Consider the following 143,427-nt stretch of genomic DNA (forward strand, 5'->3'; position numbering starts at 1 on the left):
CCCAAGATGGATCTTGGCAGAGGTGCTTCCCTGTGCTCAGGTCTGTCATCATGCCCAGGAGGGTGCTGCCCGGCCTTCCAGGGCAGGTGACCACCTGCAGCCCTGTTCTCATTCATCTGGGTGCTGTCTCCAAGAATCCGGAGAACTGCACACCTTTAGGGCCTTTTCAGCTCCTTACAAAGTCTCCAAGACTTGGCCTTTGCTGCTCAAAGCCTGCATTAAAGGCATGTTCATTTTCAAATGCTTTTGGGGTCTCCGAAGTGCCTCAGGAAAACATGAAGTGGGTCTTGTAGGACTGGGGCTACCGTGTAACCTTGGGAGGAGGGAAAAGTTAAGGGTACGTTTAAGTGTATGCTTGTTCCGGTGAAGTTGCTAACCTTAGGGATCCCAGTGTTGGAGGAGGAGGAAGTGAGTATTCCTTACAAATGTCTGAAACAATTTTCTTCACTCTGCTTTCTTTCCTGGTGCTGCATCTTTGATTGACTGATTGCTTGAGACAGAATCTCGCTCAGTGGCCCAGGCCAGAGTGCTGTGGCATCAGCCTAGCTCACAGCAACGTCAAACTCCTGGGCTCAAGTGATCCTCCTGCCTCAGCCTCCCGAGTAGCTGGGACTACAGGCATGCGCCACCATGCCCGGCTAATTTATTCAGTTTTTAGTAGAGACGGGGTCTCACTGTTGCTCAGGCTGGTCTCAAACTCCTGGCTTCAAGTGATCCTTCCACCTCAGCCTCCCAGAGTGCCAGGATTACAGGCTTGAACCGCCGCACCCGGCCTGCGCTGCATCTTATATTCCAGCAGGGGCTTCAAAAGCATGGTTTGATAACTAGATAGATTACCACCGTGGACTGTAATTTTGTCACCTCAAGCAGCTTTTACATTAGTGTTTTTTTTTTTTAAATATACATAAGTAAAAGCAATCTAAACATAGGAGAATGTAAAGTGAAAAGTTTATCTTCTGTTCCCCAGCGGCAACTTAATACTAAAGTATCTTTCCAGAAAACATCCATGTGTCTTCAGATCTTCACAAACAGAATCGTTTTACATAGTATTTTATGATTAATTTTACTTAACATACTGATCCGAGGTGCATTTTCATGGTCGCACCATCCATTGTAGGACGGTGCCAAGAGCAGATGGACTTTGCGCTCATACCAGGGGAGTAAGTTTACAGTTGCAGGTAACAGAAAACCCAATTCAAACTGGCCTGAACAATGAAGGGAGGTTTTTGGCTCCTGAAACTGGAAAGTCCAGAGGTGGGATGAGTTTCAGGGTTGGTTTGATCCAAGTGGCTCAGAGATGTCAGTGGGTTCTGGTTTCCTTTTGTCTCTGCCTTCTGGTGTCCCCTTCATCTATGGCAGAGGGAAGGAAGAGGCCACCACGGACAGACCTCAAGCCCCCCTCTGAGGGGGCGGTACGGTGGTGAAGCCATTGAGGGAAGGGTCCCCCGGCCACCCTGCCCTCCGTGCTTGGTCATTCCATTTAAACCATGTGCCTGGGAACCAGCATCCTTCAGGATGGGGGACGGACACCCGGGGTGGTGCCAAGTCCGTCGTGCCTCTGTGGATGGATGTTATAGCCGTGGGTGGTGTTTTGCTCTTACAAGGGCTTATTAAAAACCCCACAGTGTTTTGTTATTGGAATTACCTCTTAGTAAAGTTTCTAAGAAAAACATGTTTATTTTTTTAACTTGAAAAGGAATTTATGTCTTACAGTTATGGAGGCTGAGAAGGATGAGGTCAAGGGGCCACATCTGGGGAGGGCCTTCTTGCTGGTGGGGACTCTGCAGTCCTGCGGTGGCGCAGGGCATCACGTGGTGAGGGGGCTGAGTGTGCCCATCATGTTTATTTTAAAGGAGTTCTCCAGGGAGGGGGGCTCACATTGTAATGGGTGGGTGGTTGGGCTGGAGCGGGCCGGTTGCTGCCAGTCCATTGCTGGTGTGTGTGTGGAGTAATAACACCGCCCTCCCTCATGGGGTTGTTTGAAGGATTAAATGAAGTGGGTAAAGCATTTAACGTAGGTCCACAGTACTTAGTATGCACCCCTAAAATTATTGCTAATGTCATTTTAATGATTGGGGGGATTTTATCTGTAGCTACCAGTCCCCATGGGTGAGCTGCCTGGATTACAGCTCTCAAGCTTTGAGCCACTTTGAAATGAAACGGTCCACTTGCCTGTCCTTTTAGGAGCAAGGCTTCTAGGTCCGCGGGGAGCCTCAGCGGGCATTTGCAGTTTAAGGTGTGTTTGCTTCCAGTGCCATAGGGTGGGGAGGCAGGAGAGGTGTTGCTTCTTGCCTGGAGTGTGGGTCCCGCCAGAAACCAACACAACCAGAGAAGTTCCCCCTGAGCCCCCAGAAACAGCAGAGTGGCTCTCACCTGCCCAGGGGACCCAGGAGGGATAGGCTCCGGGGAGGAGGGGGATTACTGTGAGCCACAATGACCCTGTGGTGAATGTGCTCTGCAAACTGCAGGACGTCAGAGCTGGTGGGCCCCATCTGGTGGCATCCTCCTAAGGAGAAGAGAGGCCCTGGGAATGCTGGCACTTGCCTGAGGCCTCAGACTGAGGACCGGGTGCTCCTCTGCGCCTCCTGCAAGGAAGGGAACCCGGATCGGTGCTGGGGGGATGTGTGTGAGACTAGTGCATGGGCCCCGCTGTGCCTGCCCTGGGTCTGAAAATAGGCACAAACTGCCGAAAGGTCAGGAAAGGCCAGGGTTTTGTTGTGAGGCAGTGGGAGCTGGAGCACCTTGGCTCTGCACCTCATGGCAACACGCCCTGCTCGCAAGGTCCTTTCTCCAGCCTCCGCATCCAGCCGTTTCGGCTGCACTGTGCCTTTGCAAGGGACCCAGGGTCGCCAGCCACGTGTGCAGATGATTCTTTAGGCCCAAGCAGTTACTCAGCTGTCAGCAGGAGGGCCCATTGTGTTTTCTTCCAGTTTTAGATTTACTTTTCTCTGTTTTTTGAAACCCGCGTAGCTGTGGTCCAATAGGGAAAGAATTAGAGTGGCCTCTAAAAGGGACTGAGCTCCTTGTCCCTGAAGGTATGCAAGCCCAGGCTGGACACTTCCTGTTCAGGATGATGGGGTGGGACTGGGGTTGGGTTTTGTGCTGTGTGGACCATGGCAAGTCTTTCCCTCTCTGAGAGGCAGTGAGCCTTCCCATGCCCTCTGTTAAAGATACTTTTTTTTAAAAAGGCATGACTCATAAATATTACATGTGCACATGTCAAAAATTTTATTTAACTCATTAATTGAGAGACCTGGTAAGATTAACAGCCAGTTCAAAGGAGAGATCACAATGAGCCATAAATCTATATGAAGTAAAGGAATGTTGAAAGTGGCTTTTTTCCCAAGAGGACGAGGTCAATTGCATCTCATTCAGGTATATTATATGCACATCTATAGACAAGAATTATTTTGCATTAACTGTACAATTTAGTTGTAAAATAGCTCAAAGGCAATGAAAGTCTGAATCAGATAACTGGAACACTGTGCCTTAATGCATAGCTTTCCAGTGGAGTCACCCAGAATCTTTTTTGCTTATTCCAAATTTCTTTCCACCTCTTGTCTGCCTGGCAGAGCTCGCTTTTAAAATGGGACCCAGGCCAGAATCCAGAGGATCCAATCTCTTACAGAGCAAAGTGAAGCCTGGTGGTTAGGGCATCTTCTGGGTGCCCTAGGGTAAGGGCCAGCCACTGTGGGAGGTGTTCAGGGCCTCTGGCTGTCCTCTCATTAGTGAATGGGTGGCTCAGGCCTTGTCTGCTACCCAAAGAGCCCAAGCGTCCACAAACCTGTGTTAGATCTGTCTCCACATCTGCTCCTGCAGACACCTCAAGTGCTGCCTCCAAAACTTCTCTTCCCCCACCCCCAAATTCCATCCACACCCTAAACTGCCCCTCCCCCTCTTCCCCATCTCAGCTGAGGGTACCACCATCCACCCAGTGGCCAAATCTGGGAATGTCTGTGCCACCTGGGCTCTGAGGATGACATCAGCTCCTCTGTAGGCACCTACTTTAAAAGACATGTCATCTGACCAAGGGATCCTTAAGGCTCCACTCCACGGAATAACCATCACGACAGATTCCAGTGTCATTCTCCCTTCTTTCTTCTCTTCCTGGGACTCCGTTGTTTGCAACGCATGCACTCAGATCTCTCTTCAGGCATAACTGTTTGTGGAAGTGCGTTTACTTCCCTTCTCTGTGGATCTCAAGGCGATTCCTGGGAGCTGTGGGGGTGCGGATGGGAGGACTTTGGTAGTATAAAAGACAATCTGTAACGGATGTTATAAGAAACTGAGGTGTTGGGGTCCCCCAGCCCCTGGCTGGTGAACTCTTTCCTTCCTCCCTGCAACACAATTCTAATAACTGGTAAAGACAAGTGTTTAAAATTTGTGACTGTAGTCTTTTGAGTTTTATCCCATAGCTCTCCTTTCCCCTACTTCGAGCCTGTACCATGAATGGGTGTCAGCCACTGGCCTTGGGGGCAGCGAAATGGGGGCTCTGGGTTCTCAGGGTGAGGAGGGAACTGGGGAGGGCCCACATTCCTCCTTCAGTCCCAGGTATCTGCTACTCAAGTGCAACAGTCAGATGTCTCGTAGAAAACCTGCCCAACACTGCCGGGCTGGCAGGGGAGGGGGGAGAACAAATGCTGTTCTCTCCATTTTACGTAAGAGGAAACAGACTCAGGCTAAGGAACCTGTTGGGTGCCACACAGCTGGGAAGCCGCAGAGGTGGGTTTACAGCCCAGGATTTCCACTCCAAGGTCTACCCTCCCTCCCTCTGATGACACTCTCTTAGGGCACAATCCGTGTGCAAGGATGCGGGGTGTGGGGCAGGCACTGGTGTAGCACAGTGTGACGGCAGCTCTGTGCAAACGACAGAGCCGGGGACCACAGAGCCGGGGACCACGTACTGTTTCCTCCGCAAAATGGGGATAGTAATTCCAGCGCCGCAGCTTCTGCGTCAGGGCCGTGGTTCTCAAGGTGTGGTCCCCAGAGCAGCAGCACCGGGCAAATTAAAAATGCAAATTCCATGCCCCTCCCTCAGGCCTGTGGGACCAGACACTCTGGGAGGAGCCCAGCAATCTGTTTTAACCGCCCCTGGGTGATTACAGGATGAAGTCAGAATAGACTAATCTTCGTAACAAACGCCTCCCACACCCCGGTGGCTTTGAAAAATAAGTGTTTATTTCCTGCTCATGTTACAGTCCCCGTAGGTTGCTGGGAACTGGGGTGGGGCATTCTCTGCTCCACCCAGCCTGTCAGGGCCCAGCCTCCTTTCCTCTCGTGGCTGCCCTTCCTCCAGCTGTTGGAGTCTTCTCCGGTCAGCGGGGGGAGGGGAAGAGGAGGAGGATCTGACGAACTGGGGCTGGCCGGCCAGCACCCTACTGTGCTCACATTCTGTTGGCCAGAACTCAGAAGCCACGTCGAAGTCCAGGGGCCTGGCAAAGGTCTACCTGTGTGCCCAGGAGGAAGAAGAGAGGGCAGGTATTGGAGGACAGCAGTGGTCTGTGCCCCAAGTCCTACGGGTTAGGGAAGTGAACCCTGGAACTGGATTTCTTGACTTCCTAAATCTGCCTTTATGGGCAACTTGGGCCCAGTCTGCGGTGGGTGGGTCTGCCTAGCCCACAGCCTCTGCTCTGCCTTCTCTGCTTCACAGGGCGGCCTGGAGGTGGTGGGCTACTCATGCCAGGAGGGGTGCGGGCTCCACAGGGCCAGAGATATGTGTGTTCTGTGTCCAGACTGGGGGCAGATGGCACGATGATTCCTGCCGGTGTTCCCCAGATCACGGGGAGGTGGGGGCCCTGGGGCAGCTCCAGAGTCGGGCAGCAGCATGGCCCTGGAAGGACTGTCTGGCTGAGGACAAGAGCCTGAGGGGTGGGGCAGGCGGTGGGTAGGAGGGCAGGAGCCCAGGAGGGCCTGGTGAGACCTGAGTTTAAGTCCTGGATCCATCATTAGCCACGTGACCTTATGCCTTGGTTTCCTCAAATATAAACTTGAGATAATAAAATCACCTGCCTCATAATATTTTTCTGAGGATTAAATGGAAACAGAGAGCCCCTGGCACGGTCCCTGCTGCCACACAGTGGGCATATGAGAGGTTAGCTGTTTGCCCCTGGTTGCTCCACCAAGGAAGGCATAGGGGTGGGGTGCAGGGGCTCCCCCAGCCTGGGGGAGTTGGGCTCCCTTGAGTTCTCAGCCACTTTTGGAGGTGGGGACAAAGGCACTGCTGCTCCTTGCTACAGGTCAGGGTAGTCTCGGGCCCGGTGGGTCAGGGCCTGTGGTTTGTGTGGGACGCTGCAGCAGGAGGCACAGCAGGCAGGGCTGATGGCTGTACAGTCTTCAGTGGGTACCGGGAACCCCTGAGGGCCTTGGCCTTGTGAGAGGGGTCCATAGCGTAAGCCCGTTTGCCCTCTGGGGCCCCAGAGTTCCCTCCTGCTCTTTGAGTTGATAAGAATCAGTTCCGGGCTGAGACTTAGTCAATCTCTTACACCTGTGCTGAGTGGCCTCATTCCAGGGCAAGTGGCGTGGAGTAAAGTGTTTTCTAATGAGCAGGGCTTGGGCTCCAGGACAGTTTTATGGGGCAGGGATGCAGCAAGGGTTGGCCATCTGTCTGCGTCCCAGGTGGTGGAAAGGTGGCAGCCGGCTCACTTCCCTCTGCCCTGCAGACCCAGAGCTTCCTACTCCACCCGCTGGGTTGCAGACACAAAGGACTCCCCTCACTAGAAAGTGTTCCATCTGGCCCAGCACAGTGGCTCACGCCTGTAACCCTAGCACTCTGGGAGGCCGAAGCAGGAGGATTGCTTGAGTTAAGGAGTTTGAGACCAGCCTGAGCAAGAGCAAGACCCCATTTCTACTAAAATCAGGAAATATTAGCCGTGAATCATGGCGCGAGCCTGTAGTCCCAGCTACTTGGGAGGCTGGGGCAGGAGGATCCCTTGGGCCCAGGAGTTTGGGGTTGCGGTGTGCTATGATGATGCCATTGCACTCTACGGAGGGCGACAGAGCAGACTCTCTCTCAACAACAACAGCAACAACAAAAAAGGAACTGTCCTACTGGCTTCCCAGGATGAGGCAAAGGAAGTGGAGGTGGGCTCTGCATGTCTCTAGCGGAGCCTACATCCAACAAGAAGGATTCGGGGGCTGGGAGGACTCAGGAAGGGCCCGCAGTGATGTTCTGCCCAGGTTCCTCACCTTGGGCTGTCGCCATCACTGACCCTGCCTGCTAGAGGGCATGTGGTCAGGGCATGAGGGGGAAGCCAGGGCAGGAGGCCTATGGCAGGGCCATCAGTCCACCAGATGCCTCAGATTTACCCATCTGTGCATGACTGCCAGGCCCAAGCCTCCAGCAACCACTCTGCAGAGCCCTGTTCTGGACACTCCCCCATCATCTGCACAGGTTCTGGTCGATTTCACCTGGAAAGTTCCTGCTTCATTTTTATGTTCAATAGACATTTGTCAAGCACTGCTATGTGCCAGGCAGTGTTCTAGGCACTTGGGACATCAATAAACCAACTGGATGAAAGCACTTGCCCTTGGAGTTATCTAGGAGGGAGAGAGACACATACTAAGTAAAATGGCATTTTACAAAGTAAGTGTTAAGGGAAAAAACGGAGCAGGGTGAGGGGGACCAGAAGTGTAAAGGAGTTAAGAGTTTGAGCAAAGACGTAAAGGAGATGATGGTTCTAGGCAGAGGGCACAGCCAGCGTGAGGCCCCTAGGAGGGTGCCTGTCTGGATGTTTGCGGAACAGCAGGCAGCAGGCCCAGGCTGAGGCCTGGAGCCACTGAGGCAGGGGAGAGTGATGGGAGGTGCTGTCTGAGGGCATGGGGTGAACTGCAGGGGCTTGAGCTTTGGCTCTGAGTGAAATGGGTTTTGAGCAGAGGAATGACATGATCTAATTTAAGTTTTAGAATGATTTTAGGTGGAAGCAAAGTACCTGATCAGAGTCTCTGGGATCCCCAGTTCTGGCCTCCTTGGCTCCTGGTGAAAACGCTGTATGGTAATCACCTTCTCCTGGACTGTGGCCAGAGTCGCTGGCCATTCCCCTTGCCTCCTGCTCTCCCAGTCCCCTCTCCACACCTGTGCCCAGCTGTCTCCTAGCAATGCCTCAAAGGATGATTTCTCCATCATGTCTTCTTGGCATAGGGAGGACTAGTTTTGCCTGCAGGTCCCTCTCTGGGGGTGGGTCTCTGCCCTGTAGGCGCTGACCTCCAGAGGTCAGTTTTTTTTGGTTACATTTTAGGACTTTTGAAATACACTTTATTTCAGTGATATGAATTATGTAAGTATGTCTTATTGTATAAAACTGCACAGAATTGTCTAAAGTGGTCTCCCTCTCCATTTCCGAGAAGAAACCAAGAAACAAAGCTTAACAATTAGGTCTGTGGTCTTCCGTGTTTTTTCCTTCGTCTACACAAAAGTAATCAAACATATAGAATTTTAAAAATGGATTACACTGCACAATGTTCCACATGTCGCCTTTTTGTTTTGTCAGCCGTGGCCAATTCCCTCGCCAAAACAGACAGCCGACCTCATTCTTTGTGACAGCACTAGAGTCCCATACTGGGCGACCCCCACCCCCACTGAGCGACATTCAGGTGGTTTCCAGTCACTTGCACAACAGCATTGCGTGCGCGCACCTCCCGGCCCCGGCCCCGGAAGGAAGGAACTGCGTTAGCGTGCAAATTAAACACGCCACATCGGCCAGTGAAAAATAGAATCAAAATAAAACCAGTTGAAGACGGTAGAAAGCCTTGTCTGAATACTCCGGGGCTCCCTTGCCTCGTTTCCAGCCGCAGCCCCTGCTCCTGGGTCCTGCGGCCCCAAGACCCTCCCGCCGCCAGGTCCGGGCCTCCCACGCACAGTCTCCGGGGCCGCGCGGAGCCGAGCGGCGCCCCGTCCGCCCCCAGGGGGCGCCCCAGGCCGGGCCGAGCAGCCCCCGCCCCCACCAGCAGGGCCGAGAGGCACCCCCCACCCCCCGCGCCAGCACAAGCGCGTCGTCCGGAAACCCGATCCAGCCCGCGCCCAGGCTGCCACCCGCGGCTCGGTCACGTCCTCCGGATTCGGTGTCTCTTGGCCTCCTGCCCCACTAACCTCGGACTGCCAGGGAGCACGCTTCCCCAGCTAGACCCCCTTTGTCACACAAAACGAGCGCTCGCGGGGGTCGTTCTCATCCAGCCACCACCCATCCTTCACCTCCAGGGTCCCCGCAACTACGACACCACCACTCTGCCAGAGCAGTGGACCTCACGCCTGGGGCCTGCCGGCCCACCCGCTGCTGCGCCCCGCGTTCTCTCTGCCCTCTGCCCTCTGCCCCTTCTTGTCGTAGGCTCTGGGGGTTCCGGGAAAGACAGAATGAAGCTGTCTGCAGCAGCCCGGACCCCTGCGGGGGCCTTCGTCCCCTGTCTCCTCTCTGGGCTCTGGGATCCCACCCAGCCGGGGAAGATAACTGGGCCGGAGGAGGAGGGGGCTCCCAGGCCCAGGAACTGAGGGGAGCCAGGACTCCGTGTGGGGGAGTCGGTGAAAGGCCCGAGATGGGAGAAGAGAGAAGAGGGCGGTGGGAGGCCAGGGCCACAGCCCCGCAGGGGTCAGGATCGGCTGTGTGGAGGCTCTGAGAAGGTGTGGGTCACGCTGGGACCAGCACTCTACACTCCGTTTAGACCCTGTGGGCTTAAAGCTCCTCTGAACCTGCCTAGTCTTTCTTCCTGCCAGTGTGTGAACCTCGCCAAGGGGACTCACCCCCTCCCATCACTCTAGGGTGCCTGATCCACCCTCTGCGCTCATGGGGAGGGAAAGGGACAGGAAGGTCACCACTCCAACCAAGCCGCAGTGCCAATTGCTACTTGTTCGTTTGTTTTCCCCTGGTCAGGTTACATTTTGAAACCAACAACAGATTCTTAGTTTCCAGTGGATGACAAATTTGAAAATTGGGCAGAGTCCCAGTGTGGCAACTTACAGATTGGGTGGCCATAGGCAAGTCACTTACCTTCTCTGAACCCCAGTATCCTTGTCTGAATAAAAGGGCAGCTGTGAGTAGTTCTGAGCATGTTTAGGGTGAGTTTTCATGCTAAAGATCTCAGCAACGACAGCTCTGACCCACCTTCATGCCCTAAAGAGACGGTGGGTTCCCTCCCAGCAGGAGGCAGTATCCTGCCCTGTCCAGGGTGCTTCCGGTCACGGTCATGGCACAGAGAAGATGCAGTTTCCTCTTCTTTCTTTTTGATCAATTCCAGACACCTGCAACAAACAATGAGATTAACAACAGCCGTTGAAACTGGCCCCTGCAGGGTTTATGCACATGCATAGCTGTAGGACCTCATTGCGGGGAAAGGGGAAGGATGTCAGCTTCCCTCATGTCCTTGAATTCCATCATGAAACCTGCTCCAGCTGTCTCTACCGATTCCGTTTTGTTTTCTTCTTTGGTCAAATACAGATAGGAGAAAAGATCTCTCCTTCCCCAAGGCAGAGTTTTAAAAGCGTCGCCTCAGGATGCCAAGTGTTCTGGAAAAGAAGGTGGGCAGTGAAGGAGCAGGCAGACGGAGGGCTGAGGGGCCCAGCAGCTCCTGGCTGGCTCCTCTGGCCTCTGTTTGAAATTGGCTCAAAAGACATGGAATTAGTAGGCAAAACTGTCTCCTCCTCCTCCTCTTATCTGCAGAGGAGAGATCGGTTCCTGGCTGGCCGGGGCAGTGTCATCGATACAGCTGGTGTCATCGTTACCTTCCACTGACAGATCACTTGACACCTGCCAGCTCGGGCAGGGCTGGGCCTGGCCATTGCCCAGCTGTGCTGGAGGCTTGGGCCATTGTCTCAGGACCCCAGGAGAGGCCAAGACACAGGCGCTGCTGAGATGCACTGCTTGGTGACCCAACAGAAGGACTAGATTGTTCCTGGTGGCTGCTGCCCCTTGCAGGGTCCCAGCTGCCTCTTTGGTTCCTGCTGCCTGGCCTCTTTCACTGTCACGGGCAGAGGAGATGCTGTTGCTGTCTGGGAGCCAGGGCGGACTGACGATGCTGCGTGGAGAAGGGGCACCGGGAGTGGCTTCGGAGTGAGGGGCCGGGGGTGAAGAGCAACCTGGGGCGTCCCACCCGGCCCTGCTCCCCTGGCTGGCTGCCTTCCCCGTGTGTGCGTCCCAGGCGGCATCATGCTGCAGCAGATCCTGCATGACATGTACATTGACCCTGAGCTCCTCGCCGAACTCAATGATGTGCAGAAGCACATTCTCTTCTACAAGATGCGGGAGGAGCAGCTGAGGCGCTGGAGGGAGCGGGAGGCTTGGGAGGCCCTGGCCCAGGAGGAGGGACTCAGGCCCCCAAAGGCCAAGCGAGGTATGTGGCTGGGAGTCACTGAGGGGTTGGCTGCCAGTCCCCCAGGAGGTAGAAACTTAGCAAGACTAGGCAGAGCTCTTCTTCAAGACAGGCACTGGTGTGCTGAGCGCTCGGGGCTGGAAACCCTTGTCCTGTGGGTGTCTAGTCCCATGAGCTTGGGCTTCTGCCTTTTGACTAAGACTTGGGGGCTTCAAGGATGCTGCAGGGGGTATCTGGGGGCCCTGCTGGGATGAGAGAATGAGGACTTGCTTTGTCTTGTTGTGGAAGGCGTGAATTCTGGGAAGATGCCAGTGGGACCTCAGATTGTTCGCAGATGTGGTCGGCAATGGCGTGGTGAGTGAGGGCATATTCGTGACCCTCACTGGTGGTTCTGGGCCGGGTGCAGTGAAGACACACAGCTCACTCTCCCTTGAGTGGGTGGCACAGCAGTTCTCAGCAGGCCCGCACTGTGCACTGTGCCTCTCCCTCCAGATCCTCGTGTGAGAGGATGCTTTGGGTTGTGCCTGGAGCCCCACTGGGCATCGGGAGAGGGTGTCAGGGAACGTCATGCACAACGAGTGACCAGCCGCAGATGGTAGTAGCAACTGCAGACACAGCAAGGGCCCAACCGACATTTACGGTGGTTTATGTGCAAAGTCATGTGCCAGTCAAGCCTGTGGACGGGTACACCTGTGGGTGAAGGAGCGTGTTCAGGAACTCTGAGCTAGAAGCAGGTAGGCTGCTGGGGCTTGGCTCGGTGCAGTCCTGCTGGGGCTGGCAGTTTCTGTGGATGCTGCACACGCTGTGTGCTTTGCAAAGCTCACTTGCCTTCTCTCTCGTTTGCTTCCCACACAACCTTCTTCTTGGCCTCCACACTGTTCCCGGAGTGCAGCTCTGATCTGTTTGGAGTTTTCAGTCCAGGGCAATGTCCTGTTTCAGGGCTGAGCATCCAAGCCCACTGGTGATCTGGCTCTTTTCCAGGCCAGGCTCACTGCTGGCTGGTGCCCACCATGCGCCACAGGCCACACTAACGCCAATCCTGACATGCTTGTTCTTATCTCTAGTCTTTGTGCGTGCATGTCCTATGCCTTTGTCCACCAGAAAAACTCCGTCAGGACTAGCCCTGTGCCCTGGAGTCTTTGGGGGATGCTCCTGGCCTAGTGGAGTCCTTGTTCTTTTGCAGCTGCCTGGCATGTAAGACCTAACCTGCCCTCCTACTTGCCATCCTGTCGTTGTCATTCTTCATCTGCTTCCCTGGTTCTCTCAGTGGACTCAAAGCCTCTGGAGCATCAGACCACACTCCATTCTGCCTTCCTCCCCTGGGCCTGGTGCAGAGCTGGCATGTGGCATTAAATCCTCATTTCAAACAAGACACAGCAGGACCCCAAGGGGGGAGGTGTGGCAAAGCTGTGACTTGGCTGCAGATGGCTGGTGCCTTTCTGGCTGGGCTGCGCTGGCAGCTGCACAGCTATCTGGTAAAGTGACAAGCTGTCTTGCCAGCCCCACCTGGCCTGTGCCCTGGGGCTTCTTCTTGTCTGTATGGTGATTCTTCTGGGAGGAAGACAGATGCCTAAAAATTTAACTGCAAAAATATTTATACGGAGATTTGTCACACATTGACATCTGCATTTTCATATATAAACGATACATTAAACTCATTGTGTTTCTGGTGCAGAAGAATCTTTTCTGGGTAATTAATTTTCTTTTTTTTTTTCTTTTTTTTTTTTTGAGACAGAGTCTCACTTTGTTGCCCAGGCTAGAGTGAGTGCCGTGGCGTCAGCCTAACTCACAGCAACCTCAAACTCCTGGGCTTAAGCGATCCTACTGCCTCAGCCTCCCGAGTGGCTGGGACTACAGACATGCACCACCATGCCCGGCTAATTTTTTCTCTATATATTTTTAGTTGGCCATATAATTTCTTTCTATTTTTAGTAGAGACGGGGTCTCGCTCTTGCTCAGGCTGGTCTCGAACTCTTGACCTCGAGCGATCCACCCGCCTCGGCCTCCCAGAGTGCTAGGATTACAGGCGTGAGCCACCGCGCCCGGCCTAATTTTCTGATTTATATAGAATGGAAAGGAGGGGGAGCAGGCTGGGAGTGTGCACATCCCAGGTCAGCGTCACTGGGATCCCGGCCCTTGGCGTCAGGCCTCCCTTTTGGAACTGTCTGGGCACAAGGCTGGGAGCCCTGGGGGGCTGGCCCTGCTCAGGAGCCCAGAGAACTTTTGCTGGAGGTTCCAGGATGACAGTGCCTGCTCATGTCCTGGGGTCACGATGAGGGGTTGCAACGGCCCTGCACTTTGTCCGTGACCTTGACCTTTACCAGGGGCCTGTCCTGCCCTTTCTACTCCCATATCCCTGTGGAGCGGCAGGGCAAGCCCCTGTGACCCCAGATCAGGTGAGGCAGATGAGGCTCCTTCACCTTCACAAAGTGATGCCATACATCCGGGTCACCCAGCGGCTATATCCTGTGACTTTGACGTGAGTTTGACTGATTTTTTCCACTTATTCACTTCCAAACTCGGGACTCCAGTGAATCGAATGATCTGTGCACACGCTCATCTGTTTGCCCATTCGCTCACTCATTCACTTACCCGTGACTGAGTGCTAACGTGGTGGACTGGTTGGCGTTCGGGTCCTGGAGTCCGTGGGTGGGTGGATCTTGGGGAGCACAGCTCGAGTGCAGGGGTGAGGCTCGGTGCAGAGCTGGGGTGTGGTGGCTCAGGGTAGGAGTACGCGGGACAGGCTCCGTAGCCTGGATCTCTTTTCTTCCTTTCCTTCACAGGCATCCCCCCTTCCCGGCCCCTCCCTGCTGTTTGTCCTGGAGGAAGCATCTGCTGTACCCTGGTTGAGCTGTGCGCCAGCCCCTCGGGATCCCTGAGCATGACTTGGCTCAGTCCTGGTCAGCCTGAAATGACAGTGTGACTCCTCCCATCCTGTGTCTCCCTCCAGTCCCGCTTGTCCCCTTCCTGCCTTTTCTGGGAACGTTTCCCAGCTCCCAGCAGTCCTGACCTCGCCATCCTTAGGGCTCAGGTGACACTCGCCATGGCACTAGGGGCAGGCAGGAAAACGTCTGCAGCCTTCAAGCTGCGCCTGGTGACGGTGGGAGTAAACACTGGTGACATGGGGCATCGTAGTTCACAGGTCCTCGGGGGCTTTACTGATCCTGGAACTCATAGAAAAGAGCTGGGGTGAAAACCCAGAGGCACACTGTGAAAGGGCGGAAGGGGAGAAGGTGGGGTCACCGCTGGGGACACATTGCTCCCCTCAGCATGCAGCATTTCTCTTTCGCTCTCACTTTACACGTCGGTGAGAACCCTCTGATGTTCTACCCTGTTGCGGAGGATGGAGACCGTTAGCCAGGTAGTCTTCTCATTTACCGTCAAGTTCGCTGTTTTATCGCATTTCTGACAAAGTGTGCTGTCCGGTGGGAATTTGGGTTATTATACTGAGACGCTGGGAAGGCATGTTGTAATACTATGGTCCTGCAAGATTTAAGCCAAGCCCCTCCAGCATCACTGTGACCTGTGCACTCCCCGCGCTTTACTCCCCTGGGCCACCACAAGAACTCACAGCCTGGCAGGCCCCTTCTGCACTCAGTTATCCTGGTTTCTGGGGCTGGAGCTGGGTGTGGCTGTGTTCACAGCCCAGGATGATTCCCCGTTTGGACCTGTCGGTTCTGCCCTGATTGACGGTTTCTGCCAGTGTTAACTTGGTTTTTCTGTGGAACCAGGCATTGTGCCGCCCCCAGCCCCCGTCCTGCTCCGCTGTCCATGATCCCAGCCTGAACACCCCGGGAGTTGCTCATTCTCCCTGGGGTTTCTCACCACGTAGCCAGCCCAGCATCAGAACCCCTGTGTCCCCCGTGATGGCTTGCTGGCCTGTCCTCATTCTGGCCGGCGAGGGCACGAAGTCCAGCGGGGCTCCAGCCTCCGTTGCCTACGCTGCCTACGCTCTCCACAGCTGGGCTCGAGAGGAGCACCCACCTCCCACGCCACCTCTGTCACTGCTCTGCCTGTGTGGCTCCCAGCCCCAGCCCTGACCTGGGGCCCGAGGGAGTCACCATCCTCCCTGTATCTCAGCATTAACTCTCTCCTGCTGCCCTAATGGAAGCTGCGTGATGCAGTTCTCACTGGGCATCTGGTTCCTGGGGACCCTCCGGTAACCATGGCAACCTTGCCTGCTGGGCCTGGGCTCTTCTAGCCTCAGTGTGTTCCCTTTCTGGGCACGGCAGTCCTGACCTAGAATGCCAGTCCTGCCTGGAACCCTGCCTGGGCCCTGCACCCGCCTGCAGACGTTCCCAGTGTGGCCCGTTCTGAGTGGTCCCCGCCTCACACTCCCCCTGCAACCCTTCTCCCCATAGCAGCCAAAGACCTCTTGACACAGTGATTAGCTCAGGCCTCCCCCTGCCTCGGTGGCTTCTGTTGCACTCACAACGAAATACGCATGGCTTTTGCTGGTGTTGGCCATCTGTCCACTTCTCCACCCTAATTTCTGCCCCTTTGTGTCGCTCCCCGTGGAATGCTCTCCCCAGATCCTCAGAGGCTGCTCCTCCTCCTCATCCATTTCTCAGTTAACTGTGGGCTCTTCATTGACCCCTCGCTCATCCCAAGCTCCGTCCCAAGCTCTCTCACAACACCCTGCGACATGTCCTGCTAGCACCTACCACATCTGAAAGTATCTTTTTAAAAAAATACACTAAACATAAAATTTACCACTTTAGCCATCTTAAAGTGTGCAATTCAGGGACATTTAGTATTATATGTTCAAAATGTTGTTCAGCCCTCACCACTGTCTAGTCCAGAACAATTTCCTGGCCCCAGAAGGAATCCCCACATCTGTTAACGTCACTCCCTGTCTTCTCCTCCCCGCGGCCCCTGGCGACACTGGTCTGCTTCCTGACTCTATGGGCCTGCCCCTCCCCCTCTGCCCCTCCTGCTGCCCTAATGGAAACACCCCCACCTCCTTCCGTGTCTCTGTTTGCTTGTTTATGGTCTGTCTGCTCCATTAGCCTGAAAGTACCATGAGGCCTGGAGGTCCCTTGTATTGTTTAAGTTTCTATCCTGACCTCTAGAACAAGGCCTAGGGGTAGGGCTGGTGTGTGCCTGGGTGAGTGGCGTCTTAGACCCTCGCATCTGTCCGGTGCCAGAGGGGCTTGATTGAAGAGACAGGTATTAAAGGATTTCCTTTTTGAATGGAAGGCTGTGTGCTGCACAATGGGACCCCTCCCCTAGACCTTGAAATTGATCAGTAAAAGTATAAAAAAAATCACAATATATTTGTGCTTTGAGATTTGTTGTGGGGGCTGATATATTAACACAGTAATATATGTACGAGTAATGAAAATTCTGTCACTTTTTCACTCATAACTCATTCCATCGTCTTTTGTTTTCTTTTCTTTCTTTGGGGACAGAATCTTACTCTGTTGCCTAGGCTGGAGTGCAGTGGCATCATCATAGCTCACTGCAACCTCAAACTCCTGGGCTCAAGTGATCCTCCCGCCTCAGCCTCCTTAGTAGCTGGGACTACGGGTGCACACCACCATGCCCAGATAATTTATTTATTTATTTTTGTTTTTTTATATTTTAATATTAACTTTATAAAGTGATCACTTACATCATGAAATGCACCCATCCTAAGTGTATTTTTTCATAAGTTTAATAAATTTTATACTGTGTATCACCAACAATCAAGATACAGAACATTTCTAGTTCCTTTGTGCCCATTCTCAGGTAATTATTAAATATTATATCATCCTCAACATGCAGCCTCAGAAAACAACTAACCTGTTTTCAATAAGTGTTGATTATAGTTGTATTTTCTAGACTATCATATAAATGGAATCATGAAATATGCACTGTTTGGTGTCTGACCTCTTTCATTCAGCATAATGTTTTTGAGATTCATCCATAGTTATGCTTATCTGTAGTTCCTTTTTTATTACTGAGTAGTATTTTATTGTATCAATACAACACAATTTATGTATGTATTTTCTAGCTTATGAATATTTGGCCTGTTTTCAGTTTCATGCCCAAATAATTTAAAACATTTTTTTTCTAGAGACAGAGTCTCGCAGTGTTGCCCAGGCTGATCTTAAATTCCTGGCGCCTTGGCCTCCCAAAGTGCTGGGATTACAGGCCTGAGCCACTGCTCTCAGCCTCAAACTCATTGTCTTTATCAGGAATGAAACATTATCTACTGAAGATAAGAAACGTAAGCATCCTTTTATATCTTCTCCTTGATTTTGTTGGTGTAATCAAGGATATTAAATCAGATTTTAGACCGATTTTATTTGCATTATTTATTTCATCTTTCAAGATTTATTTTTTATGCTTATCGTAGAAGTTTCACAACCAAATAATGAGAGCAACAATTATTTGGACATTAACTCCACTTTGTACCAGTTTCGTTGCTCCCTGCGTGTTTTTTCCCTCTGGGGGATAAGTGATACATATTTTATTTCTCCTCTGCCGCATTGGACAAGAGATCTGGGCAACCGGGCGGTGTGCGCACCGTTAGGATCCTCAGCGGGTTACGCCCAGTCACTGAGCGTCAAGGGAAATTCGTGCTTGAAGCTGTCTCCTGCCCCGTCCCCATTCTTACTGTCATAATCTGTTCTTGGGGCACCACTGGTTTGGGCATGCTGATTTTCCTCAACTCCCTTCTTCAGTTTTCTATTAGTTCCAACAGGTTTTGGGTGGATTCACTTGGGTTATCTAGGGAGCGAGGCTGCCTGGGACACTGCGGAGCTGGGGGGTGGGGGGGAAACTCCGGGTATCTGGGCCATAGCTCTTTGCAGCTGTTGCTCACGACCTCTTTCCTGGGCACTGGGGACCACACTTCTAGGACAGTGCTGGGAGGGGGAGGAAGGGGTTAGGGAGGCGACTGACAGACTCTGCTCTCCTCCCTGGTTTCTCATAGTGATGATTCCCCACCAATAGTGCCCCATTCCTTTTGTTAAGAAAACGTTTTTCGTGTCACCATGCAAATATTCAAGGGACAATTCTGTGGAAGGAGTGTTTGATTTTTGCAGAGACTGCATGGGATGAGGAGAGAAAAGGAGGTGTCTGGGGGTGAGGGAGGGTGTCCGGAGCCCTGTGGAGGACACTGATTAGTGCCAGGAAGTGAAGAAGTGAAAATTCTCCTGTGCGCGGTGGTTGGCAAGGTGGGCAGAGCGTGGGGCTGAGGGGCTGGCTGAGGCAGCAGGCGACCAGGGAGGGTACTGGTGGCTTCAGAAGGGAGCCCTGAAGTCAGGCAAGAAGAAATGCATCAGAAGTGGATCTGTGGTGACACAGGGCTGTCCACCTGAGCCCAGAGAAGTGCCCTGGCACCTGTCACCTGCAGGCACCTGCAGGTCACCCCCCCTCGAAGCCTTGGGGGGTATCTGGTAGACAAACAGACCCTGCCCACTCTCCCAGACTTTCCACCCAGGAATGCTCCGTTAGCTTATTTCCTGAGGGGTTCCAGGGTGGGAAATAGTGTCATGGATCATTTTTCTACCCTTGGGCTGGGTTGACGCTATTTTCAAAATGCCTACAGCACGGTGGATGGAACCAGCTGGATTTTCATCCTGGTTCCACAGTCACCGAGCCATGGGAATAACAATACTTTCCCAGCAGTTGTTGGGAGGATTCAAGAAGCTTCTTCAAGTGGGAAAGCTTCTGGCGCCATGCAGGCATGTGACAGCCAAGTCACACTCATGTCCTTCCTTTCCTGGTTCTGGTGGCAGATCCCCTGGATGGGTTCGGGTTTCTCCCCGAGTGTCCCCCACCAGCCCTGTGTCTGGGGACCAGCCACACCGCGGCCTGGCCAACCTCAGTTTTCCTGCAGTCTCAGCAACGGGGGATGACTTCGTGGGTGGGGCCTTTCTTGTGCGTGTCAAATCATCGCCTCTTGTGTGGTTTGTAAATTTACTTTTACTTCTTATTGGTAGGATAAATTGGAGGAAATTCAGCCTTCCCAATAAGAGGCCGCTCTTGGCCTTGGCATGCTTTCCTATGGATGAAGTAAAGATGGGGCCTTGTGGTGGGTGTGGGAAGAGCCCACGGGGAACTACTGTGAGCTGCTGACCATGTGTGGCACGGCCTATGGCCCGGGACACCCTGGTTGTGACTGTGTGGCTGGGCATGGGGCCCTCCTGGGCAAAGCAGTGGAACAAAGGCTGGGGACCTTTGAGAGCCCTGGTGGGACTCCGTGTGTGTGTGTGTGTGTGTGTGTGTGTATGTGTGTGTGAGAGAGAGATTGGCATGCGTTCTGCTGGTGGTTTGGGGCGCAGATGGGGAGCTGGGGCCATGCTTTTCTGCTCCACTCACCTGGACCGTGAGACCCGATATGGACCACCATGCAGTAGGTGCTCCATGCAAGTCTGTGGCCTTGGCATTGATGGGGCTTTCCTTTCTGGCTCCCCAGCCTTCTGTTTGCCTCGAAACAGCAGCCAGAAAGGTGGGACAGCTGTGGGGGTGAGTGAGCTCCTCAGAGGTGCAGTCTCACATCACTGAGATGTGTCACTGTCCCCTGCAGCTCAGATCCTTCATCTGTAATGGGCAGGCGGTTACTGACACCGCCCCCCTCCACAGGTGGTTGTGAGGATTGAATGAGCCACTGGGCAAAGTGCCTGAGGTCTGCCCTGCACGCCTGGCACCAGCTGCAGGCTTCCGGTTCCTTCGCACCCTGCTGCCTTCCTGTTTCCTTCCTGCCCTCCCCGAGCCCCGTGCTGTGGTGCTTGGTGAGGCAGCTCTGTCTACAAAGGGCACCAGGGCCCTCTGCTCCCCATCTCCAGCGCCAGCTCTTTCAGAAGCTGCAAAGCCTCAACTTGCCAGGCGGCAGGGAGAGAAGTCAGGGCAGGGGCCACTGTGAGAGGGTGTGGGGTCACCCATAGTGACCGGTGGTGGTAGCACATGGTGCCTGGCGAGCATGGGTGTCCCCAGGGGTGAGGGTGCAGTTTTGTGGCTGTGGAGAAAGATTAACCTCATGTGGGGTTACCCTTAGTTACCAGCTCTGAGCATTCTGTATCCACAAGGAAAGAACAGGTGGCCTTGGGCAGCTGAAGGCCTTTGGTAGGGGCCGCCCAGAGGGGTCCCCAGAGAGGGGGCTTCTGGAAACTAAGGAGGAAGAGTCAGGATGGCAGGCAGAGCAAGGCCCAAGAGCTCTGCATTCTCTGGAAGGAAGGACTCACCCAGGTGGAGCGCCTGTCTGGCCTGTGCTAGCTCTTTAAGGACATCAGCTTATCTGACCCCCTTAGTGACCTGGAAGATGCAAACTTAGTATTTCATAAAATCTAAGGGTGCTTGGTTGAAAGACCCACTATTGTTTCATGTCTTCTAAGGAAGCTGTAAATTAAACTATGACTGTGAGCTGCCCAGGCTTAATCTCTCCCCCTTTATCTCAGGATGCTCCTATCTGCCACCTCCCTGCTTCCCCGTCCTCCGGAGGCCGGCAGGGCGGGTGCTGAGACAGGCCTCCAGCTGGCCATCTCCTGGCTCCCTGTAACCCAACCCCCGGTCTCACTCTGGCTCAGAGCAGCCGGGCTGCAGTAACAGGTGGCAGGGCTGCCTGTCCCTCTGCTATCTCTCGAGTGGCTAGCATTACTGCTTTCCAGGTTTTCCTCACCTAAGGACCAGCAATGCTGCTTCCAGTTTTCCCATTTGGAAATAGATTTTGTATTAGACTTTGGGGTCTAAATCCTGTGGGTTCTTTTTCACACCTATTGACCCCATGTCCTGGTAGAGTCACATAACCCTAGGCTCAGGGGTCATTATTTCTGTCCTATCATTTCACCGATGTGCTTATTTTTTGGCCACCGTGGTTGGGTTCTCACTCTCAAACTCTGTGAGATGCTAAAGATTTAGGGCATCTTGTCCCTGCCCCCAGGACATGTGCAGCCCCTCGTTTTACAGATGAAGCTGTTCGTGTCCCTGAGCTGGTAAAGGAACAGAACTCATGCTCGGCTGCAGAGCTCCTCACTGGCATGTTGATTGTCCTGTGCTGTCTCTGAGCTGGAGGAGTTACAGACAGGGAGCTGGGGCTGGAGGTAGGGCGTTGAGAATTTCCCAATTACAATCACACCAAGTTCCAACACACATGGACACCATGGCCCTGGTGGAAGATTTTCTTGACCTTCTTGGGTTGGTCCTTGTTCATCAGGAAAGGGCCCAGGCTTCACAGGGGGATGTGACCTTGAGCTGGGGAAGACATTTCACAATTACAGGGTTGGAGGGAGTGATGGGAAGGTGGCTCAGTGTGACCAGCCCCACGTCTGCGTTGCTCATATGCAGTAAAGGCAGTACGGAGTACAACATAGAGCAGCCGGTGCTGGTGACAAGGACCTGTGCCTGCCTCGTGCTGGGACTTTGCCTTCTTTATGCCAAAGGCAGTTTGTTTGTTTGTTTTTTTGAGGCAGAGTCCCGCTCTGTCACCCTAGCTAGAGTGCCGTGGTGTCAGCCCAGCTCACAGCAACCTCAAACTCCTGGGCTCAAGCAATCCTCCTGTCTCAGCCTCCCGAGTAGCTGGGACTACAGGCATGCGCCACCATGCCCGGCTAATTTTTTCTATATATATATTTTTTAGTTGTCCAGCTAATTTCTTTCTATTTTTTTAGTAGAGACGGGGTCTCGCTCTTGCTTAGGCTGGTCTCGAACTCCTGAGCTCAAATGATCTGCCCGCCTCGGCCTCCCAGACAGCTAGGATTACAGGCGTGAGCCACCATGCCTGGCCACCAAAGGCAGTTTGTATGATGGTCAAGGTGCCTGGGTTCAGCTTTTGGCTGCCCACTCTCTAACCGTGGCTGTTTTCCATGTTTTTTTTTTTTTTTTTTTTTTGAGACAGAGTCTCACTCTGTTGCCCGGGGTAGAGTGCCGTGGCGTCAGCCTAGCTCACAGCAACCTCAAACTCCTGGGCTCAAGCAATCCTCCTGCCTCAGCCTCCTGAGTAGCTGGGACTACAGCCATGTGCCACCATGCCCGGCTAATTTTTCTATATATATTTTTAGCTGCCCATATAATTTCTTTCTATTTTTAGTAGAGACAGGGTCTCACTCTTGCTCAGGCTGGTCTCGAACTCCTGAGCTCAAACCACCCGCCCGCCTCGGCCTCCCAGAGTGCTAGGATTACAGGCGTGAGCCACCATGCCCGGCCAGTTTTCCACGTATTAATTTGACTTTGGCAAGATACTCCTGCCTCCTTGAACCTCAGTTTCCTCTTCCATAAACTGGAGATGATGATAATAGGACCTGTATCCCAGATTTGTGGGAAGATGAAATGAGATGGTCCCAGTGAAGCCTGGTATGTTGTAGGTACTTGGTAATCATTAGCATAGCACATTCCTCAAGTGCCTAGTGGAGTTCTCTTCTGTTTTTCCAGAAGACTAAAGTGCACAGCTTAGAACAAAAGGCACTTGTGTTAAAAGAACACACTGGCTGTTGGGGCAGCCACCTCCTAGCAGGATTCTCTGAGAGGTGCCCTAGCGTCAGAACTGGTGCTGCCCTTGGGAGCAGTGCTGTGGGTGTGGAGGGCCGGCGAGCACTTTGTCTTGTGGAACGTGGTGTCTCCTGGTTCCTTACTGCTCTGAAGTTCTGATTCAATCTCTTTATGATTAGCTAGCATTGGCATGTGGATCAGTCCTGGTTCTCTAGGGAAACAGCCAATAGGATGTGAGTGTGTATGTTTATATGACTGAATTTATTTTTAAGGAATTGGCTCATGGGATCATGGGGACCGGCAAGTCCAAAATCTGTGGGGCAGTCGAGCAGGCTGGAAACTCAAGCTGGATTTCTATGTTACAGTCTTGAGGCAGAATTTCATCTTGGGAAAACCTGTTTTTTGTTCTTAAGGCTTTTAACTGATTGCATGTGGTCCTTCCACATTATGGAGAGTAATCTGCTTTACTTAAAGTCAATTGATTGTTAAAGTTGATCTACACCATACCTTCTCGGTAAAACCTAGACTAGAGTTTGATCAAACAATTGGGCACCATAGCCTAGCCACATTAACACATAAAATTCATCATTACAGCATGCAATTAATTCCAACTACATGTGGTAAGCACCTACGGTGTGCGGTGTGCATCTACTTTGAGAGATGCCAGGGATCTGCTCAGCAGACTCCTACAACCTGGCTAGGTGGCTAGGCTTTCAGTAGGGATGTCTTTTTGTAGGTTCCAAGAACGGCAAGTCTGGTCTGGAACCAGAAAGCTTCCAGCGTTGTTTCTCTGCTCTTCTGTTCGTACTTCTCTCTGTACACTTTCTCCTGCAGGCCAAACAGCCCCTCCAATCCAACCCAGGTCTGAATCCATGTGGCTTCCCTTTTCCAAGACCCCTTATCATCAAATGAGCCCCACTCCTTTTTGCCTCTCAGTTTAGATTCAGTGGGTGTCTGACTGGCCCAGCTCCAGTGCACATCTGTGAACAAAGAGGCTGGGGTTATGGGGAAGGTGGGACTGCTGCTTTTCATAGTGATGAGCCATCGTAGGCACAGCTAAGGAGGGAAGTTGGATATAGTGGGGAAATTGATACTATCTCTGCTGAGGATGAACCAGCTTGTTCTGGTTGGCCCAGAACTTTCCCCGTTTGAAAACTCAAAGTCCTGCATCTCAGGAACTCCCTCAGTTCCACACAAACTGGGACTGTTGATCACTCTACCTCTGCTATATTAAATACACGCATGTGAAAATTTCAGAAGAAAAAGCAGGTTTAAGGAACAGGAGAGTTGGTGTCATGTAAATGCAGAGGAGGAATCAAAGAGAAGGAAAATCTTCCTGGGCCATTTCTGGAGGCAGTGACCCTGCAACTGGGTTTTGAAAGAAGACTAGGGTCAGCACGGTGGCTCATGCCTGTAATCCTTGCACTCTGGGAGGCCAAAGTAGGAGGATTACTTGAGACCAGGAGTTCGAGACCACCCTGAGCAAGAGCAAGACCTCATCTCTACCAAAAATAGAAAAATTAGCCGGGTGTGGTGGTGTGCACCTGTAGTCCCAGCTACTCAGGAGGTTGAGGGAGGAGAAGCGCTTGAGCCCAGGAGTTTGAGGTTGCTGTGAGCTATGATCATGCCACCACACTCTGGCCAGGGCAACAGAGTGAGAATCTGCCTCAAAAAAAAAAAGAAAAGAAAGAAAGAAAGAAAGAAAGAAAGAAAGATAGAAGGAAGACCAGGTAAGACACTGTGAAGACAATGTGGTTCACATTAATGGCTTGGGCTTCCCAGCATTTTCAAGTGGAAAGTGCCTTTCTATTTGGAGAGAAATCTGAATCTATATACATCTATTACTTTTCTCACTCCTTAACAGCTAGAATGTGTACAAAGCAAGAGTCAAATTTTTTTTTGCATATGAATGTCTACTTTTTTTCAGTAATATTTGTTAAAATAATCCTTTGTTCATTGCATTACCTTGGTGCTATTGCTGAAAAGCTTCTGGACTCTCTATACTGTTTCATTGAGGTATATGTCTACTCTTACACAAATAATGCATTGACTGTAGCTTTATAGTAAATCTTGAAACTGTAGCTTTGTAGTAAATCTTAAAACTAAATTGTGTGAGTCATTCAACTTTGCTGTTTTTCAGCATTGTTTTGGCTAGTCTAGATCATTCCGTTTTCCACATAAGTTTTAGAATAAGCTCATCAATTTCTATAATGTGCTCACTGGGAATTTAAGGTTATATTGAATCTATAGATCAATTTGGGATGAGTTGACACATTAACACTTTTGAGTTTTCCAATCCATGAAAAAGGTATATTGCTCTATTTATTTACGTCTTCAGTTTCTTTTTGCAGATTAAAGCAACACATTTTGCACTAATCTTTGGTGGATTAGAGAACAATCTTCTATAGATTAGAGAATACATTTTGTTAATATCTCTTAGTATTTCATGTTTTTTAATGCTACTGTAAATGGAATTTTAAAATTTAACTTTTAACTGTTTGTTGCTAAAATACAGAAATACAAATTTTTGTGTATTGATCTTATATCTTGTGACCTTGCTAAAATAGGTTATTAGTTTGAGTAGCTATTTTTGTAGATTTTATGAAATCTTTGAGATATTATATGTAAATGATCATGTCATGCAAATATAGACAAATTTATTTTTTTCTTTTCAACTTTTATTTCTTTTTCTTGCCTTATTGCACGGGGTAGTATCTTCAGTCCAATGTTAAATAGACGTGGAAAGAACAGACAACTTTGCATTATTCCCAGTGTTAGGGGGAAGTATTCAATTTTTGATAATTAAGTATGATGTTAACTGTTGGTTTTTAATAGATACATTTTATCAGAGTGAGGAAATTCTCACTTTAGTATTTCTAGTTTGCTGAGAATTTTTACTAGGAATGGATTTGGATTTGTCAAATGTTTTTCTGTAACTACTGAGATGGTCATAATTTTTTTTTTAGTGTGCTGATATGATGAATTATTTAATTAATTTTCAAATGTTGAACCAACTCTGAATTCCTGTGATAAACCACATACGGTCATGATACATTGTCTTTTTTATATATTTCTGAACTCAATTTACTAATAGTTTATTAAGATTTTTAAAAATTTTGTATTTGGGAGAGATATTGATCTATAGTTTTCTTGAAATGTCTTTAGTTTAATGTCAGGGTAATGTTGACCTCAAAAAAGGAGTTGGAATATATTCTTTCTTCTTCCATCTTATGGAAGAGTTTATCTAGAATTGGTATTATTTCTTCATTAAATGTTTGATAGAATTCATCAGTAATGTCTTCTAGGCCCAGGCTTTCATTGTGGGCAGATTTTAAATTACAAATACAAATTCTTTAGCATACATAGAGCTATTCTTGGGTATATTTCTTCTTTAGTGAGCTTGCTTTTTTGCATCTTTCAAATAATTTGTTTATTTTATCTAAGTTATGAAATTATTGGTATAAAGTTGTTCATAAAATTTCCTTATCTGTAGGATCTTTCATGATTGATATTGTTAAGTTGTGTCTTCTCTCTTGTTATCTTGATCAATCTGGTGAGGAAATTTATCAATTTTACTAACGGTTTCAAAAACTAATTTTTTGTTTCTTTTTTTCTGTTGTTTTTATGTTTTCTATTTTATCAATTTCTGCCATTATCTTTATTATTTCTTTCTTTGATTTTTGCATTTAATTTGTTCTTACTTTCTAGTTTCTTACTGTGAAAGCTTAGACCATTGATTTGAAATGTTTCTTCTTTCTGAATATAAATATTTGATGCTATAAACTTCCCTCAGTGCCCTGCTTTAACTACATCATGTGGAATTTTTTGTGTCATATTTATATTTTTCTTCAATTAAAATATTTTCTGATTCACCTAGTGATTTCTTCTTTTATCCATGGGCTATTAGAATTGTGTCATTTAATTTCTGAATATTTGAAGAGTTTTTGTTTCAAATATCTTTCTGTCATTGATTTATAGATTGATTCCATTGTGGTCAGAGAACATAACATGCATGATTTCAAATATTTTATGTTTGCTGAGGTTTTATTTTTTTAATGGCTGAGAATACTATCTATCTTGGTGAATATTTGTTCTGTATGCACTTGAAAAATAAAGTTTTGGCTGTCATATGGAGTGTTCTATGAATGTCCATTAGGTTAAGCTGGTTGATAGTGCTATTTAGATCTTCTATAGCCTAACTAATTTTTTTTCCTACTCATCCTACCAATTACTAGGAGAAACTTTAGAAAAAAGTTTTGTTAAGATATAGTTAACATGCCATACAAGTCATGCATTTAAATTGTACGAGTCAATGGTTTTTAGTATACTCACAGATGTGTGAAACCATCACCAGAATTTTAGAATATTTCATCACCTCAAAAAAGCCCATATACTTTAACCATAACTCCCCAGCTCTACTTTCTCCCCACTTCCACCCCAGCCCTTAGCAACCGATAATCTGCATTATGTCTCTATAGATTTCCTTATACCGGACTTTCACATGAATGGAACCATATAATATGTGGACTTCTGGAACTGGCTTCTTGCACTATGCATAATGTTCTCAAGGTCCATTCATGTTGTAGCATGTATCAGTACTTCATTTCTTTTTATAGCTGAGTAATATTCCATTGTGTGGCTGTACCACATTTTGTTTATTCATTCCTTTGTTAATGGACATTTGGTTGTTTCCACTTTTTGGGCTTTTATGAATAATGTTTCGTTTTTGTTTTTTTTTTTTTTTTTGAGACAGAGTCTCACTCTGTTGCCCGGGCTAGAGTGTGAATAATGCTTCTATAAACATTTATGTACAAGTTCTTGTGGGGACATGTGTTTCATTTCTCTTGGGCGTATATGCCTAGAGGTGGGATCGTTGAGTCATTTGGTAACTCTATGTTTAATCATTTGAGGAACTGCCACACTATTTTCTAAAGCAGCTGCACTATTTTACAATCTCACCAGCAGTGTATGAGGGTTACCACTTTTTCACATCTTTGTCCACACTAGTTATGATCTATCTTTTTGATTAGAGCCTTCCTAGTGGGTGTGGAGTGTTATGTAATTGCGGTTTTGATTTGCAATTTCCTGATGAGTAACAAAGTCAAGATCTTTTCTTGTGCTTTTTGGCCATTTTTACACATACCTATAGGCCGTTTGTATGTCTTCTTTTGAGAAATGTCTACATAGCTACTTTGCCCATTTTTTAAATTAGGTTATTTGATTTTTTTCCTATTGAGTTGTTGGCACTCCTTATATATTCTAATTATTAATCTCCTGTCAGATGGGTAGTTTGCAAATATTTTCTCCCATTCTGTGGATTTTCTCTTCACTTTGTCAGTTGTTTCCTTTGCTGGGCAGATGTGATCACATCTTAGGTAAGATCACATCTTAGCTTGATGTGATCCTATTTGTCCAATTTTGCTTTGGTTGCCTGTGCTTTGGTGGTATTACTTAGGAAGTCTTTGCCCAGATTAATGTCCTGAAGCATTTTCCCAATGTTTTCTTTTAGTAGTTTCATAGTTTCAGGTCTTAGATTTAAGTCTTTAATCCATTTTGATTTGATTTTTGTGTGTGGTGAGAGATAAGGGTCTAGTTTTATTCTTCTGCATGTGGACATCCAGTTTTTGCAGCACCATTTATTGAAAAGACTGTCTTTTCCCAGTGTATATTCTTGGCAACTTTGTTAAAGATAAGTTCATTATAGATGTGTGGATTTATTTCTGGGTTCTCAATGGTCTATGTGTCTGTTTTTATGCCAGTACCATGTTGTTTTGTTTAGTTGTATAATTTGAAGTCAAGAAATGTGATTCCTCCAGTTTTGTTCTTTTTGCTCAGGATGGCTTTGGCTATTCTGGGTCTTCTGTAGTTTATATAAATTTCAGCTTTAATTGTTCTATTTCTTTGAAGAATGTCATTGGTATTTTTGATGAGATTGTATTAAATCTTTCCATTTTTTTGTGTCTTCTTTCATTTCTTTCATCAATGTTTTATAGTTTTCATTTAGAGGTATTTCACTTCTTTGGTTAAGTTTATTCCTAGGCATTTTGTTTTATTTGTAGCTGTTGTAAATGGGATTACTTTTGTGGTTTCTTTTTCAGATTGTTTACTGTTGGCACATAAAAATGCTACTGATTTTTGTATGTTAATTTTGTATCCTACAACTTTACTGAATTTGCTTATCAGTTCTAGTAGTTTTTTTTGTGAAGTCTTTAGGTTTCTCTAGATAGAAGATGATATCATCTGCAAACAATGATAATTTGACTTCTTTCTTTCCAGTTTGGATGCCCTTTATTTCTTTCTCTTATCTGATTGCTCTAGCTAGGACTTCCAGTACTATGTTTAACAACAGCGGTGAAAGTGGGTATCTTTGTCTTGTTCCAGATCTCAGAGGAACAACTTTCAGTTTTTCCCCATTCAATATGATACTAGCTGTGGGTCTGTCATATACAGCTTTTCTCATGTTGAGGTCAGTTCATTCTATACCCAGTTTTTAAAGCGTTTTTATCATGAAGGGATGTTGAATTTTATAAATTGATTTTTCAGCATCAAGTGAAATGATCATAGGGTTTTTGTCCTTTGTTCTGTTGATATGATGTATCACATTGATTGATTTGTATATGTTAAATCATCCTTGCATCTCTGGAATGAATTTCACTCGATCATAATGAATAATCTTTTTAATGTGTTGTTGAATTTGGTTTGCTAGTATTTTGCTGAGAATTTTTGCATTTATGTTTGTCAGCGATATTGGCTTATAATTTTCTTTTCTTTTCCTTTCTCTTTTTGTTTATTCATTTATTTATTTTTGATGTGTCTTTGGTTTGGTGTCAGGGTGATACAGGCCTCATAGAATGAGTTTGGGAGTATTCCCTCCTCCTCAACTTTTTGGAATAGTTTAAGTAGGATTGGTATTAATTCTGCTTTGAATACTTGGTAGAATCAGCAGTGAAGCCTCAGGTCCTGGGCTTTTGTTTGATGGGAGACTTTTTATTACTGCTTCTATCTCATTACCTGTTACTGGTTTATTCAAGTTTTGTATTTCTTCTTGGTTTAATCTTGGTAGGTTGTATATGCCTAGGAATTTATCCATTTCTTCTAGGTTTTCCAATTTATTGGCATATAATTGCTCATAGCAGTCTCTAATAATCCTTTGAAGTTCTGCATATCAGTTATAATGTCTCCTTTCTCATCTTTGTTTCTTTATTTATTTGGGTCTTCTCTCTTGTTTTCTTAGTCTGGCTAAAGGTGTGTCAATTTTGTATTTTATTTGTTTTTAAAAAAACAGCTTTTTGTTTCATTGATCTTTTGTGTTATATTTTTGTTTCAATTTCATTTATTTCTGCTCTGATGTTTATTATTTTTTCCTACTAATTTTGGGTTTGGTTTGCTCTTGATTTTCCAGTCCTTTGAGATGCATTGTTAAGTTGTTTATTTGAAGCTTTTCTATCTTTTTGATGTAGGCACTTATTGCTATAAACTTTCCTCTTATTACTGCTTTGGCTGTATCCCATAGGTTTGATATATTGTGTTTTCATTTTTATTTGTTTTGAGAAATTTTTAAGTTTCCTTGTTAACCCCTTCATTGACCCACTGGTCGTTTAGGAGCATATTGTTTAATTTCTGTGTGTTTGTATATTTTCCAATGTTCTTTTTATTATTGATTTCTAGTTTTCTTCCATTGTAGTCAGAGAAAATACTTGATCTGATTTCAGTTTTTTTTAATTTTTTAAGACTTGTTTTGTGGTCTAACATATAGTCTATCCTTGAGAATGATCCATGAGCTGAGGAGAAGAACATGTATTCTGCAGCTGCTGGAAGAAATGTTCTATAAATATCTATTAGTTCTATTTGTTTATAATGCAGATTAAGTCCAATGTTTCTTGGTTTTCTTTGTTTGTCTGAATGATCTGTCCAACGATGAAAGTGGAGGTCTCCAGTGATTATTATGTTGGGGTCTTTCTCTCTTTCTTTAGCTCTGATAATATTTGTTTTATATTTCTTATATTTATATTTGTTTTATAATTCTGTTTTATATTTCTCCAGTGTTTGGTGCATACATATTTAGAATTCTGATATCCTCTTGCTGAATTGACCAATTTATCATTATATAATGGCTTTCTTGGTCTCTTTTTACAGTTTTTGACTTTAAATCTATTTTATTTAATAGAAGTATAGCTACTCTTGCTCCTTTTTGTTTCCATTTGCATGGCATATCTTCTTCCATCCCTTTATTTTCTGTCTATTTGTGTCTTTATAGGTGAAGCAGATTTCTTGTAGAGAACACGTAGTTGGGTCTTGTTGTTTTTTTGTTTTTAATCCATTCAGCCACTCTATGTCTTTTGATTGGAGAGTTTAGTCCATTCACATTCAATGTCATTATTGATAGGTAAGGACTTACTACTGCCACGTTGCTATTTGATTTCTGGTTGTTTTGTGATCCTTTCTTCCTTCCTTCTTTCCTTTTTGTCTTCCTTTGTTAAAAGTGATTTTCTTTGGTAGTGTGTTTTAATTTCTTGCCTTTTACTTTTTGTGTCTCTGTTGTAGGCTTTTTGATTTGAGGTTGCCAAGGGTTGCAAAAAACAGTTTATAACCAATTATTTTAAACATATGACAACTTTGCTTAAAAACAAACAAGCAAAGGAAAATATAAAACAAATTCTACACTTGAACTCCACTCCCCACATTTTGACTTTTTATTATTTCCAGTTATATATTTTTATCCTTTCTCTCAAAAAGTTAGTGTAGTTACTATATTTCATAGGTTTGTCTTTTAGTCTCCCTACTCAAGATATAAGTGGTCTATATATGGCAATGACAACAACAGTGTGTTCTGTATTTGTGTACTTATTGTTACCAATGAGGTTTATACCTTTAGATAATTTCTTGTTGTTCATTAACATCCTTTCCTTTCATATGGAATAACTACTTTTAGCATTTTTTGTGGGACAGATCTGGTGTTAATGAAATCCCTCAGCTTTTGTTTGTCTGGGAAAGTCATTATTTCTCCTTCACCTTTGAAGGATATTTTTGCATGATATAATATTCTAGAGTTAAGATTTTCTTCCTTCAGCACTTTAAATATGTCATCACCACTCTCTTGGCCTGTAAGGTTTCTACTGAGAAGTCTTCTGCCAGATGTATTGGAGCTACTTTATACTTTATTTTTTTCTTTTTTCTTGCTTCCCTTAGGACTTTTTCTTTATCTGTGACATTTAGGGGCTTGATTATTAAATGCCTTGAGGTAGTCTTGTTTGGGTTAAATCTGCTTGGGGTTCTATGACCTTCTTGTACCTGAATATTGGTATCTTTCTCTAGGTTTGGAAAGTTCCCTGTTATTATTTCTTTGAATAAATTTTCTACCCAAGTCTTTCTCTTTATCTCCTCTTTAAGGCTAATAACTCTTAGATTTGCCCTTTTGAGTCTATTTTTTAGATCTTGTAGGCATGCGCCATTTTTTAAAAATTCTTTTTTCTTTTTTCTCTTTTGTGTATTTTCAAATAACTTGCCTTCGACTCACTAATTCTTCTGCTTGACTGATTCTGCTATTGAGAGCCTGATGCATTTTTTCAGTTTGTCAATTGGATTTTTCAGCTGCAGAATTTTTGCTTGATTTTTAAAAATTATTTCAATCTTTTTGTTAAATTTCTGTGATAGGCTTCTGAATTCCTTCTCTGTGTTGTCTTGAAGTTCATTGAACTTCCTCAGGACAGCTATTTTGAATTCTTTGTCTGAAAGGTCACATGTCTCCACTATTCCAGGATTGGTCATTGGTACCTTATTTAGTTCGTTTGATGAAGTCATATTTTCCTGTATATTCTTGATGCTTGTGGATGTTCATCAATGTCTGGGCCTTCAGGAGTTAGGTATTATTTTAATCTTCATTGTCTGGGCTTGTTTGAACACATCCTTTTTAGGAAGGCTTTCTAGATATTCAAAGGGAATTGAGTATTGTGATCTATTAAGTCTTTGGTTACCACGGCCATCTCAGCACTGGTGGTGCCCCAAACCCAGTAATGCTGTGACTCTTGCAGGCTCCTGGTGGTACTGCCTTGGTGGACTTGGGTAAGATGTGGGAAAATTCCTGTATTACCAGGCAAAATCTCTCACTCTTTTCCCTCACTTTCTGTGCTAGGCTGCTGGAATTGGGGGAGGAGTGACGTGGACACTCCCTTGTGGCCACTGTAGCTGGAACTGCATCAGGTCACACCTGAAGCCAGCCCAGTCTCATCCAAAGCCCACGGTGACTGTTGCCTGGCTACCTCTGATGTTTATTCAAAGCCCAAGGGATCTTTAGTCAGCAGGTGGTGAATGCTGCCAGGACTGGGTCCTTTTCTTCAGGGCAGCGTGTTTCCTTCTGGTCCAGGGTGATCTAGAAATGCTTTCCAGGAACTAAGTCTTGATCAGGGGCTTCAGGAGTCTGCTTCATACTTCACTTTACTGTGGCTGAGCTGGTACCCAAGTTGCAAAACAAAGTCCTCTGAACTCTTCCCTTTCCTTTCCCAGGTGGAAGAAGACTCTCCTTGAGCTGAGTTGCCTGGAGTTCAGGGAGGGGTGACACAGGCACTGGCTTGGCCACCATTGTCGGTGTCTCAATGGGTCAAGTCCATGGGCTGGGCCAGCACAGCCACAGGAATTGCCCAAGACTGCAGCCTTTGTAGCCTGACTACCTTACAAATTTATTCCAGGACCCAGGCTGATTTTTTTAGCTAGTAGTTGTGTTAGCTGGAACTTAGGTTTTGGGGTGGTGGATTTCCCTCTGGCCAGGCTGGTCTAAAGGCTCCGTGGTGCTGGCAGAATTCTGCCCTGTACTGTGTTCCCCTGTGATGGGCCAGCCCTGAGTTCCAATGCAAAGTCCCATAATCACTTCATTCTCCTTCTCCTGGGCACACAGATTCTCTCTCCCCTCAGCACTCTGGCACGGCCAGAGGATAGGGGAGGGGTGGTATAGGCAATGCAAGACTCTTTTCTATCCTCTTAGTGTCTCTTTCCTTGATATAATGTTAAAACTAGGTACTTTGATTGCTCACTTGATTGTTCGTTCTTCTAAAGGTGTTTCCTTGTGTGGATAGTTGTTGAATTTGGTGTTCATGCCCAGGGACAATCGCTGCAGGTTTCCATTTGGCCATCTTGCTCTGTCCCCCTCTCCGCCCCCCTGTTTCTATCAGTTATAATTAAACCTGTGTTTCTCTATTACTATATTACTTTTAACATACTAAAAAAATAACAATACCTTCCTATCTATACCTGGGGAATGAATGCCACCGTGTTCAATGGATAACCCTGAAATTTCAGTAGATTAATACAAAGAAGGTTTATTGCTTGACTACATCACTGTTTGGTGTGGGTTGGGCAGGTCTTCTGCGTGGCTTGTTTTCAAACACTGACTCGGGCCAGGCTGATTTTTTCTTGGAATTCCACCATCTTGGAGTCATTTATTTGTAGCTGTGTGGACGAGAGAGAAAATACAGAAAAGGCACAGCAACTGCTAACAGCCTTAGCCAGAAAGTGACACAAATCACTTCCCCTGACATTCCATAGACTAAATTCTGTCATACAGTCCCACGGAACTGAAGGGAAGCTGAGGAATGTAGTCATCTGTGGGCTCAGGAAGAGAACTGGGGAAGTGGACATAGGCGTTGCCATTGTCATAAATTGTCATTCTGCCCATCCATACATTTCGTTCTTCTCCAGATAAAATACACTCACCACCTCCTTAAAGGGGACGCCTTCAGGTCCCAACCAGTCTCTGCAGCCAGCTCAAGTCCGTTCTCCGGGGTTCTGAATGTGCTGAGCAGACGTGTCATCTAAACACCCCTTCCCTTAAGGCACTATGTGTAGAGTTGGAGCAGGGTCAAAATACCCGCTGTGGAAACCGGCATTTGAAAAGGGGAGAATGCGTGTGCCCCAGTCTCTAGTGTATTACAGTCCAGAAGTCCTGTGGGTCAGGTGTGTGAAGTCCCGCTGCCCCAGCAGTGAAGGGAATCCTTGAGTGGACACTGACTCCAGCCTCCAGGGGGCTCTTCCTCGTTAATTATCCCCTCGGCCTCGTCGGAAGTGAGTGTGGAGGGTCATGCCCTCCTTGGACCAGCCTAGCCTTTGAAACCTGCCTCCTGGTCATCGAAGTTGGGTGCCCAAGGGCTAAGTCTTGAACAATCAAAGGTTTTTTGGTCCAGACTCAAAAACTTAGGAGGCTTCTGATCTGTCACCTTCCACATCCCAGTAACAACACCCAAGATTCTTTCTAGACACGTCTCTCACATTGACTTTACTTCTCTGCCTCTACCTCTGCGCCTCTCCTTTCACCTGAAGGGCATCTTCCTTGAGGCTGTTGCTAAAACTAAGTGCAAGAGATGACACTCTTAATGCGCCTGTGTTAGTCTGGTTCCTCTGAGGCACAGGGACCAGGGTGGGATTAACCCACAGGGTTTTATTAAGGGAAATGCCTGTGAGAGAAAAAGGGCAGAGAGCTGGAGGAGGCTGGGAGAGCCTCGACCCTGCCATGGGAGCCTGACCTTGGGGGAAGGAGAGGGGTGGGGGTTGGGAGGAGGTGTTCTAGGCAGCTGTGCAGTCTTTCGTCAAGGAGTCGGGTGTCTCCCGGGAATGAGCCTGGTGAGCTTGGTCCAAGGCTGGGAGTGGCCTCTGGGAAGCACGGCCTTGCACACGCGAGAGCACAGGAGCTGCAGCTCTAGGTCAGTGTTGCTCCCTGTAACTGGAGGTAGATGAAGCACATTCTCATGGCCACCAAGGAGCTTTGTGCCCTGGGTGACTTTATTCACCTTAGGAGTGAATAAAGGCTCTGGGCTCTGTCATGCAAAACCTTTAAAAATCCCATCTCCTGCAGTTGGATCCTGGAAGAAGATGAGATGGTTTTTCCAATCCTACAAACTCCCAAGCTTCTGTCTTTCTACTGCCTTTCATATCTACTTGCAAAGCACTCAATTCTTTCTTGATCTCATTTCTTTCTCTTAGAACTTGGCCAAACACAGCCACTACCATCCAACACACACTACTGACATTCTATTTTCCAACCTCTTCCCTTAGAATGACACGTTCAGAAAACGTGGGGGTCTTCCTTTTAAGTTACGGTGTCTGACATTTCAAATGTTTTGCTGCTGCATGACATGGACCTCCAGCTGCCACGCAGCACTCACCACCCAAGTGCTAAGGCAGTGACACGCAGTTTTTGTTTCTGTTTCAGCAGCACCCCACTTTTGGGATGGATTTCCATTTTAGTCATGGTAATCGGTGGAATCTATTGCAATAGGTTGGATATAACATGAGTTTATTTTTTGCTCACGTTATAGTCTGCGGTCGGCCAGGGAGACTCAGGGCCCCAGGCTGCTTCATTTTGCAGCTCCACCATCTCCAGTTCCTTGTTTCCAGCCAGTGGACAGGACGGGGAGAGTGCAGACAGGGCTCCCAACTCCTAACAGCCTCAGCCCAGGAGTGACACAGGTTACTTCCTTTGGGGAGTACTACAACGTCACTTGATGTTCTCTGCTGAAAAAAAGCTCAGGAGAGCTTGGCCTCAGACGCCGGTTTCCAGCCTTGGACGCCCGCTCCTGCAGGCTGGCTTGGCCATCGCGCTGCCCCCTGGCGGGAGAGGGAGGGAGAGAGAGTCATGGACCCGCACTCAGGCCAGTGTGTCTCTGGAATCCTTTTTGTAGATGACAACATTATGTAGAGTGATGCGATGGTTGTGTACCGTCGGCCAGCTTAGGTATTGCTTACTGATTGGAAATCAAACCTGTTTCTTCTTCCTTCTCTTGTGAGGCAGCGAGTGACAAGCACATCCAGTGGCTCCTGGGAGCAGACGGCGAGGTCTGGGTCTGGATCATGGGAGAAGGCCCCGGAGACAAGCCCTACGAAGAGATCTCGGAGGAGCTGATTGCAGAGAGGGCGCGGCTGCAGGCACAGAGGGAGGCCGAGGAGCTCTGGTGAGGGGTGCTGGGGGTGCGGGTGGGTCCAAGTAAAGGACAATTGGTTGTGGGTGGGAGGGAGGCGCCAGTCAGCTGGCTGGCTATTTTGAGCTCTGCTAAGATCAGGTGACCATCAGAGTCTTGCATCAGGTTCAAATCCTGGCTCTGCCAATTCGTAGTTGGCTGATCTGGGGCCTCAGTTTTCACATCTGTAGCGTGGGCCTGACAACACTCTGCCCATATGGATCCAGTTTGTGTTCACCGAGACGACACATACGACACGCTTTTGCTTTTTGCCACGGGGACAATACTGCAGTTTGGATTCACGTTTGTCATCAGCTTGTTCCTTGTCATGTTACCCACGGTTCTCACACAGGGTGACATCTGAGCCCTGGTGAGGTTTGGAGCCCTCCTTCCATATGCAACTTTTAACATTTTTTCGCCAAACTTGGAGATCTATGTGATGTTGACCCCCAACACTCGCCCCCAATTTTTTTTACTCACCCTTGACTGGAAGCTCAATCCCCCTAATTTTTTTTTTTTTTTTTTTGGAGACAGAGTGTCACTTTGTTGCCCTGGCTAGAGTGAGTGCCGTGGCGTCAGCCTAGCTCACAGCAACCTCAAACTCCTGGGCTTAAGCGATCCTACTGCCTCAGCCTCCCGAGTAGCTGGGACTACAGGCATGCACCACCATGCCCGGCTAATTTTTTCTATATATATTTTAGTTGTCCAGATAATTTCTTTCTATTTTTAGCAGAGACGGGTCTTGCTCTTGCTCAGGCTGGTCTCAAACTCCTGACCTTGAGCGATCCACCCGCCTCGGCCTCCCAGAGTGCTAGGATTACAGGCGTGAGCCACCGCGCCCAGCCCCCCCCTAATTTTTAATGACAGTGTTTCAGTTGTAAAACTGTAAAAACCTGTGAACAACATTGAAAACTATAAAAAATAAAGCACAACCCACACCCACCGCCGGATAACCACAGTGAGCATTTAGTGCTCACACTTTGCAGACTGCTTTTTCCACCAACTGCCAAATTGATTACTGTAGCTCCGCAATGCTACCTGAGACTACTGTGTGGCACAGACATTATGTTACATGAGAAACTCAACTTTTTGGCCTTATTGACAGACATTCGAGTAGCTTAGCATTTTGTATGTTATAAAAATCCCCTGGTAAGCATTTTCTACATCCATCCTTGTACACTTGAGTGAGAATTGGGATTTCCTGGTGTTATTTTCCTGGCTTCCAGGACAGTTCTGCTGATGGACACTCCCACAGGCGAGAATGCCCGTTTCTCCCCACTTTTGCCGACACTGGGTTGTGCTGACTTTCGATACTTGCCATTCTGATAGACTAAGGAAAGACTCAAGTTCTGTTGCTATGTGGTCCTTCAGTTTTTCACACGAGCTTACACCTGGTGACGCTCTCTTGGAAGGAGACAGAAGGAGGCAGAGATCACCAAGAAGTTTCGGGATGCTCTGGCCAATGAGAAAACCCGGATCCTGGCGGAGAAGTGGAAAGTGGAGATGGAAGACCGCAAGGCTGCCAAAGTCCTGGAGGAACGCATCCACGAGGAATTCAAGGTGGGCCAGTGCCTGGGGCCCTGGGTGCGGCCACCTGGGGCTGACCTCTGGTGTGGACCTGTCGTTGGCCATTGGTTGGTACTGGGTGCTTTATGGGAACAGAGATCTGGCATGTCTGAGCTGGAAGGAACTTGACACACCACCTGGGCCAGTCCACTTCTTGTGGTACAGATGAGGAAACTGAGGGTCAGACAGGGAAAGAGGCTTGCCAAGGCCATGTATGGTAGTGGTTGGGGATAGAGTCAGGATCGGAACTCAGGCCTTCTATATCCCAAACCATGGGTCCCGAAATGAGGCCCAGAAAGAGCTGGATTTCTGGTCAGAACAGCCTGTGATCCAGTTCCAACATTGCTGCTTACTGCTGTGTGACTTGGGAAGCTTGCTGAACTTCTCTGAGCCTCCACTTTCTTGGTTGTAATATTAGGGTAATAATAACACTCTACTTGAGGTTTTTATGAGGATTCCAGGAGATGCTATATGCAGACTTTCTGGCCCAGAATAGGGAATTATTGTTCTGTTGTCAGGTGCTGGCTAGAACAAATAGCAAGTTTTTCTGGCAACACTGAGCTTTTGCAGGCAGACATTTTAACAGAGACCTAGAGTCATCCTAGGAACATGACCTTATGCTGCTAAAAGCCAGGCTAGAGTTTGGCCAAGGCTCTTAGCGCAGGGGTTTGGATGGAGCTGTTATGTATGTGCAGAGCGTTCTGCAGTTGTCAGTATATCGATGTCATTTGCCCATTTAAAAAATTTGAAAACCCTTTTCTCCCTGTGTAATAATGAGATGGTGAGGACGCTGACCTTTTAAAATCACTTATGTTGCAAATATTTTTCTCAGTGTTGTTTTTTCTTAATTTTGGTTTTGGCATTTTCAGATGTACAGATTAACATTTTTATTAGCCCTATCTATCAATCTTATTTTTCTTTATTATTTGTTTCATGCTTAGAAAGATCTGTGCTGCTACAAGCTTATAAAAGAATCAGCATTGTTTTATACATCTTTCACGATTTTATTTCTTTACATCTAGTTTTCCTTCACTTTGGAGGGTAGTGTGATATAGGGCTCTAACTTCATTCTCTGCCAAATGGTCAGCCAGTTGTCCTGATATTATTTATTGTGTAATCTATCCTCTCCCTCCTCACTGGACTTGCTGCCTTGATGGGATTCTTACTTTCTACTCACATCTGGGTCTCTCTTTGCGGATTTTTCTTCTCTGATTTATTATTCCTGAGCCAGACCTAATTGTTTAATGATTATAGATTTAAAATAAATTTTAACAGCTGTTAAGGACAGAACTCTATCATTACTCTCCATTTACAAAATGTCCCTGTCTAATCATACCCATTTTTTTCTGCCAGGGAAACTTTTGAATTATTTTGTCACTGTCTTCCCCACCCCCAACAACAAAGGCCACAGTAATTTTCATTGATACTGGAGATTTTTACAACATCGAATCACTGAATCTTCTTGTTCAGGAATGTGGTATGTTTCTCCTGTTATTTAGAGCTTCTTTTTGTCTTTGTTAAACTTTTTTTTAACACTGGAAATGCCCTGGCCACATAATTCCAAACATTTTCAATCATTTATATATACCTATGTGCTATTATTTTGGACCTTGGTAAAATTTATTTTCCTTAAACTCTCCACATTTCTTTTTTAGTTAAACCTTACATTTAATACTTTTCGTTGCTATTGTGAATGAGATTGTCCCCATTATTTTTAGACCCATTGCAATTGCTAGTTACATATTTGTATTGTCATTGATGTCCTATCTAACTTTCCCATGAGTAATTTTCTTAGGAGAGCCTTTTGAGTTACTAAGTGAAGCAATATTTAGTCTTGAAACCTTTTATTTATTTAGAAAAATTTCAAACATGCAGAAAAAGTGAAAGAAAAATGAAAGGAACACTCATATATTCTCCACTTAAATTCACCAATGTTAATATTTTACCACATTTGCGTTCTGTCTCTGTTTATATATTTATATACACACATGTGTATACTTTGATGTCACTATGGTTTTACTAAACAATTTGAAAGGAAGTTGCAGACATCACAACACTCTAAACCAGGGGTTAGCAAATTCTTTTCTGTAAAGTCCAGATAGTAAATATTTTCAGCTGCAGGAGCCATACTCTCTGTCATGACTATTCAACTCGGCCACTGTGGCACAACAGCGGCCATGGACAGTGTAGAAATGAAAGGGTGTGGCCGTGTTCCAGTAGGACTATAGACGTCGGCCGGATTTGGCCTGGGAACCTGGGTTTGTGGACTCCTAATAAAACCCTAAGTAGTTCAGTATGCATCTCCCATGAGGGAGGACGTTTAATAATCACTGGCACACCTATTGAACAATAATTCCATAATAATCTTTCAAATCCAATTCATAGTGGAGAGAGATTTAGTTTACACTGCTGGATTTTGCATGTGATTATTTAAGTCTGCTGGGGAAGAAAAACAATTCTTTTTCTGTATCTCTAACAGTGAGAGTCACCTGTTCTAATTTCTGGCCTCCCTCTTCCCCAGACAGGGGCTGAGCCCCAGGTGCTGGAAGGGCGGTTCCATGGAGCTGGGGGCCTGGGGCTCCGTTCACAAGGAGATCGTGGAGGGATTAAGTTGCAGTGGAGATTTGCTGGTTGATGGCTTTCTTGAGAACCTCAGTGACAGAGGGGGTGAGAAACTGTGGGATGCTCTGTGCCAGGGCTCACGGGGGCCAGTAAGACCATCTGGTCAGGCTCTAGGTTTACTGAGGGACTCAAACAATTTGGGTAGTGTTTTGTTTTGTTTTTTTGGTTCAAAACTTAATTTGCTAAATGTGATTGTTTAAACTCTATTAGCAATAGTAATCCTGATTTGATATGTCTTCATTTCTAGGAGCCTCAGGCATGTGAGTCACGTCAGAGAGGCCCTGGAGGGGCTCATTAGGGCTGTTTCTGTCAGTAACATCAGATCAAGGATGCTGGAGTTGAATAGTCTGGGTTTATGAGCTGGGATATTTTTTGTTAGATCTGCCTTTTGTTTTGTTGAGCTCCTCATCACAGGAAATAGTTAAGCATAGGCTGAAACATGTCTCCAAAGGTTTCTGTGGTAAATTAAATGTGGCTGGTGGCAAATTCTTTGCCCCTTCCTCCTTTGAGAGTTGGGGGTCTATTTCCCCACCCTTGAGTCTGTGCCAGCCTTGTGACGAGCTTTGACATATAGAATGCAGCAGAAATGACTCCTGTAACTCTTACGGAAAGGCTACAAGAGATTTGCAGCTTCTACTTTTACCTCTCTTGCAATGCTCCCCATGCTTGGAAGCTGCCCCAGAAGAAAACCTACTACCCTAGACTGACATACTGGAAGGAATCCCAAGCAACCATGCAGAGAGGAAGGGGCTAAGTGGAGGGACACTAAGGCTCCAGAAAATGAGTGAAGGCTTCTGGGTTCTGCAAGCCCATCCCAGTGAATGACTCCAACCGAGTGATTGACCTCAGCTGATACCATGTGGAGCGGAAGAGCCAACCAGCCAAGCCCTGCCTGAATTATCAACCTATAGAATCATAAGCTAATAAAACGGTTATTGTTTTAAGCCATTCAATTTTCTGGTAGTTTGTTACTCAGCAATAGATAACCCAAAACAGCTTTACCAAAAGGATTTATGCATCTAAACAATCTAAGAGATTAGGTTAGATAACTTTTATTGTGTCTTTCAACACCAAGATTCTAACATTCTACTAGTCTTGCATGTAGGAACTTACCAACAACCTTCATTTAATACTTTCATTCTTTCTGAGACTCTATGGGGACGTTGTTTGTTGGGGCGGGAAGGAGAGAAAGTATAAACTCCTTGATCTCAAAAAGCTCACACAGTGCCAGGAGAGGGAAAGACAACTCCACAGGCAACCCTAAGCCCCAGCCACACCAAAGGTCCTATAATGGGGAACAAAGGAGTATCTTTGTGAGTCTGAGCATGAGCAAAGGCAGGAGAAGTGAAAGGAAATACATAGAACAATGAATGGTCTGCCAGAGGGAGAGAAAAAAAGCCCATCCACAATGGGCAGAACCAGATGCAAACTTGGAAAAGCAGGTTGTGGAGTCCTTAAATGCTATGTTAAGGGGGTGGACTGTCCTCTGTGGGCAGAGCAGGATCTTGATACAAAGAGGGGCATGATTGGATCAAGTTTTAGGAGCATAACTGGTGCCAATGGTGTGATTCAAGTGATGAAAGCTTGTGGGCAGGGAGGCCAGGTGGGAGTTTTGCAATGATCAAGGTGTGAAACGACAAGGGTCTGGACAGAGTTGTGACAATGGGGAAGGAGAGAAGGGATGGACATAGAGAAAAGGCGGTGGGGAAATCAACAGGGCTTGGCATCAATTAGATGTTGAGATGAGGGAAAGCAAAGAGCAAAGGTGTCAGAATCCCGGGCCAAGGGAAGGGGGGATGGTGCACCCTCCTGCCATGAGAAGCTGGGGAGGAGGCAAAGGCTTGCAGGAAGGTGGAGGTGCTTGGATTGGCTGCGCTGAGGAGGGAGAGAGGTGGAGGCTGGAGGAAAGAAAAGAACCAGGGTGAGAAGCCTGGTGCTGGAGGGAGGTGGGTGGGCTCACTTCGGGCCACTTGTGTTGTGGACATAGGCAGCTTCTGCTAATTTTCTAGGTCATAGAAAAGGTAACATTGACAATTCCTTTTAGAAAATGGGAAAAAAAAAAAAATCCCAGAATCTTTGTGTAGGATTACAGAGGGAACTTTAAGATAGAAGATAGAGACAGATGGAAACCTGTTTTTTAAAACCATTCTGCTGTGGCTGGTGCCATTTGAATGTAATTTACATGCATATAAAAGTGCTTCTGCAGGAAAAAAACAGATCATGAGGCCAGATAAAATTTGCATTTTTTTCCTCCTGTTTTCTTACTCCTAAGACAGCTTCTAGATGTGTCTTCCTCTGCTCAAGACCACAGAAAAGGATCCTGCTCTCTCCCTCTCCCTGGGGTCCTGTGACCCCCTTTCTCCACTTCCAAGGTGAATGCCTGAAGAGAAAAAGGGAATGAAGGAAGAATCCATTATGTAGATGTCCCTGAGTAGGTGGAAGAAGGATTGATCTTGTCTTATCTCCGTTCTGCACCTGGGAAGATAACTTGTAATCAGTATCATTAGTGTGGAATCGAACAGACTTTAGTTTTAGGAGCTGGACTTAGCCTGCAGACCTAAAGTTATAATTTGCATGTCCTTGTTTATGGGAGGTCCACAAGGAATTTCCTTATGGATGATTTGTAGGGAAGTCCTTGTAGGTGCCTGAGGCTTTTTACCTTTCTGTGATCTGGCTAATGCCTAATGTTAATAACATTTATTCACTTGGGAGGGGGTGTTGCATGACTCAGCCTCCAGGCTTGACCTTCCTTTATGCATAAGGAGCATAAGGAGTTGGGGGTGGTCCTGAGATTTCCATGTCCTGGAAGGGTCATCTGGGCCATCTCCATTCCCTCCCCCAGGTGCCTGGACAGTGGCCAACCTCTCTATTCCACAAGGGCTTTTGTCACGATCTCCCATCACATCCTGTGGCCAAGTCTCTTGTGGCTTCTGTGTCCTTATCGTTTGTGATGTCTCAGCAGCTTCAGCTCAGTTTACCAGTCCCTTTTCCTTGAAATACTTTCTTCTCTTGGCTGCCCCCAGACTTGCTCCTTCCAGGTTTTCATCCTACCCCTTGGCCTTCCTCCCCTTCTCTGGCTCCAGCTCTTTCTCTCTACTTCTAACTGGTGGAGTGACCCAACACCCTGGTTGCTTACCCTTAATTGACTCTGTTTCTCTCAGTGACATCATTAAGTCCCATGGCTGAGCAACAACGTGCGTAGCAGACGATCTCTCTGTCAATATCTTCAGCCTGAAGCCCTAGGCTCTTGCGTCCCGCTGCCTATAGCAGAGGGTGGCATTTCACACTCATCCAAAATAACATTTTGACTTTTTTTCACTCCAGCTGCAGTGGATAATTCCATACTCAAAAATGCCCACATGTTTTGCAACGCTGGGGACTTTGCCCTGGTCGTCCCCTCTGCCTGGCAATTTGCTGTCCCTGATTGTCACTGGGCTGCCTCCTGCTTATTGTTCTGGTCTCAGATTACATCATGCCTTCCGAGAGGGCTTCTGGTCACACAGCCTAAAGGAGCCTCCTAGACTCTGTGACTTACACTGTTTTAATTCTTTGCATACTATTTATAATTTTGTGATATTTCTTGATTTCTAATTTATTTGCTCAAGTGTTTTCCCCAACTGGGAGGCAAGCTCTGAGAGCATAAGTAATTGTTGAACAATTAGAAGAAGCCACTTAACTTCTTTAGCCCTTAATTCCCAACTCTTAGAGAGTAGGTCATAAGGAAGTTGGAATTTTGTCTGCCTTTTAAAAGATTAAAAAGTTGATCATCAGATTAGAGAAAAGTTCTCCATTAAGCCATGTCAGAAGCAACAAAAATCTTGTCATCTTTAAAGTGAGGGATTAAAAATTTACAGTTATCTCCCCTTTCCCCCTGTTGATCCATTAAAATAGTATCAAAGGACTGAAAAAGTTGTAAACCGTAAGGACGGGAAGACGAGAGCGGAGGGGAGAAGAGGTGATGTTCAGAGGTGTTTGGAAGCTGGAAGACACAGGGAGCGTGGTGAGGGTCCAGCGGGGGCCTGCAGGGAGTGTCTCCAAAAACCCGGCACTTGTCCTTGAGGCTGCATCAGAAGAATGAGAACAAGCATTTTGGGGAGGAGGAAAGAGAATTTTTATTACTTTGCCAGCAAAGGAAGAAAAATGGGAGACCTTCTTGTCTCAAAATCCACATTTCCTGAACATAAGCAGAAACACAGAGCTTTTAAAGGGAGGGTCCCTCAGTTCTAGGCTACTGTGGGTAACTATTCTAATGGTCCCACCTCTGCCAAAGACAAAGCCTGTGAACTCTGCCAGCCGCCCACCTGGGGGGCTGGTGCCACCTGGCATGGCTGAGTTATCTCTTTTAACAAAGGTTTTAACCTGTCTCAAGGATGCAGGCCAGGCTTCAGTTCCCAAAAAGGTGGGGGAGGGGGGGGAGAGTTTTAAAGAGACAGAAAATATATTTTTTCTTCAGGCCTTTCCTTCTGGTACATATTCCCCACTCTCAGTTCTCCCTTCCATATCTGTGGGAGGAGGGGATGCTACTCTGTTACAGGAGCAGCTGGGCGCAGTGAGGCAGCTCAGCCCAGAACCCCCCAAAGCCTAGGACTTGGGGGCACCGGGTACCACCGGGGTTGGGGCTGAGAAGGTGGGAGTGGCTGGGCCCGAATGTCTCCCTTTCCCCCCACTTCTTCCAGACTATTCTGTCCCTCCCTCTGACCAGAAGGAGATGGGAAGTTGAAGGGAAAAGGTTCAGGGCTCAGCGTATCAGCAGAGGAGAGAAGGCAGGAGAGGGGCAGGTGGGAAACGGGGATCAAGTAAAAGTCTGAACTCTGAATGGTGGGACCTGCAGCCAGGGCTGCCCCTCGGTGCACGGGGCTGGCAAACGTTTTTTTTTTTTGGTGGGGCCTTTGTCTATATTGAAAATTTGAGCCACATAAAATCAGCCTGTTAGCACTATTCTGATGACCTGATCTCATGTGATCCTGTGATAAAAATGCTGTTCTGGCCAGCAGGAATCATCTGCCTGCCAGGCCACCCTCTTGGGACCGGGGTCCACCCACTGGGCTCCAGGATGACTCTGTAAATATGAATCCTGGGGTTCCTTGGGGCATCTGGTCCACCCCTGGCATGGAGGCGAAGGCCAGGGAGCACCCTGAAGGGAAGAGAGGGGGGCCAGGGCTCACACAGGACGTGGTCTGGGCATGGGGGACCTTACCTGGACAGCACTGCCTGCCCCTACCGTCCTGGGGGGACTATTTCTGGCCAGTCCTCAGGGGGAACTTGAGGAGGAAATTTACAAAGAAGGCACTTTACAACATGTGTTCCCATGAAGTATGGCCCAGGCCAGGGACCCTGCTTGCTCGGGCAGTCTCCCCACCGACTCCTGGAATGTCTGTGCTCAGACATCACTCAGGAGGGATGGAGGAGCAGGCACAGAATAAGCTCACAGCAAGGACCTCTAGAGGCTGACACCTGAGGGTCCCCCAGTGAAATGGCTGGTTTCTCAGACGATTGCCCTTGAGTGACGCCCACCTCTCAGTGAAGCCCGGAGCACACTCTCCGAGCCTCCTGTTCAGATGTGTACTTTTCTCTCTTGAATACAGTCTGAGGAAAACCTTCCACACAAACGACAAGCACCAAATCAAACAAACTTAAAACCATGCAATCACGGGGGAAGAAAAAGCTCTAAAATCCTGAGAGAGAGAATTTATTGCATTCGTAAAACAAGTATAAGATACAATGAAGAGTCAGGGACAGCCAAAGAATAAGAAAGCTTGGAAACTGCAAATGCAATGGCTGAAATAAAAAATTCAGCAGGTTTGGAAGATAAAGTCAGTGAAATCAACCAGGAAGCAGAGCGAAGAAGACAAATGTTGGAAAGCAAGAGAGAAACGGCAAGGCTGTTAAGGGATCACCTCGAGAAGATCAGCATTTAACAAATCGGAATTCTATAAAGAAAAATGAGAAATGAGAGGAGAAGAAATTATCAAGAAATCCTAAGCAAAGATGTATTAGACTGGAAGGACAAGAGACTCCGGATTGAAATACCCTGGAGTGTCCAACACGATCAATGAAAGGAAACGCCCTCCAAGGCCCATCCTTTAAAAATGTTCAGAACATCAGTGTTAAAGGGACCCTAAAGGCTTCCAGGGCGGAAAATGAAAGACTTATGCAGAAGGATGAGAAGGAGAGTGGCAATGTTGGATGCTAGAAGACAAGGAAGTCTTCACGATTCTGCAGGAGAATGATTTTTCATCAAATTCTATGCTCAGCTACATTAATAATTACATGTGAAAGTAGCATATAGGTATTTTTAGACAAGTGAAGACTCAGAAAGTGTCTCTGTGCATCCTTACCTGAGAAGCACTGTAAGATATGTCACTGCAAAATGAGGGCACGGCCAAGACAGAAGCAGGGGCCCCGACTCAAGGAAGGCTGGCGGCGGGGCTTGGTAGGGTGGACGCATAAGAGCTGTAGGTAGCAATCAGCTCAGGTTGGAGAGGAAGGAAAGATGTCACCTGGGGCAGGGGTATCCCTTGGAAAAAGATAAATATTGTATCATCTGTTATAAGAAAAAAATCACTTGGTTAAACACAGAAAAAATTTACTACAGCTGAGAGAAGTTTGGGAAAATCCAATATTCAGCTTCAAGATAAAATAATTATTAACCTGGGGAAAAAACAGAAGAAATTATTGGAAAGAAAAATCTGTCATATGATCAAATTGGACTGACTGTAAGATGCCATTGATTGTAAAAACATTATTTTACAAAGAAAACCTGTTGCCTATTAAAAAGGCAAGCTGTGCGTTGTAAGACACACCCACATTTCAGAGATGGTAAGAAGTTTAACAGTGTACGTCTTGAAATTGGTGAAAATAGCACCCTATTTGACTTTGTCGTGAACTATATGCTGATTATTGATTTAGCCACAAATTGTGATGCAGTTTTATTGCAAGGCTGAGGAGAGGGAAGGTACAGGTGTTCACCTCTGTGGGAAGGATACATGCGAAACACAAAGTGCATGCACGAAGAAAGAAAGGCAGAATTTAATGTCTAGAATTGGTAAGTTAAGAATTAGCAGCGTTAATCAGAAATATGGATGTAGCCACTTGAAGGAACAGCTAACATAGTTGAAAATGGTGGCTCCGGGCACTGGCGTAGGCTTGGTTGGTTGCGCTGGGGTGAAGTGATTCAGAGAACTGCTGATTTTCGTTTGAAGCCTTGGCTCATAAGGTATGTGCACCATGTACATGTTACTTGGATGTAAACACAGGTAGAAGAAAATACACACATGCACATGTGTGCACACAGACACACACATACATGCACACACACTTTTTTTGGAGCTTAAAAGTGGGTCAGAGTGGGAGATTTAGGGTCCCAAACCTACTATCTCTTTAAGATATCTTATCTAGACTTAAGGTTAAGACTTGATCGTATCCTGCTCAGTTGGCCTCCGGGATGACCAGGCATCCTTCCCAGTTCCTTCCCTCCCTCCACCTGCAGAATGGAAGCCCAGGAGTGGCCCAGAGCTCTCTTATCTTTGCAGCTCGCTGCAGCGCTTACACATTGCTCCACAGCCACGTCGCCCAGGTGGAACCACAGCCACTTCACACGTGCAGACACTGAGGCTGGAGGGGCCACCGCTGCCTGCTCAGCCCAACCTCCTGCAGAAAACCAGAGGCACTTATCCTCTCTCTGAAGTCGGTCACCTAATAATCTGTCCCCATGACATTTTAGAGGAAAGAGGAAGAGGAGAGGAAGCGAGGCGAAGAGCAGATTCGCCTCCAGGAAGAGCAGAGGGCGAAGGAGCTCTACTGGACCCTGAAGCAGGCCCAGCTGCACTGCCAAGCCAGCGAGAAGGAGGAGCGCGAGTGGGAAGAGCAGCGTGAGTAGAGCTGGCCCCACCCCCCCACGCTAATTTGCGTGCTCAGTAGTTTAGTGCTCTCATGCACCCCATGCACCTTTACCTGGGGCCAACCATGTGCATGGCCCTGCTAAGGACCCAGAGGGTAAGGGCTCTACCCTCGAGGAGCTTTCCTGCCCATTGGGCAGAGGGGTGGGAGACTTCTTATATTAAAAACTAAAATCCTACATTTACTGAGTAGCCAATAATTTCCTGGTTCTGTGCTAAGCCCTGGAGATCCAGAGATGAGGAATCGTGGCCCTTATCTTGGAAGAAGTCACTGATGACAGCAGCAGGTAGACACACAGGCTAAGGGCTGTGAGCGAGGATGCAGCACATGCCGTTGCAGCCCAGAGTGGCCATCCTGGTGGGCTTCCAGAGGAGGTGTCCTGAAGTGAGTCTTGGTGGTGGCACAGGAATAAGTGAGTCACAGAGGCTGGGCAGGGCACTCCAAGTGGAGGCTCCAGCATGTGAAAAGACATGGTGACAAAGGAATGTGGCCTGCCTAGGAAGTACGGGGTGGCGAAAACTTGGAGAGTGGCAGGGGTGGAGAGAAGTTAGGTGGGAAGGGGAAGGTGGAACCGGGTTTGGAGGGTGCTGTTTTACTGTGCACCTGGGATTTGTTTGAATCAGGTGTGGTAAGACATGCAGGCCCAGAAATGATTCTGATGAAGGAAGAAGCTTTTACTCACCATCCCCGGAGATAGAAGGCGGGGTATGCCATGCAGGGCCATGCGGGCAATCACCAGGGTTGGTCAGAAGGCAGAGAGTTGGGGGGAAAATGTGGGCAAGAGCCTTTATTATGGTTTCCTTGGGAAAGGTAAGGCGAGGCAGGAGAGGCAGGCTTGGGATTGTCTGGCTTGAATAATTTTAGTGGGCTCTGGAGTGTAGGGGTTGGTTCTAGGTTTGTAGCCTCTGGCTCTGGGGCGATTAGGGCAGACAGATACTGGCCTGGAGTGAAAGAGACTGATACAGGAGGTGGTTGGGGGACGTGGGCTTTGGATTGGATGGTTTGCGTATAAAGGTGCACTTGCAGGGAAGTCCTTTCCTGTCACTGAGAATTGGCTAGCTCTGGATGGGGCAGTCTCTCCTGGATCAGCAAGCCCTCAGATGTCAAAAAATCAGAAACTGCAGAAAATAAAAAGGCATGATTAAGATAGGTGGACAGTGGGGGACTTCTGAAGGTGAGTGACACCATTCTAGCAGGATTTAGGAGTGAGAGCCAGGAGGAGGCACTTGCAATGTACACTTTAGAGACACTTGGAACTAGGGCCACACAGGGAGAACAGAAATGAGAGGTGTCTTCTGCCGGCCAACCCTCTGGCTCTCAGCATGTCTTAACCTTATGCCAGATTCCTTCAACAGACTTTTCAGGCTACTTTAAAAAAAAATTGAGATGTAACTTACATACCATAAAAGTTGTTCTTTAAAGTGTACAATTCACCAGTTTTTTTTTTTGTTTTTTTTTTTTGAGACAGAGTCTCACTCTGTTGCCCAGGCTAGAGTGAGTGCTGTAGCGTCAGCCTAGCTCACAGCAACCTCAAACTCCTGGGCTCAAAGGATCCTCCTGTCTCAGCCTCCCGAGTAGCTGGGACTACAGGCATGCACCACCATGCCCGGCTAATTTTTTCTCTATATATTTTTAGCTGTCCATATAATTTCTTTCTATTTTTAGTAGAGATGGGGTTTCGCTCTTGCTCAGGCTGGTCTCGAACTCCTGAGCTCAACTGATCCGCCCACCTCGGCCTCCCAGAGTGCTAGGATTACAGGCGTGAGCCACCGCGCCCGGCCCAATTCACCAGTTTTTAGTACGCTCACAAAGTTGGGCATCCATCACCAGTATCTAATTAGAACATTTTGATCACTTCACAACAAAACTCTGGAACCAATGGCTGCTACTCCTCCCTCCATTACACCCCTGGAAACCACTAGTCTAATTTCTGTCCCTATGGATTTGCTTATTTATAGACATTTCATATAAATAGAATCATACAGTATGTGGCTTTTTGTGTCTGACTTCTTTCATTTAGCAAGTCTTCAAGGTCCATCCATGAAGTAGCATATATCATTCCTTCATTCCTTTTTGTGGCTGAATAATATTCTAATGTATGCATATACCATATTTTTGCTTATTCATTTATCAGCTGATGAACATTTGAGTTGTTTTCACTTTTTGGCTATTTTAAATAATGTCGCTCTGCACATCTGTGTACAAACTCAGTTCTTTTGGGTATATTCCTAGGAGAGGAATTTCCAGGTCATGTGGTGTCTCACTCCATTTTCTGTTGCCATAGCTGAATATCTGAGACTGGGTAATTTATAAAGAAAAAGAATTTATTTCTTACAGTCCTGGAGGCTGGGAAGTCCAAGGTCTAGGAGCCACATCTGTTGAGGGTCTTCTTGCTGGTGGGGACCCTGCAGAGTCCTGAGGCAGGGAAGGACGTCACATGGGGAGGGGGATGTGCATTGAGCAGCAAACTGGCTTTTACAACAGACCCACTTACTTGATAACTAACCCACTCCTGTGATAACCCATTAATTCATTAACCCAGGAATCCATGAATCCATGAATGGAATAATCCAGAGCCCTTGTGATCCAATCACCTCTTTAATACACTGGGGATTTTCAGTCTGAGTTTTGGAGGAACATACATTCAAACCTTGGATACGGTAACAATGTTTAACATTCTGAGTAACTGCCACATTGTTTTCCAAAGTGACTGCACTATTTTATATCTCTGCCAGCAATGTATGAGGGTTCTAATTTCCTCACATCCTTGCCAACACTTGTAATTGTTTGTGTTTTTTATTATAGCCATTCTAGTGGGTGTGAACTAATATTTCATGGTGGTTTTGATTTGTATTTCCCTAATGACTAATGATGTTCAGCACCTTTTGATGTGCTTTATGGCCATTTGTATATCAATTTTGGAGAAATGTCTCTTCAAGCGCTTTGCCCATATTTGAATTTTTTTGTTGTTGTTGAGTTGCAGTTCTTTATATATTCTGGATATTGATCCCTTATCAGAGATATGATTTGCAAGTATTTTCTCCCGTTCTTCAAACTGTCTTTTTTGTTGATAGTGTCCTTTGAAGCACAAAATTTTTAAATTTTGATGAAAAGTCCAATTTATTTATGTTTTGGTTGCTTATGATTTGTGCCATATCTAAAAAACATTGCTTAATCCAAGGTTACAGTGATTTACACCTCTCTTTGTTCTAAGAGATTTGTAGTTTTAGCCCTTAAATTTAGGTCTTTGCTCCATTTTCAGTTAATTTTTGTGTGAGGTAGGATTCCTACTTAATTTTTCCAATATGTGGTCATCCAGTTGTCTAGACACCATTTGTTGAAAAGACTGCACTTTCTCCACTGGATGGTCTTGGCACCCTGTTGAAGATCAGTTGACTGAAAATGTAAATGTCTATTTCTGTCCTCTCAATTCTATCCCATTGATTTATTTGTCCCTTTTTATGCCAGTACCACACAGTCTTGATTACTGTGGCTTTGTAGTATATTTTGAAATTGGCAGCATGAGACCTCCACAGTTGTTCTTTTCCAGGCTTATTTTGGTTATCCTGGGCCCCTTGTATTTCTGTATAAATTTTAGCATCAGCTTGGGAATTTCTGTAATAAAGCCAGCTGGGATTTTGATAGTGATTCCATCGAACCTGTAGACAATTTGGAGAATGTGATCATCTTAACAACACTTAGCGTTCCCATCCATGATCACAGAATGTCTTTTCATTTATCTAAGTCTCCTAAAATCTATTTCAATAATATTTTGCAGTTTTTAGTGTAGAAGTCTTGATCTTCTTTTGCTAACTTTAGTCTAATTATTTATTTTTTGATGCTATTGTAAATAGAATTGTTTTCTTGGTTTCATTTTTGGATTGTTTATTGCCAGTGCATGGAAATGCAATTGATGTTTGTCTATTGATCTTGTATCCTGCAACCAAACTTGTGTATTAGCTGGATGGATTTTTTTTGTGGATTCCCTATGATTTTCTACATACAAGGTCATTTCATGTACAAATAGAGATAGCTTTACTTTTTCCTTTCCAGTCTGGATGCCTTTTATTTCTTTTTCCTGCCTGATTGCTCTGGCTAAAACTTCCAATATTATGTTGAATAGAAGCAGCAAAAGCAGGCAGCTTTGTCTCATTTCTGATCTTAGGGGTAAGCCTTCAGTCTTTCACCATTAAATGTGATGTTAACTGTGGGTTTGCATACATAACCTTGGGTTGAGGAAGTTCCACGCTTTCTTAGATTGAGTGTTTTGGGGATGAAAGGATGTTGGATTTTGTCAAATGCTTTCTCTGCATCTGTTGAGATGATCATGTGTTTTTTTCTTTATTCTATTCACATGGTGTATTCTGTGGTTGAGTTTCATATGTTGAACCAATCTTGCATTCTTGGGATAAATCCGCCTTGTTCATAGTGTATAATCTTTTTTATATGCTGCTAGACTCTATTCACTAGTATTTTGTTGAGGATTTTGTCTCTGTATTCACAAGGGTTATTGGTCTGCGTGATGTTTTTGTCTGGCTGTGGCATCAAGGCAATACTGTCCTCAAAGAACCAATTGGGAAGGGTTCCCTCCTCTTCTATTTTCTCATAAGAGTTTGTAAGGAATTGGAATTAATCTTCTTTAAACATTTAGTAGAATTTACCAGTGTAGCCATCTAGTTGTGGGGTTTCTTTCTGGGAAGTTTTTTTCATGAGCCATTTTTTCTTGAATAAATGCTCCCTGGATTGCTGCAAGCCTTTAGTTAACTTCTAACATTCTTTGAAAGTTGATTCTGACAATTTGCCAGTGTTTTCATTGCTTTATGGAGGAGAGGATTTTCAGAGCTCCTTAATTCACCTTTTCCACTGACACCCTTTTAAACTGATGTTTAACTAATTTGGTGCCAGTCCTGAAACACCCGGAACTTCCTGGGACAGATTTGGAGACATAACTGGGCTGTCGGCAAGGTGGACGGGTGGGAAGTCTTTTGTGTTGGATCTTTTTTCTATTCCAAGTGACCTAGTATATAATCAAGTACTTGAAAAAAAAAAAAATAAGGCAAACAGAAATTGAATAAAATAAAAACTTGATTAAAAAATTTTAAATGTAATTTTTATTTATTTATTTTTTAAATTGTTTGCACCATGAGGCAGTTGCACTTTCTAAGAAACCAATCTTCTTCTTACTTCTTCCCACTGATGACCTTGATGACATGTTCCAAGGCCCCTGGGTGAAGGCAGCGTGAGGGCCGGGTGCTCAGGTCCAGAGCAGAGATTATTCCTTGTGCAGAAAGAAGTCTCAGAGCATCGACGCCAGCATGGCACGAATCTCATCTCCCAACCAGGCTTCTGTCTCCCTTTCCTGGGGACTTACTGTTGTTTTCACAAAAGAGCTTGAAAACCCAGCTGTCTTTGTTCTCCAAGTCCCCTTACAGCTGCTGTTTCTCATGTGTTGATGCTGAAGCCCACCAGGTAACGCAGCTGTGAGCAGTTGGCTTTGGTGAAGAGGGTGTGCCGTCCCACGGTCCCCTGGCCCCCAGGCCCCTGTAGCCTCTCCACTTCTGTGGCTTCAGGGACCCTTCTGTGAAACCATCTGGGTTCTGTGTAATTAATGCATTTTGGACATTACTACCCTGGCCTGGTGGCTGCCCTCAGCTTAAGAATTTCTTCCCTTGGGGAAAGTTCCTTTCTTACTGGAGTGACCTCTGTACTAGGCTCTTTGAATTAATGAGAGCCCAAGAGATTGTGTCAGCGGATGGAACTGAATCTGGGGCCCACCCCAGCAGTGCAAGCAGAGGGCAGACTCCCCGGGCCCCGCCTCCTGGAGCACCAAGTGGTGAGTCCATCAGTCCTTGGACTCCTCCCTAACACCGCGGGAGGAGAGTGGTCCTGTCAGTGGTTTGCAGGGAAACAGCAAAATGATTGGTGGAGAAGAACCCTCTGTTTGCAACAAGAGTGGAATCACAGTATGGAATGGGTGTGTGCGCAGTTTCAAATCACAGTGGGATTTTGCTCTTAAGTCTCCATTCTTTGTTAGAGGGGGCGGGTATGGGTGTGCCCTTGGGGCTGGGAGGGAAATGTGGGCGGGGTCCGCGTTCCGGAATTGTCCTCTTTCCTCTGAGGGCCACTTCCGGCTGTGGGACCTGAGTCTCGCTGTACCAGTCACTTCCTTTCAGAGTCAAAACTACAAATGCAAACATTGTGCTCAAAGCTCATTTTTCATCCAGGGAAGGCTCTGAGGTGACGCCTCAGGGGCAGATGCCCAGGAGAGGAGAAGGTTCCAGCTGCTTACTGATAACTGCCAGGCAGATGCCCTTTAACTGTGTCCTGCCCATTCACACAGGGCTGGAGTTGTTTTAGCAATTGCCAAATACCGTCCTCACTAAATCCATCTGAATGCCCCAAACCCTGAGCTGTCACAAAGCCTTAGGACATTCTTTACTCATAAGCTGAGAACAGCCTCCGAGGGGAGTGAGTGTTGGTGTTTCTATTTTATTGACAAGGAACCTGAGACCAGACTTAGAAGACAGTTTGGGGGGTTGTGCTCCAAGGAAGGGTTTTCTCTCGTCCTTCCTCCTGGCCTGGTGCTCTGGCCCGTGGATCAGGTGTCCTCCATAAGCGGATGTACAAGGGGCGTCTTTGGCCATTGGCCTCACGGGGCCTCCCAAGGTCCATTTCACAAAGAAGCAGTGAGTGCTCATCGAGCCCTTCCTGTGGAGTCTCTTAAACACTCGGCTGAGCACCCCGGGGACCCCCGAGTGGCAGCTAAGTTTGCGGGAACACAAAGCAGACATCACACTCCGATAACAAGTTTGTCTGAAGCAACAAAATGCAGGGAGATGGAAGCTCTGTCTCTCCTGGAGCTCAGAGCTGGTGGTAGTTGTGGGAGCAGGCTCTATACTGTTCTCAGCACAGAACAGCCCTCTACAACCCGTCCGCCTGCAGCTTGGGGAGGATCTCATCATCTGCCCCCAGGGCCATCGAGGGGCAGCAGCAGACAGCTGGCCCTTCGTATTCTTGCCTTCCATATCCGTGGCTTCAATCAACCCTGGATTGAAAATGTTAAAATAAAACAATAAAAAATAACAACACAACAATATAAAATGATACAAATAAAAACAATACAGTATAACAACTATTTATACAGCATTTATACTGTATTAGGTATTATTAAAATAAGTAATCTAGAGATACTTTAAAGTATATGGGCGGATACATGTAGGTTATTTGCAAATATTACATCATTTTATAGAAGGAACTTGAGCATTGTGGATTTTGGAATCTGCGGCGGGGGCGGAGTGGGGAAGGTGGGGGGAGGTTTCCTAGAACAAATCCCCCAGGACACCAAGGGACAACCGTACATTGATTGAATCTCACGGTCTGGAAGAAGAGGCTCTCACACACAGTTACAGTTCAACACGCAGGTGTTCTGATAACGGTTTGCATGAAGGACGTGGAGAGGGAGTGGACCCCTTTGGAGAACGGTGTGCACGTGGCAAGGCCCAGGGGAGGGAATGGCGCTTGGCAAGGTGGGTAAGGGCATCACAGCAGAGGGAGCAGCACTGAGCAAAGCAAGGTCAGCGTGTGCATAGGTCATGGCACAGGCCGTGATGCAGTTGCAGCTTGCGGTTCCAGTGACGAAAAATGAGGCCACGAAGATAAGGTGGGAAAAAGCTAAAGAAAAATTCATCCATTCAAATTCAGCATGGAAGCAGAGGCAGGTGGGAAAAGGAGGCAGGGTGAAGGTTTACACTGAACAAAACAAAACAGTGAACAATCACAAAGTGAAGTCACTGGAGGCTACTGCAGTATGGGGGAAAGAGCCCTGGACTGGGAGCCTGGCCTGGCTGTGCTCCTTACTAGTGTGAACTTGAGCAAGTTTTTGCTCAGTTGCTCGGTGTCCTCACTTGTAAAATGGGGTTAATCATGTTGAGCTACGGCTTGTTGGAAGGGTGAAGTGAGAGAGAAGAAACAAAAGTGCTTTCTCAGTTGTGAAGGCACTCATGAAGCGCTCCTCTCTTCGTAGCTGCACGATGGGGTGGAGAGTTGAGAGCTGGGCGGGGGTGTCTTTAGGGACAGAGAATGGCACTCATGTGGCCCCGGAGCCGCCTGGTTGCTAATTAACGTACTGTGTAGCAGCTGAAAGGGGAAAGGCCTCGAAAAACGAGAAAAAAGATGTGATAATTATGATTTTAGTTTCTCATTTTATACTTTCTTAAAGAATGATCAGCTAAACTCTAGAGCCTGTCATTCAAACCCAACAAAGCCATTCCACACTCAATTAATTTAATATGAAAGACAGAGTGGGCCATTAATCTATCGGGGAGCAGCAATCTTTGATAAAACACCCAAATTAAATTCTCCAACTTAGAAAAAAAGGGAATTATCCCCTTTAGTACCATTTGAAAACAGTTAGTTATTCAGTTCAACAGAGAATTCACTTCGTTATTCAGCCAGAGCTCTGGCTTCTGAGAAGGTATCAGGCACAGAAATTCATTTCATAACTTTTCCACTGAGAACTTGTAGGCGTGTGGAGTTAGATAACATCTGGTTAGTTGCCCAGAGATTTAGAGACGAGTCATCATGACTTGACAAATGATACTGTTTATAAAAATTGGACATTTATTATTGTTGTTGTTTGGTTAGAAATGTAAGTAGGGTTTGGAGCTGTCGGACCTGTGATCGCCCCTGTGATTTCGATTTCGGGTGTGGCCCTCAGCCGCGGCCACACGCTCCCAGCCCCTGCCAGGCTGCCGGTGGAGCTGAGCGAGAAACGTGGGCTCAGGCCCTGGCTGGGGTCGTGCTGCGTGTTCCAGTCCCTTCTCTCTCAGGAAGGAGTGTGTTCTGGGGTCTGGGTTTAACGTCGGTGATTCTAAAATGCTGTAGGCTTGAGACCAACAGAACCCGGAGGGGCTTGTGGGGGTGGCGTCTGGCCTGGGGGCGGCGCAGCGCGGAATTTCAAGCTGGGAGAACAGCTGCAGGAGAAGACCAAAGAAGAACTTTTTCTATCCACTGATGGGATGAGAAATCGTGCAGTTTCTCCTTGGACGTAACTAATTTGAAGTGCTTTCCAAACTCTAGGTGCCATATAATTTTGGTATTATAACTCGGAAAAATGCCAAGCCGAGCCCCCCAGTGGCCGATCTGTGCCCTGCTTAGGATTCTCTCTCCTCTTGAATGGCTCAAGCATCCCGGGGTCTTTTGCTTCCCCCACGGTGTGGGGAGTGTTGGGTCTTAAGGAATTTCTGCAGTTACTCCCGGAGGCCACAGGGGGGCACTGTTGGCAGCCATCGGCATAGCCCGCAGGACGAAGATCAGAAACCTTGGGTCAGGTTGAGAGAGCCCCTTCCCTTGGCCCAGGTTCAGCTGTGGGGGAACTTCGCTTCCTTTCCCAGAGGTTCATCTCTCAGAGTCGTCATCATGAGTGCCAAACCCACCCGTTCTTCCAGGTGACCGTGGCTCCAGCCGGCTGAATTGCAAAGGGCCTGTGTATTCTCATCAACATCTGGGCACCTGTTCCTCCTTTTCAGGGGTCAAGAGGCCCCCCTCTGCACAAAATTCTCATTTTTCCCATTCCCTATCCAGCCCCCCAGCCCTACACCACTTCCCACCTCCACCCAGGCACAGACCCTTTCTAAAGGTGCCATTCCAGCCTCTTCATCTCACAGGAAACACAATAAAAACCACAACAGATAATATTTAATGAACCTCTGCCATGTGCCAAGGACTGTGCAAGCCTCTTCTATGAACTACCCATTTAGGTCTCAAAGCCCCCCTATGAGGCCTTCCTTTTGTAGACGAGGAAGCAAAGTGCAGACAGGGTAACTCCAGCTGCCTGAGATCACATGGAGAAGAATTTAAACACGTGTACACACATACACAATTTAAGTCTTTATTGATGCCTTTCCCTATATCATAGGATTCTTCATTAATTTTTGGGAACATTCCTCCATTCACCCAAGGGATTACTACAAATTGATGTTGCTTTGAAGCATTTGATTTCTCTGTAGGATATAGCTGGGTCATCTGAATTCTACAGGGCCCTGAGTCTTTTCTGTCTGGGCATTGGGGATTGGGGAGGGCCTGGCATTTATGAGCTGACCCAGGGTTGGACTGAGTCAGTGACCACAGCTGCAGAGAGGGAAGTTTGTAGCATGGTAGGTGCTTGGTGGAGCCAGAGCACAGCGTGTGTGTGTGTGTGTGTGTGTGTGTGCGCGCGCGTGCAAGGAGGGCAGGGGAGAGCTCAGAGGCCCACGGAGCTGGGGGAGGGGAGCAGCCAGGGTACTTCTTAAGGGCTTCATCTTCCAGGCTGAGGTGTTTGCACTTGGGGAACCACTGAAGGCTTTTGAGGTAGAGAATGGCAAGATCAGAGCTGGGCTTCGGGAGGATGGATTTAGTCTCTTTGTGACAAATGGCTCAGCGTCTCACCTGTCTGAGTTTCAAAAACCTGTCTTCCTAGTCTGGATACAATTTCTTTCTGCAACCTGTCACTGTTACTGTCTCTCAGGGGCTGTAAACTCCCCAAGTCACTGGCCCCACTAGGGCATGAGCTTCTAGTGATTAGTTTGCAGTCTAGTGACCGCAGAGCCCATCCCTGGACATCCTGACCTCGTTGGAGCCTCTCACCCCAATGCAAGGCAGGTATTACGGTGGTCTTAGTATGTGAACTTTACAGAAGAGCCAACTGGGCACCAAAACCCAGGTTTTCTCCCTAAAATGGCCTCCTTCCTCTTCTTTCTTTGGAAAATTCCCATTGATTTCAGACTCGATCAAATTCTCTCTTCTGTGACGGCTGCCTGCTCCCTAGCAGAATGTAAGTGCTGCTGCCCCTAATCTCTGACAATACTTTATTGGTCCTTTTTAAAATGATACTGCTTTCTTTTCATTATGGTAGAGATATTTCTTTGGTCTTATTTTTCCAGCTTGGCTCTGAGAAAGAAGGGTCTGCTTCTCTGTTATCTCTGTATCCAGCTCAGGGCCTAATGCAAAGTTAAATACTTAATTGGGTGCAATCAGTCATCCAAAAATATGTATCACCTGCCGTGTTCTTGGCACTAGAATACAGCAATGAATAGACCAAAGAAAATTCTCCACCTGCCCTCGTGGAGTTCACAGCCCAGTGGATATTCCGCGTGTGACACCCACGAGGTACACTTCCATAAATACCTTCTGAGGGACAGACTTCACACTGCCTTTCTCAGATCTGGGAGATGTTATGTTCCCAGGAAGGGTTCTTTGACAACTTGTGAAGTAGAAACGCTTTCTTACAGGACCAGGGCAGCTGACCTTTGCCCCCAAATGCTAAAGGAGAGCACAGCTCTCGGAGGGTGCCTGCTACGCGTGTGTTGAATGGTGTTGGAGTAGACACGCGCACTAAGATTTTACTCCAGGAGGAGAAGGTGACCTGTGGGGGTCCGGGACGAACGTTAGCCCAGCACAATTAGAAGAAAAAGGCCGGCTTCGAGAGTTCTCTATAAAAGGATTGGGTTTTAAAAGCAGAGAGGGGCCTGCCAAGATGCAATCAGACTACAAAATAATTGGTTTTAATTCTAGACCTTGTCCCCAATAAGTTTTGTTGCCTGTCCTGCATTTTCCCCCGTTCCAGACCTCCCTTTTGAGTTTTAGAAGCAGCAACACACAGATGTCTTTTCAGGGCTGCTTGGCTGAGACAGGGCCCCTCCGTGAGGAGCACAAAAAGACGGAAGGTGGAGAGAGGGGTGTCTTGGAGTCTTGTAACCTGTACAGTTACCAAAAGATCCTCTTCCCTCTCCCTCTCACACACTCACCCACCAGCTCCCAAAGTCATAGGAAACGAAAAATAAAGGGCACCAGAATTGGGACACCAACATTTCCAACAACTTATCCTGTGGTGGTAGAACGGATGGTTTGTGGCCTGGTCCACTGACCCAGGTGGGCAAGTCTCTGTTCTTCCTTGGGCTTCAGTTTCCACGTGAGTAACATGAGGAGGTTGGACCAGATGGTCCTTATATTTTGGGAGACAGGGTCTCACTATGTTGCCCAGGCTGGTCTTGAACTTCTGGACTCAAGGGATCCTCCCACCTCAGCCTCCTGAGTAGCTGGGATTACAGACACGAGCCACAGCACCTGGCTGGCCCAGGTGGTCTTTAAATGCTCCTTTGGCTTTTTGCAGGAAAGAGCTCTGGTGTCAGATACACAGAGTTTCAAATAGAAGGGGGCTTGGGGGAGGGGGTGGGGCATGTCATGGGAAGAGCCTCGTGGGTTTTAGAACCAGGTACGCCTGGTTTCCATTCCTGGCTCTTCCATATTAGCTATTTAACTTTGTGCAAGTTACTGAACCTTTCAGAGGCTGGGTTTCCTCACATATAAAGCGGAAAAATGATGGGCCTTTCCCAGGTGGCTGGGGGAAGTGTCTATAGAGAGATGATGCCTGGAGAGCACAGAGCCCAGGGCTTGGCACAGAGAAAGCCCGCAGTCAATGTGGGTGATGGCCGCGGTGTCTGGAGATGCAGACCACCTGGTCAGGTGCCCTTGAGGCTGGGCAGGTGGGCACAGGGTTTGCGAAGCTGCTCTGAGCAGGGCACTCCCAGGAAGATGGAGATGGAAATTTCCATCTAAAGGTTCTTAGATCTTTCTGGAGTGGAGTCACAGCAACAAACAGACAACTCTAAATTGTCATGAGTGTCTTTACCTCCATAGGGACGGGCTTGCCCTAGGGCTGCTGTTAGGGCCGGACCTGGGCTGCCCTGCCATTCTTGGGCTGTGAGCCTCCGTGCAGCCTCTGTGGGTCAGAGTGGCCGGTTCTGTGTGAATCCCGGGCCTCCTGGACTAAGCCCGGTCCTGGCTTATGCAGTGCACGGCCTGGGCCGCAGGTCTGGGCCAACGCTGTCTCACTCTTTCCAGTGCGCCGTTCCAAGGCTGCTGATGAAGAGAGGAGTCGCCGAGCCCAGCGCGCCCGGGACGAGTACCGGCGCCACTCGCTCCGCGCCATCCAGAAGGGCACCGTCGCCGGCCTCAGCTCCATGTTCCGAGAGCTCGGCCAGAGCCATGAGCAGGAGGCTCCGGGCCCGGGGCCGTCGCAGCCCCTCCCTGTGCGGGTCAGGTGGGTCGGGCTCCGCGGCCCGTGGCTGGGGGCGGGGCCTTGGACTGGGGCATGTGACACCGACGTTCCAGTACCGGTTCTGCTCCAGATTTGCATTGAAATTGGGGTTAGTCATTGCCCCTCTTTGGACCTCAATGTCCCAGTCTGTGTAATGGAGGGGGAGGGGCAGGAGAGGTGTGAGGGTTGGAGATTTCTAATAACTTTGAAGTTCTGGGAGTCTTCACCTTTTGGGGATCAAGGATTCCTTTGAGAGTCTGAAGAAAGCTGTGCACCCCCCCTCCCCTTTTTCTGAGATGTGCACATATAAATACCCCAAAATGCTTGCATGCAATTTTACTCTTAAAGGTCCATGAACCCCAGGTTAAGAGCTTGGAATGAAAGACCTCAGATGGGCTGAATATGGCCCAGCAGCCCGGAACCCGGGGCTCGCTCGCTGCCTTCTGTACCCACAGACAGCACTGCTTTCTCCCCAGCTGGATTGACAGGTTTGCAGCTTAGTGTGGCTGGGTGCAGAAGGGTCCCCACACACATTTGTGCCCCCAAAGGGTTTGTTTGGCAAGGGCACTTAGGTGACTGCCCACAATCGCCAGGACCAAAGTTCGAAAGGTCGCAGGGAGCCTCTCCAACCTCCTGCCTGTGCCCGCCTCAGGCAGCCCCAAGGTTTGAACCCTCCCCTCTCAGGTGCCACCTGCTCCCCTCACTGCCGAGCGAGCCCCTGCCGGCTCCCTTAGCCACAGGCAGTGTGCCCAAGAGTCCCTTTACCCCTGATCACAAAGGGTTGTCTGGGTTTTGCTTTAATTGGGATTCGGGGTTATTCATAACCCTCTTCTCCCTCTCCCTTCAGTCTAGGGAGAGCCGACCCTGACTTCATTTCTTCCCTCCCGCCCGCCCCTTCCTTCCTTGTCATGTATGTGGTTCCCAAACCAGAGAGTTTAAAAAGGTCTACGGAGAAAAATCCCACCCCTTCCCTTGTCCTCCCTCCGTCTGCTCACTTCCCTCTGCCCCCCGAGGGCAATTACTGTTCTGCTGTGTCCTCCCAGTTTGTTTTTGCAGTTGCCAACATGAAAAACCTTATCCTCTCTTTTTTGCATAAAAGATTGCATATTATACATGGGGCTCTGCGCTTTGATTTTTTCCCCATTTAACTATTTTTAGAGGTCTTTTCATATCAAGTCTTAGCTTGTTAATTTAATTTTATTTAGGTTATTTTTAACAGGTGCATAGTATTCTACTGCATGGATGTGCTATAATTTATCAAAAACTTTGTATTAATGGACACTGGCGTTGTTTCAGATCGTTGGCTGTTACCAACAGCGCCCCTAATGAACAACCTTGCAGAAGTTTATTTTATACACATGCGACTATTACCTGCAAGAGAAACTGCCCAAAGTGGGATTGCTGGCTCGGGGCTGTGTGCATTTGTGATATTGATAGTAGTCATCAACTTGGCCTCCACATGGGGGGCAGCAATTCACTCTCATCCCTCAGCCTTGCCGACAGTGCCTTGGCAAACTTATGTTTCGTATGAGAAATAATATCTCAGAGCAAGTTTAAACTTGCGTTTCTATTTATGAATGAGGTTAAACATTTTGTATATGTTTAAGGGCCACTGGTATTTCCTTATCTATCTGTCCTTTCTTCTACCCATTTTTTTTTTTTTATTGTGCTATTGGTCTTTTCCTTTTTGATTTCTAGGAACTCCTAAACTATTAGCGAGGAGCATCCCTTTGTCTGTGATAAACATTTTTTCTCATTTATCTTTTGACTTTAGTGATGGAATTTTCTGTCATGCAGAAATTCTTGATTTTTATGAGGTCAAATTTCCTTTTGTGTTTTTTAGATTTGGGGGCATAATTAGAAAAGCCTTCTTCCTCTTTATGCTTTTAAAAAGAAACCTTGAATTATCCCTTGGACCCACATGACAGAGCCACATGGACCCTGCACGGCCTGGTTCTAGGCCTGCTGTGCAGTCACTAGGGGAGCTGCAAACCCCCAGAGAAGCCACCCACTAGCCTCCCTCTTGTGGCTGCCCCAAGGGACAGACCCCGTGGCCTCGCTGCTCTCAGCTTTGTGGCACTTGTGCTGGCCTGCACACCTGCCTGTCAGTGCTGAAGGGTGGGAGCACTCCGCTGGTGGGAGGGGAGTTCTGGGTGCAGGAGTGAAGCTCTGGCCAGGGCCCCTTGGAGCAGCCATGCTAGCCTAGCATTTATAATCTGAGGGAATCAAATTCCCTCCCTAGAAATTCTCCGCTTGGAAACAAATTCAAATCCACTGCTTAGGAACAGAAGGACAAGAGTGAGTGAATTTTTTTTGCTGTTATTTATAACCTCTGATTGCCTTCTAAGGAGAGTAAGTCCTAGAAACTAGAGGATCTCCCCCCAACCCCTGTGAAAAAGTAACATAGTTATTTTTTCAGGGAATGCAAATGTGGAGCAAGAGGCTGGGTGGGGCAGGGCTGCCCTGTGCTGCTTAACAAAGATGAAGGCATCTGACTTCCTGAGGGGGACGGGGGAGGATGCTGCAGGCAGCAAGGCTATTGTAGGGCTGGAGGGTTAAAGGAAGCCCAGAGAGGCGTGAGGGAAGACAGGGTTTGGAGGCAAACTGAAGGGATGATGGCTTTAAGCTGTGGAATGTCACCTCACTTTCTGTTTTCCTTCCAACATCTTTTCTAAAAGCTACAGTGTTCAGCCTTGTGTACGTGTGTGCGTGTGTGCACGAGTGTGCATGGGTAAGTGCATTCATTTTAGGGCAAGTACAAATATGCCAGGCGGATTCATTCCGGGACTCGCAAGGAGGTGCACCGAGTCCAGCATCAGGGTCTTGGCACAGGGCAAATACAGAGACTACGCAAGGGGACAGCTGGCATTTGTTTTATAAAGAAAAAGGACAGCAGCGGTGAATTCTAAATGCCATACTATTAGGTGGATAGCAATGGTAAAATAAGAATTAACCGGGTTCCTGTCACTCAGCTGGAGATGGTGAGGAGGCTGTGGTTGATCGAGGTGGGCCGAGGCCTTGCTGTTCAGAAGTTTCCGTGCAATGAGGTAATGCAGTATGGTCTCGCTACAGTTAATTCAGCACATCGTTGTTGGGTGCCTGCTGTGTTATGCGCTGTCAAGCTCTTGCAGTTTTAGGGTAGCCCGAATATAGCAGGGCTCTCATGTGGCCCGGTCTGTGTGTGTATTCAGGAACCACAGGTCAGACATAAAAGCAATGACAGTCTTGGCTTGTGAGAAAACATTGAACCGTACCTGGTACATTCTCTTCCATGCTTCACACGCTCCTGCTCTCTCCACTCTCGGTGCTTGCAGTCCTCACCCGCCCCTGTCCACAGGCCACCCCTGTGCAGTGCTGTTCCCTCCCTGCTCCTTTCCCCTGTGCTCATCCTTTGTATTTCCTGGGCGGGGAATCTCAGCTACTTCCAGAGCACATGGGGTTCTCTGGTGTCTCAGTTCACTGTCCTGATTCTGCCACACAAAAGTGCAGGAGCAAGTGGCAAAGGCAGGTGTTCCTTTACAGGGTGGACAGGGGGCGATACAGGGCGGGGGACCCAGAATTCTCTGTATCGGGGAGTGAAGGGTGTGGGGAACACTCACATAGCAATAAATTCGTTCCTGTTCCATCAGGATGTTGATGTTCATGTCCTGGCCGTGCTCGGCCGTGCCTTTTCTTTCTCTCTGGTGTCTCCTCCAAGCCTCTTTTCACTCCCACCTGGGTGCCTTTTTTTTTTGAAGCAAGTGATAACAGTTTTCTTTCTTTTTTTTTTTTTGAGACAGAGTCTCACTCTGTTGCCCAGGCTAGAGTGAGTGCCGTGGCGTCAGCCTAGCTCACAGCAACCTCAGACTCCTGGGCTCAAGCGATCCTCCTGCCTCAGCCTCCCGAGTAGTTGGGACTACAGGCATGCGCCACCATGCCCGGCTAATTTTTCTATATATATTTTTAGCTGTCTATATAATTTCTTTCTATTTTTAGTAGAGATGGGGTCTCGCTCTTGCTCAGGCTGGAACAGTTTTCTTTTAGAAAACATAATAATAGCTGGTACATTATAATCTGAAAGTGCCCTCAACTACCTGGGCTTGTTTAGTCCTCTCCACAGGCGTGAATGTGGGCATCAGGCTTACCCATTCTCTCCATGGCCCTCCTGCTCTCCCTCCCCTCCTTTCCTCCTTCCCTCTTCGCCCCTTCCTTTCCACCCCTCCCGCTCTTCCACCCTTCCTCTCTCTCCTCAGCCGCGCTTGGGAGCGCCCGCTGCGTCCAGTGTCCAGAGACGTCATCGTCCGCTGGTTTAAGGAGGAGCAGCTGCCTCGCCGAGCCGGCTTTGAGAGGAACACCAAATCCATCGCCCCCTGGTTCCATGGTAGGACCGCTTTCCGGGTTCCGGGGCAGGCGGTTCCCACTCTGTGCCTCCCTTGCAGGACGGCTGTCATGGGGGCGGGTAGGGAGTGCACACCCTATGCCAGCGCCATTCTGCCCCCACCATCTCCTAGCAGGAGCCCAGGAGACTGGAGGCCCCAGGGATGCGGGCCGGCGCTCCCGCTCCCTGCTGGGAAGGGATGCACATGACTTGCCCTCTGCTCTCCCTGGGCAACCTCCTGGGCCACCAAAGACCCCTCAGAGGCGTCTTCTCTGTAGTCAGGGCATGGTGAGCTCTCAGAGGACCATGCGCTCCCGGCTGGGCAGGGCCCCCATCTTGCCCTCTGATCCCACCTCCCTGGATCTGGCCACAGCCTGGCATGCTGTAGGCTCTGAGTGGTACTCATGGGTGAGATGACAGGTGGCTCAATGAAGACAGCGGGGCCACCCAAACCGAATATTAGAGCTGGGGGGCTCCTCGAAGGTCCCCCCTTGCCTGCCTTACTCCCAAAGCTTTTTTTTTTGTTCCTCAAACAAGCCGTCCTAGTCCTCTCCATCTGCACCTGCTGTTGCCCTGCTTGCTTTTGCTGTTTTCTCCAGGCTCTCTGCATGGCAGACACGGTCTCATTTTCCATCTCGAGTATCCCTCCTCAGAGAGGCCTTTCCTGAACCCCTCACCGACAGCAGCCTTCCCCAGTTTCTCTCCGTTCACCCTGTTTATTCCTTAGGGCACTCACCCAACTGGTACTTGTCTTACTCCCTTCTTGTCTGTTCTCCTACCTGCATGTGAGCCTGCGGGGCCCAGGACTTTGCCTATTTCCCGCATGCCTGGCACAGTAAGCACCCAGGGGAGGAGCGGGTGAAGGCGGGAATGAAGTGTCAGAGTTAGGATGAGATCCTAGGCTTTCCCATCCCAAAGAATAGCCCTTGCTTCTCTGCGCAGGTGATGGGTTCCTGCGGGACCTGGGAGCAATCAGAAAACCCAGATCCACACACGAGAGGGTCAGGTTAGCCTTCCCAGTGGTCATGTGCTCAGCGGGGCCAGGGCCCTGTGTCTCAGGCATCTCTGTGCTCAACCCTCGCCCCTGGCTCCGACCTGCCCAGGTTCAGGTGCAGAAGTACCTCCAAGACAAACTCACCATCTCCCTCTGTTGCCACTGCTGTTGAGTCCCTCGCCTTGACTCATGGCAGCCCATAGCGCAGATCAGGCTGGGCATGGGCATGCCTCGGTGACAAATGCATCCAGAGTCTCCGTGACTCCCACCAACCAGGGTTTGTTTCTTATTCATGGTACATGCCCTTTGGGGGTTGGTGGTAGACTTTCATCTGGGGCTCAGCCTGCATGAGCTGCTTCTGTTGGAAACTCGGATGGTCTCGTGGCAGAGGGAAAAGAGAGACCTGCTGAACCACGCACTGGTCCCTAAAGCTTCTACATGGAATTGACACAAGCTGGCATTGCTCATGTTCCACTAGCCAGAGCCAGTCTGGCATCCATGGTGCAGTGGACAGTTCTGGAGGATAATTGAGTCTAATATAACCACCATCCACTTTTAGATCTCTTCCCTCTCCCCGGCCCCCGCACATCCAGCAGAGGATGGAGCGGCTCTGCGGCTCAGAGAGAAGACAGTCAGCACTCCTGGGTGACTGAGCCAGGTGTCTCTAGAGCTGGCCCTGGGGATTTCCTGCCTCTCACTTCTGTCCCAGTTGTGTCTCTGTAGCCCCTAGTAGAGCTTCTATTTGAATCACCACTTTGCTCCCCATTCATACGTCATGATAGTCATGGAAGCGCAGCGCTGCCGTCATGTTGCCTGCAGGGGGCAACTCAAACGTGCTGAGGTGACAGTTTGGCAGCTGCCCTGGGTCCCCTGTGTGCTTTCCGTAGCCAGTGGAGAAAGCACAGCAGAGGTGTTCAAATTTATCTTTAGCTTTATTTTCTGCCTTGATTTACAAAAAAAAAAAAAGGTAACTTTTCTATTGTCACAGAACAAACAGAATCGAGATTTAAGTCTTACAATTGATGTAGCTAATTTCATGTTCTTCTGACAGTTCTACCATAAAGCATGCAGAAAAGTGGCTAATACACGGACCAGAGCTGTTCAGTGACAGAGTTTTCATTGATCTGTGACAGAATGAAAGAAGAAGGCTCACCTACGTAGGGCGGCCAGGTATCTTTACTTAGGAAGGACTGTGTCGTACTCTAAGATTATAGCCTTCTCTCAGTTGTAGTGTTACAGCGTCTTATTTTTTATGAATTGATGGTGACAGTAGGCTAGAGTGGTCATTTTTATATATTGTCCTTGCTTGGAAAAGCAAAAAGGTAGCAGCCCTATGTTGGTTCTCAAGACCTTTTTAGGTAGCTTTATTCATTCCTGAAACCCCCAAGTCTGAAACAAATGGTGTGGTCCAACTTCTCTCCCAGCGTAGGAATTGCCTGAGGGGGGAGGTAGGACTCCCTCTGCCCCAGTCGTTAGGGAGACAAGCAGCCCTCACAAGGCTGCTGGTCAGGGGTTTTGCAGGAGCTTGGCCGGGTGTCTCAGCTGCCACGGCTCTGCTCCACGGATCTCTCGTGCGCCTCTGGGGACCAGCGGGCTTGCTCAGGGGTGCTCTTCTCACGGCAGAGCACAGGCACCAGAGAGCAACTGGCAGCACCCGAGGCTCTTGAGGTCCAGTCTTAGAACCAGCCCATTGTCACTTCTGCCATTGTCACTTGTGCCTCATGCCATTGGCCGCAATATGTCATGGAGTTGAGGGGTGGGAAAACAGATTCTGCCTTTTTCTTATGAGGAACCGTAAAGCCATATGTCAAAGGATGTGGAGACAGGGAGGGAAGAAGGATCTGAGCCGGTAATGCGATCTATCCCAACAGAAATCTTTTCTTCGCCGGGTAAAACAGTCCTAGTTAATTTGGCTGGATTTTAGATGCAGGTTAAAAATGACTACTGCGACTCCTATTTCCTTCCTTTCTCTCAGACACATTTGGCTGTGTTGTGGTGTAATTCAAAGAGCAATGTGGGCAAAGAGTCCTAAGATGTGGGGTCCAGTCTAGAACCCAGCAGTTCCGTGACCTTGGATATGTCCTTTAAATTCCCCCTCTGTGGAATTCGCATCATAACACCTACTTCCTAGGATGCTTACGAAGATCAAGGCAACAAGAGCACTTTGTCCATCACAAAAAGCCATGTCCACGTGAGTGCTGATGTCTCCTGGGGTCTGGGGACAACCCCAGAGACCTTACTTCCTCTGGGAAACGGTTTGGGGAGATGGGCTCCGAGGGGAAGGGGGATGAGAACTGGCTTTATTTTGGGGCCACAGGGTTCTAGATAAAGTCTCCTCTGTTAAAAAGAGCGATAGTAAAGTAAGTCTTCGTTTCTCATTTGTTCATTGTTATGTTCCAGGAGTTATAAGAGAGACTTCTAGTTATGTATATGAATAAAACTATTCCTGAAATAGTTTTGCTTCAGAAATGTTCTAGAGAAATGCTAGGACATATAGGCTTGGCTTTGGGGAAAAAATCTCTTTTTGGACATGGATATGCATCTAAAATTGTTAAGAATATCCTCTGTCTAGACATTGACTCAGTGAGAACCTATTTGTCTTCCCAAGCTTCACTTCTAAAGAATAGTCAAAATTGGTCCAGGTTTTATTGTCGGGGCAACAACCCACTGGCTGTCTTGCTGCTGGCCCTTAGGGCTTGGCACAGAATGGGGCTACCCGGTGGGTGATGTAGTTGGCATTGGTAAATTATTCCCATGTACTCTGCTCAGGCACTGGGTTTGGATCTCAAATGTGGCCTCACCTGGGCATGGGTGGTGTGTTACTGCCTCTTCTGACAGACACAAAGAAGGCAGGAATGAGGCACTCCCCATCCATGTAGACGGATGGTCTGCAGGGAGCCCAGCAGTTAGAGGTGGCTTTCCTGTGCAATGTGAGAGCTCCAAAGAGGATGGGCACTGCGTCCTACCTGCCCATACTGTGATCTCAGAATATACTTAGAGAAGAAGACTGAAGGTCATAGAGCAGCTGGGTTCTAAAATTCTAGAATGGGCCCCATATCTTCAGACTCTTTGTCCACACTGATGCTTAGATTACACCACAGCACATCCAAATGCGTTGGAGGGAAGGGAGGGAAACAGAAGTCATTTTAATGATTACTTGGGGAATGTTTATCTTGGGAAGAAGAAGCCGTGGGGTGGAATGGATGGAGGAACAAAGCTCTGGAGCTCTGTCTTGAGAAAGGGGGATTGCTAAAAGAGGACAGAACTAGGGTCCAGGGATGGGGGTCCTGAAGAGACACATTTCATTTCAGTAGAAGAAAGAGCTTTTCGGTGGCTGCAGCTTGCTATTGGGCAGTCTGGATGGCTGGTGGACTCCCCACGTGGGGGATGGAGGGCCTTTAAGCTCTCTGCCCCGGCCTCTGTGATGCAGTGTGACTCTGAGGGCAAGTGCTGCTGACATTGTTCCAGGACTGCGGGCCCTGCCCCTGCCAAGCTTCCAAAGTTTTCTTGGGTGGTCATGAGCACTGGACAAGGCACAGGGTTTCTGGTTCCTAGTTTTACCTACTCTGTTCTGGGTGCCTCCTTGAATACACTGCCATCCAGGGATGGAAATTGGGATGAAAAAGGGTCCTCTCTGTATTTAAAATCCCTTACTGTGTATCCAGTGAACTTGTTTTGGGCTCAGCCTGAGTTCTTTATTTTGAATCTCATTCCATGACCTTGCAAAGCAGAGCTGGCACTGGAAAATCTGGGAATGCCCTGTTTGGTCTTGGGGGTTACTCCCAGGAGTTAGAGTTTCTGGGGCCAAGATAGAGCAAGTGAGCCAGCCTAGACCCCTGTCATTGGCTTCCAGGATCAGTGGGAGGGTAGGAAACTGCAATGAGGCTTTGGACTCTGTTGAGAGGTGGCAGACAGGATGGGGTGCTGGGGACCTCAGCAGTGTGGACCAGGCTCTAAAAGTTTGTTTAGTAAGGAATTGCTGAAGAAACCAGGGATGGAGAAAATAATAATACCTACTACATAGTGGTGTTGTGACGATTAAACATATCAATATTTTTAAAGGCTTTAGAACATGCCTGGCATGCAATAAATGCTTCCATTTGTTATATGGAATAAATAAACATGGTGGCCTTTGGAGCTGCACACCAGGAACAGAAGCATGTGCAGTGGTGGTTCACCCCCTCAAGGCATACTAAGTTGCATATGTCACTGCTGTCTCTCAGAAATAAAGAAAAAGATCTGTGCACAAAAGGAAGATGACACTGATTTAGCCTTCCAAAAAAAAAAAGTACAAGCCCAAATTTTCTTTTATTATGAGTGTGATACTCATCTTGAAATATTTACATAGTCATTAGGTGTAACACACAGGCCATTTGGAAGGTTGGTTAGCATGTCATGATCCATCACGTCAAGGGAGATTGCTAATTTGCCTCTCCTGGGCAGAATTTGGAATGGAAATTTTCCACCAACTCTGATGCCAAATGCAAAACTTTCTAAAGGAGACAAAAGTAGGTCAGTTGACCCAGTTTCCTCTTAAGTTTTTACTTAAGCTCTTCCAACTAAGAAATAAAGGAATATTTTCCTTCTTTTTTTTTTTTTTAAGTGTGTACTGGATATATGTTCTCAAAAAGGCATTACAAAGAAGAGTGAAATTATTTTTGTGTTAGAAAAGCATAGATGGTTGTGATGTTCCCAAGATTTTAACTCTTTCTTTTCAGCTGTCTATAGTTCTGGTGCCTGCTCTACTTTCAATCCCTGTGCCTTGTACAGGGCTGTGTCTATCTGGAGGTGCACAAAGGTACCTGTTGGATCAGTAGCATCCTTGGGTAGAGGACATGTGACCTTACTCTGGTCCTCAGGCATGCTCTGGTCAGTATCTGTGGGGTGTGCTGGTTGGCTTTATCTGTGGGATCACACTGGCTTTTTACGTTTTAACTAATAATTTATTGAACATGTACTTTGTGCTGGCATTGTGTCAAGAAAACATTGAACGTCCAGTATTTACTCTTTATACAACTCTCTGGAATAGGTTATAATACTAGCAATTATGTACACCGTGTTTACAGTATGCTGGGCACCCTTCTAAATACTTCTTATATGTTAATTCATTAATTATTTTTTTTGAGACAGAGCCTCTTTATTGCCCAGGCTAGAGTGCCGTGGCATCAGCGTAGCTCACAGCAACCTCAAACTCCTGGGCTCAAGCGATCCTCCTGCCTCAGCCTTCCGTTCCGAGTAGCTGGGACTACAGGCATGAGCCACCATGCCTGGCTAATTTTTTTTTTCTATATATATTCTTAACTGTCCATGTAATTTCTTTCTATTTTTAGTAGAGATGGGGTCTCACTCTTACTCAGGCTGGTCTCGAACTCCTGAGCTCAAACACTCCTCCCGCCTCGGCCTCCCGGAGTGCTAGGATTACAGGCGTGAGCCACTGCACCCGGCCTATGTTAATTTATTTAATCCTTATAATATCACTATGTACTTGCTTCTAGCTTTAGCCCCATTTCGCAGATGAGGAAGCTGAGGCACAGAGAAGTGAAGCCACTTGCCCATGGTTGCCCTGTTAGTAAGCAGGGGAGGCGGGACTCAAACCCAGGTGATCTGGCTTCAGAATCCACGCTCCTATCCGTGCAGCGCAGCCTTGTTGCCATCCCACAGGTGAGGAAATACAGACCCTAAAGATTAAGTAGCTGCTCCAGGAACACAGTGCTCCAGAGGATAAGTTCCTTTCCAATCCAGGATGTCTCTGTGAGGATGGGGAGATGGCTGTTTCTTTAGGAGACACCCGGCCTTTCTGGGCTGTGGGGCCAGCTGTTTTAGCTGCCATGCCTATTCCTAACTGGGGCAAGTGTCTGTTCCTCCTGAGGCCGCTGCCACCCTCCCACTGAATTCCTGAAGGATGCCATCTGAGTCTCCACACAGCCTGCAGAGTCCTTTTGCAATAAGTAGAGTAAAACAGGGAAGTATCAGGGTTTGGGATTGTTGAGTTACCTAACAGGGGCATTAGGAGACAGGCTCCCTGGGTAAAGGCATTTAAATAGTTCATTTGCTGATCATGCGTGTTAAGCTTCTGTGGTGTGCTAAGTACAGGGCATAAGGTAATACACAAAGCCGGTGACTTCTCTACCCTCACGGAACTTAACATTCAGCTGTAAGTAACAGAAAAAATTCAAACTGATATAACCAAAAAGAGAATTTTTCAGCTTATAAGACTGAAAATCCCACATCCCACAGGTAGGTCCAGCTTTAGGCTTTTCTTGAACCCGGGAGCTTAAGCTTTTTAGCAACTGCCCTCTCTCCATCTTTCAGCTCTGTTGGTTTCCATGTTGTTTTCATTCTCAAGCAATGCATCCGGCTGAGGTTGCATGCCTGCATTCTCCTAGGTTCAAATCCTAGAAGAGAGCGCATGCTTTCCTCTCAACAGCCCCAACATTAGCCCAGTAGTCTGCCTTGTTGGGTCTGGTTTGGTCACATGCCCACTCCTGAACCAATTGCTGTGGCCAGGGGGATGAGCCGTCTGATTGGCTAGGGCTGGGCCAGGTGACCATGCGGAATGGGTTTGATAGATTCCACCCTATTGGAACTGTATAGACTGAGAGCAGGAAAGACCTCTGCCTGGAATCCGACCTTCCCAAAAGAAGGTCACAATTCCCTTGTCAGAAGACGGGTGAATGGTACTGGGCAGGCAAGATCAATCTATGTCCACCATACAGAGGAAAATAACCTGGCTTCTGCAAGGCTGACACTAAGCAAACAATCATACCGTAAATTTATTTATCCAGTTGAGGTAGGTGTTACACAGGATCCTTGCGTAGAAGTCATTTTGCTGGATGGTGCCAGCCTCTCTCATGAACAGCGGCATTGGTGATCGGAACCTGGCACGTCAGCTTGGAGCAGACATTCGTGGGCATGGATGTTGCCTCTTGTGCATAAATATATCTGGAACCAAGAAGCTCGTCCGGCGAAGCCCTGTCTCAGCAGTTAGCCATGGTTAAATTTCATTTGCAGTTATAAAAAAATGAAGGCATTTGAGCTCATTCATCACAATCTCTATGGCTTTAGGATGCTTTGAGAAACTGTTGAGAAGGAAGAGCTTAATAATTCCAGCCTCCTTAATGATATCGTCTGGAAAGAATGGCAGTAAGAAAGGAAGTCGCAAAAATGAATGAGAAATAGCAGAGCCGTAATGGAGGAGTTGTCAGCCAGTGAGGCGTAGCTGCGGCGAAAGCGTTAAGAAATATGCACGTCAGATGAATTGAGACCCATAAAAAGCGAAACGTCGTGGCTGGCCTGCTTGCATTTCTTTCTTTTCAGGGTGAAGCCCTAACAGAGAAATAAAAAGAGCTCATTTGGTTACTCAGGTTCAATTCAAGCTAATGATTTCCGGGAACCAAATGGAGGTGGAGGAGGGGCTGGGCTAGAGTCACGGGTCTGCTTTGAGGATTTGCTAACGTGTGAATTTATGTGTCTATTAGAGCAGAGCGTCTTCTGAAAGTATAAAGTGCCTTTCCTTTCCTGGGGCTGCCGCTGAGTAGCACCGCTGGAGTAAATGTTTTGACAGTGACTGTGAAGTTGGTGGTGGTGTTTGAGACCCAACATGGAAGGGAATCCAGGGAGAGGATTGGAGGAGGTGTCAGGGAGGACGCACCGGGGTTTGGGCACAGGGTGCAGTAACAGAGGAGTAGGGTGCTGCAAGCCCCTCCTCAACGGGGCCAGAGAGGCTGCAAACACCTGCCAGTAATAGTCACGTGCTGGCGTAGGGACAGTGAAAGCAAACCTGGACTCGTTTGCCAGGCCAGCATTCATCGTCCCCTCTGCATTCTCTGCCTTCTCACCTTTACTTGCTGCAGTCTGTAACCAAGGGGAAGAGAGTGGCTGCCCTGAAGGCCCTCTGTCCCCTGATCACTCCCTGTCCTATTCTTCAGAAGCCCAACAGGGGGCACTGCAGTTAGTTGGGTGGCCTTAGGTGCTTGGTCCCTGCTGAGGCAGGCTCAGGTGCATCCCTCCTTAGTCCCCATCAAGGGCCCCAGTCTGGATGCTGGGCTTCTGTCTCAGTTTCCTGATTACAGCTCTGTTCACTTCTGCCACTGGCCCTTGAACCATGTGGGTTAGGCTGGGGCCCGGCTGGGGTTGTGCACCGCCAGGCTACAGCAGCCACTGTGGTCACAGCATCCATCAGTCCCCTGACATCGTTTCACCTGATACGGCCAATAACTTTGAGTGATGCCAATGTGAGTCCATGTTACCATGGAAGAGATTTACCTGTTTAAGATCAGGCCATAAGTGGCAGAGACAGGATTGGAAACTCAGATTTGTTTGGCTTTAGCACTGTCTTTCAATAGGACAGTATACTTCATCTCCCAGTCCTCGGGGAGGCGTCTCCCCGAACTGGAAGGACCTCTGCCCTGGAGTCCAAGCACAATTTCTATTTGCAGATGTTTGCAACTATTCCTCACTCTCCGTATCAGGCTCCTTTGGGTATAGCCTCTGACAAAACTAGACCTCTGGGCATTGCTTCTTGAATCGTGGTCAGCCTTAAAATCTGCAGCTCAGGAACAGCAGAGGGGCTGCAGTAGGCTTCCTGGCTGAATCCTCATGTTTGTGCTACAAGCACAGCGGCCCTGGGGGTGGAGCTGGTTACCTAATCCACCCTTGCCCACACATTTCTCCAGGATGGGACATGGGTTGTATGTGGGCAAAACAGGCTGCTGGCAGCCTAATAGGAGTGCGAGCCTTGTGTGTGTGACTGACATTTGAAGGAATGCTGCACCTCTGTGCTGGCTCTGCCTCTTTCTGGCTGCGAGACTCCAGTAAGTAACTCAATCTCTCTTAGCCTAATTTTCAACTCTAGAAAATGCAGAGAATAGAAGTACCTACCTCAAAGGATTATTATGAGAATTGAATGATCTAGTGTTTATAAGTCTTAGCACAGTGGTTGGCATAATGCCAGAATTCCATAACTGCTAGTTCTGGGATTATATTTTTAATTGATTAATGATTTATTCAACACTATTTATTGAACTCCTAACTTCCAGACACTGTTTTAGGCATGACGATGTAGTAGGGGGAAAAAAAAAAAGACAAAATTCTTGCTCTCATAGATCTTATGTTTGTAAAATTATGATAATTTTTGTATAAACTATTGTGGAAGGCATGTTTCTTGCATAAATTATATCACACATTACAGTATTATTGTTCTACTACTTTTTTTTTTCTAATGTGTCAACACTTTTTAGAGATTTCTGGTCTGTGTCCAGGCCAATGGTTCTCAACAGGGTATTTGTGCTTCTAGCACATTTGGAGACAATATCTGGAGACACATTTGGTTGTCGCAGCTGGGAAGTGCTTTTGGCCTCGGTGGGGTAGAGGCCAAAGATGCTGCTAAACATCTTCCAGTGCACAGAGCTGCCCCCACCCCCCACAGCAAGCAATAAGAGGCCCAAAATGTTGACAGTGCCCAAGGTGAGAAACTCTGGTCTATGTTTATATTTGCTTCCTTTTTTTTTTTTGAGACAGAGTCTTGCTCTTTTGCCCAGGCTAGAGTGCCGTGGCGTCAGCCTAGCTCACAACAACCTCAAACTCCTGGGCTTAAGCGATCCTCCTGTCTCAGCCTCCCAAGTAGCTGGGACTACAGGCATGCGCCACCATGTCCAGCTAATTTTTTCTATATATTTTTAGTTGTCCAGATAATTTCTTTCTATTTTTTTTAGTAGAGACGGGGGTCTCGCTCTTGCTCAGGCTGGTCTCGAACTCCTGACCTCGAGAGATCCTCCCGCCTCAGCCTCCCAGAGTGCTAGGATTACAGGCGTGAGCCACCGTGCCCAGCCTATGTTTATATTTGTATCTGTATCTTCTTCAGACTTTTTAATTGTTGCTACAAGGATGTGCAACAGATGAAACTTCTTATTAACTTGTTTTTAAAAGTGATCTCATCTTACTCTGGGCCTTTATTTCCTGTTAATGATTAAAGAAAAACCCTTAAAATTTCTAATTAAAGATAATCCCATGTCCTCTGATTTAAAAGTCTCTCTCAGTGTAACTACTAACACGTGTAGGATATTTAGTGTATCCAGTGTAAATAGTTATATCACATTAGATATTTTATTTATTTATTTATTTATTTGAGACAGAGTCTCACTCTGCTGCCCAGGCTAGAGTGCCATGGCGTCAGCCTAGCTCACAGCAACCTCAAACTCCTGGGCTCAAGCAATCCTCCTGCCTCAGCCTCCCGAGTAGCTGGGACTACAGGCATGAGCCACCATGCCCGGCTAATTTTTTCTATATATATTTTTAGTTGTCGATATAATTTCTTTCTATTTTTAGTAGAGACGGGTCTTGCTGTTGCTCAGGCTGGTCTCGAACTCCTGAGCTGAAACTATCCACCCACCTCGGCCTCCCAGAGTGCTAGGATTACAGGCATGAGCCACCTCGCCCAGCCACATTAGATATTTATTAATATTATGTTCTTAGGCACTGTGCTAAGGACATTCATGCATTAACTTAATTAATTCTCAAACAACTTTAAGATGTAGGAATTATTATCATACCATTTAATAGATGAGGGCACCAAACTAGGTTTCAGAGAAGTTTAAGTAACTTGCCCAAGGCCACCTATGGAACAAGTCCCTAGGCTGTGATTTGAGTCCGTGCTCTTGATCACTGCTCCAAACGTGCATCCAGCATCCCAGGCACGGAAGATATGAAGATGATAAGGAATTGTGTCAGTTCAGGTCTTCTGGGAAGCAGAAGTGCAAAGATTGATTGGTGGAAGGGCCTGTGAAGGACAAAGGGAGGAGGCTGCAGGATAAGGCGGGGAGGGTCTTCAGAATGTGGTTCAGGTCTGGCCCCTCTGGAGAGGGAAGAAGGACGATTGCATAACCCGAGCCTGCCCTGGACTGCAGCTCAGAGGAAATCTTGGTTGGGCTGATGGGGAGGCCCAGTGCAAAGATCACTGGCTAGAGGAGACCCACCTTGGGCAGGAGTGGCGGCTCTGGTACCCCCTGCGGGGAGCAGCCTGGGGAGAGCCTGCCTCTACCGTGGATGCTGAAGGACACGATGCTGCTCCCGGCAACAGGGCTCTCTGGAAGGGAGGCCTGGCAGCATCTCCCATGGCTGCCACAGCCCCAAGCCTTGAGCAGTTCACAGCCTGTTTAACTCATCTAGGTAGCATCTGGGTAGGATGCTGTGAAAACCTGAAGGTGGGATATACAGTGCAGGCTCCTGGGATAGAAATGATTTCCTGATTGGTTGAGCAGGTTGTAGGTTGAATAAAGGGACCCTGCCAAGGGGGCTCATTGGGGAGAGCAGGGGATTGACGTGCAGGTCCCCCCTCCCCCCAGTCAAGCTGTGGGCTTTGCTGTTTGGGCCCAGAGAGGCATCTTTTTCTAAGTCAACGACTTAGAGAGTCTTCTTTTTCAAACTTGCCTAGAGGTAGAGTGTAGGCTACCAGCAGTGAGTGATTCCTGGGAGAGAGGAGGAGTCAGTCTTCAAAGGGGAGTCGGGGCCAGCTGGGGCAAAGGGCGCTGGGAGGGAGGATGAGGCTTCATCCGAGGAAGGCCTGTGGGGAGCAGCTGGAACGGTGCATGAGCTGGTGGATAACCCTGAAGAGGCAGGTGTGGAGGGGGCAAGGAGCCGGTGTCCACTGTGCCTGAGGCTGGGCTCTGCTGGGCGCCAGTGGGAAGCCGCTCAAGGGTTTTACGTGGGGGAGAGACAGGACATGGCCATTGTGGTGTTACTGGTCATTTTTGGGTATTATAAAGTCAAGTCCTCTTCAAGTTTGACTGTTAGTCTCCCGCCCTCTCTAGCAGTCTCCTCTCCAGTCCCCAGCCCCGCTGCACTTCAGCTTGAGGTGCTTGGAGTAGGGATGGGGGTGACTTCCTCTGGTCCTTCTTCATCCCAGCCCCCAGCCCAGCCTCTGTCCCCTTACCTCCCTGGTGTTCTACTTCTATAGCTTGACTGGGGAGGGGGTAGCTGGCTTGATTGCCTCCTGATGTGTCCTGGGCAAGGAGGAAATGGGTGGTCCCCAATTGTGTTGACTGTCTTTAAAAGATGGAGCCTTTGACAGTGTGGTTGCCTCTGTGTCTTCTGCTTTGGGCACAAGGAAAGTCCCTGTGCTTTGGGTAGGAGAGCAATGGGAGGGGAGTCTGACTGCAGGTTCAGGTGGCAGTGCCATCGGGGATTCAGGTGGGGAGAAGTCACAGGTGTGCAGTGTCTCTCAGGGTCATGGCGATGAGCAGCCCGGCTAGCTCCGTCCGTCTGCTCGCCGCTGATGGAGAACGTATGTAAAGGGCACACGAGTGGGTGTGCAAAGGGGCAATGCATTGCAATTCACCTCTCCCCAGAATAACAGATAGCAGGATCCAACATTTCCACCGCTGTTCCCAGCGTATAAAAATATTTTGAATTCTTTTTCTGACTTGAAAGTCATAATGTGCCTTTGAAGTAGATGGGTTATAACCATCTACATGTCAAATGTCAAAGGACACTGGAGAAGTTGAGGGCTTGTCTGAGGATCCCATGGCCAGGTAAGGGCAGAGTTGGGGAATGAATCCAGGGTTCTGACTTCCCCTTCTCTTCCCACCTGCTGACTCCAGATCTGATCTACCAAACACATCGCCTCTCCCACCTTACCCAGATGACAGCAGCTCCCTAAAAGCATTTCAGGGCATTGCCACTGGCAGATCAACAACTCCAAGGCCAAATCTGACTTCCATATTGTGATGAAACCACATCGCATAGGACTGCAAAACCTTAGAAAGTTTTGTTCTTTGAGCTGAAGTGAAGCTTAATTCTGTGCCCCATTAAGAAACGTTTTGCCTGGTGTCCACAGGTATTTGGAGGAAGTCCTTTTACTTTTTAAGGGAAAATCCTGTCTTCAGGTGCTCATTTATGGTTCCAGGGAGCTAAGTGAGGCAGCCGTCAGCAGTCATTCTGGTCACTGCAGCAGGACTCTCAGGGCTTCCCACAGGGCAGTACCTGGTGACTTGTATTTGTAATCCATCGATACTGTAATCCAGGTCATTGCTAATTCCTTGCTTATCCGATTAATTCAAATCAGGGTGGCTTTATTTGGAGAGGAACGTGTGCTCAGTTCAGGTCCTAGTGAAACTCTGCTCCCAGGTTCGCAGCTGGCTGGGCCAGGCCGGGTTGCTCCCGCTGTGGAAGGAGCATGTGCTGGCCGCCCGAGCCCTTCCCTTCCTGACGCCCGGGGCCCCACAGATGGGACGGCGCGTGCACTGAGCCACAGGGTGAGGGCTGGGGTTGTGGCCGGGGGCGGGGGGCAGTGTGGAGGGGGCTGCAGAACCTGCGGACTTTTTTTTTCTTTTTTAAACCAGGGATTATTAGCCGAGAAAACGCAGAAGACCTCCTGGAGAACATGACCGAGGGAGCCTTTCTGGTCCGGGTCAGTGAGAAAATCTGGGGTTACACCCTCTCCTACCGCCTGCAGAAGGGGTTCAAGCACTTTCTTGTGGATGCCTCTGGGGATTTTTACAGCTTCTTGGGAGTGGACCCCAGTCGCCATGCAACGCTCACAGATCTCATCGATTTCCATAAGGTATCATACCCTCCGAGGGGTGCTGGCTGGGGCTGAAACTGGCAGACACTTGAGCTGAAGAGAGAGCCGAGGCCAGCGCAGCAAGGCTGCAGGCTCTAAGCCATGGGGCCGGGGGGCGCACAGAGATACAGAGCCTCAGGGCCAGGGTGGAAGAGGCTGGAGATTGTCGAGACCAGGCCGTGGAGCCCATGTTCTCCTCTCTGGCTCATCCTCTGGGGCGCGTGTGCACGCCTACGCCTGGCCCCCAGGCCTCTTCCCAGCTCGAGTGCCTGAGCGCCCCCTACTTTCAACACGAGGGTTTGGCCGATCAGCCTCTCTCCAAGCCCAGGTGTCACACCTCAGCTCAGTCCCAAGAATGTCCCTCTCGTGAACATCAAGCCAGGCTTCTGAGAGTTCGCCAAACTGAAGAATTTCGGGAGGCAGAGTGGTGGCAGCCCAGGGGTCCAACATCTACCTGTGCTTTGCGGGTGTAGAAAGGTTCACAGAAGGATTTGACCATTTCACTGGGCTTTTACTCCAAGAGGATTTGTATTGCTTTATCTTCCTCTCTTCGTGGATGTCCCCCGGGCTCCAGGGACAGCTCTTAACTTGACCTTATGAGTAAAGCACGTAGAAAATCACCCAATCACAAATACCTGGATACTGAGTACTGCCCAGAAAATTGGACCAACCAGGATCAAGGTAGATTTCCACTTGTGTAGCCTTCTAACAACCAGAGGGCGCGTATGGGCTCAGTGCTCTCTGTCAAGCACTGAGCCTCGTGCTCTGCATTCATGCTCTTATTTAACCTTCCCAGTAGCTCTGTGAGGGAGGCATGTTAGCCCCATTGCACAGATCAGGGAACCAAGGCTAAGTTTCCGTGGCTGGTACCAGCGAGGACCAGGGGTTAAGGTTCATGCTGTCTGCCTCTAAAGTGCGCGCTTTTCCCACTAAACCACTTTGTTTTGCTTTCCCTGTACCATATAAGCTGAGTTAGCAGTGATGAGCTCCGAGTTCCTGGACGTGTTTCTGGACGTGTTTCAAGCAAAGGGTAAACGTCCATCTCTCAGGACAGGTTCCTATATGGAAAGGCCAGACCAAATGTTTTTTGAAGGTCTTTATTCTCTTCCAGATCTAAGCTTTAGAGACTGACAATTTCATTTCTAACACATTTCTTTAGAGATATATCATCTGTGTCCATCTGGAGATCTGGTGGTCAGCTTTTATAAATTAAAATTTTAATTACACAATTAATTCGTGATTACATTTTAAGAAAAATCAAATACAATACAAAGTGAGAGCCTCATTCATTCCAAATCTCCATTTCCGTTGTCCACCTTGAAGTGTTAATCCGCCATGTATCTGTCTGAGTATTTCCTGGGCAGTAACATAGAAACTTATATGCTTAAGGAAATACATAGTTTTGTTATTTTTCATATAAGTTGGATGATTCTTTACAGGTAGCTGGACAACTTGATTTTTTACTTGCTAAATGAATCATTGAATATAGTTTTAAAAAGCATGGTCCCTGGGATCAGGCTGCTGAATTTTAAATCCCAACTTCATTACTGTGCGTGACTTTGGGCAACTACTCAGACTTTTGCGCCTCAGTTTCCTCCTCAGTAAGATGGGTTTAATAATAGCACTTATCTCTTCACGGCCCTATGAGGTTTCAATGAGATAGCACTGTTTAAAGTGATGACAAAAATATACTTGACACTTGTAAATTACCAGGTTGTGTTGGCTATTACTAAAATGTGTCTATGAGATCTTTCCATGGCAATACTGCATCAATCCTTATAAATGCCCCATGGTATTCCATGGTGTGGATGTATATTACAGTTTAATTACCCATTCTCCTCTTGCTAGCCACTTGTCTGGCTTCCAGTTTTTCCTGATCACAAACAGTGCTGCGGAGACTTTCCTGTGTATGTCACTATGGATGCATGTGCAGTATTTCTCTAGGATGGGTCCCTCAGACTGGAATTGCTAGAGAGAAGAGTATGCGCATTTTAATTAGAAAAGATCTGCCAGATTGCCCTTCAAAAATGTGGTGCCAATTCAGGCCCCTGCCAACTCTATATGAGGCTGTTTCCTCAGACTGCTGCCAACACCGGGCCTATCAGTCATTTAATTTTTTTCATCAGACGGGCAGACACTGAATCTCACTGTGGTTTAACTTGCATTTCTCTGCTGACCACTGACGCTGAGGAGCTCTTCATATGTTTAATGGCCACTCAGATTTCTTCCTCTGTGAATCATCCATTCGTATCCTTTGTCCATTTTTCTATTAAGATGTCTCTTTCTTACTGATGTGACATTTCTTTCAGCAACTAAATTGCTCTTTAGTTATGTCCATGCTGTTACTCAGTTCTTCTAGTGAAATTTTTCTTTTTAATTTAAATGCTTTTTATGTCTGGTTCTTTAATTGGTTCTTCTTCTTCTTCTTCTTCTTTTTTTTTTTTTTTTAATAATGGCCCATTCTTGTTCCATGGATGACTTTTCTTCTTCTTCTTCTTTTTGAGAGAGACAGGCTGACTCATTGACTTGCTGACTAACTGACGGTCTCTCCAACTTATTTTCTTATTAATGCACATCTCTTAAAGGCTCCTTCTCTTTGTTTTATATTTGTAGACTTGGTGTTTCCTTGGGAATCATTTCTATTGTTGAGTTTGGCATCTTTCTTTTATGGCTATGATTTTCCTTAAATGTTTATGGGTTTGGGGCTATGTGGTGATCTTCCATTTCTAAATATCCTGTTTGTCCATGAATGGACAGAGTTTCTGTTTCCCAAATCCAGTGTCTTCATGCCATAGGGGTTGGAGTTGACCGTGAGTGGTTCATGTTTTAGGCGTGGGAGGGTTTGAACTTTTTGGATCTCTTTGGCCACCCGGGAAGCTGTGTGCTTCTCCTCATTTCCTGAGCTGCCTGAGGGAAACGCGTCCAAGGCAAACACCTGCCCAGAGTTCCCCATCCTGTCTCCAGCTCTCACTGGCCCCTGCCCCACACTGATTCCTCTGACAATCCCATCCTGCACGACTTTTGTTTTTTAGGGATTCTCTAAGCTTTTTCACTTTGTTGATGGCATTTCTTCTTATTTTCCAGTAATTTTATGGATTTTTTATTTCTTTTTAAAGGCATATTTTTTCCTGCCATTTCTAGAAATTTGAGTGAAGGGGAGGCAGATGCATGCTCTTTGTCTCTCTGTCCTAAACCAGTCTCTCTCTGGTAGACGTTTATTTCTCTTTCTTGACTATACGTGAATTTTCCTTTTTTTCCCCTTTTAGGAGGAAATCATCACTGTTTCAGGGGGAGAGTTGCTGCAGGAACCCTGTGGACAGAGGGACAGCCCGCCGGACTACCACCTGCTGTTTGAATGATTTCTTTTTCTCCTGATGGGTTGGATTCCCTTGGGAACCCTCTTTTTGAATTCAGCTTCAGAACTTGCCAGCTCAGATCCTTGTGGACTTCTGGAAGATCCGTCGCCGCTCAGAGGAACAAGCAGACGAGTATGTCTCAAGTGATAGGAAGTATTTGGCATCTGTGCTGCTGGTCTCACCCGAGTGCTCAGCACAGAAACTGCTAATAGCTGGTGCAACTCTTTCATGAAGAGTTTAGCTGTGACCCCGAAGATAAAGCCCACTTGCCGTGGCTACCCTACACCAAGCTCCTAGAGTGCATGGATCATGTTTTAATAATCCAAAATAATTCCAGTGCCGAACCCTGAATCTAACATGGTTAAACATTGGTAGATATTCAATAAATGTTTGTTGAATGAATGTACTTCTAAAAGTTTTCCAACACCAAATCAGTTTCTAGTAAGGCATTTCCTACTCGTCACTATTTATAAAATCATAGAAATAATAGAGGAGAGGTTGTAAAGGATTTCCATGGTGGACATAGATGCTGCATCTTTCATAATATTCATTACTACCCTCCTAGATATTATCATTGGACTTACTTAAGGTTCCTGAGCCCCAGCTGCCAGGACAGGTGATTGATACTGTCCTGCCTTCTGTATTTAACCTCTTCTTCTGCCACTCTCCTCTGTCTTTGAATCGTATTTTGGACATAGTTTTGCAGTATTGAAGCAGTGGTTTCATGTATTCCTACAGATGGACCTGGGGTGAATTACAAATCCAAGAAAATGGTTTTTAGACATAAGGCCTCTGCTCTCTAGGATGGGGCCCTCTGTATTGCAGGTTACTCAAATGATTAACTCTGTCCTCATTGTCCTTTGGATTTTGATTCTACTGTCCACTTAATCTGAGCATGTTGCTCATATTAGCATAAAGACTCTCTGAAAAACTCCTCAGTAACTCTCCGGGATGGTATCTATTTGTGCATACTCGTGTTCTACGTTTATGGTGATATAAATGGAGGCAGCATATTAATATGATGGGAAGATTATAGTGTCTACAGTCAAGAAGATCGGGGTTCAAACCCCACCCTGGAACTTATAGCATGCTAATGCTTGTAGCATTATGTTTGGTGCGAGGAAAAGGATGAATGGGCTCTGGGGATGTCAGGGAACTGCTTTACTTGGTAGCTGTATCAAACATCTATGCTCTGCTTGTTCCTTGGATCCTTGGCTGTGTGTTTCCCACCAGCCACCACCACTGTCACTGATTGTGCACAGGCTCTGCTCTTCTCGCTGTGTTGATCAGCCTCATGTGAGCATAAGCCAGTGGTACCTTGCCACATGCCTCATTTCCTGTAGCTACAGAGGCATAAGACAGAGAGCTGGGAAGTCAATGCCCCATGCAGTAATAAACCTTAGATCAGTGGGAGTGAGAGGCTGGTAGATGAATTCCTCTCCCTTCTTTCTCCTGGAGGGACTGTTCTGTGAGGCAGCTTTTCATGTGGTCTTTTAGAAGACAATCTTGCAAGATCCAGTGACGACGAGTCATGATGAAACCAAGCAGTGACCTGGTCAGTGTGACCCCTGTTTGTTCTTCCTACTTCTCTGCCTCACCCCACCTCTCTCCTGCTCCTCTGGGATTGAACTCCTGGGTGAAGTAGCAGCACATAAGCCTCTGCCACAGGGGAACCCAAGATAAGGACTATCATACAAATGTGTTCAATAATGATAATTTTGCCACCCGGCTCTGTCGCCTGCCTCCTCTCTGCCTGTCTCACTGAATGCATAAAATGACGTGATGGAGGGGGCCTGCTTTTTGAACTCTAAAGTGCCTTAAAACTGTAACCAATTATTATTAAAATGACCTTATTTCTATTAGGACTCAGAGGAACCAAGTTTTAGTTTTGGTTCTGCTACTTACCAATTATATGACTTTGTTCAAGTCATTTAACTCCTGTAAACCTCGGTGTAACTGAGAAGAGAATTTTCTGTATGGCCGTCACGGGGTTTTGTGACAGGTCAGTTAAATGGTAAACATGCAAGCTCTGTCCCAATGAAAGGTGTCGCTAGAAGCCACCACAATAACAGCAACAACGATTTCGTGCTTAGCAGTGATGTGTTGGGGGATATGGTGTGATGATTTTCAAGGTGTTGGAAGAAACTTCTGTTCCAAGAATGAGCAGTAGCTTTGAAAGCAAACCAAGATGGGTTGAGGGCCTGAGTCCCTGGGTTGTTGTTCCTGTCACCACTAATTAATATGTGAAAGGCAACAGCTGAGTTTTCCATGCCTAACACATTTATTTCATTTTATTTGGGGCCTGCACTTTCTGCATGTCTCATATATTTTAGGTTTTACCTGGCTTTAAAATAAATCCCTTGTAAGTTGTCCTGCAAATGAAATTACTGTCTGGAAAACTGCAATTTCATCTTGAGAGTTTTATTATGCTAATAAATGTCAGGATTCTCAAATAAAGGAATTGCCTTTTTTTTTTGTTCCCTGAGCCCTACAAATATAATGAAAAACAGTCACTGGGGTACAAGACTCAGCAGAGGAAAAATTTACAATCTATAACTAGAAAGAGAAGTTGTAAAAAACACTATGCAACTTAATGGAAGATAAATTTCAAGGAATGAAAGGGCAGCTTGGGGTACGGATTCAAGGAGATCCTGTGTGGCAGAGATAATCTTAGGGAATGTCTAAGGGGCATGAGCTGAGACAGGCTATGGAGAGTGGACCTTGGAAGGGAAAGAAACCTGGGAGCCTGGGGAGTTTGTCCTTGTGTACCCTTGAAACTTTCATTATCCTCGGGACTAAATTGTGATGCTAAATAAGTTTCTCCATTCTTTGGGCTACAGTTTATTCTGGGCAGAGCGTAAGCTTTGCCTATGTCAGAGGGTGGCTCTGAAAGTAACTCAAGCTATTCTAATAGTAATGATAAACATTATTATAAACTCTGTGTGTATGTGTGTGTGAATTCTCACAACCATGCTTGAGGGAGACAATGCTTTCATCTCTACCTTGCTCTTGGGGAAACTGAGGCACAGAAAGGTTCAGAACTGGCCAGGTGCGGTGGCTCACGCCTGTAATCCTAGCACTCTGGGAGGCCGAGGCAGGAGAATCTCTCGAGGTCAGGAGTTCGAGACCAAGCCTGAGCAAGAGCGAGACCCTGTCTCTACTAAAGATAGAAAGAAACGATTTGGACAGCTAAAAAAATATATATATATAAAAAAATATTAGCCGGGCATGGTGACGCATGCCTGTAGTCCCAGCTACTTGGGAGGCTGGGGCAGAAGGATTGCTTGAGCCTAGAAGTTTGAGGTTGCTGTGAGCTAGGCTGACGCCATGGCACTCTAGCCTGGGCAACAGAGTGAGACTCTTTCTCAAAAAAAAAAAGAAAGAAAAGTTCAGAACTTTCCCGGGTCACTTCTCTGGGAAGTTGTAGCAAGCAAATTGGTCTGGCTTTACAGTCTGCATGGACCTTAAACCAGTGTAAACAAGCACATGGTAATCGTTGTTAAAAATGCAGGTTCTTCTTCAGAGGATCTGGGGTTGGGTTTGAGGTTCTGTATTTCCAACAAGCTCCTGGGTGCTGGGCCGCCTTTGGAGCAACCAGCCTTTAAAACAGGGATCAGAAAATTATAGCTGCAGGAGAAATTCGGCCTGCTCCTTGTGTTTCCACAGCCTGAGAGATAAGAATGGTTTTTATGTTTTTAAATGGTTGGAAAAAATTAAAAAGAAGAATAATATTTTATGACCTGTAAAAATTACACTAAAATCAAATTTCGGTGTTCACAATAAAGTTTTATTGGAATACAGCCACACTCATTTGTTTACATGTTATCTTTTGCTGTGTATGGCCCATAAGGCCTAAAACATTGACTATTCGTCCGGCCCTTCATAGAAAAAGTTTGCTGGTTCCTGCTTTAAATTATGGTGCATATGTTAGGAATTATTTTGCTTCTTTCTCTGCTTTGTCTAAATCTACTCTTAAAGGAGTGTTGAGCCTAAGAATACTGAATTATAGAAATGCCCCCTATATTTCTGGAGACAAGATTTGATTTCAGAAGTCAAATAAGGCTTTGCCTTAAGGAAAAAATAAGTGTGTTAGTTCAAAAGCTGCCTCGTCTCAGGAGGGCGTCTTGCTGGTCAGTAGAAGATGCATCTCAAGGAGACAGCTGTAAACTGGGCCTTTGGTTCTCACCTGTTTTGAAAGACAAGGCAGTCCTCCCTTAGAACCAAAGGTTGCCGGTGCTGCTGACAGGTGGACCCCCAGAGATGAGAGCTAATCAGATAGATATGCTATTGCCCAAGCCGGGCCCAGATGGAACCGCGGTTCAAGTAATTAACACAAAGCACAGCCCATGTTGACTTCTGGGATCATCTCTGTCTCCAAGAACACAATCACCGGAGCCACGATGTCTCTGTTTGTTGCTAAAGTAATAGCCTTACCATAAAACTTAGAAGTTTACCCCAAGACGATTTTATAACCCATTGTTCCCCTAGTTAGAGTTAGTTAAAGGATCTGTAGTAGCCTTTTAGGAGACTTTGACCCTAAAGCAAACTGCCTGTTAGTATGAAAATCCCGTTGCCCTTGGCAACCGGAGCCTGTATCTACCCTATATAATACCTGTGTGGAGTTTCAGTGGGGGAGATATTTTATGTGGGTAAAATATTTCCATCCGGATACCCTCCTTTGTCTATTTTCATAAACTTTCACTTTATAAACTACATCTTTGGCTCTGTGTATTATTATCGCCATTACTTTATCTTTTATTTCTGTTTCCTACTATGTTTTTCATCCTTTGCGATGACCCCTGCCTGAGAGACCTGATCGGAAGAAAAACCTCTTTGCAGGGAGCGTAGCTAACTCCCTGCAAACTGGCGTAGTCAACTTAGAGACCATGATCGGAACAAAGAGAAAAGGACCTCTTTGCGGGGAGCGTAGCTAACTCCTCGAAAAGGAGGTTCTAACATCATCATTTATACTTCAAAGAAATCTAAGTGAACGCATTTAATTTTCTAGTAGTGTTCCATTTAAATTTTGAATCTTATCTCTTGAATTCTCGATTTTTTTCCTTGTGAAAGGATTCGAAACAACTGTAAGCAAATAGTATCACAATTATGTAGATACTTCACATGGGCATAGGATCTTCACTTCCTAGAATTTATTCTTACTTCCTACACATAACTGTATGTGCATACGTTTTGCCTTTCAGTCTGGGAGGTTTGGAAATCAGGCAGTGCCATATTTGTCTGTGTATTTTCGGGTGCCTGGAACAGTCAAGCTTGTGGAATTGTATTGATTATTAGCTACAAGTGGATCGTGCATATCTCAAAGGCTTGCTCTAACCTTTAGGGAGCCCCTATGATAGAAATGTCCAGGCTGAGTATTCTGGCTGCTTTGGGTTGGCATCTCGATTCTACTACTATTTTTGTTAAGAGAAATAAACAAACAAGCAAACAAACCAATGAGACTGAGAAAGTAGAAACTCGCTCTGCTGACAGCTAGTCTGAGATGGAGGAACTGAGAATTGAAACAGAAATCACATCTTGCAAATCTGTTCTGTGACTCGGAAAAGAGATAAATGGAGCCAAGCCATAGCATGCCAGAGACACCGTCTAAACGCAAACTCTCAGCCAGCAAATGCAAACCCATATGTTGTAGATAGGACATCAGACTAACTGATCAAACAGTAATTCCACATGACTTCTTTAATAAAATGTACATAACATAACATTTACTATTTTAAGTGTACAGTTCATTGGCATTAAGTACATTCACATTATTGTGCAACCATCCCCACCACTCATCTGCAGAACTCTTTTCATCTTGCAAAATTGAAACTCTGTACCCATTAAACAATAACTCCTCGTTCCTCCTCTTCCCTCAGCCCCTGGCAACCACCATTCTACTTTTCTGTGTCTATGAATGTGAGTAATCTAGGTACCTCAGAAACTTGGAATCACGCAGTATTTGTCTCTTTGTGACTGGCTTATTTTACTTTGCATAATGTCTTCAAGGTTCGTGTATGTTGTAGCATGTGTGGGAACTTCCTTCCTTTTGAGGCTGATTACTATTCCATTGTATATGTGTACCACATTTTATTTATCCATTTGTCTGTCGATAGACACTTGGATTGCTTCTGCCTTTTGGCTATTGTGAATAATGCAGTTCTGAACATGGGTGTATATCTCATGACTTTTGTTCTGAAGATAAAATCGTTGATTGTTCCAGCAGCTCCCTTGCTTCCTGATTCTGACCAATCCCTGCCAAGGACATCTAACTCCAGCTCCCCGATCTCAGTAAGTACATTTTCCTAACTTTTGCCTTTTGGTGTTCCCTGATTACTCTGGTGTATGTTCTCCCTTGCTGCAATGAGCTAATCCTAACTTGGGCTACATGTGTATTCCTGGTAGACTTTAGCTGATGGGCTTTACAAAATATGTTATCTGTGAAGTGTGGTCCCCGTGATAGACACTCAGTGAGATTCAATGTCTTCTTTCCACTTACCGTGCTGAGTAGCAGCTGTGACAGTCCCTCCTGTGAGTGGTGTCTTGTGTGCTTTTATATCCTCATCTCAGAGGATGAGCTCATGGACTTGCTGGGCTTATAAGCTCGTCCCCTAGAGACTGTTACGTGGAGGATAGTGAGAAGGTACAGCCAGAGACAGACCCAAAAATGACTGCGCCAGCTGCTCTTCTGGCAGGAACTTTCTTACCCTGGAGGCACCCAGTGTCAGAGGTCTGGTGACCAGAGGGACCCCTAGATGGAAGCTGAGAGGGAGGAGGCTGAGGGAGCACCCGTCCTCTGTAGAATGAGGAGGTGAGCAGATAGCAGAGCTTGTTCATGTGGACCCTTGGCCCATTCGCCACGAGGCCTCTGCCCTGCGTGGACACCCCTCCTGCTTCCCCAGCCCAGGTAGGAGGGGGCAGCAAAGTGTAGGAGGAAGAGAGATTCTTTGGGGGTCATCAATATAAATCTGAATGTAAATGGCAGAAGAATAGAAGAGGCTTCCAGGAAGAGGAAACAATTGGCATAAGCAAAGATCTGGAGGCATGGAAGTGTGCCCGTGTGTGTGTGTGTGTGTGTGTGTGTGTTTGTATGTATGGTCAAGGACAAAGAGCTTTACATACGATTCTTAGGGGTCATGCAGAATAAGATGTGGGGTGTGTGTGTGTGTGTATGAATATAGGCCTGAAATGGGCCCATAAGCACATCATCCTCTACGCCTCCCTATCACACACACTAAACATTTGCACAACCAAATTCTTCATAAGGGACACATTCTATGCAGAGTCTCAGCCATGAGCCACAGGTCTTGGACACTCCTGCAACCTATGGGGCAAGAGCAATTTGTACCAATAACTTGGGTTTTTGCCAAAAATTTAGCCCAGACTTTACATAACTTGGTTTGCTCCTCATATATCCTTTCCTGGCTCTTTTAATCAATGTGGTATACCGCTAACTAGCTTTTATGTCCTTATGCTGGCATGGTTCTCGTTAATTTCCCTCTTATTCTTTCATTTTCATGGGTTTTTATATTTGGCTTATTCTGATTGGCTGCAGTGATTGCTTTTCATCCTGTTGTTACCAATTCATTTTTCCTTGGGCAGCTGCAGTGCAATTTGAAAAGGGGGAGAACCCAACCCCTTACGTGAGGCGTGTGTGTACTTTCCAGCCTCGCACGTCTGCTGCTAGCTGATTGTTGAACAGAATCACAGAAAGTTCTTTCGGTAATTAAGCTCTTCCCCTATTCTAGTTTCTAATGAGTTATGAAAAGCAAGGCAAACAAAACAAACAGAACGACAAAATATTACACTGATATAAAAAAATTAATACTCCAATATATAACTAAATTCATAAAAAAATTCTGTTCTAGTAGCCTAGAGTCTGATTCTAGCACATTATTTTGGGAACAAATCAGGCACCTCCCTAGTCTGCCTAACAAAATATCGTTTCCCATTAACAGCTTAGCAATTTGTTCAAGAGGCATGGAATCCCTGAAAGAATGGGCCATTGGAAACTAATTAATGACACTCTGCATTAGAAACATTCTTAACCTTATGAGCAGGCACTAACTCATAGCTGAAACAGAAATGTAGAATCATTTAAGGAACAACTTAGCCTTTATTACTTAGTATATACCAAGGGAGGAATACTGTGTGTTAAAAGCATTTACCTGACACGTATAGAAAGGGTACAGCTCAGGCTGGTAGCGGCAGCACACACAGCCGTTAAAGAGAAAATGTCAGAATTCACAATAGAGATTTATGTTCTCAATTAAGCAATGAATTATTGGTTTAAGGGAGGCACCATTTCTCCAAACAAGTTTAAAAGCCCCTGAACACTAATTTTTAACCAGTTGTACTCAAAAGTACAATGGCACCTCAAAAAGGAGAAAAAGTTCAAGACACATTTCATAGACTCTTAAACTTTTTCTCTTGTCTCTGTTTCTTACTTCCTTAGATGGAATCGTTCTTCTGTCTCGTTGGATAGCGATTTGTCTTCTTCCACAGACACCTGAGAATGGCTGGGAAGAGAAGATCTAGGGCCTGTTGGTGTCTGTATTAGTCAGGTCCCTTGAGGGAGCCTCAAAAAAGGGTCATGTGAGGAGGGTTCATTTACAAAGGTGAGGGCACAGGGGAGCCACCGTGGGCAACGCAGGGACCTGGGGATTAGTAGCATCCCTGCCTTCCCCCGCTAGTCCATAACAATGAAGGAGAGAGAGCAGCGCAGGAAGAGAAGAAAGATGCACATAGAGTTGGCCATTTTGGAAGGGCGGGGAAGGACTGTGTCCAGGGACAGAGGCAGGCCCAAGGCAACTTGCAAGGAGGCAGCCAGGCAAGTTACCCCAGCCTCACCCTCTTCCTTCCTTCTAATCTCTGCTGGGCTCCGCATTGGTGGAACCAAGCCTAAAGCCAGAGGGTTTGCAACTCTTGGCATAATCCATGCCGGTCAGCCCTCCAAGGTGGAGAAGGACAAGGAATACCTCTGGAGGGGCAAACTTAGTCCTGTGGTGTTTCTGTAGGAGATATAAGGAAAAGAAAGTTTTTCCTACTGGGACATGTAACACAGGCCACTGAACACTTCACCTCTGGTCACCAAAATATGTGAAGATTTTTCCCTTCCGAAAATCTATTCTCCAGCAGATACCAGCTGGATATCCTACAACTGAATTCGGACACTGTCTAGCTGGAATGAACAGCCCCAAGGACTGCCCCCACTGCAGACGCCAGTCACAAGCCCCAGGTTGTCACCTGTATTTCTGACCCATCAGCTACAAATCAGAGTTCCTATGCCCACCTCCTCAGGTTTGATTAATCCTCTAGGACAGCTCCCAGAACTCAGGGCAGCACTGACTTCCATTTTCCTGTTTGTTATGAGGTATATTATGAACAGCCAGATGGAAGAGATGCATAGGGCAAGGCATGTGGGAGGGGGTGCAGTCCTTTCTGCCCTCTCTGGGGGTGCCACCCTGCAGACAACTCCGTGTGTCTGGCAATCCGGAAGCTCTCTGAGCCTCCTGCTTTTGGGTTTTTATGAAGGCATTGTTAAGTAGGCGTGATTGATTACCTCACAGGCCATGGGTGATCAACTCAACCCTCAGTCCCTCTCCTCTCCCCACAGTCAGGGGGTGGGCTTGAAAGTTCTAACCCTCCAGTCACATGGTTGGTTCTGCTGACAGCCAGCCCCCATCCTGAGCCTGTCAAGGGGACTGTCAAGAGTTGCCCTGTGAGAACAAAAGATGCTCCTGTCACCCAGGAATTTTCTATGGTCTGCGGAGCTCTGTGTCCAGAACCCAAATATTAGAACAAAAGATTCTCTCAGCATCTCTGTCTAGAAGGGCTTAGGAGCACTGTCTCAGGAACCAGGGGCAGAAACTAAATATGTATTTATTATTATATCATAATATCACAGTGTTCTAGCCTGTCCTGCCAACCTTGAGTTCTCCTAGACACTCAGATAGTGTCTCTGCCTATTCTCCCGTCTCATCCACCATGGTCAGCTTGGCAGGCCCCTCACGGTGGCTGTTAAGGTGTGTCTTTTTCCCTGCTTGCAAGGTAGAAGCCATAGCTCAGTACCAAACCTCTGGCATTTAAACTTTGCGGTGGGGTCTCAGTGTCACACCATGAGGTGACCCTCACCCTTCCCTCCATACCTGAGGAGACAGACCACGTGGCAGTGGCTCCTGGGCCCTGGAATGGCAGCTGCTGTACCCTTTGTGACACCTCTTTGGTGTGCTGCTTAGGATCACGTTCCTACCGTCCCCGTTGGTTTCACTTTTAGCAATGAACCCACTCTAGCTGCACTTCTGTCCTGGATGTGACCTTTGAACAGTCTCTAATTAAAGGCTGATGCCATTTCTTCCACCTTTCTCCACCCTCCCCATGCAGTAGATTCTTTCCTTTTTGGTGTCTCCAAAGTCACAATAGACAACAGACAAGGACACCATGGAAGTGACCGCACTGAGTGCTCTCGTCTTGGCCTCCCTAGAGGTTATTCATCTGAACCTGTGGTTCAGGGCTCCTGCGTGAGTCTTTTCAGGCCGCAGCCCGGGGCTCTGATGCTGGGAGAGCATGTAGACCTTGGTCCCACCCCCAGGCAGCTCTGTCCAGTTGCTCCATGCAGTTGTTCTATGGTTTCTGCAGAACTAGGGACAGCCATTGAAAATGGCTGTTGTCATTGCCTCACTGGCTAATCAGGGCATGAGATGAAACTACCAGGGTGATTTCTGGCAAATTAGAAGGGAGAGAGGAAATTAACTGTGGTGGGGACTTCCGGCTAAGTCTGATATGGCTGCATCGAAATTTTGCAAACACGGAAGGACAGAAAACAAACTAGCAAAGAGGTAAAAGATCTTCAGTTGTTTTCTTTATGTCTGTCCATTGCAGGATAAGATGCCAGGAATGAACAGGAAGATCTAAAGCAGTTTCCAATTATACTCACATTAGAATAATCCCAACAAATAAACAACCATGTTCCAACTCTAGAGATGCTGACACCGTTGACCTGGGATGGGAGCTCTGCGTCAGTATATTTTAAGGAAATGGGGACTGTGTGTTTCTGAGGGTAAGTGCCGCCTCCATGGGCACAGGACAGTGTGCAATGTTGTCTTTATGGAGGTGATGGTATTTAATCTTCATAACAAAGGAAGCTTGCAAGAAATGCAACTTCAATTTTTTTTTGTAATCGAACCCACTTTATATCAAGGTCCCATTCTGCTGAGACTAAAATTTGATTATATTTTAGTTAAAATCAGTCACTTTGCACTCTCTTCTTCCTAGGGTGGATTCACAGCATTGGAGTATTCATGACTTATCTTGACAGGTGACAAGGCTGGTGTCTGCCTTTTAGGAGATGTTACATTCTACTCAACATCCACAGATCTTTGGGATCTCTCCTTTTGCCCTGATGGAGCCTGGCAGAGACTCCTGCCTAGTTCTCAGCCATAGGGTTCACACTGGCCACCGATAATCTTGCCCTAGCTTCAGAGAGCAACCGGTTTGCTCTTGCGCAAAGCCACGCGGGAAAGGGCTTGTCTGCTTTCTGGGCTCTCGCATCCAGACATGTGGGGACTGCCTCGGGAGAACAGGGCTCTGCTGCTGGGAGAACACACAGACTTTGGGTCCCATTATGACCTGCCTTGGGTCCATCTTCCTGGGTACCTCCATGTGGCTTCCCTACTCTGCTTTTCTGAGTCTTGTGATGTGGGGGACATGAAAAGGTTTGCTGTCAGCTCTCAAACCCCAGCCACGCTGGGTGTGCCACGCCTCCCTCAGGGCTCAGCCTGCAGGGATCCAGGGTGTGGGCTCCACTGGGGCTGCTCGATGGAATATGACAATCTTGTTCTCTTGTCCAATCCTTTCCCCCTTGCCAACTTGGAGAGTCTCTGTCTAGTCCAAGGGTCACAGTGGGCAAGGTTGAACTGGTTTGGTCTAATTTGTGGTCTTGTAAATAGTTCTCTTGGACTGCAGCCTGCGAACTTAAAGCCAAACTACATTGGTAATTGTGTAGCTGAGAGATGGGTGTTTGGTGGTTCTTTATACCTTATTTCTATTTGTGTATATGTTCGAAATTTTCTGTGGTACAAACAGGTTTGAAAAATTTTTCGGAAAAGGCAAGAATTTGATATACGGATTCTCTGGTTTCCTTGTGAAAACACCCCTGATGGGTGCTTCCTGTCTACAATGGGGGAGGGTCTCAGGGGCAAAAATTAAAGAGTGTGTGTGCATGTGTGTGTGTGTGTCTGTGTGTGTGTGTTTGTGTTGTATCTGTGTCTGTGTCATATCTCTGTGCTTTGTGTGTCTATGTGTCTGTGTTTGTGTGTCTATACGTCTGTGTGTGTGTCTGTGTTTGTGCATCTGTATGTCTCTGTGTGTGCCTGTCTGTGTGTGTATCTGCATGTGTCTGTGTGTCTGTGTTTGTGTGTGTTTGTGTTATATCTGTGTCTGTGTCATATCTCGGTGCTTTGTGTGTCTATGTGTCTATGTTTGTGTGTCTGTGTGTCTGTATGTCTGTATTTGTGCATCTGTACGTCTCTGTGTGTGTATCTGTATGTGTCTGTGTGTCTGTGTGTCTCTGTGTGTGTCTGTGTGTGTGTGTGTGTGTGTATCTGCATGTGTCTGTGCGTCTGTGTCTGTGTGACTGTGTGTCTGTGTGCCATAACAGGCCCAGTGGAGCACCAGAGGAGACCCCTCCTCTTGTCCCAGCCCAGCCCCTTCCCTGGGTCCCTGCCTTGCCCTTGCTGACTGCTCAGGGTCCCAAGGGAATTGTCCGGAATCCCTCACATCCTTGATTTAGACCTTGGCTTGCAGCATCTCCCTTGGCTCCGGCATTTCCTGTGAGGCCGTTCTCCATTCCCTCTTCTCCAGGGCCCCCCTTGAGTCCTGCCTGCTCTGTCCCCCGCCCCTGCCTCATGCTGCTTGCAGCACGCCCCCCCACACTGTGACTGTGAGCTGTCTCGGCTGGAGGACCAGGGCCCTTTGGAAAGCCCCCGGGGTCAATTGCTGGTCGGGGCAGGGAAACATTCAGAACTTTGTGCCCTCTCCTCACCAGGCCTGTATTCCTCACGCCTTTGGGGTTCCAAGCCCCCAGCCTCAGTGTCCTCTGACGCCATCACCACACTGTGCCAAACTGAGATGCGCTGGTGCTTCCAGAGTGACAAGGGCCTCTGGAGAGAGAACAAGCTGAGGGACGAAGGCCGGCCGCGTCCCAGGGCCATGGCCCTGCGGGCATTAGCGTTCCTGAGAGGCAGCCTGAGCCCAAGGTGACTAGGACATCGTGCCAGGGTGGGGGGACCTGCCGGTGGCATCAGGGACACGCTGGTGTCGCAGTCCACGTCTGAGGTTGCTGCAGGCTCCCTCTCGCTCGGGGGAGTCAGTCCTTTGTTCGATCCAGGCTCCAGCGGATTGAATGAGGCCCCTCACCTTGCGAAGGCTGATCTATTTTACTCAAAGTCTACCAATTTGGATGTTAATTCCATCCAAAAACACCCCCACAGAAACATCCAGAATAATGTTTGACCACACATCTGAGCACTGCGGCCCGGGCAATTGACCCACACGGTTAACCATCACACGGCCCCGAAACCCTGTAGCCAGCGCTGGTGTGAAGCATTGGCCTACATATGACACGCCTGGGTCAGGGTGACCTTAAGGAGGGCCTTGCTCGTGGTCCCCTCTCTTGGTGGTCTGCCACACTCCTGAGGCTCCCATCTGTGCCTCAGACTAAAAGGACCTGGATCGTTTTAGCATCCCCAAACAGGCCTTTGCCAAATCTGTCCCCTCTGCTTCTTCACTCTACAATGAGAGCGCGCCCTGGGTTCCTCCGGAGCTCTCCTGGGGAAGCGCATTCGTCCGTCAGCGGCTTGGCGACCTTCCGCTTGCCCGCAGGCGCAGGGCAGCGAGCCGCCGTAGCCATCCGCCTGTGTCCTTTGGCTATTTTATGTGACGGCTGAAAGCCGCTCACGTTAGCTCCAGCTTCTGTCCTCTCCCCAGAGGGATGGGAAGTTGCAGCCCTGCTGCGACCGAGAGCTCCAGAGCTCGGTCATCGCTCTGGAGGCCAGCGCTCATTCAGGGGGGACAGAGAGGCCACTGGAGGCTTCCTATGACAGGGGGCCTGTGACCTCGGAAGCTCCTGGCGGAACTTGCAAGGCAATAGAGAATGTAAACCCAGGCTGGAATGCGCTGCCGCTTGCCTGCTTGCCTCTGGGCCTGCACTTGTCCCTGTTGCCTCATGTTACACCTGGAAAACGTGTGCCCGTCTAGCCAGCTTGTATTCCCTCTGGGGACGTGTCCTGGAGGCCTGCTAAGCTCCTGGACCGTGCTGGGTGCCGGGACAGGGACGAGTGAGACACAGGCGGCGCTGGCGGGGCTGGTGGGGTCACTGGAGTAGACAGTGTCATCACTCTGCCCATCCCCAGGAGCCCGCTGTGCCATCACTGCTGTTGACCTCGCACTTTCAATAGCTCGTGCCTGCTGCCCTCCGTCACACTGTTCTAGGGCGACTGGAGCCCCGTCAAGGTGTCGTCTCAGACTTTGTGTTTCCACCCTTGGCCCGTCAGGTGTGGGGTATGGAAGCCCCGCCCTTTGCCTTGGGACAATTCCGAAGTGTAGTTTATACTCCTGAGTTCCCTGGGGTGGGGGCGGAGGTCAGCCCGAGGCCACCCTCCACTTCACTCTTGCCTGAGCTCACTCCCTGGCTTGGCTCCACCCCTCCCGGTCCTCCCCGCCCCCCACTCCCTCACTGGCTTCCTGGGGAGACCGTCTTCCACATACCACTTGTAGGGGATTCCTCCTCTCAAGGTCAGCTTTTGGGACGTCCGCCCTAAGGCAGCACAGAAGCCTAGTCAGAAAGATGCAAAACCATATGACTAAGTTTAAGGGGTGCTGGGAGCACAGTTCAAGGACTGTGTGTTTCGTGTGTTTGTGTGGGTGTGGGAGTGTGTGTGTCAGGGAAGGATCGGCGGCACCACGATGCTCACGTAGCGGTGACGGTGGCAGTGCAGGGGCAGGCTCAACTTGCAGGGCTGGTGGCGGTGGCAGCAGATGCTTGTCCCTGGACTGTTCTGTGCTGCAGTCTTAGCTGTGGCTCTGACTGTGCCTGCCTTCAGTCTGCCCACTCAGCGGTGTTCTCCAGCCTCCCTGACAATCCTGTGAGTGTCCTCTTGCCTTTGCAACCAAGAGCCTGCCCAGTCCTTGAGTCAGAAGTTTGGGGAGGATTGAGGGAGAGGGCAAGGGACAGCTGTGAAAGGAAGTGTGAAAGGGGGCTGGGGAGTGCTGGGAGCTTGGCATTCTTAGGGAGGGCGTCAGGAATGAGCTGGAGAGGGCCAGGAGCCAGCGCAGAAGGATCTCCGTGCTCTGCTACGGAGATGGGGCTTAACATTGTTTCAGTCTCTCTTTGCTTCCAAGTGTAACCCACTTGGGGAGTGGGCCTTTGACACTTAGTGACCTAAACTGTTTGACTGTAAAATAAATTGCAGTCTGTTTTATTTACAAACAGACATTTCTACAACATGTGCCTCCACCTTCCTAGATCCATGGGTCCAGAACTAACAGTGGAGAAAGGGTCCCAGTGGAAGAATTCCAAGCTCTCTCCCACAGGAGGAGCCAAGGCAAGGAGGATGATCATTTTCAAAGCACTTCCCATTCTGTGTCTCATTTGGAAGTATTATTACTGTCATCTCATTTTGTAGATGAGGACACTGAAGCTCAACTGGCTTACGCACGAGGTTGCTGAAGTTGTTCGGTTACAGAATACTCACGCTGGTGCCTGAACCTGCTTTTCCAGCTCCACAGCATCGAGTTCCTTCCCGTGTGCTCCCAGACGATTTTATGTGCAGGTCACGTTCCAGTGTCTGCCCAGAGCACATGTGAAATATAGGCTCACCTCCAGTGTGGCGATGAGGCATCAATCTTATTTCTTCTGTGTCTTTCCAGTCTGGATGTGGGAGAAGATGTGCATTCATCAGGGCCGACTGAGACCACTGTTAAGCATTCGACTCTAAGCTGGCCATAGGCCTCAGGGTTTGCAGATATAGGCGGGTCTAACCTTGACGGCGAGGGGCTAATAAACGAAACTATGACATGTGTAAGTTTGAGATGCGGTGACTTACATGTTTGTGTAAATCAGAGCCCTTTACCAGTATCTATGAGCAGTGTGCTGCTGAGGACATGAACCTATTGGGAAAAACCCACGTGATGGTAACGTCACCATTTACTGAACACCACTGTGTACCAGACATCACACTCAGTACTTACGTACGGGAGCTCCACAGTCCACACAAAAGTGCATTGGGGAAGTTTGAGTCGTGCTCACTTTACACATGGGGAATTCAAGGTTCCAGATGTTGAAGCCCTTTGTCTGAGGTCACATAGCGAGTGGCAAAATTGAGGTTCAGACCATTTTGTCTGACCCCAAAGTCCACGCATGTCCATCTGGAATCTTGCTACTCCTAGTGTCGCCTCAGGACCATGAGCGTCACCTGAGCACTTGTTAGAAATGCAGGACCCCCGGCCCTACCCCAGTTCTAGCTAATTAGAATCTGCATTTTAACAAGACCCCCAGGTGATGTCTATGCACATTATATTTCAAGACACTGTTCTAGTCCACGCTCTCTCAGCTTCATCCTTTCAGGATCTTGTGAACAGAATCTTGGTTGTCATAGTCTTAATTGAGCATGAGTACAACTGTTTCATGAAACATTTCCTTTCCCCTCTAATGTGGAGAATTGTCCCATTTTATTTTTTATTTTATTTTATGTTATTTTTTTAAAAAGCTGGTCAAGTGAAGCAGTGAGAGTGGAGAAGGAACAAAGGAATCTGTAACTGGTTGTGATCAATTAGTTGTAAACACCAATGTCCCATTTTAAACCCAGACCTACTAGGGACCAACCCCAAATTTGGAAAAAAAAAAAAAAAAAAAAGAAGAGGGGCGGCCAGGCCTGTGATGTTCTGTTTGGCCAGCAGGGGGCACCCGCGGCACCTGCCGCCCCAGCCTCTCCGGCAGCAGGAAAGGTGGGAAGCTCAGACCCTGCTTACAGGGAGCGTGCAACGTATGGATTAAAAATCACGATATGGGGGAAAGCCTTGCTCTCTGCTTGCTCGGCCTGGGATACCTGGCTTTGTAGCGCTGTGGCTCAGAGGCGGAGAGGGGCTTTTGTCAATGTTAGTGTGTTCCAGAGTAATGGGACTAATCCCCAGGAAGAGCCCCTGCACCTCTTGGAGGGCTGCAAACCAGCCCTTGGAAGCAGGCGCATGTGGACACGAGGCAGGGGGCCAGGCTTCTAATTTTGGCTTTGCCACTAACTTACAGTGTGTCACGTTGGGCCCTGGTTTCTTTTCTCGCCTTTAGTTTCTTTGGCTGTCTGAGGAATAAAGTGCATAAGATCACCCTAAGGTCTTTTCAAGCTGTAACATTCTATGAAGTCATAATTAAAATGCCCTGGGAGAACACTATTTAAAAGAATTTTTTGTTGTTGTTAAATCAAACTGTGCAAAGCTAATTATCACTCCTTAATTCATCGATTTTCTAACTTTCACTTTTTTCCGCCTAAGTAGAAAAGTGAATATTTAAAATATGAAAAGAAAGCACAAAACACAAATTTGAATAAGTTGCCAAATACCACAAACATCCCCAAATCCAGAAAGATAGCATAATATTTTTACTAAATAACTGCCTAACACATATCTATAAGGAATTTTTTAATCTTTCTACAATTTTTTAGCTTGATATGCTTTGATCATCTCTCCATGTAATTACCATTTTATAATATTTTTCATACAAAGAATTAAAAAGATAAGCTAGCCTTTCCTCTAACAGAGGTGATCAAAATTTATGTCTTATTCTGGGTAGGAGATGTGTAAACCTTACAATTTCAGATACAGACTACTCACTGTTTGTAGTATTGCTACAGGATTGTGTTTTTCAGACAGGAAATCTGAAAAATCCTATTTCACCTAATTTCCCCCAACAAAGAAAAAAAAATATGGTGCATTCATAACTTTATACACTGCATTCTAGGGTATATCCTTGAGAGTAGAGAAAATCCGTTTGACTGTCAGTAAGAATTCCAGATCTGGAATTAATCATATGTATTTGGTGACTTGAAGACATTTTCACAGATTAACTTCTAGCTCGGTATATTCCAAAGCTCCTTTCTCCTCCATTCTCATTGACCTCTGGTACTAGGTGCTGGGACACGTTCCTGGGGTGAGAGAACTGGTGGTCCGGTGCCGTCATGAGAGTGCAGCTGAGGCAGCCTGCAGAGCGCTCCCGGGAGCCTTCTCCACACACTCGCTTTCCCCAAAGCTAAGCGGGCAGGCGGGACGGAGTGCACCGCTGCTGTGAAGGATTTCCACCACCAGGGGGCAGTAAAGGCCACTGGCTGTGGCTGAGCAAGTCTCTAACCTTACCCCTGAGAGGGGTAGGAGGAGGGTGGGTGACTATAGAAAACTCCTTCCACACTTGAAGTTTTATTTACTTCTTCTCAGCTGGTTCAAACCTCAATGCCATTTCCCTCCTCTCTGATGTGTCCTTGGTGCTCAGTCACCACTTTTCTTACCACATTCCCAAAGTCTGGAACGTTCCCAAAGTTGGCTTGAAATGGAAATAGCTGCATCCTGGGTTTTCCTTTCACCCCAGACCACAAGTTGAGGATCAGCATAAGAAAAGAAAGCCAGTGTTTTGTTTCTTCTGTTCACCCAGAGAATATTTCTCAGGTAGGTCTCCCTGCCTCTTGCCTGTGCTGGTGATTCTTGGCCTACATTTTTTTTTCCTTCTTTTAAGAAAATTAAACCTGGTATAAAAATGTAGTGAGCCAAATTTGGAATGACGGAAATTCTGTTAAAAGAGGTAAACTGAGGCACAATGAAAATTTTTTTTCAAAAAAATTTATTTGTGCAAACAATAATTTATGAATTAGCTCCGAACCAGAAGCGGTTTGGGAGCTCCACTGAGAGAACACAAGGGAGAGGCTTTTAAAGGAATGTGGAAGTAAAGCAAAGAAAATATTTGGTGTGTTGCAGTTATACAGTTGCCTCATTTGGTCTATCCCACTGGAAAGTCCCTAGTTAATATATTATTGTAAGTTTGTTGGCTGCTTCTGATTGGTTGAGCTTAGGTTCTGTTTTTCTTTAATATAGGCACTTACAAGAAATAGCTCAAGTTAAATTTTGCTTATGTTTGCAAATCAAGCAAGGTTAAGGTCACTCGTGAGGCCTAACTGGCTTTGTCTGCTCAGGGATTCTTCAGGCCTCCGCTCCATTTTAATTTATTGAACAACTCTATAGGACAAGTGACGCCACTTCTTCAAAAAAGAAATGACATGGACAAAAAGGTGGGAGTGGAGTAGGGTAGTAACTTTTTGATGAAAAGAAACTTAAGAGACAGGTCAACAAAATGCAATGTGCGGACATTGTTTGGATCCTGATTTGAACAAACTTGACTATAAAAAGGATATTTGTGGAACATACAGGGACACCTGAACAGGATCTGGAAAGTAGTTGAGGCTCAGGCGTTTTATTTATTTATTTATTTATTTTTTTTACTAAAAAATTTTTACTTTAGTTATTCATTTTTTTTGAGACAGAATCTCACTTTGTTGCCCAGGCTAGAGTGAATGCCGTGGCGTCAGCCTAGGTCAGAGCAACCTCAAACTCCTGGGCTCAAGCGATCCTACTGCCTCAGCCTCCTGAGTAGCTAGGACTACAGGCATGTGCCACCATGCCCAGCTAATTTTTTCTATATATATTTTTAGTTGGCCAGATAATTTCTTTCTATTTTTAGTAGAGACGGGGGGGTCTTGCTCTCGCTCAGGCTGGTCTCAAGCTCCTGACCTTGAGCGATCCACCTGCCTCGGCCTCCCAGAGTGCTAGGATTATAGGAGTGAGCCACCTCGCCCGGCCAGGCGTTTTTGTTAATTCATACGGTTAGGTGTGATATGGGGACAGTTTGGATCATGGTTCAGCAAGTGGTCATCACTCTCTGCTCCCCTCCCTCAGCTGTAGGAGACTCAGGGAAGGAGGAGGCAGATGCAAAACCCCAGAGGAGATGACACGAAGGGGATGGACCACAAAACCATTTTTCTCTGTCCGTCTTCCCTTCCCCATACAGTTATACCTTTTCTTGCCCTTGGGCCTTACTTAATCTGTTACTCCTTTTTAGGAAGCCTTCCCTGACTCCGTTATCTTCCCTTAAGCCGGGCGGGACTCTGATCTTGCCGTGTCCATCACAGCACACGCTGCCTGTCCCTTCCCTGAGTGCCTGCTACACTCCCGCTGAATTACAGGCCATTGCTCACAGGTCAGCTCTTGGTCACGTGCTCAACTCCTCAGTTAGACAAGGGGCTCTTTAGGGAGGGGCCACGGCTGGGTCTGATGTCCGCTGCACCCCTCCCATCCTACGCGCCCAGAAAAAGTCCACCAGGTGAAAACAAGTTATCCTGAAACCGCAGCAGGGCCTGTACCACCTGGAGGGGAGTTAGGCAGGAACCTGCAGACCTCCTGGAAGGTCGTGACTGACTACAGAGGCTTTAGTTTATGTCCCATCCCTGACCACGGCTCTTCAGAGACCCCCCCCCACCCCCACCCCCAGCAAACAAGGCGCTGGTGGGCTCCACTGCGGTGGTTCTCAATCGTGGCCGCATGTCAGAATCACCTGGGGGGGCTTAAAAAAACTCCATCCTGATGCTCAGCTCCCCCCTTGCAGACTAATTAAAACAAAATCCCTCGGGGAGTGGGGGCCCAGGCATCTGATATTTAAAAACCCATCCAGGTGATGCCCACTGTAGCTGAGGCAGAGACGCACTGGGCTGCGGACATCTCTGCCCCACTACAGAGCTGGGATTTAACGGAGCCATTTACAAAGCTGCCAGCTGTTGCTTGTTGGCTGTGCCAACAGAGAGAACAAGCCTACAGTTTTTTATTTCTATAAAATATAGTCAGTAGTCCCAACAGTAGGCAAGGGAAAGTTCTTAAAGCCATATGCTTCAGGAGAAAATTGAGGTCTGGGCCTTGCTGCTGAGAGGAGGAATTCAGAGGGATGGCTCAGAGGCCTGCTTGCAGAAGAAAAAGGGGCTGACAATGGGACGGGATGGGACGGGATGGGATAGAGGGTAGGAGGGCGGGATAGCCAGCTTGGGCCTCCCCTTCCTGCTCCTGCGGCAGAGGTCTCTCGCCGTCAGCATTTGCCACCCTGGGTGTCCACTGAGTGGGGAAAAGGTATGAATTACTTACATGATGCTCGAGGCACAAAAAGTGATGCATGTCCTAATTTTTCTAAATAAGACACAATCCAGCTACGAGATTCGGCTCAGGAGGAAGCCAGGTCCAGTCATTTCTGGGCTCCCCTTAGACAAGACCCTGAGGCTGACGCGACCCATAGCGGCTGCCTGTTTCCTTTCCTTCACTCGCCTAACAATGCTGCTGTTTCCCTGAGAAGGCTGCTGCGCTGCCCCTTGCAGCCCCCTCTCCTCCGCCTGCAGCCTGGGGTCCAGGCTGCCATCCCCATCTGGGAGCTTGCCGTCCTCGGGGTGCTGGGCCTGCGAGGGGTTCTGGTTCCCACCACGAACAGAAACCCCAACCCTCCCCGTCCCGCAGCTGATCGGGCCGGGCTGGAACAACACTCCTTCAATATCCAGTGTTCCAAGCTGCCAGAGCCTCACCTTCCGCCAGCCATTCCCATTGGATTCACCTCGAGAACTTAAAGAACTACTGATGACTGGTCTCACTTCTAGATTTTCTCATTTAATGGGTCTGGGTGCAGTCTGTACATAGAGACGTTAAAACGTTCCAGGTGATTCTAATCTGTAAGTAAAGTCGAGACCACCAGCCGAATTTCTCTTTGTTAGGTATAGAGAAGTTTGGCAAACCCAGCTGCCTGCAGACAGTGACTGGGGAATATCAGTACAGGATGTCGTCTCCCACCTGCCCAGATCCAGGGTCTTTAAACACCTGTGCAAGCTGAAAACAGTGACTAAAGGGTGGCCCTCAGTGATCGGCATGGGACCACTCACCTGGGTTTTTGAAAACAGCAGCTTACTCACATACTCACCTGGCAGGTAAAGGAAGCCCAAGCCTTCAGGACCAAAAGTCCTGGTTGTATTTTGGGGGGAATAAAACACCGTTGTTTTAAATCCAGGTTGTAGTGTATTTCTAACAAATCATCCTGCTACACTTGTCTGGACCCATCCTGATGCCAGTTCCACAAGGCCAGGGGCCAGGTGGATGAGATTCCTGCTGTACAGGATGAGCCTGGCACTCGGCCAGGGGTGTCTCAAGAACAGATGAATATTTAAATGGACGGACCAGGGGTGGGTGGATACAAGATGAGCATATGGGTGTGTGAAGCCGATTCCCTGACTCCTGGGATACTCTGGAAAACCAGCCTCTGACTCAGGGTTTATGGTTCTTTTCAAAGCCGGAATTGGCGAGGGACATCTGAAAGCAGAACAACCCATAAATTCAATTTTTAAAAAGGCCAGAATCTCAGAGCCCAGGAAAGCTTTATTTTCACTATTCACGTGTTTGCAGTTTAAGATTTTATAAGAGTATCCACTGTAGCTGCCTCTCTAGCTTGTGATACACAGACCCCATAATTGAGGAATAGAAAGAAAGCCGTCAGCCTCAGTGAGTGACCTTTCAGATACTTTGATTTATAAGAGAAGGAAAAAAATGCTGCAAGAGAAAGAATATAATTTCTTTCCTTCTTTTCCAGCTACCTTTATTTCTGGAGGGAATATGTTTCAGCTGCCTTTTATTCCGTCATTGTGTAAGCCGTCTCTGCAACCCGTACAGAAAGGAATCCCCCAGACGGATACTCGCAAGCAGGTGGGGGGAGATAGGAGGACTCAAAGTGGCTCTTGTCCACTCCTGTCCTGACCTGGTTTCATTCCAGCTGTTCCTAACTGGCATGCAGGGCTTGCTGGCTTCCCCCCTCCCGCCCTAGTGGGGGATTCGAAAGCAGTCCCTGCCCCTGAAGTACACATGGTCCCTTCTTCCAGGGACATTGGGTCCAGGTCTGTCTGCAGGACCACCTCTTCGGTGGCCAGCAGGTTCTCTGACTTGCCTGACGCAAGCTTTTGGAACTTGCTGTGGGTCACGCATTTAGGACAGGGGGTGAGAGGAAGGTAGGCCTTAGCCTTAATTTCCCTCTCTTTCTCTTTGTTTAGTGAGAACTACTGAGTCAGTAGTCTGTTCCACAAGCCTGATCAGCTCTCACCTCTGACCCCTGACCCGTGCTTGGGCAGGGACTGAGCCCACCAAACCCTGTTTTTAGACTTTGTCATGAACTGTAAGCTTATCCCTGGAGGGGTCAGTGCTCTGCCCCTGTCTGCTGCAGCGAATCCACGTGGGGACGGTTGAGGCAGGCCCGCCATCCTGCCTGTCTAAGAACGGCCACCTCACTGAAGTGGCTCCTTCCTCAGCGCAGACAGCGCCGCATGCTGGAACCGTAAGGGACTGAGTGAACCCACGGGGGTGTCTTATTTTGAGGAATTGAACTTTGCTTGTTGGAGTCCTGCTCCTATCAGGTGTGACATTCCAAGGGCTTAGAAATTACCTCCCACAAGCCAAGGGCAAAGCCGAGACCTCTTGTGCAGCAAGATTAGACTATATACTGCACAGCATCCACGTGGAGACGTTGAGTAAGCAGTTGGATATGTGAGTCTGTGGTCAACGGGAATGTCTGAGCTACAGCCAACGTGGTTGGGAGTCTTAGACACAGTGTATGAAAGCCAGGGGTGGCTAGAGCAGGTGCGAGGGCCTAGGACGAACATGGGCGCTCCCTGCACCAGTTACAGAGGCGTCCAGAGAGCCCACATCGGCAAACCACACTGAGAGATATCTGCCAGAGAGGTAGGAGGAAACCAGACCCTTTCAGGGAGTCTTAGAGAGACCCGTATAGATGATTATGGTACAACGCTAGCATGGTTAAAGGTGTCAGAGTCCTAAGTACCAGAGAGTTTGAAAGAAAGAAAAATTACTAGTGTTTAATGGAGCACTTAATGTGCATTAAGACTTATGCTTGCATTGTGCACAAACCTCTAGGAGCTATCTGCTCCTTTAAATTCTCCATTTTATAAAAATCGCTAACATTTAGTAAGTGCTTAATATGAGTTAGGACTGGTATTCACATTATGCACAAGACTTTATGAGGTATCTTTTCTACTAAATTCTCCGCATTACAGAAGAGGCATTAAGCCCTAAGAGGGTAGGTAACTGGACCGAGGCCAAATGAGATTCACTCCCCGTCTGTCTGGCCCCCGAGCCCTTGCAGCTAAACACTGGGCAGTACTGCCTCTCTGGGGCACTGGGAACTGAGGAAGGAATGAGGGGTCCTTAGTGGGAGACAAAAGTGCTTTCTGCAGGGCCACCACTGGGAAGCAGATGTAGACCTGCTCCATGCAGCAGCGCAGGGCAGAGCCAGGGCCGTGCCCGGGGCGACTGAGAGGATGATTCCGTCTGGGGCGGGGAAGCCTCTCCGATGCCCAGGGCTCTGTGAGCTGTGCGCAGAGAGTGGGATTTCTGACCAGTGGAGGCTCAGGCAGAGGCTGGGGAGCCATGGCCAGGGAGGCCTGGACGGTGTCCTCTTCCAGTTCATTCCGCTGCTCTTCATGGGTGACAGGCCCCTACTGGAGGCCAAATTCTTTTTCCTTCTATGCTTTCTGGGCCATTAAGTGTAATTCAAATAACGCAACCACTCCACGCACCCCTCCCACACCTACCCCCCATGCCTTCAGCTTTCTTAAATGGAAATCGGCCGATCAATAAGATGCAATTTGGGGCTTGTCATGCGACTGGTGCCATAGAGAGCTATAATGAGCACTAAGTATGTGCCTGGTGTGTGCTAGGCACATCTCAACAACCCAATGAGGTAAGTATTACCATTCCCATTTAAGGATGGAGAAATAGAGGAACTTCAGGAAGGTAAAATTGCAGAGCCAGGATTCAAACTTCAGCCAGTCTGACCCCAAAGCTTGTCTACTTAACCCCCACTTATAACTCTGACCTGACCTTGGTGGTGTATCTCTTGAGGTTGTCTAGGCTATGGTGCAAGCTGTCTTGTCAACCTTATGGGTTCATTAGGGGATTGCTGTGTTTCTCCCCATATGCTGTTAATGACAAAGGACTAGGTATTGAAGTTTCGGTGAAGGCCCAACTTCAGAAACATCAGCTGAGGAATCGTGTGGTTCTTCCTCCAACATCAGCTGTGGGCAGTAGGGGACAGACACCCTACCCGCATCTATTGCCACCATTATTTGGGCTCAGCCTGGGAGCGGGTACATGGGTGGCGTGCACTTGAGTCATCATGGTCAGGCTGTTTTTTGGCTAATGCTGCTTGGATTCAAGTTTCACAGGTGAGGAAACTAAGACCCAGGGAGGTTGAGCAAACTGCCCAAAGTTATGGTCAATTACAGCAGAATAGGGACTCCCATCTGCTTTCTGGGGCCTTCCCAAAGGCCTAAATCTGCCTACAAACACCTTGACTGTGGACCCAGGAGAGGAGTCCAACCCCCTTCCAGTGCTGGAGAGGGAAGAGCTGAAAAAGAAAAAAACAGAGACAATAGCTATTGTGTTTCTCTATGAGAAATGCTGTACAAAAGTTTATTGTCTCCAGATTCCAAAGCAAGCATGGCAGCTGGGCTACTGCCTCATTCTTAGGCTTGCCCTTGCGTGGGGGACAATGGGATATGGAAAGCGTATAAGTATCATTGCTGCATGAGCGCAGGAGCTTGGAGTGATTGCACTGTGGAATCTACCTGTCAGCTCAGCAGAGAAATTGCAGCTAATTAATTTTGCCTGACTGTATGGACTCCTCCCCATTCTTAGTCCTCTCTCTGCTCTCTGCTAGAAGGTAAGTGAGGGAGATGTGGATGGAAATGTAATCTGCTACTTGCAAAGTAGCTTCCAAAACCCTTGAATTTTCTGAGTGGGGTGAGGGAAACGTCTTTTGTCATCCATCATAAGCCCCCTTCAAACATATCTGAGTTTATGCTAATGAAGTGACTCTAGGAGGGTCCCTAGTTTGCCTCAGGGTGGGGGCTGGTAGCCAGAAGAACCAACCATGTGATTAGAGGATGGGAACTTTTGGCGCCACCCCAACCTCCACGGAGGGGAGAAGGGTTGGAGTTTGGGTTCAGTGCATTGACCAGTGATTTAATGAATCATCCCTACATAATGAAACCTGCATAAAAAACCTAAACAATGGAGTTCGGAGAGTTTCTGGGTTGGTGAACACATTGAGGTGCTGGGGAGGCGGCATACCTGGGGCGGGCATGGCAGCTCTGTGCTCCTTCCCCTGTACCTTACTCTCTCTGTTTCTTCCATTTAGCTGTTCCTGCATTGTATCCAATAACTGTAACTATTTTCCTGAGTTCTGTGAGCCATTCTAGCAAATTATCGAACCTGAGGAGGGGATTGTGGAAACCCTCCCACCCTCCCCCAATTTGACAGCTGGTTGGTCAGGGCATGGGTGGCCCAGACTTGCTATTGGCATCTGAAGTGAGGGCAGTCTTGCAGGGCTGACCCCCTGACCTGTGGGGTCTGCACTGACTCTGGGTAATTAGCGTCAGAATTGAACTAAATTGTAGGATAACCAGTTGGTGTACAGAGAATTGGAGAATTGGTTGGTGTGAGAAAAAAACCCCACACACCTGGTGTCAGAAGTGTTCTGTGGGCAGACACTGATCACAGTACTGGTACCCCGAGACCCAGTTTCCCCGATTATTAACAACTTAATATGTTATACTGTGCATATGGTACCTTTGTCACAATTACCAAACCAATATTGATACATTATTATTATTAACATTAACTGAAGTCCATACTTTATTCGCATTTCCTTATTTTTTAACCCAATGTTCCTTTTCTGTTCCAGGGCCCCGTCAGGGGTACCACATTACATTCAATCATCATGTCTCAGACTCCGCTCGGCTGTGACAGTGCCTCAGATTTCAAATAGGGGTGCTACATGGTCAGATTTGAGTTTTTGGAAAACTCTGGGACCAGAGTGATGAAGCCTGGGTGCCCTGGCAGAGGTGGGTGACAGGTGGGCTTGCTGGTGCCTGGGCTCAGCGCGGGGTCTGTGGGCGGAGTCTGGGAGGTGGGCTCTGCTACTCACCAGGTCAGGGCCACCTCTGCCCCGGCCAGAGCACTTATCTAGGCTTTCATTTATTAATGTGCAGTTGTTTTATTTATTACCATTTCATCCATATTGTGTCTGTAGGTATTTTCTGTTTCATTCTGTGGTTTATTTTAATCTTTTCTTTTTTCCTTGATTAGTCTCCGTAGAGTTCTATGTTATAAATTTCTTCAAAGAACTAGCTTTTGGTTTTGTACAATGTCTGTTTTGTTTTTTTTTTTTTTTGGTATTTATTTTAGTTGTATTTGCCATTATCCATAGTATTTTCTTCTTTCTTTTATTTTCTCTGTTATACTTTTTGTGATTTCTTGAATGTTTGCTTTCAATGTCTACTTTTACTTCTCTTGATAAATTTACAAATATCTGAAAAATTCTGCTTTAGTGCTTTTAAGACACTTCCTCTCAAAATCCCACAGATTTTGAAATGGAGTGTTTTAATGATTACTGAGTTTTAAGTACTTATTAATTTCATTTCTGATTTTGTTATTAGTAATATGTAATCCCGTTTCTTGAGTGATGGTAATTTTGAAACTAACTTTTTATTGGTAATTTCTATCATTGTATTATGAGCAGAGAACATATCCTCTGTGATAGTGAGTTGTTACAATGTATTGACACTTCTTTTGTGGCCTAATGCATCACCATGTTTGGTGTGTGTTTCATATTTAAAATGCATCTTCTATATTTACTAGGTACAGATTCATCTATATTCACTAATTCTATTTTTCAGATATTCTATATTTTTACTTTTTTCTGCTTTATCTATTCATTTCTGAGAAGGAGTATTCTCAACTATAATTGTTGATTTATAGAATTCTTTCCATAGTTTGTTGGTTGTTGCTTTATATATTTTGAAATTATATTGTAAGTCCCGTAAATATTCATGATATTTTCTGAGTCTGCTATTCCTTTTGATCAATATGTAACATTTCTCTGTGTGTTTTGAATTTCCTGTTGTCAGATACTGTGATTATTCCCTGAGCTTTCTTTGGCTTCATATTTGCCTAGTGTATCTTTTCACACTCTTACTTTTTTAGGTTTTCTCTATTCTTTGGTTTCAAATTTGCCTATCTAAGACAACTACTGTATTGGTGGATATTGTTTTCTTTAATCCAATGTGGGGGTCTCATTTTAAATTGGCAAGTTTAACATTTGGGTTTTTTTGTTATTACCATTAGATTAGAACTTATTTCTGCCATTTCATGTCATATTTTCCATTCATTGTGTGTATTTTCCTTTTTACTGTTTTTCTTGGGGTAGGTTGAGTTTTATTCTGCTGATGTAAAAGCCATACATTCTGTTTTGCTCTTATCGTGGTTTCTTCCTCTCGTCTGGTTGAATTGGCTCTCGTCTCCAGGGTGTTGAGTGGTAGCAGTGAGAGTGGGCATCCTTGTCTTGCATCTGACCGTGGTGCAAGCACCTCCAGCATTTCCCCATTAAATACCGTGTATGCCATCAACAATGCACTCCTTCTATTGTCAGAGTTAAGTGTAAAACTCATTTACCCCCTCCCCACTCGACCGCAACACACGGTGAATTTAATAGTCATTTACTTTCATGCTTTCTTACGTGCCAGGCTTGCTAATATAGCCTGGAGTCCTTTTGAATGAGCACACCATGAATACAGAAATGCATACATTTTCTTTTGCAGAAACAGTGGTTTATTGATGTCATAACTCTAAAATAATATTGGCAATATATTTAACATTAAACATTTGTGGCAGAGACAGTTGTTTGTTTACCCCTAATATCCATTTCCATTTCATAGAAACCTTAATTTTTACCAGGGTAGGTGGCTGTGTGGAAAAAAGACTACATTTCCTATCTTTCTTTGCAATTGGGTGAAGCCACATGATTACATTTCAGGAAATAGGATTAAGTGACATTTTTGTATAATATTAATACCTTTTGGGGTGCTTTGCCTCTTCCTCCTCCCCTTCCTTCCTTGCTGTAGTATGGATGTGAAGGCTGGAGAATCATGTTGGATTATAAACAGGAAGGCTACCCCCTAGAAAGGATGGTGACAGATAATTCTGCAGACACTTACTCAGCCCTGCCTGCTTACTTTGAAACAAGAAAAACATAAGCATCTATCTGGTTTAAGCCACTGTCATTTTGTGCCATGTTAGTGGCAGCTGAGCTTAATTCTAACTGATAGAGTTAAAATTTTGGGGCGTTCATTTCTTATTGTTCATCATTTTATACTGTGACTTTTATGTTCTTTATTTTGATTTAGTATCTGCTCTGGGAAGCTAGTCTTTGGATTTGAGATTGAGATTTGAGCCTTGAATTCTAGTTTTATCAATCATTAGCACAAAACTAGAAATATTTTCTAATTTTTAACCTTTCTTTCATGTTTGTAAATGATCAATGGCATGTATCTTGCATGATTGTTGTGAGACTAAATATTTGTAAAGTGTTAACAAGGTGCCTATCATATAATTTCCACATGATGCATTTTTTTCACCATTCTTCTCTTTATGTATTCTCCATGTTGAAGAATCATATCCTGATTCAGCAGAATATTCCAAAATATTTCTCATAAAAATTATTATATTTTGTCTCTGAGTGACTTATACCATGATTTCTTCCCCAATCCCCATAGCTTTTCTTTTTTTTTTTTTTGAAACAGAGTCTCACTCTGTTGCCCAGGCTAGAGTGAGTGCCGTGGCGTCAGTCTAGCTCACAGCAACCTCAAACTCCTGAACTCAAGCGATCCTCCTGTCTCAGCCTCCCGAGTAGCTGGGACTACAGGCATGCGCCACCATGCCCGGCTAATTTTTTCTCTATATATTTTTAGCTGACCATATAATTTCTTTCTATTTTTAGTAGAGATGGGGTCTCGCTCTTGCTCAGGCTGGTCTCGAACTCCTGAGCTCAAACGATCCGCCCACCTCGGCCTCCCAGAGTGCTAGGATTACAGGCGTGAGCCACCGCACCCGGCCCCCATAGCTTTTCTTAATCCTTTTGTAGTCCTGTGAGCCTCCAGGTACCATATGTCTCATGTGCTGATGCCCAGAGTAGGAGTGAGTTATTAAACCTCATGATCTGTTGCCATCAAGTAACATTTCCAAGGAAGATTTAAAAAAGACACACTCAGAGTCTTAAAAAAAGGGAATTAGTGAATTTCAAAAGTTTCCTGCAGTGAATTAGTTTGGTTGAATTCAGTTCCTTCAGTGCTGCATGCCCTCTAGCTACGTGAGAAAGAAAGCAAGGCCTGTGCTCTGGAGTAGTTCCCTGAGAGGTCCGATAGAAAGTAAGTAAATTTGCTGAAGTCTGTGAAACATACAGAGAAGGACTACTCAGTGTTATGGGGAGAATGGAAGTGTTAGTGTTTATGTATCAGGTTGGACCTGAAGAAGAATTTGTTTCAAAATATTTTTGAAACAAATGTGTTTGTTACATGGATAGCTTTTATAATGCTTGAGTCAGGGCTATAGGTGTGCCCATCACCTGAATAGCGTTCATTGTACCCATTAGGTAGGTTTTTTTTTAATCCCTCCTCACCTCTCCTTTCTGCTTGATTTCCAGTGACTTATTTCCTTCTGTGCACATGTGTGCCTTTCAGTTAGTTTCAATTTATTAGAGAGTACATGTGGTATTTGTTTTTCCATTCTTGAGACACTTCACTTAGGATAATGGTCTCCAGGTCCATCCAAATTGCTACAAAAGGCATTAATTCATCTGTTTTGGTGGCTGAGTAGTACTCCATGGTGTATATATACATATACCACATTTTGTTAATTCACTCATGAATTGATGGACACTTGGGTTGATTCCACATCTTTGCGATTGTGAATTGTGCTGTGATAAACGTTTGAGTGTAGGTATCTTTTTGATAAAATGACTTCTTTTCCTTTGAGTAGATACTCACTAGTGGGATTGCTGTATCAAATGATAGGTCTACTGTTAGTTCTTTGAGGACTCTCCATACTGTTTTCCATAGAGGTTGTACTAATTTGCTGTCCCACCAACAGTGTATAAGTGTTCCTTTCTCTCTGCGTCCACACCAGCATCTATTGTTTTTGGACTTTTTAATAAAAGCTATTCTAACAGGGGTAAGATGATATCTCATTGTGGTTTTAATTTGCATTGACTTGATGATTAGTGACACTGAACACTTTTTCATGTGTTTTTTGGCCATTTGTCTATCTGCTTTTGAAAAGCTTCTGCTCGTGTCTTTTCCCACTTTTTAATGGGGTTGCTTGTTTTTTTCTTGCTGATTTGAGTTCTTTGTAGATTCTGGATAATAGTCCTTTATCGGATATTTAGTTTGTGAATGTTTTCTCCCATTCTGCAGGTATGTATTTGCTTTGTTGTTTATTTCCTTAGCTGTGCAGAACCTGGGACCATTTATTTAATTTTGTTATAGCTGCAATTGTCTTTGGGGTCTTAGGCCAATATCTAGAAGAGATTACTTACATTTTCTTTATGGTTTCATGCCTTACATTTAAGTCTTTTATCCATCTTGAATTAATTTTTGTGAGTGGTGAGAGACAGGGATCTTGTTTCAGTCTTCTACATTGCGGCTATCCAATTTTCCCAGCACTATTTATTGAATAGGGCTTCTTTTCCCAAGTGTATGTTTTTGTCTGCTTTGTGGAAGATCAGTTGGCTGTATGTAGATGGTTTTATATCTGTGTTCTGTTTCATTGGTCTATGTCTCTATTTTTGTGCCAATACCATACTGTTTTAGTTACTACAGCCTTAGTATAGTTTGAATTCTGGTAATGTGAGGCATCCAGCTTTGTTCTTTTGCTTAAGATTGCTTTGGTTATTTGGGCTCTTTTCTGGTTCTAAACGAAGTGTAGAATTATTTTTTCTAGATCTGTGACATATGATGTTGGTATTTTGATGAGCATTGCATTGACTCTGTAAATCATAGCATAGTATTGACATTTTAACGATGTTCATTCTACTGATTGATGAGCATGGTATGTTTTTCCATTTGTTTCTGTCATCTTCGGTTTCTTTGCTCATTATTTCTTCATTATCGTTGTAGAGATCTTTCACGTCCTTTTAAGTATATTCCTAGGTATTTTATTTTCTTTGTAGCTATTGTGAATGATATTGAGTCTTTGATTTGATTCTCAGTTTGAATGTTATTGGTATAACATTCAATAACTGGTATAACAGCAATAATTGTTATTGCTACTGATCTGTGTACATTGATTTTGTAACCTGAGACTTTGCTGAATTTATTTATCAATTCCAGGAATCTCTTGGTGTAGTCTTTGGAGTTTTCTAGATACAAGATCATATCATCAGTGAAAAGCAATAGTTTGACCTCCTCTTTCACAATTTGGATACCTTTTATTTCTTTCTCTTGCCTGGTTGCTCTGGCTAGGACTTTCAGCACTATGTTGAATGGAAGTGGTAACAGTGGACACCTTTATCTTGTTCCAGTTTTTAGGGGGAATGTTTTCAACTTTTCCCCATTCAGTATGATGTTGGCTGTGGGTTTGTCATATATGGCTTTTATAATTTTTTTTTTGAGACAGAGTCTCACTCTGTTGCCCAGGCTAGTGTGAGTGCCGTGGCGTCAGCCTAGCTCACAGCAACTTCAAACTCCTGGGCTCAAGCAATCCTCCTGCCTCAGCCTCCCGAGTAGCTGGGACTACAGGCATGTGCCACCATGCCCGGCTAATTTTTTCTATATATATATTTAGCTGTCTATATAATTTCTTTCTATTTTTAGTAGAGATGGGGTCTCGCTCTTGCTCAGGCTGGTCTCGAACTCCTGAGCTCAAACGATCCGCCCACCTCGGCCTCCCAGAGTGCTAGGATTACAGGCGTGAGCCACCACGCCCGGCCGGCTTTTATAATTTTGAGATATGTTCCTTCTGTGCCTAGTTTTTTGAGGGTTTTTATCATGAAAGGGTGCTGGATTTTGTCAAATGCTTTTTCTGCATCTATTGAGAGGATCATATGATCTTTGTTTTTGCTTCTGTTTATGTGGTGAATCACATTTATTGATTTACATATGTTGAACCATCCTTGCAGCCCTGAGATGAAGCACACTGGATCATGGTGGATTATTTTTTTGATGTGCTGTTGGATTTGGTTTGCTAGTATTGTAATGAGGACTTTTGCATCTATATTCATAAGGAATATTGGTCTATAGTTTTCTCTTTTTGTTGTGTCTTTTCTTGGCCTTGGTATCAAGGTGATATTGGCTTCATAGAATGAGTTAGGGAGGATTCTTTCCTTCTCAGCATTATGAAATAATTTCTGCAATATGGGTACCACCTCTTCTTTGAAGGTCCCATAGAATTTGTCTGTTAAACAATCTGGTCTGAGACCTTTTTTGGTTGGAAGATTTTTTTATTACTGTTATGATCTCACTGCTTGTTATTGGTATGTTCAGGAGTTCTATTTCTTCCCGATTGAGTGTTGGGAAGTTGTGTGTTTCCTGGAATTTGTCCATTTTTTCAATGTTTTCTAGTTTATGTGTAGAGATTTTCATACTATTCACAAATGATATTTTCTTTTTCTGTGGTATCAATGGTAATATCTTATTCATTTTAAAATAAGGGCCCTTTCTCATATATTCCTGGTTAATTTAGCAAGAGGTCTATCAATTTAGTTTATCTTTTCAAAGAACCAATTTTTATTTCATTTATCCTTTGTACTGGTTTTTTGTTTTCCATTTTTTTTTAGTTCTACTCTGACTTTAGTTACTTCTTTTCTTCTACTGGCTTTGGGTTTGGTTTGCTTTTCCTTTTCTAGTTCCCTGATATCTGTCATTAAGAAATTTGTGATCTTTCTGTCTTTTTGATGTAGTCATTTAAGGCCATGAGGTTTCCCCTTAGGACTGCTTTTTCAGCTTTTGTTGAATCCCATAGATTTTGATTACTTGTATCTCCTTTGTTGTTCAGATCAGGGAATTTTTTGATTTCCCTCTTAATTTCATTCTTGATCCAATAATAGTTTAGCATCAGGTTGTTTAATTTTCATGACTTTGTTTAGATTTGAGTGTTTCTCTTGGAATTGATTTCTAGTTTTATTTCATTTTGGTCTGAGAAGATACATATATGATTTTGATTTTTTTGAATTTTTTGAGCCATGTTTTGTGGCCTAAGATATGATCAATCTTGGAGAATGTTCCATGTGCTGATGAGACAAATGTATATTCAGTAGTTTTTGGATAGAATGTTCTGTAAATGTCTGTTAGGCCCATTTTTTCTAGAGTCCAATGGAAGTCCATTGTTTATTTATTTATTTTCTGCTTCAATGATCTGTCCAGTTATGTCAGTGGGGCATTGAAGTCCACAGGAATTATGATGCTGCTGTTTATCTCTTTACTTAGATCAGGTAGAATGTGCTTTATGAATCTGGGTGCTCCTGTGTTAGGTGCATATATGTTTAGGATTTTTATGTCTTCTTGTTGAATTGCTCTTTTTATCATTATATAATGACTGTCTTTGTCTTTCTTTACCATTGTTGATTTAAAGTCAATTTTGTCTGATATGAGAATGGCTACACCTGCTCTGTTTTGGTTTTCTGTTTGTGTGGAATATATATGTTTTCCATCCCTTCATGTTGAATCTATATGAATCCTTGTGGGTTAGATGTGTTTCCTGGAGACAGAATATACTTGGTCTGTAATTTTTCATCCATTCAGTCAGCCTATGTCTCTTGAATGGAGCATTTAGATTGCTCACATTGAGTGATAGAATTGATATGTGTGATACTATTCTGTTCATCATGTTGGGTATACCTTATTGCTTTGTTTTCTCTCTTGTGCTGTTGTTTTATATGAGCTGAGAGCTTTAGAATTTGGGTGATTTTACATTGGTGGATATCTATTGTGCTGATTCATGTATAATATAGTTCCGAATATTTCTTGCAGGGCAGGTCTGTTTGTGACAAATTCCTTCAGTGTTTGCTTGTCTGGAAGAGCCTTTATTTCTCATTCATATATGAAACTTAGTTTTACAGAATACAAAATTCTAGGCTGGCAGTTGTTCTGTTTAAGAACACTGAAGCTAGGGCCCCAATCCCTTCTGATTTGTAAGGTCTCTGCTGAGAAGTGTGGGGTTAGCCTGATGGGTTTTCCTTTGTAAATTACTTGATATTTTGCCTCATGACTTGCAGGAGTTCCTCCTGCATGTTGACTTTGGCCAGTATGATGACTGTATGTCTTGGTGATTGCCTCTGTGCAATGAGTCTCTCAGGTGTTCATTGAGCTTCTTGTATTTGGATGTTTAAATCTCTAGTAAGACCAGGGAAGTTTTCCTCAATTATACCCTCAAATAGGTTTTCTAGTTCTTATGCTTTTTCTTCTTCACTCTCAGAGATGCCTATGATTCTTATACTTGGCCATTTTATATAATCCCATATTTCTCACAGTCTTTGTTCAATCCTCTTGATTATTTGCTCTTTATTTTTGACTGACTGTGTTAATTCACAAGAGTTGTCTTCAAGCTCTGAAATTATATCTTCTGCCTGGTCTAGTCTATTCTTAAAGCTTTTCACTGTGTTTTGTATTTCCTTAAATGAATTTTTCATTTCCAGAAGTTCTATTTGTTTTTTTTTCACTGTCTATATTTTTAGTAATGTTTTCATTCATTTGCTGAATTGCTTATTTTTTTTTTTTTTTTGAGTTGGTTTGATTTTCTCTTGGATTTCATTGAGCTTCCTTAAAATCTATATTTGGAATTCTTTAGCTATATGTTCAATATTTTCATTTTGGTTGGGATCCATTGCTAGAGAGCTGGTGTGCCCCTTTGGGGGTGTCCTTTTGCTCTGATTTTTCATACTTCCAGTGTTCTTGCACTGATTCCTTCTCATCTGGAGCAGCTGTCACTTCTTGTTTTTGGATTTTCTTTTGTTTAGATAAGGCTTTTCATCCCCCCTAACTATTAAGGGTATATCTGTAGCGTATGTTGGGTAAGAATTTTTGTCTTTGCTTGTGGGTACTTTGATGGGGTCTAGGTTCTGGATGGATGTCTTGTTATGGATATCCTTAGTGTGGTGGTTTTCTTAGTTGTTAGTTATTTGTAGTCTGTAGTGGTGGTGAGCTATGTGTGTAGGCAGATTTCCTGTCTCTTGTTGATGAGGGAAGATGGGGGGTCTTTGAAATCTTTTCTCTTTCCCCAGCCCCTGTGGTCTTCTTAATGGCGTGAGTTATATTGGGATGCCCAGTTTAATCTCTGAGACAGTAGATGGTGCTTGTGGCTAAGAATCAACATACCCTGTATGATTGAGTCAGTAAATTTTTTCAAGGGCTGTACAAGTTGTCCTCCCTGCCAGTAGATTGTGCTTGCCGTTAAGAACCAGCTTCAGTGTTGTTTTTTCTTTGGAACCTGTGACCAGCTCTAGGTTCTCAGGAGAAGCACTTGAATGCCCCAGGTGGTAGGTGGGGCCCTGGAGCTTCCAGATGAGTCCTTATTCTCCATTACAGCAAAAGTGGGTGTAGGAGTTAGGATGGGTGGGGCTGGGTTGGGTGAGCCTGCCCTCAGGAATCACAAAGGCCAGTAAGGGAGTTGTCTTGGCAGTGGTCAAGGGTCTGCTCCCAGGCCGCTAGGGAAAGCCACCGGGGAGGGGTTGCTGAAACAGCCCCACCAAGCCAGAAAGTCTGCTTGTGGAGCAGGGCTGTCTGAGATTCACAATGTGGGTGTCAGGAATGAGTTTTGTTCTTCTCCCTTGTCCTCTGCCCTTTGGTCTCCTTCTAGCACCTGGCCACAGGCAGGAGTTGAACTGGCTCAGCTCACCAGCAATGGCACTGTGGGCTGGGAGCTTCCTTGTCCAGGATCCTGACTGGGCTGAGAGTGCAGCTTTTCTGTGGGGGGAGGGGTACTCCATGAGTGTGCTGTGGCTCAGACCCACACTGCACTCTCCTCTCAGTCCTGCCCATGTGGGCTCCCTCGCCTCCTGAGAGTAGTTCACAAATCTCCTCTTCATGCCCCTAAGCAACACAATCCAGAACTGGGGGTGTGGGATCTGGCTTGCAGGCCTATCCCCAGGTCCCCAAGTTCAATGCCTAACCATGCGAGGGAGGAGCGTGCTGGTCTCAAGTTGCCTGTGGAGTGCTCTAGTGGGTTTGATGTCCCTCCGCTTCGGGGTATGCTCTGCTCAGCTGGCGCAGCCATGTACACAGCACCTGGGAGAGCCAGCGGGCAGGGAGCTCACAGACCAAACACCCTTGGTCCACTGCAGATCTTTAACAGGAAAGATGTGAGCCCCACTCTCTGTGGAAGCCTCAGTGGTGGGCGCACCAATAGAGGGGAAACTGCCACTTCTGCGACTCTAGGCTAAATTGTCCCTCTTGGCAGCAGTCGGTGGGGGAGGGGCAGGGAGGAAAAGAGTCTCAGTGGAGGAGAGCTGGCATTCTGGTCATCTCTGTTCCTCTCTCCAGGAGGCAGCCTGCCCAGAATGTCCAAGCTCTGGGGTCATGCAGATCCCCCAGGACCCATTGGCTCCTGTGGCTGCCACAGTCTGGGCTGGAGTTGGGAAATGTTTATGTGGGAATGAGCGAGACACAAACTGAGTGGCTGAAGCTCCCTGAGGAGGACAGAGGCGTATAGTGGGTGGAGAAGCAATATGGTGCCTACTGTCTCAGCTGGGGTCTGTGATGATAGGAAGCACCCCAAGGGGCTGGCAGCCTGGTGCTTTGTCCTCAAGAAGCTCCGAGTTCACTGGTGACAGCAGCCCTTGGGCTCATGAGGATAGAAAGGCTCCCCAGCAGCTCAGGAGCCTACTGACTGCCAGAGATGTGAGGGAGGGAGAACCCCCCACTCCTACCCTTTCTCCAGGCTCCAAGCCTCTCGTGGGTTGATCTCTGTTGATATCTTGCTCCTTCTTGTTCTGTTCTACAGCTTCTTCCCCTGGAATCTCTGGTAGGTTCTCTGGCACTTTTTCCTCAGAATTACACCTGATCTGTGTTTTTTTCCCCCCATCTAAAACTTTTCCTTCTTTCTGAGATGCTCTGGCAGCCGATGTCTCTGGTCAGCCATCTTGAGATCCCTCTGCTGAAGAAGAGTTTGAAGAGTAGTAGAGATTTTCTGGGTAGGTGGTTGGAAACATCTTAGGTAGGTCTAGGAAGGGACATTTAGATGGGAGAACAGCAGCCCCTGAGGATTATGGGTGTGAAACAGTGTGGCCTGCCTGTGTGCCTGGGAGTGGCTCCGCATTGGTCCAGTGCAGGCAGCAAAGTGCCCACAGTCCGTGTGCAGTTCTGGGAAAGATGGACTGAAAGTGACGGGCAGGAACTAGGAAGTATGGTGTTTTCAGAGGCAAGTCTGAATTTTCTAATGATCACTGAGCCATCAGAGTTGAAGGAGAATTGGGGAAACCACAGACAGGCAGACCAGCTAGAAGCTACTGCAGTCATCTATGTGAGAGGTGACAAGGGCTCCAGGGAAGAGGGCATGTTTGAGGCATCAAGGAGACAAAATTGATAGCACTTGGCTACTGATTGGATACAGGATTTCAGGGCTGGCTCCCACTTCTGGAGTGGGTGACCGAGTGAATGATGAGGCCATCAACCAGGGTAGAGCATCCAGGGGGCAGGAGATGGCGAAGGAAGACAATAAGCTCCATTCTGGACATATTAAGATAGTGCTGCCTTTTCAGAACCCTTTCCCTCACCAGTCAGATCTTATCTCGAGTTTTTATGGAGTGCTACTCGAAACCAACCATCACTTACCTGCTGCTGCTGTTGGGACATCATGGCAGCTCAGTTTCAAACACGTGCTGATTTAGGGAAGTGTTTCAAGCATAAGGGGAAAGCCCAGAGCAGAGCGAGGCAGCAGAAGTGGCAGAGGGGTTTAGGAAGGCAGACTCAGTGCACGGTGTGTCCTGGCTGCCTGCATTTCGGGAAATTCTTTACAGGAACTGCAAGGGGAGAGCAAGGGACAAAACCTGAGCAGTCCCAGAGTTATGGAAGGCACGTGGGGACATGTGGAGGGAGGTGACCATGGTCACAGCTCGTGCCGGAGAGCACTGTGAGATGCTGGGAGCACCGGCCTGTGTTTCACACCTGATGAGGCCGACCCTTACAGCAGCAGGGGCAAGTTATCCATGAGGGAATCCAGGTGGGCTGCTCTCTTGCTATGCTGTCCCCACTTGGCCAGGAAGCAATGATGGGGACTGACTCCTGGGTGGGAAGAATGAGAGGTGGGAACGTGAGAAAGGCAAGGTTGTGCCTGGTGCCAGGAGATGTTTCTGTTGCCTCCATGAGGTTCTGGCTTGTTCTGCCCACAGCCAGCCTCGCTGTACCACACTGACCTCAGGTCAGCCGCACCTGCCTCTGTCTCCTGCTTGATCCTCTCGCTATGAGAAAGCACTCTTTTAGCAGGGAAATAAGACTGTAGGAAGGAAAATCAGAGAACGTCTGTCTCATTGCTTATCAGAAAAATTAGCTAAAGCCCTAGGTTGTAGTGGGTGTCATTTGTGTTTTAATTAAGGTTTTATACATGTGACTGATCAGTACTCCATTACATTTCTAGCTGGACTCCTGGAATTTTGGCGATGGCAGGTGCTTTTATGATGTGGAGGGGCATCCAGTGCAGCGTCAAGATGTCCATGATTGGGCTAATGCATTGTCAACCTAAAACATTTTTTTTCTAAGATCTAACAAATTCATCTGGGAATTTGTGTGACATGACACAGAGACAGCATGGAACGACTGCACATAGTGCTCTGCTTGACTGGTTGGAAGTCTGGGAATTATAGCACCTTTTGCTGCCCATTATTTAATTCAGGAGGTAATTTAGGGGGACTACTTTAGCTCCAGTAACAGGAGGGAGGTTTTCTCATGAGACAGTCACAAAATGTGGCATTTTCCATGTGCAGGGCAATGTGGTGAGGGGCAAAGGCATGGGTCAGGTGGACGTGAATTGGAATCCTGCCTGCATCACTTATTTGCTGGGTGACCCTGGCAAGTTACTTGACCTCCCTGTGTCTCAGTCAACTCACTTACAAAATATTAATAGGAGGAGCTGGTAACATCTGCTTGATGGGACCACCGCAAGGATTAAATGAGACAAAGCATGTAAGACACATAGTAGGTGCTCAGTCAAGGTGACATTTCCTTTCATGAGAGGCTCTGTTAGAAACAGTACAGCAACTGGCAGCAGAGAACCCAGGTTCAAATACCATGTTCAATCCTTCTGGCTCTGAGAATCTCTGAACTTCTCTGAGTCTCATTTGCCTTATTCATAAAACAGGGTTAATATAGTTGTACCTCTTGCAGAGGCTATAAGACTCTCAACTCACAATATTGTTGAAAATCCTTTAAAAGCCCCAAAGCCCTTTTAGTTATCGTGATGTAGGAGAATGTTTCTGAAGGTGCAGAAAGGAGAGGGAGGGCATGTTTTTTTCTATATGGTTTGCGTGGGGAAGACCTTCATTCATTAGTCAACAGGTGTTTGTTGGCGTGGGCTTTGGCTGTGTCCACTCTGGCAGTTAGGACTGTCTGGAGGTGGAATTGGACCCTGGCACTAATTCAGCGGAGGACACTGGGATCCCTCTGGATATGAACTCAGCAGGTGGAAGACAGCATCATGGTGCACATGCCTGGCTTCAAGCCAAGGAACCACCGTGGGAGGGGTCAGGTGGGATTACCAGGACTGTCCTGTACTCAACCCCTTTTGCCAGATGCCTGAGCCCTAAAGCAAAGTGGGTCTAACTGGACTGTATATTCCTGGTCTCCTGCAACCTAGCAGTCTGGCATCCTCAATAATCAGACCCTCAGTAATGCATTTTGAATGCATGAATGGGTTGAGTGTGTCTCTGTGGGACACAGAAAAGACAAGGCACTGATAGCTTTGGGACCGGGGATGGGCGTGACATTGACCTTCAGTGCCCTTGGCATTGGGCTTCCGTGTCTATGAGCAGCAGCTGGGCCTTGCTGGGCATTGGATCTTAGCTCCCACTTTTTGAGTGGGTAGAGGTGAAAAATGTCTCCGTGACAACTGCTGGAGGACAGGAGGAAATTGCAGGTGTCTTGGCTGAGAGGGCTTGTTCTCGAAGCTCACGTGGGAAACTTCCTGGCTACTTTGAGAACCAACCGGAAGGGACTTTAGAGAGATCAACATTTCCATAGAATGAATAAAGTTGAAGTTAGAGAAATACTGTTTTGATGCTCAGGCTGATGTGTTGTGACATAGGTCCAAGGCATGTTGGAAAGAAACAAAGTGAGGAGGAGCTTGAATTCCTAACAGAGTTTACAGTCTAGTGGTGAAATAGGTATGTACGTCCCTGATGTAGGATGGGAAGGAATAAATAGTGTCAGGAGAGAGGCTTAGGACAGGTGACATGAGCATTCAAAGGAAGATGAGATGGCATCTGGCTCAAGACATCAGCGAAGGGGTGGGCTTTCATCTGGGCATTGGGGGCTGGGCAGGACCGGATGAGGGAGATGAGGCAGAAGGTCACTGAGACGTAGCTCTGGATCCCTGCGAGGGAGGACCCAGTTGTCCCCCATGTCATGTGTCCGTGCTATTCCTCTCAGCTGGCTATGAGGGAGGCGGCATCATGATGCGAAGGCATAGCTGCAGTCACTTCTAGCCGCTCTACTCATGTCTTAGAGATACATCCCAGGGGTACATCCCTCCTCAGAGATAGTCTAGCAGACTCCATGCCCCGAGGCTGATGGTCTGGCTTCCGCAGGGCCGCTTAACGAACCTCTGAGAAGCATGACTCTGCTTACGTTATGATCCTGCTCCAGAAACCTTTAATGACTCCCAGTTGCCTCTGCAAAGTGTTTCAAATATCCCCAATGACAAGAATCACTGGAATAGCAGGACTCCTCCCCAGAAATTCCAAACCAGTGCATCTAGGTGGGGCCCCAGAAATCTGTTTCTTTAACAAGCACCAAAGGAGATACTAATTAACCTCCAGCAAATTTGAGAAACCAATTGTGCTGCAGAATAAATTCTAAAACCATGAACTTAAGACTCTAGAGAATTCAGTGAAGTGCTCTGCAAATAAAGAAGAATAGATGGGTGTTTAGGGAGAGGCAGAGATGCAAGAGGGAAATGTCTCACCAATTTTCCACTTTTCGTGAGACACCCTGTGTTCTTATGTAATAATAAACACCTTCTATATTTTGCCTGATAATACATGATCTTCTATAATGTGCAACCAAGGACTCTTGACTTATATGGGAATGATTTCAAGAGGTAATCATTCCATCGCAGGCACACAGACTGGTGAGTACATGTTCACCTCCTCTGACCCTGTCTCCTAGGGAAATACGATGTCAGGAAAGTTCCCTGAACTTAGAGGCAGGGCCCTTGGCCCCAGCAGTGGGGGTGGAAAGCAGGAAGGCAGGGAGCCAGGCAGGTAAGGTTTTGACCTAGTTTGGTTTTCTTCCTTTTGAAGTTCTAATGTTGCCAAGGGCTACTGGGATTTGATTTCCTATCTTGCAACCTGGGTAAACCTGGGCCTCCTGGACAAGCCCAGGGTTAGGGCCAGGCAGGATTGCCCTAGGGCAGAGATCAGCATGCACAACGCATCCTGTATGGGGCTGCAGGAACGGTGTCAGTCCCATGATCCAAGGTGAGCACATGGGACCGGAGGCAGAGTCAGAGCTAGAGGTCAAAATACAGGATGCTGGGTGGGGACGGTCCACATGCTGAGTGCTGGGTGGGGCCACTAGTACTCCAGGTACTAGTGGAGTGCAGTTCTGGGCATGGGTGAGGCCAGTTGGTTTAAGGCTGCAGTTTCTGGCTGGATAAATTGGGTACATGTGGCATTTCCATGGCCAAAGGCAGGGGCTCTTAGTTTCTGCCAGCTCCAGAAATCCTTTGGCAATTCAGAAAACAGCCACCCATGCCTTGCTGCGGATGTCAATGGATCCAGGAGCTGATGTCAGGGAGGGGTGCTGGGTAGGGAGCCTCAGGCATGCAGGGAGCTCTCTTGGCAGGACACTGTTCCCTGCCTCTGCCATCCTGCCCAGCCTCCTCCCCGCCCTCTGCCCAGGACCAGTGATCTGTGGGATTTGTGGCGTGTGCTGTCACCCTGGTGGAGGCGCAGATGGAGGGGTAGTCAAGCAGCACCGTTTGCTTTTTGGAAGCAGCAGAACCAAAAACCTTGTGTCATTTTAACAAAGAAAAGATGAAACAGCAGGCAATTAGGCAGGAGTGTTTCAATTAGTGAGCCAGAAAAAAATGCTTTGCAGTATTTTGATGATTCAACACTGTCAAACAAAAACAAAATTTAAAAAAATACCCCCAAACAAATACCAGAAAACCACAGGAATTGTTAAATAATCACTTTTAAATGCACTTAAAATGCACAGAAATGGAAAAAAGAGAGAAAGAGGTTAATTTGGCAGGGAACGCAGAATTAATACAATGTGATGAGGTGCCCCATTTGTAGAAGGACTACAGCTGTATGATTTCCCCCCTCCACCTGGTCCCCCTTTGACCAGCAAATTACTGTGACCTCCTACCCACTTCCCAGCCTGAAAAATGGGCTGAGTCTTCCCTGGAGCTAGGCACAAGGAAGACAGGCAAGGCGCGTTCCCTCCTGGGCTCTGACACCACGTGTCCCTCCTTAGCCAGCTCCAGCCGGCCACCAACATGGGATTGTGTAAAGTGCGTCTTTTTGAAAGTCATAGATAAGGAAGATGAGTGTGTCTTGCCACAGTCTGGTCTGTGCGTTGAATCCCAGCTTGGACACTCACTAGCTACGGAAACTAAGAGAAGATATATTGGCTTCTAGAGGCCCAGTTTCCTCATTTGTTAAACAGGGCAATGATTCCCACTTCATAAGGTCATCACTAGGATTCAATGAGATAATATATTAAAAAGTTGGTGGCATAAAGCAGGTGCTAGACACGTGCTATTTCTCTTTCGTCCTGGGATCTTCAGTCTGGAAGCCTCTCCGGGAGCATTTCCCCTCAGACCTGCCTTACAGGCATGCAACTGAAAGGGCCATTGGCCACATGGTGACATGTGTGGCCTTGCCGGGTACTTGACCTGGAAGATGTCCTGACAGGAACTCAAGTTGCTTTCTATAGGGGACACTTTCTTCATTTCCCCGCAGCAGTCTTGCCTTGAGAAGAAGCCTTTATGAGGAATTCAAGGTCTCTGTCACCATCCTCTCCTCATTCTCTCTGAGTGGAAGGTGCATGTCGGTTTCCACCTCTTCATTGCCCGAAGTTCTTCAGTTCTGGCCTACAGGAAAGACACCCATGCACAGAGAGCTAATTGGTCTGATTTCATGCGTTCACTCACCCATTCATTCATGCATGTATATTTGTGTCCTGCTCACCAGACGGAGTGTCATCGTGAGACGCAAGATGGGCTGGGGGATGAAGCTGCCTCCTGCTGGGACGATTGTCACCACCTGCAATAAGGACCAGCATGACTCCAGCGGGAACAGGATGCCCTTTCAGAGTTGCCTTCCTGTGGCCAGGCCATCAGCATGGAGCAGAGGGTTGAGGGAGGCAGTGCGACTTTCCTTTGGACGAATGAGGGAAGGGCCCAGGCTGCTCTGGGTAAATAAACCACGTGCCTGTTGGGGTCTGAGCACCATTGTGAGATGTGTGCCAGGGCTGGTCTGGCCGGGTTCTGTGTGACAATCTGCGTACTATGATCATGAAGGACGTATTTATTCTCACGCTTAGTACCCACAGTGCACATAAGCCCACATGCCTGGGACCCCACCACTGCAGAGCGGGACAGCCTCTAGAGGTTACGGACCCCACCACTGCAGAGCGGGACAGCCTCTAGAGGTTACTTAGCACCATCATAATACAAACGGGGAAACTGAGACCCAGAGTGAGGAGTTCCCAGGTCCAAGATCTCCCAGAGGCTGCGGGAAGCCCCAGCAGGCCCCCACCGCCCTCTGTCCCCACCCCACCCAGTGCTGCTTCCTGACACAACCTCGGGCGAGTCTTTAGCTATTTCTTCTACCACTTATCTTTATTTACCTGAATTACAAGTTTTGGCTGCTGCTTCTCCACTTACTAGTTTCCGGCAATTATCTGCTGACTTCTTGTCAGGGGGATGTGGACTCAGCTCTCCTACCTCCCGCCCTGCACCTCCTTTTCGTCTCCTCATCCACCCAGGCCCTCTCGATTTAATTAAAAACACTGTTCACTGCGGGTCAAGTTGGTGCTATGATTGCATTTTCTTTCTTGTACACCTTTTCATTTTCCTGGAATTAAAAATTGCACATTACTTTTCCATTTGCATAGATAGTGATGTGCCTGTCATCGTCCCACCTAGCAGCAGATCTGTCATAACCCCGGCAGATGGGTTTTCCCAAATGGGAAGCTGCATTTGCAACCATGTCTCGGACCAGCTCGATTCCCAGGGTGCTCAGTCCTCACCAGCCTGGTTGGAGGCACAAGTGGGGTTACACTGCCAGGAGCCATCTGCACTGCTCACGCAGGGCCCGGGCCTCCCTCCAGGCACTCCCAGGAGGTCCAAGGTAACCCTCCCAAGCGCTCACAAGCAGCTCTGCTTCCTGCTTCTCTGCTTTTTCCAGCTCTCACCTCCTCCCGGGGGCTGTAGACCTCTGCCAGATAGCACACTTAGTGCCCAAGGACCTCGCGACGTGGCCCGCCCTGCAGCGCACTGTGGCAAGATGGGATGGGTGCTCTGCTCTGCTTTGGGCTGCCAAGCTTATGTGGCACCGTAACCCTGGGGCTGGGCCTTTCATTGCCCTGGATCGTAGGGACATTCCACATTGGTTGCTCAGGCACAAGGTTTTCTCTTCATGCTCCCATCCCGGCCAGTAGTGTCCAAGTCCCCACCGTTGGTTCACAGGGGTTTACAAGGATCTGAGGCTGTTGTCCGTGGGACGGGTTGGTGAGGAAGTGGCCCTCCAGGACAGCTCGTGCCTGGGCCCTTTCCCTTGGCACCCTGATCCTCCGCTTGCTAGTCTTTCTTCTCCTTCCCACCGCAGGGACTTCCTCCCTCCTTGCTTCCCTCTGCTCTCCCTGTAACTCCTCAGCCACTCCCTTCCTCCCCCAGCCTTAGTCCTAAATACATCTGGGGAGCAAAATAAAAGCACCTGCTTTGGTAAAAACACCCTGCAGAACTGCAGTCTTTTACCCAGGTCAGTGTCTTTCTCCTGGAGTCTTTGTTTCAGCTTGGGGTGCCCCAGGGTACCTGTGAAAAGGGAAAGGAAGTCCACAGAGGACAAATCCATTAGCGCTTTGGGTCTAACTTGCCTCCTAGGGACAGAGTAGGTGCTGTCTACCAGGAGTCTTGAGCGTTTTTTTTAAGGGAAAGGCTGCTTATCTGATTTGATTTTTGTTCCCTTTAGGAATGGGAAGTTCCTGGGACTGGCCTGAGGGCAGGTTGCTCCCTGCCTGTGTGGTCACTCCTCCCAGGTCACTGTCCCTGCCCAGTCCCTCTCTGCCGAGCTGGGGCCCCTGTTCCTCTGTTCACCGTCTTTTCAGAACAGGCCTGGATCCAGTCCGGGCTCAAGCCGAGACCTGGCACTCTTGATTTAAATATGTATTTTTGAATGATTTTGGAATGTTTTAATGAAATAATACTATTTTTTAATATAAAATGTTTTGAATGTGTAAGAATGATTGATTTTGTAAATCTTTGGATAGCTTTTCATATAAATAAATTCACATTTCAGAACTAATTTTTTCCTTCTTTTTCTTTTCTTTTTTCCTTCTTTTTTGTTTACCATATTTTGGTTTGGAAACACGGTCACTTCACCTGTGGAGGATCATCCGCAGCACCCGCCCCAGTTGTGGCTTGATTTGTCACCCTCCCTCCCCAGCCCAGAGCCCACTCCAGCTGCCCAGTCTCGCTCTCTTTGCCTCCGGGGAAGTTGCCATCAAGCAGATGGATGGGCACTTTTCAGCTTTAGAGGAAATTCACTTCGGCAACCCCAGAGCAGTTTGAGAAACAAATGTTTCTGTTGTAAACATCTCACACAGTCATAAACTCCAGCGTCTCTTTAGATCTCTGCGGAGACGTGACCCTGCTCTTCCATGACCCCTGCACTGTGGTTTATGGCTTGTTTTCTCTGCAGGGGGGAGTTGGTGACCCTCTAGGAAGGAAGGGGAGAAGCAGAAATCCAGGCAGGGGCGGTGGAGGGGCCTCAGGCGGGTCCTGCCAGACGGACCTGCCTACAGATGCTGCGATTCCACTGGGTCGGATGCCTTGCTGGGTGCCTGGAACTGCGATTCCCCTGGGTTGGATGCCTTGCTGGGTGCCTGGAACTGCGGCAAGAAGCCGGTGCGTCCGTTCCTGCCAGGCTCTGCTCTGCTGTGAGCACAAGTCCACGTGCAGCCCAAGTCTTGCCTGTCTGACCTCCATGTCACTAAAGTCTTGTTTCGCTGAGCAGCAACTGCCTTCATTGTACTAGAGCTGCCATCACAAAATGCCACAGACTAGGTGGATTAAACAACAGAAATTTATAAGGTTTGGTTTCTCCTGAGGCCTCTCTCCCTGGCTTGCAGACGGCTGCCTTCTTGCTGAGTCCTCACGTGGTCGTCTGTGTGCTCAAATCTCCCCTTCTTACGAGGACATCAGTCAGATTGGCTCAGGGTCCATCGTCATGGCCTCATTTTAATTTAGTTACCTCTTTCAAGGGTCGGTCACCAAATATAATCACATTTTGATGTATGTGGGGGTCAAAACATATGAAACACATGAATTTTTTGGGGGGCAGCACAATTCAGCCCATAACAGATGAGAAAGAACAGGCTCATAGGGAACAAAGAGCGAAAGAGAAAAGGAAGAAAAATAATGTTTATTAAGTGAAATAGAATAGACCTTGGAGTTTCAGTTAAGGCTCTGAGAGTTAACGTCATGTAGTAATTTATTATTTTGCTGGGCCTTTGATTTGAGTCTTGCACCCTGCGAATCCCATAGGCAACAGGCTCTGTTCTTCTGTTCACAATTTACAGAGGAAGTGGTATGTTCTAGTAACACCCGAGGGCCTGAGGATATCTGCAGCCCAGCACCCGGCTCCTTCAGGCCGGTGTGCAGTAACCACGCTCCCGTCCACCTCGCTGACCGCCTGCAGCAGGCGCATTCTCGGGTTCCTAACAGCCCTGCATCGTCCTCTAGATGAGGGAAATCAGGCCCAAAGAATTCAAAGACTTAGTGTCCCTAACCAAGGAGTGGCATGAGGGTGGCCTGGCAGGCGGCCAGAACCCGGGCAGTCAGAAAGAAGAAAAGTAGTGCAGATAAATAAATGAACAATCCTGCTACCGATAGAGCTTGTGAAAGATCAGATGCGGAGACCAGTGCCCGTGGCACAAGCTTTGCGTAGAAGGCGAAGAGCTCCTCTTCCTCCCACCCCGCCCCCGCGAGGGCTGAGGTGGAGGAGCTGGCAGGGGACCGGGGACCAGGGTAAGTGGACACAGACAGGAAGCGGGAGTCGCCGGTGCCGCGGCCATAGAGGACACTTTCTGTCTGTCCAGCAGGTGGCGCCATCCAGCTGATTATCTGAGGACAGCGGGCTCTGGCTGGAAGAAGGTCCACGCATAGAGTCTTCCCAACTGCCGGTCCCCAGTAGGGGCCGCCGCGCTGCGGGGCTCCCGTCCCGCCTGGCATCTTCTCTCCTGGGGACTGGGAACGAGGGTATTTGTCCTCCCCTGGAAAATCGGGGCTGTACGCGCGCATCTGCTGGAGAGAAGGACGCTTCTGCGCGGGGCTGGGCTTGCTGGCGGGTGGCCCCGGGCAAGGCTGCAGGCCCGGCGGAAGGCTCCGCTCCCTCCCGCCTCGCGTGGAGCGCCCCCCAGTAGCTGAGAAAGGAACAAAAGGAACATTCTCCCTGAAAATCTTGGCCCCTCCCTCAGCAGCTGGCCAATTTCATTTGCCCCGAAGCTGTCCCCGAGATGTGGGAAGTCTTGGGATAAACCAGTCAGCCATAACCATTTTCCTAAATATGCCCGTTTGGACTATGTCTAAGCGGCTAAGGAGAACTTAGGTCTTTGCTGTCCTGGTCCTCATCCCTCCGTGCTGCAGTGTCAGCCACAGCATGGCACTTGCGGGCACAGATGCTGGATTTGAATCCGGACACTTGCTTGACTTGCTGTGTGACCTGGGTGAGTTTCTTAACCTCTCTGTGCCTCAGAGCCCTCTTCAGTAAAACGAAGATGGTGATTATTCTTATCTCATGGGTTTACTGTGAGGATTAAGTTCATAAATCTAAAGCGCTTAGGGACATATCTGATGCGCAGTTATCATAGCTAAACGGTTGTTATTACCGTCAGCTGAGTGCTGGGCAGTTTTCTCCAACTAGCTCACGTAACGCCAAGGCCTGCACGCAGTAGGTTCCCAATAAGGTGAATTGGATTTAAGTGGGGAAAGAGCTTCTCGCAGGGAGCGGGGAGTGGGACAGCTCAGACTGATGGCTGGAGGGCACTAACCAAGGGCCACAGGGGCCCCAACTCCCTTCCAGAGAGGGACCTGGTAGCCAAGCCACCAAGCCTCAAGCTTGGGGCGACTCTGAAAGAAAGGGAAGTGCGAGTGCTGGGGCTTCTAGCTGGGGGTGCCAGTGGCAGACTGGGACACCCGTCCAGGTCCATGCATGGGAAATAGGAATGGGGTCCAGCTCCAAGGGAAGGGCTGGCGGGGCCATGCCACCCAGGAGCACAGCTGACCATCCCGGCTGGGAAAACCAGGAACCAGAGGCCAAAGCTGGCCAGGGCAGGGAAGAAGGGTCAGCTGGGCCCTTGGGAGGCCACTGAGTGCTGCAGTCTCCTTTGTCACCCCGGACACCTGACTTGGGGAGAGCAGCAAGCCAGGTGCGGGGCTGATAGAACAAACTGCAGCAACTTCTCTGGGCCCCGCCAGCCAGATTGGTAGGCATTTCTTGGAGGCCCCTTGCTGGGCGAGGGGTCACCCCTTTAAAGGCTGGATCTGGACTGGGGGAGTTGGAGGAGCCCTTCCCAGGGAGGGGGTTGGGAAGCCAGGCCAGGAGGAGGGTGGATTGGGGCAGTGGTTTTTATTAGCCACCCTGGAAGTATTTTATCAATTTCACACCCAGCATGTCTGTGCCCATGTGCCCGGCTGGGCCCCAGCCCTGGTCCTTGCTCTCTGTAGCCACGGAGGGACCTGAGGAGTCAGCAGCTCGGTGGGGCTGGGGAGGAAGGCACGGGCTGACCTCTGCATCATTGTCCCAGTCCCACCGCATCTGGAGTGTGTCTCTGGACAGGGCAGAGGCCTGCGGTGGGGAGCGAGGAGCCCTGCATCTGCACTGCCTGGATTGGAGTTGTGACTCCACCAATTCCAAGCTGCGTGACCTTGGGCAAGTTACTTGCCCTCTGTTTCTCCACTTCCTTCTTTCTAAACTGAGAACAAAAATGGTGCGTCCCTCAAAAGAGGCTGTGAGGATTAACTGAGCCATGCACACATTTGGAACAGTTGTAACTATCTATACTTATAATACTTAGAACTATTCAATATATATTACCTTTTATCATTAAGCATGCTTAAATTTGCATTGCTTCCCACACCAGAGAAGTCCTGGCCTGAAGGACCCATGTATTTGGGAAGGAACTGTGAACTCTCTCTCAGCCCTCTGCCTCTGTGGGGTATGAGCCGGCAAACCCAGAGATCAGAGGAGGAAGGGGTTGACCCAGGCCTGGAGTGTGATCAGTGGCAGAACACGGGGGAGGGTCCAGGCCTCCTGACGCACAGAAGAGTCTTCCGTGGGTGTGATGCTTTGAGAGGGTGACCCAGTTTCCTTTCCCTCCTCCGTCCACCCGTAGCCAGTGCTGGGGCTCTGATCTCCAAAGATGAGGAAGAACTGAAAGTGGAAATAGCCAGCAAGTCTCCCTGGTTTTATTTCCAAAGGTCTTAGCCTCAAAGGGTTGGCAGAGGGATTGGGGACAGACAGGAGGACAAAGCATCTGGGACAAAACGTGCGGGGAGAAGGATTTGCACTGGGACTACGGGGACATGAGGCTGACTGAGAGGACTGATGAGAATTTGGTCGTCAGCCAGCACCGGCTGCCACTGGGTCCCCACTGCTGTGTCTTTTTTCATCGACTGCATTTCTGCAGGCCCAGCTACTTCTGTGGCTATTTTTTGCTGCAAAGATCCAGGCCACCGAGGAGCCTTTCCCTCAGAATACACTCAGCAATGAATGGCTGCAGCAGCTGCCTGCTACAAACACCGTCCTCTCTCTGAGCTGCTGGCGTGTGAAGGTTTTTATAGACTGCTCTGCTTCAGGTGGAAATAGAACAGCTCTGAACTTGCTACCTATTACCTAGAAGTCATTTCCCAGATACTTATTCCCTTTGTTGCACCATCAACCATGCGCACCAGTAGCTGCTGAGGATTTTGCCATTTAACCATCTCGCACCCACACGTGTGTGTTTTGACTGTGCCTTTGTGCGACTCCTGGCCCGAACCTACAGGTGCTGGATCTTGTGTGCCCTGTTCTCATTATCAGTATTGTTACTAGCCCATAGGCTGCATGAGGGACTGGGGGCCAGGACCCAGAGCTGAACTGAATGGAACTTAAGTCTTTCTGTCCCCAACCCATACATGACTATTTGTCACCCATAACTCAGCATGCATATTTTAATTCAGTTCTTTCTGGGATCCTTAATAGGGAAAGAAAATGATAGCACATACTGAGCAGGAAGACGGGTCCCGGGTGGGATGGAGTGTGTTGGGTACACCAGTCTCTGAGGAGCCTGGAGGGGAAGGGGACAGGGCCACTAAAATCAGATTTCTCAGATTTCACTGCAAGGCTGCTGAGGAGTCTCCCAACACCTCCAGAGGGAAGTAGCACAAGTCCAGGTTATAAAACTTTCTTTTTAAACATTTTGTAGGTCACTTTCCTTTTCTTTTCCTTGTGTTTTCAAGCGTGTAACAGCGATCAGTTCCTTGCTCGGTCTCCCTTTGTCTGTCATCTTTGAACCCAGGCGGGCTGAGGGAGAGGGGCTGGGCCATGTGCACAGAGCTGGCTGCCTGGCGCCAGCCCCTGGGTGGCTCCCTGCTCCGAGGCTTTGGACAGAAGCCCCACAACAGGAGATGGTGCTGATGCCATCAGAATGATCCGATCTTCAGCCTGAGCAATGAGGAGGAGGATGTGGGGAGGAAGGAAAGACATCGGTTGCTGTAGCAACATTCCGAAATGCCTGGAGGTCAACTGCAGCCGTCCGAGCTTTATTTGCTTTTATTTTCTTTTCGGGAACAGCATCAGGCCTAAAAATAAGAACAGCAGAAACCGACCGCTGGGCTGCGGTGGCTTCCCAGGTCTGGAAGGTCCACAGCAGAGGAGAGAGAAATGGGGGTCTTGCGAGCAGCAGTGGTGGGAGACAGGATGGCGAAGAGTCGTGTGGCATTGGGGGGACCCCGGCCAGGCCATTTAGACTGTTCTGTAGCCTTACAATTTTGCAGCCTGGTCCCTGCAAGGAAGGAAAAATCAATAGTGCTGTCCACACATTCTCAACTTCTGACCACTTTAGCTTCCATGAAGAGGCAACAAGGAGCATACGTGAGCTCGGAGGTGGGCACTGGATCTCTGCTGTGGGACTCCTGCGGGACGAGAAGGCAGCTCCTTCTGGGAAGCCATCTCCCTCTTGTTAGCTGCTGTTTCTTTCATTTCTTTCAGTTTTTGAATATGGAAATTTCCCAACATATACACATGTAACAAGAATAGCATTCTCTGACTCGACCAGACAGATAGGATCGAGGGAGGCCTCTTCATGTCAGTTTTATATTCTTTGTTTTACTTCACCAGGAGATCATGGAGCTGGGACTCGGGGTGTTTTCTTACCAGCCTGACAAGGAAGCCTTGGTCTCCCTTCCTGTCAAAGAGGGAATGGTTTTGGAGGGGGGAGGTAGGACAGAAAAAAGATGCAGTTTTCATTTGTGTTGTGAAATGTGAAAATAAAATTGTCAACTCTTTTAGTTAAAAAGAAAAAATAAAGAAAATGTTGTACATGCAGACAGCCCTCCACATCTGCATGTTCTGCATTTGTGGATTCAACCAACAGCAGATCACAAATATCTGAGAGAAAGAAAACAATAAAAATAACAACAATAAAAAATAATATAGGTAAAAATACAAAAAAAAAAAATAGCATTCTCTTTACATAGAAGCCAGTTCATTTAGGATGCTTGAACAAGAAAGATGAAGGCCAATGTCTGTACATCTAGGCACAGAATAAAAGTTCCAGCTTGGATGGAGTTATTTCTGACACACTAAGACTGTTTACTGAGATCTTTTGGTTCATCCCAGTGCTACTGTATTAAAAACCTGAGTTAACCTTAAAATGGAAGGAAATATTGCCATTTGCAGCAACGTGGGTGAACCTGGAGGGCATTATGCCAAGTGAAATAAGCCAGACACAGAAATACAAACACTGAGTGATCTCAACTGTGTATAGAATCTAAAATAGTCAAACTTGTAGAATCAGGGAGTAGGTGGTTGCCAGGGGTTGGGGATCAGGAAAATGGGAAGATGTTGGCCAAGGGTACAAACCTTCAGTAATGCAAGGTGAACGAATTTTGGAGGTCTAATGTACGGCATGGTGACTACAGTTAACAGACTGTATTGTGTACTTGAAATTTGCTGAGAGGGTAGATCTTCAGTGTTTTCAAGACAGACAGACAGACATACACACACCCCCCCACACACGGTAACTATATGAGAGGATAGACATGTTAATTAGTTTGTGGTGATCATTTCGCAATGGATATGTATAGCAAAACATCAAGTTTTACATCTAAATATATATAATTTGTATTTGCCAATTATGCCTCAATAAAAATTTTAAAAAAACATGAAAAAAAGAATCATCTAGTATTTTACCACAATTTAAAAAATCACCCCTTGAGAAAAGGCTGACCTTTGCAGTGGGAGGAGCAGGACATGAGGAAGCGAGGAGGGAGGCTTGGATCCTGGTGTCTAGGGCTGCAGAGCGGTAGCAAGGACAGGTGGAATTCTGGATGTTTTCCGAAGTCATGGTTTGTGATTAATTTTCTATATAATGCAACAAGTATATGTACTTATATAACAAGTATAACCCTTAAGGTAAAATGATGACTATATAGTATGAACCTGTCCATTGCTCAAATATTACCCAATCCCTTTCGTTTTATCACACTTTGTTTACAAGGTGTTTCCTTTTGCATATCCTCAACTCCTGCTGAAGAAGGTTGTACGGTAGTTTGAACTTTCAGCATCAGGCAAGTAAGGATGAGAAAGATGACATGGTTTTCCCAAGGACACGAAACCTCTCTCCATTTTATTTTTGGGGTCTTTCTCATATTGCAGAGTCAGTGTTCTGATGTGAAACCTGAGGCCACATTTGCCCGTCACTGTTTTCCCCCAATCTCCCCACTAGAGCGTGAGCAGGGCCCCTGCTTCATCGTCCTCGCGCGGTGCGTTCAGCGCTGCTACCTGGTGAGAATGACTCTCCGTGGTCCAGCCCTGGAGGGGTCAGAAACACCAGCCAGATAATGATGGGTGGGGGACGGGTGAAACAAGATAGGCCATGAGTTGGTGAGGTGATGACTGTTGACGGGGAGTAATGGGTTTATTATTAATATACTTGTTAAATTGAAAATCATGAGGTCTACAAATTTGGAGAGGAGACTACATTTCTTATAAAGGGTTACAGCCTGCAAGGTGGCCATCCTGACAGTCCGCGAAGCACCGCCTCCGGCAGAGCCCGGAGACAGGCCCTTGGACGGAGGGAGGCATAAGACAGGAAATCTAAGCTGACCGATTTGGCCAACTATACACATTCAACAGGTTACAGGAGGAGCTATGAATATTCATTATTCCTAATGTATGTGTATGGAATAAACGCGCACGTTACATACGACCCATGTATTTAGGGTGGAGCATTGACATTTAAATGTATTACAATTAGGTCCTATATGTCAAAAGGTCTCAGGACACAAAGGCACTCAAGTGTGCAGCCTCTGTAAACCAGCCAGGACCAGCCCATGGTGGGTGGTCTCTTATCGGGAGAAAGTTACTGATTCAGTCTCTTGTCCAATCAGAGCCTTAGTTATGGCCTGTGGAACAGGAAGTGGGTCAGGTCTGGGGGTGGGTGTGCTGCCAATTGTTTTAATGTTGCTTATCTAGAGCCAGCACTTGTTTAATTGTTAAAGAAAAGGAAAAACCTTGTGACCATTAGAACATAGTTTATTCTTTAAGTGTAGGGGTGTGTGACTAAACCCTTGCCCGGCATGGCTTTAGGTCTTGTAATTTAGTATCTTACTGCAGCAGAGTCTGTTCTGCCAGTCTTATGATCTCCATTTGAATATTACTGCTGGTCAGTTGTGTCTCAACCACAAAAGGAAGGAGGTATAATGAGATGTGTGTGTCTGGCTTCTCATCCAGTCATGGCTGGGAAGTAAGCTTTTCAGGTTTCTCTGGGGTCCCTCGGCCACAGGGGGGTCCGTTCAGTGGTTGAGGGGCTTAGGATTTTATTTTTAGTTTACATTTGAATTTACTGGGAAATTTCCATATTAAAAAATTAAAAGACATGAAAAGAAACAGCAGCTTACAACGGAGGCAAGAAGAGAGCGAGAAGAGAGAAGCTTTGTACCAGCAGGAAACCGTAGCAAGAAAGAGGATAAGTCTTATTTTCAAATTAAGATTATAGTGTTGATTATTATGTAGAGCTGGACCTTCTAATTTCTCAATCAAGACTGAGCTTTGTGATTTCAAGTGACTTTAGGACTTTATAATAACCAGAAATAACCAGTCCTGAGAATTTATCTTAGGGTCAGATGAAAAAACTAATCCCACTGAGCAAATTTAAAGGGCATTAGACAATTTTAGCTAGGGGAAAGCAATAGCTATTTTATACAGTATGGTTTTGATCTGAATGCAATGTGGATTCAAAACTTGCTACTAATCCCTGCTGGCTGTGAAGTCAGTTACTTCTATCTCTTTGAGTTTTCATTTTCTCTTGTGTATAAAGTCTGTGATGATGCCTGGAGAAGGTCATTGTGTTAGAGATGACATGAAGTGTTTTGTATAACAGTTATAAATGCTATTGTTAATATAATTTTGTTAATATGTGGTTAATGTAACAATTACATAGCAATGGAATTAGTGTCAACAAATGTTTATCGAATATATGCTACATGCATACATGCAAGCCCTGGGAGGAGCTTGGAAGTTATTTTATTTTTATTTTTTTAAATTTAAAATTTTATGTTTTTTTGCAGTCTCTGGGTCTGTTCCGTCCAAACACTGTTGAAGCAAGAGACAAATCCACAGGACCACTGAACACGCTGCCTGGAAGTTATTTTTTTTAATTTTTATTTTACTTGTATAAATTTGTGGAGTACAATTGTAATTCTGTTACATGTATATAGCATGTAGTGGTGAAGTCAGGGTTTTTAGTATATCCATCACCTGAATAATGCATATTGTACCCATCAAGGAATTTCTCATTATCCACCCCCTCGCAACTGCCCGCCCTTCTGAGTCTGCAATATCTACTAATATTATTCCACATTTTATGTCCATGTGTACACATCATTTAGCTCCTACATATGAGAGAGAACATGCAGTATTTGTCGTTCTGTGTCTGAGTTTTTTCACTCAAGATAATGGCCTCTGGTTCCATCCATGTTGCTGCAAAAGACGTGATTTCATTATTTTTTGTGGTTAAATAGTATAGCATTGTGTATATAGATCACATTTTCTTTATTCACTCATGTATTGATGGACACTTAGGTTGATTCATATCTTTGCTATTGTGAATAGAGCTGTGATAAACATAAGAATATAGGTATCTTTTTGATATATTGATTTTTTCCCCCTTTGGGTAGATACCCAGTAGTGGGATTGCTAGATCAGATGGTAGTTCTATTTTTAGTTCTTTGAGAAATTGGAGGTTATTTTCTATAATTATATATATCATGTATGTGTGTGAGAGAGAGAGAGACTCTCAGTCCAGGATGCATCCCATTTACTTACACAATTTTATAATTGCATGAAAAAATACAGGGGTGTTGGACATAGATAAAATTTATTTGTGATTGCATCTCATGAGCTGTGCCTGTTCAATAAGCAGGTTACTTAGGGGACCAGCAGTAAAACCCTGAAAATATTAAGGGCCTGTGGTCATGTCTTTGTGGCAGTGTCACGAGGGGGTGTCTGCAATCCCTGGGAGGGTGAGGAAGGCTGAGTCCCTGGGGCTGTGGGGAGGAGCAGCCTACCTGGGCCTAAGGAGAGAGAGACCTCTCCATTCATCATCCCCATCGGGCAGCTACAGTCCCATTCTAATGGATGTGTGGTCTTATGGGCATCATTTCTACTCTCGATCCTCAATTTCCTTATCTATAAAGTGGGAAAAGGGAAGGGGAGGAGAGTGGAAGGATGTTAGAGATGGTCCTCACAGCTTAGCACAAAGCAACAAAACTGAACTTAGATCTCTAAGTCTGTCTCCTGGAAAGGTCTGCAAAATGCAGACAGAAATCCCCACCCAGCCTGCTCACTGGTGAGAAAGTGCTGACTGTGAATCCAGAGGAGATTTCACGTCAGGAGGATAAGTCACATGTCACACGGGCCTATGATTTGGCAGAGTTTGCCCTGAGGGTGGGCAAGAGCCTTGTGACAAGTCTAAGTCTCACTCTGCAAACTCAGGTGTGCAAGAAAGTATTTATTTTCCAAATCAAATTTCATTTTGATTCTTTGTTCTGTTGGGCAACTGAGTGCTCACATCACCATTTCCTGGGGTTTCCTGCTACCCAAGAGTGTGTCGAGATCCCAGGTCTTGCACAGGACCAATGCTGGGTAGTGGGTGCCCATCTGGTCCTTGCTCCATCTATTCTCAGAGGTCAGGCACTGCTGGACACTGTCCTTTTCATCTGGTATGACCTCCAGGGTCCTCACTCATGTACCCCTTGGGGGCTGTCTATCTGGCCCCTGCCTTAGTATACCCCACAGCCCGTTCTTTTTGGGTGTCTTTTCAGTTGCTGCCTGGTTGCTTCCTGTCTTGGGACCCATAGAACATGACCTCTCTCTTGCTGTCCACCCTTTGCAGACTCTGTTTCTAGTCTGGGAGTGGTCACGTGAGGTTTGGGGAAAAGTCTACACCAATGTCTTCTTGTCCTTCTTTTGAGATTAGGTAATTGGAAGTCTCACAGGCTGTTTTTGCTTTCTGCTCTGCTACATCTCTCCCAGAGGCAAAGAAGATAGTAACTCTAATTGTAGCAATTATGGTAGGACACAGAAGGCATCCTTCTCAGAAACTGGGCCTTGGTAAGGACTCTTTTTTTTTCATCTGTTTGAAATAGCTACAGATTAAACAGTTCTACGTTCATTTGCACCCTCCCCCACTCTGACACACCACCAGCAGCAGAAAGGATGATAAATATCAGATTATGCTGATCTAAGGAATGATTATATTTCTTATTCAGTGAAGTCTTTCCTCTTTGAATTTTGTTAATAATAGGATTAGCAATGAAAAAGCTCCATTAGACGTTTTTATGTATTTTTTATTATAAAAGTGATGGAAACACATTGCAGAGAATTTTAAAAAATGAGAAAGGTGAGGAATATGAGAAAGGAAGGGAAGGGAGGAATAAAAACAACTAGATACAAATCATTCAAGAATATTTATTATGTGCTTGACTCCTAGGTGTTTCATGTGGATTCTCATTTAGTCTTTTCCATGCTCCTGTGGGGGAATGCTGTCATTATCACCACTTTGCAACTGAGAATACTGAGGCACAGAGAGGTTGAGTAACTTTCCCAGAATCACACAGCCCTAGGCATTCTGATTCACCACTAGACAATACTGTCTCTCAGATATTACATTCCCACATCAGTTAGATTGAGTTCTGTTCTTTTTTGTTTGCTTTTCTAAATAGTTTATAATTTTGATTTTCTTTTTAATCTAGCCCAAAGGATTTTCTCAATTTTCAAGAACTCTAATTATTTTCATGATGATTTTTAAAATAGTTGATTTAAAAAAAATTTCACAGTATTACAGGGTACAAATAATTTTGGTTACATGAATCACTTTTATAATGCTTGAGTCATGGTTATAAGAGTGTCCATCACCCAGATATTGTTCACTGTACCTGTTAGGTAGGTTTTTGCCTGTCCTCTCTCCCCCTCCCATTTCTGTTGAGTTTTGTATGCTCTATGTACATGTGTGCTCATCGGTTAGTTCCAAATTAGTAGTGAGTATATGTGCTGTTTGTTTTTCCATTTTTTAGAGACTTCACTTAGGACAATGGTCTCTAGTTCCATCCAGATTGCTGCAAAAGGCATTAATTCATCCTTTTTTATGGCTGAGTAGTCCTCCACGGTATACACACAATTTAATCCACTCATAAATTGGTGGAA

General features: G+C 46.9%; 1 protein-coding gene across 1 annotated transcript; it reads left to right on the forward strand.

The window, feature by feature from the left end:
• The first annotated feature begins 11,132 nt into the window (after window positions 1–11,132).
• Window positions 11,133–84,080, forward strand: SH2D4B (SH2 domain containing 4B). Its single transcript, XM_069460848.1, has 8 exons — window positions 11,133–11,330; window positions 36,481–36,644; window positions 38,063–38,210; window positions 48,562–48,709; window positions 61,617–61,815; window positions 66,045–66,172; window positions 80,501–80,721; window positions 83,988–84,080. The coding sequence occupies exons 1-8, from the start codon at window positions 11,133–11,135 to the stop codon at window positions 84,078–84,080; spliced, it is 1,299 nt and encodes a 432-aa protein (XP_069316949.1).
• The last annotated feature ends 59,347 nt before the right edge of the window (window positions 84,081–143,427 follow it).

The sequence above is a fragment of the Eulemur rufifrons genome, chromosome 28 (assembly GCF_041146395.1).
Source record: "Eulemur rufifrons isolate Redbay chromosome 28, OSU_ERuf_1, whole genome shotgun sequence".
NCBI lineage: Eukaryota > Metazoa > Chordata > Mammalia > Primates > Lemuridae > Eulemur > Eulemur rufifrons.

Bases quoted from the DNA above. Each gene is read 5' to 3' on its own strand.
- SH2D4B (XM_069460848.1), top strand. From the start codon at position 11,133: ATGCTGCAGCAGATCCTGCATGACATGTACATTGACCCTGAGCTCCTC. The intron at 38,211-48,561 runs GTGGGCCAGTGC...ATGACATTTTAG, and splicing joins GCATCCACGAGGAATTCAAG to AGGAAAGAGGAAGAGGAGAG. The intron at 61,816-66,044 runs GTGGGTCGGGCT...CTCTCTCCTCAG, and splicing joins CCCCTCCCTGTGCGGGTCAG to CCGCGCTTGGGAGCGCCCGC.